Source organism: Schistocerca americana, chromosome 3, assembly GCF_021461395.2.
Source record: "Schistocerca americana isolate TAMUIC-IGC-003095 chromosome 3, iqSchAmer2.1, whole genome shotgun sequence".
NCBI classification, from domain to species: Eukaryota; Metazoa; Arthropoda; class Insecta; order Orthoptera; family Acrididae; genus Schistocerca; species Schistocerca americana.
Genome location: NC_060121.1, coordinates 598,410,802 through 598,554,980, shown reverse-complemented (window position 1 = coordinate 598,554,980; position 144,179 = coordinate 598,410,802).

Here is a 144,179-nt window from a genome sequence, read left to right as displayed (position 1 = left end):
GGAAGGCATCAACAAATTAGAACAGCGTTGGACGAAGTGTATAAATCTAAAAGGAGACTATGTCGAAAAATAAAAAAGGTTTACCCCACACACGTAATTAGTTTTCATTTTTGCACCGACTTTTCAAACCAACCTCGTACTAAATGAACCTGTAACGAAACGTGCCGCTCTTCTTTGAATTTCCTCTATTTCCTCTCTCAATCCTATCTGGATGGATTGGATTGGATTGTTTGGGGGAAGAGACCAAACAGCGAGGTTCAAATGGTTCAAATGGCTCTGAGCACTATGGGACTTAACATCTGTGGTTATCAGTCCCCTAGAACTTAGAACTACTTAAACCTAACTAACCTAAGGACAGCACAAACATCCATGCCCGAGGCAGGATTCGAACCTGCGACCGTGGCAGTCGCGCGGTTCCGGACTGCGCGCCTAGAACCGCTAGACCACCGCGGCCGGCGCAAACAGCGAGGTCATCGGTCTCATTGGATTAAGGAAGGACGGGGAAGGAAGTCGGCCGTGCCCTTTCAAAGGAACCATCCCGGCATTTGCCTGGAGCGATTTAGGGAAATAACGGAAAACCTAAATCAGGATGGCCAGACGCGGGATTGAACCGTCGTCCTCCCGAATGCGAGTCCAGTGTCCTAACCACTGCGCCACCTCGCTTGGTAATCCTATCTGGTTTAGATCCCAGACTGACGAATAATATTCGAGTATTGATCGAAAGAGTGTTTTGTAAGGTACTTTCGATAGTGACGGATTTCAGTCCCTGAGGATTCTTCCAGTGAATCTCAGTCTGGCATCTGGCTTACCCGAGATTAATTTTATGTGGTCGTTCCACTTCAAATCACGTCATGCCCATACTCTCACATTTTTATGGGAGTATCTGCTTCCAGCGAGATTTATGGTATTGTGTAACCATACAATAAAAGAAAGATCGTTTTGTCTGTGTATTAGCAATAATTAAAATTTATTTCCGTTGAGGGTCAACAACCACCCCCTACAACAAGTGTCGGTCTTCTGCCGGTCTTTCTGCATTTCGCTATAGTTTTCTAGCATTACTACTTCTCTGTGCACTACGTGCGCCCGTATTTTGTTTATTAGAGGACAGTGCGAAACTTTGGTGAACGCCTTCCGGAAGCTAAGAAACACTCCATCTCCCTGGAAGCCTGTATCAACTGTTTTCTGGGTTTCGTGGACGAAAAGATCAACCTGGGTTACATACGATCATTGTTTTTGGAACCCAAGTTGATTCGTACGGAGGTTTTCGGTCTCCAGAAATACCACAATATGCGAGCATACAAGATGTATGAGACAGACGAAATACCTTCAGAACTGAAGAAAAATATAATAATTCCAATCCCAAAAAAGGCAGGTGTTGACGACAGGGGAGAAAATTACCGAACTATCAGTCAAATAAGTCATGGTTGCAAAATACTAACACGAAATCCTTACAAACGAATGGAAAAACTGGTAGAAGCCGTCCTCGGGGAAGATCAGTTTGGATTCTGGAACACGCGACGCAGTGCTGACCCTACGACTTATCTTAGATGATAGGTTAAGGAAAGGCAAATCTACGTTTCTAGCGTTTGTAGACTTAGAGAAAGCTTTTGACAATGTGGACTGGAATACTCTTTTTCAAATTCTGAAGGTGACAGGGAGAGAAAGGCTGTTTACAATTTGTACAGAAACTAGATGGCAGTTATAAGAGTCCAGGGGCATGAAAGGGCAGTAGTGATTGAGAAGGGAGTGACAGACAGTTGTAGCCTATCCCCGATGTTATTCAATCTGTACGTTGAGCAAGTAGTGAAGGAAATTAAAGAAAAATTTGGAGTAGGAATTAAAATCCATGGATAAGAAATAAAATTTTTGAAATTTCCCGACGACATTGAAATTCTGTCAGAGACTGCACAGATTCTGGAGGAGCAGCTGAATGGAATGGAGAGTGTCTTGAAATGAGGACATAAGATGAACATCAACAAAACCAATACGAGAGTAATGGAATGCAGTCGAATTAAATCAGGTGATGCTGAGGGAATTGGATTAGAAAATGAGACACTTAAATTAGTACATGAGTTTTGCTATTTGAGGAGCAAAATATCTGACGATGGTAGAAGAAGAGACGATATGAAATGTAAACTAGCTATGGCAAGAAAAACGTTTTTGAAGAAGAGAAATCAGTTAATATCGAGTATAGATTTAAGTGTCCGGAAGTCTTTTCTGAAAGTAATTGTATGGAGTGTAACCATGTATGGAAGTGAAACATTGACAATAAACAATGTAGACAAGAAGAGAATAGAAGCTTTAGAAATGTGGTGCTACAGAAGAATGATGTTGGTTAGATGGGTAGATTACGTAACTAATGAGGAGGGACGGAAAAGAATTGGGGACAGGAGGATTTTGTGGCACAACTTGAGTAGAAGAAGGGATCGGTTGGTAGGACACGTTCTGAGACATCAAAGGATCACCAATTTAGTACTGAAGGGAAGCGTGGGGGGAAAAAATCGTAGAGCGAGACCAAGTGATCACTACAGTAAGCAGATTCAGAAGAATATAGGTTGCAGTAGTTATTCGGAGATGAATAAGCTTGCACAGGTAGAGTAGCATAGAGAACTGCATCAAACCAGCCTCTGGACTGAAAATCACAACAACAGAAAAGATGTTAAAAAATCCTGCAACATATCGACGTCAGAGTGTGTGAGTCTGCTGGATGACCCTTTTTGAAAATCGGAATAACCTGTGCTTTTTTCCAAAGAAAACTTCGCTCTTGATAGACCTAAGGTACACTGTTATTAGAAGAGAGGAGAGCCGCTTCGCATGCTCTTCGTGGAACTGAACCGGTATCCCGTCAGGTCGAGTGACATTTATTCTGTTCAGCGACTACAGTTGTTTGGTCTCTTATTTCGATATCCTTTATTCCGTCGTTCGAGTGACGTTTCCACGGAGAAACTAAAATGTGACATTTCTCTGTAAAATAGTTATGGAAAAAGGCATTTAGTATTTCGGCCTTCTCTCTGTCGCCCTATTTTTCTATACGATATGGTCACTGAGTGTCTGGACGGATGATTATCGTAGTCGCCGTCAGTTACGAGAGACAGCCAAATGAAGACGAGGTAGATGAAAAAAGAAGTGAGTAATCTCTTTAGTACTTCAAACGTTAATAGCCTCGGCTGCTAATAATTTGTCTCACTGCGAGACAAGAAGGTTAAATCTTTTATGGAAAAATGTTTGCGGCTGGCTACGGTGCCATAATTGTATCCATGCGCGCATCTGTTCGTCCGAAGGAAAGCGACTGCCACGAATGTCTTTCGTCAAGGCTCCAAAAATTTGGATATTTCATAGGGAGAAATCAGGACACAATGGAGGGTGTGTAAGAGCTTCCCAGCGCAACTTTTGCAACTTATTCGAAACAACTTATGCAACATGTGAGTCCGCCCAGGCCTTTTCGATGTGACGAAAGCTTATATCGATCTCTAGGTGACAGCATCACCGCGTTATCTGTGGTATTGATTCCGGCATAAATAATTAAGTGTAAGACACGACACATCGTAGAAGTATTGATACAGGTATATTTACAAGTTGCAGTTGACATGTCAAATATGTGTCACTGTTGGTACGGGCGATCTGACGACGATATGCATGACGTCGTTTTTCGATGTGTTTGTGCTCAGGCTGCCGCTTGATATAAATACTGTTTATGATCACACAATTAATACAGCGCAAAAATCAGTATAACTGTTGTACCTAGAGCCGCAGCTGGACATTCAGAAATCGTCTGCTGGAAACAGTGCTATGAACGAGGTCGCCCGTAGCCACGTCTCCTATAGCACTTCATCACAGGCTAATTTGTCTCCGGTGATGTAGATAACCTCGCAGGTGGAGAAATGAATGCTTCTAAGATATGCTTAATGATGACATCAGATTTCACCTTCCAGTAGGTGAAGGTCGTTAGCGAGTTTGGCGTTAGGCACGGAGGGGGTGAGTACTGGAGTTCATTAGGCAGCGATGTTTAAGGGCTCGTTTGTGTTTACTGTGATGAGGAGCCATACCTTACAGTAACCGTGCCCTCGCGGTACTTTCTGAAGAAACGCTCAATAATATAGGAAACATCCATAACATCATGCAGTCTTCCTCACAATGTTATGGAGAAGCACTCTCGCGAAATTCGTAACTCTGGTAGAAACGTCTGCTGTTCGAGGGTTCATAACGAGGCTGATATGCGAGATGTTGACTGCTGCCTCGGATATATGCGTATATCTAGGTTAGGCCCCGCACGCAACAACTAATACGCAACGAGAGGAGGGTGGCAGAAAATATAATTATTCAACTGTTCGTACACGACGCCCAGAGCGACAAAAGTATAAACACTCCAATTAATCAAGCGATTACATACATTCACATTTATTAAACAAACCTTACTTGCACTTTAAACTTAGCATTAGAACTTTAACGCGTTTAATACATTGGTGGTAATAACACGTAAGTCTTGTACAAAGTCTACGCAGAAAAAGATATCACAGCTGCCGCTGCAATATAAACGAGATTTAGATTTGCCGGCAAAACGGTTTCCAAAAATGCTGGCAGATACCTACGCAGCACTCCATTTATCTTTCATTTGGATGTCATGACGCCCACCTCAGAAGTCATTCACAAGATTTACTCGACTGGGGCCCGAATTGTCGTCCATGAAGACGAATTCCTCGCCGATATGCTGCCGACGTGGTTGCACTATCGGAGTATGGCATTCACGTATCGCACAGCCGTTACGGCGCCTTCCATGACCACCAGCGGCGTACGTCTGCCCCACATAATGCTACCCCAAATCAGCAGGGAACCTCCACCTTGCTGCACTCGCTGGACAGTGTGCCTAAGGCGTTCAGCCTGACCGGGTTGCCTCCAAACACATGTCCGACGATTGCCTAGTTCAAGGCATATGCGACACCTATTGGTGAAGAGAATGTAATGCCAATACTGAGCGGTCCATTCGGCATGTTTTGGGCCCATCTGTACCTCGCTGCATGGTGTCGTGGTTGCAAACATGAACTTCGCCATGGACGTCGGGAGTGAAGCTGCGCATCATGCAGCCTATTGGGCACAATTCGAGTCGAACACGACTTCCTGTAGCTGCATGAAAACCATTATTCAACATGGTGTCGTTGCTGTCGGGGTTCCTCCGAGTCATAATCCGCAGGTAGCGTCATCCACTGCAGTAGTAGCCCTTGAGCGGCCTAAGCGAGGCATGTCATCGACAGTTCCTGTCTCTCCGTATCTCCTTCATGTCTGAACAACATCGCTTTTGTTGACTCCGAGACGCTTGCCTTGTTGAGAGCCCTTCCTGGCACAAAGTAACAATGCGGACGCGATCGAACCGCGGTATTGACGTCTAGGCATGGTTGAACTACAGGCAACACGAGCCGTGTACCTCTTGGTGTGGTTGGTGTGGTGGAATGACGAACTGATGGACTGTCGGACCCCCTCCGTCTAATAGGCGCTGCTCATTAGTGGTTGTTTACATCTTTGGGCGGGTTCAGTGACATCTCTGAACAGTCAAAGAGACTGTGTCTGTGATATAATATCCACAGTCAACGTCTATCATCAGGAGTTCTGGGAACCGGGGTGACGCAAAACATTTTTTGATGTGCGTGTATGTAGACACACTCATTACTATACTATGATTTGCATAAGTTAAATGACTAAGAAAGTACAGGAAACATAAATTACACCACATCCTCATGGCCCTATCGTACCTTGTTTCATTTTCTTGTGAACAGCTTGACTTGGGAAAGGTTCATCCTCTTTTGCTGCCCAATGTTGAGTATCACACCAGTAAGAATATAGAGTTAAAAGCTTCAGAATCTCTACATATACCACGGACGTGGGCAACAATTTGGAAATTGAAAAATTTGTGATAAGTGCTATGAGACTAAATGACTGAGGTCATCGGTCCCTAAGCTTACACACCACGTAATCTAACTTAAACTAACTTACGCCAAGGACAACACACACACCCATGCCCTAGGGAGGACAGGATGCTCCAAGGGGGCAGCAGCGCGAACCGTGACAAGGCGCCTCAGACCGGCAACAATTTGCTGGTGGTTTTCTCGAGTACTTTACGAACAGCATCAAAATGTTTCATCCTGCCGGCCGCGGTGGCCTAGCGGTTATAGGTGCTTCAGTCCGGAACCGCGCGACTGCTACGGTCGCAGGTTCGAATCCTGCCTCGGGCAAGGATGTGTGTGATATCCTTATGTTAGTTAGGTTTAAGTAGTTCTAAGTTCTAAGGAACTGATGACCTCAGATGTTAAGTCCCATAATGCTAAGAGCCATTTGAACCATTTTTCATCATGACTAGATCACCCACGCTAAAATTATTCGGCTGCCGTCCTCTACTGTACCGTGTAGCCTCCTTGACATCAGCTCTAAGAATGTTATTTCACCCGTTTCCAATTGCCAGACTGCTCCGCAAGAGTGACCTTCTCCGGTGACAAATCATTAATTGACTATAAATTTGTCAAGGGGGAATTTATCTTAAATCTGAAGAGCAATGCAACTGAGACTCTATTGTGTGCCTCGTGTTTAGCCGTTTTGAAGATCATCACCCAAAAATGTATTTATCCTACTCATCATGACTATGGTAAGCAATGAGAGCAGCTTTAAGGTTCTTATTCACTCTGTCTGCCTCGGACGAATTGGGGACAGTGTTACAATGTTGCATCCCCATACAATACATCATAAAAGTAATAGAAACAAAGATTGACACACAACAACCCGACATGGGCCCAGTGTGATATATGTTCCCAAGAATTTCTGCAGCTGACTATGTGGTAGCGACCCTCGTCGGAAAAAAAAGAAAAAAAGACATGTGAACCTGGAAAATGCGTCCACACAAATAGTTTATACTTAAATGCTGTTGTAGTTCGTGGATCCGTGGCCAAGGGGTAGCGTCTCTGATTAATCAAAACGTCGTCGGTCCCAGGTATGAACACCGCCACTGCTTAAATTTTGAATAAAAGTTATCAGCACTGGCGGCCAAAGACTTCCGGCGTAAGAAGTCACCCTGATTGTGCCAACGGTCGTGTGAAACAGGACGGAGGACCGGACCAAGGCTCAGGGCATTCTCTTGCCCTCGGGGTGGGAAAATGCCCCTAAAGGCGGAAGAATCACCAATTTTCAATGCCATGCGATTCTTGAAGGCAATGGAAACCACTGTATTAAAGAAATATAATGTGTATCCACAGAACATGTGGCCTATAACTTAAATAGCGTCACGATAATCTCTCCACTCGCAAAAGATTTCGGAATAGTCCCCCATTCGGATTTGCGGGAGGGGACTGCCAAGGAGGAGGTGGCCACGATAAAAAGATTAAGCAACCGACGAAAGGATAACGTTCTACGAGTCGCGGAGTAGAATTTCAAAAGTTTAAATGTGGTAGGGAAGCTTGAAAATTTGAAAAGGGAAATGCAAGGACCCAATCTAGATACAGTGAGGGTAAGTGAAGTGAATAGAAAGAAGACAAGGATTTCTGGTCAGATGAGTATATGGTAATACCAACAGAAGCGTATATCGGGAGCAAGATTTGTTATGAATAGTCAGGTAGGACAGAAAGTCTGTCATTGTGAACAGTTCCGTGACAGGGTTCTTCTCATCAGAATCGGCGCTAACCCAAAATCAATAACGATAGTTCAGATATACTTGCTGACTTCGGAAGCTGGAGATGAAAAGATAGCAAAAATATATGAGGATATTGAACTGATAATAAAATACGTAAATGGAGAAGAAAATCTAACACTCATGGAGGACTAGAATTTGGCTGTTGGAGAAGGAGTAGAAGAAAGGATAGCGGCAGAATGTGGACTTGGTAGTAAGAGTGAGAGAGGAGAAAGAGTAACTGAGTTCTGCAACAAGTTTCAGTTAGTAACAACAAATACTGTCTTCAAGAATTACGAGAGGATGTATCCTTGGAAAAGGCCGGGATATACAGGGGAAGATTTCGGTTAAAATACATCATGGAAAGGCAGAGATCCCTAAACCAGATATTGGATTATGAGTAGTACCCAGACGCAGATACAGACTCAGATCACAATTTAATAGTGATGAAGCGTAGGCTGAAGTTTAAGGGATTAATTAGGAAGATCCGATACCCAAAGAAGTGTAATAAGGAAGTACTAAGGAAAGAAGATATATACTTGATGTTCTTTAAGGCTACAGTCACTGCAAAAGGAATAGTTAAGTAGCCAGTTCATTTGAAGAGGAATGGACATCTGAAAAAAGAGCAGTCACAGTAGATGGAAATAAAAAGAAGGTAACTGCGAGGAAACAGTGGGAAACAGAAAATGAAAGAAGGAAATACAAAAGCTGTCAGGGTAACTCAGGAAAACAAAAGTACAAGTCACTGAAGATTAATATAAACAGGAAGTGCAGGGAAGCTAAGACCAAATGATTGCATGAAAAATGTGAAGAAATCGAAAAAGAAATGATTATCGGAAGGACAGGCTCTCTTTATAGAAAATTAAAACCAACGATGGAAACATTAAGAGTGCAAAGGGAATCCCACTCTCAAATGCAGAGGAGAGAGCGGATAGGCGGAAATAGTACATTGAAGGCCCCTATGAGGGGAGAAATTTGTCTGATATGATTGAAGAAGAAACAAGAATCGATTTAGAAGAGATAGGGGATCCAGCATTAGAATCAGAATTTAAGAGAACTTTGAAGGGCTTAAGATCAAATAAGGCAAAAGGAATAGATAACTTTCCACTAAAATGTCTAAAATCATTGGGGGAAGCGGCAACAAAACAACTACTCACGTTGGTGTGTAGAATGAATGAGTCTGGCGACACAACATCTGACTTTCGGGAAAATATCATTCACACAGTTCCGAAGACTGCGAGAGCTCACAGGTGCAAGAATTATCACACAATCAGCTTAACAGCTCATGCATCCAAGTTGCTGACAAGAAGAATATGCAGAAGAATGGAAAAGAAAATTGAGGATGTGTTAGATGACGATCAGTTTGACTTTAGGAAAGGTAAAGGCACCAGAGAGGCAATTCTGGCGTTGCGGTTGATAATGGAAGCAAGACCAAAGAAAAATCAAGATACATTCATAGGATTTGTTGACATGGAAAAAGCGTTCGACAATGTAATATGGTGCGAGATGCTCGAAATTCTGAGAAAATTAGGGGTGAACTAAAGGCAGAGACGGGTAATATACAATATGTACAAGAGCCAAGAGAAAATAATAAGAGCGGAAGATCAAAAACGAAGCGCCCCATTAAAAAGGGTGTAAGACAGGGATTTAGTCTTACACTACTGCAGTTCAATCTATATATCGAGGGAACAATGATGGAAATAAAAGAAAGGTTCAAGAGTGGAATTAAAATTCGAGGTGAAAGGATATCAATGATAAGATTCGCTCTCCACATTGCTACCCTCAGTTAAAGTGAAGGAGAATTACAGGACATGCTGAGTGCAATGGACGGTCTAATGATTAAAGAACATGGACTGAGAGTAAATCGAAGAAAGACGGAAGTAATGAGAAGTAGCAGAAATGAGAACAGGAAGAAACTTAACATCAGGATTGATGGCCACGATGTAGATCAAGTTAAGGGATCCTGCTACTTAGGCAGCAAAATAACCAATGATGGGTGGAGCTAGGAGGACATCAAAAGCAGACTAGCACTGGAAAAAAGGGCATTCCTGGCCAAGAGATGTTTGCTGGTATCAAACATAGACCTTAATTTGGGGAAGAAATTTCTGAGACCGTACGTTTGGAGTAAAGAATTGAATGGTAGAGAAACATGGACTGTGGTAAAACCGGAACAGAAGAGAGTTAAAGCAATTGATATGTGGGGTCTACAGACTATTGTTAAAAATTAGGTGGACCGACAACGAATGAGGAAGTTCTGCACAGAATCACATAGTTAAGGAATATATATAGAAAACACTGACAAGAAGAAGGGGCAGGGTATTTTAAGACAACAGGGAATAACTTCTATGATATTAGAGGGAGCTCTGGAGAGTAAAACTATAGAGGACAGCAGAGATCGGAATACATACAGTAAGTAATCGAGGACTCGGGTTGCAAGTGCTACTTCGAGATAAAAGAACTTCGCACAGGAGAGGAATTCGTGACAGGCCGCACCAAACAAGTCAGAAGACAAATGGTTCAACAAAAAAAAAAGTGCTAGGAAAGAGCCCCACGAAATCACGTATAAGTTGTCAGATGGTCTTTCAACCGGTTTGGATGTTAAAAGGCCCGTCTTAGAGATCTGGGGAGCCTCATTTGTTTCCAGAAATCTTACACATTTGGACCCTTTCTCCACATTAATATTCTTCCAAATATATTTAACCCAAATCTTCTCATGAGTCTAGCAAAATCCTAAATGGTCTCTAAAAAAATGATGACACTGGGCCAGACAACAAATGACGCCATACTTTAAGAGGTATGACTGGTCTTTCTTTGATTGCTTTCATGTCTCCGTCCTGTTCCTGATATTCCCGGATCTCCTAAAATAAAGCTGGAAAGTTGTGAACTATAGGGTTCTACTGTCAGTGGCTGTATCCCTGATGAGAAATTATCAAGGTCATCCCCTCCAGTTTTCTCATCGAAAATCGTACTTTAACTATCAGCTACCTGATTGTCATTACCACAGATATCAACCATCCTGAATTTAAAAGACAAAATTTTGACTGTCCGCCAAGCTTTTTGCAGTCACTTTATAACCCAGTTCAGTGGTTTGTTCTGCTACCAACCAAAACGCCCATAGTTCTGAACGAAATTTGGTAGACAAAAACACAGCCAGAGCCTCTAGTTTGTAGACCAAATATTTATACTCTAGATCATTAACATCCCTTCTTGTTCTTCCTGGAGTGCAACAGCCCCTAACCCTGACATTGATGCATTTTTCTGCACTACAAAGAGCTTGTTAATGACCAGTAATGCCAAGCACTATGAAAAGCTTGTTAATGCCCATAATTCCAACACAGGAATCACACCACTCCATTTTTTGTCCCTTTTTGCTTAACAAATTGAGCACAATGATCTTTCTTGAATTAACTTCCCGTAGAAGATTTCCATCCCAACGAGTACAATCACTCCATTAACATCCTTAGGTGGAAGGATAATCAGAATAGCCTTAACCCTCATTGGATCTACTGTTACCCCTCTGGAGAAACTATATGTCCCACGAATCGTATACTGGGGTATATGAGCTCCACTTTCCCGGGGTTAACCGTAAAATTCCACCTCCTGCAGTCACCTGGAACCTACCTCAAATGCTGTAGATGATCCTGCAAATTTCAACTGTAAATAACTAGATCATCACGATAGTGGTGTAGTAATATATATTTGATGTCAGAAATTATGTTACTCATCAGCTGTGACATAACTGCGACTCCGGTGGACAATCTAAAGGACACATAGGTGAACTCAAATAAATTCCAGTCAGTCAAGAACATTTGGAATTCTCCAATGGGATCTAATTATATGCTTCATTTAAATCCAATGTAGCCAAGACTCGAGCCCCAGTAAACCAGCAAAAACAAAAATGCAAGTCAGGAAGTGGAACAGACTGTAAGGATATGGTGTTGTCAACTCCTTGAAATCTGTCACAGCAAGGCTACCTCTGTTTGAATTAGGAACCAGAGAAACTACTGCATATGGCGAGCTGGATAGACGAATAACTCCTTTATCCCAATGTTTCTCGATGACATCCTGAAGCTCCTGCATGAATGGGGGGACGGTGGGGGTTGCAAGGGGGAGAGGAGGTGGTCTGAGAGACGGTAACGTGGCTTATGCGCCGGAACGTTATAGCTGACTTCTGTCTGACACTTCACGAAGGATGTTCACTTTAACCTGGTGGTTAGCACTTCACAAAACTTCTGACAGAAGTCCCCAATTTTTTTGCGGTACTAGCAATTCAAACGCTGCTCTTCAGCTATGGGTATTTCACCTTTCCCTCTGAACTAGCACTCCATCCCATTCCGCCACTATATTTATCAGCGATACTGCATGGCCTAATCTCCTCACGCCTCTTGTCGAAATTTAAAGACGTAATTGTTATCTGCTCAGTTAACTATTAATCCGACCTTTGTGATGAAACCAGAGCCCAGAACTCAAGGTGCTGAGAAGTTCTACATGGCTCTGACCTCAGTTCTCCAGAAACAGCCACTAATGCTAACCTTCGCTGAAATGACTCCCATCTCCACAATGTGCGTATTTTTGGTGACAGTGTGGCTGCTTTTCTCCGATTCCAACACACTTTATTTACAAATATTCGTCTTTTCCTCAAACCAATCAACCCAACTGCGTAGCGTCGCCAGTATGTGACGTGTGAGGTTGTAAAGTTTTTAATGTGGCTCCATTCCCAATGTAATTATGGAATACCACCTCAGATTTTGTATGTGTAAAGCAAAAGTGATAATTACAATATGTAATACGTAACATCACACATGTGCTTCGTACTTAGCTAATCGCACTACTTAAATAAAGAACGTATACATTACAGCCTACTAAAGACCATGGTTTTTTTATATAAAGTGTTTAGAGGCTGCGGATCCCCACAGAAACAAAATTTAAAAAAAAAACACACACACACACACACACACACACACAACATGTTATAAAGAAAGCGTGTAAATCGTCTGAGGATGAATCACAACGATTCGAAACCGGTAACGGTGCCCTTTGAATAAAGGAACTGAAAGTAAATTTGTGACTGGTTGCTGTCCTAACACCATCAACATTTGTCTTCAAACAACAGCCACGGTCTCCATCATGTCATCTTATGACAAAAAATTACATTTAAAATAATAGTTTTCGAAAATGTCGTGTGGATATGTTAATTATGGAAGAACTTTGTAAATTGAAGTGTCGAAGGGGGATTTTTGTATGTAAATTAAAGGTACGTACTTTTGGTTGATTCTTCTTTCGCATTCCTTAATAAGATATGCAAACTATGCTTTCTAACGCGCACTGTATTACTGTTTATCAGATTTTCACTTGTTCCGCAATCTTACTTCAATTTATTTTCTCGTGGTCATAATTAAAATTCCAGTTACAGACCTCAATTTTTTACACTAGAAAATTTCGATTTATAATCTACATCTACATTACTACTATCCAACTCACACTTTCTTCGAATCACCTTCGGACTACTGCTCTACCGCACAATCTTGCATGGGGGCTTAATTAAATAAAATGCAAATATTTTTAGTTTTAGTAGCTGTATGTCCGGTTACACAGTCTCGTAACCGGTTGGCCCTGAGTAGTATTAGTATGCAATCTGACTGCATAGAATAACAACAAAGAATGAAAGGAAATTTCAGTTAACACAATTAATTAATTAAGTCCCCAGCAACTATGAAAGCTACGAAACAACAAAGCACAAATGTTAACTGTTCTGTGTGTGGAAGTGTGATTCAACGTACACATCTGGCACGGTTCTTCCTCAATAAGACAAGGTATTTTAAGCACCATTTACACTGAAGTAATTAAAAAAAAGAAGTACTATAATTGCACATAGAAACCAGAATTACACTCTAATAAATGAACACAAGCCAGATGCTTTGTTGACTGAACCTGTGACCAAGAGGCATTGTTATTTAGGAAACCTGAAATAAAAAAAAATTTACCTTCATATATATTGACGAAAAATACACTCTGATCATTACAACATGCCCATTCGAACAACATTTGCTGTCTAGCCCATCAAAACAACTGCACACGACATGGCCTCAACTAGTACAGCTATCGACATCCTCTCAGCAAGCACTGCCCACGGCAACTTCTGAACTACCACCGCCCACGGCAACCTCCGAACTACTACTGCCAGTGGAGGCGGCTGAATAATACTCTTTGGCGCAATCTCTGGCGCTGTGACTCAGTGTAGCCACCTTTCATATGCTCCTCCTCCACGGCTAGAATTTGATGGTATTTTTGCCAGCATTGGTGGTGAAAATTCCACCAAATTCGTCCAAAAAAAAAAAAATACAGTATTAATAAGTAAATATCACATAACTAAATAAATTTTGGCTTTGCACTGACCCTTCAATAACCTAATATATAAAATACAGTAAGGAATACAAATGCTTTCATACATGTGATTTTACATAATAGTTTGCACAAGTATCATTCAATCAATGGCACCAGCAATGACGAATCGGTGTAGGTAAGAGCCTCATAACATTTCCTATACAATAAATACACAAAAAATCAGTTTATACAAATATTCACATAAAATCATTTCAATAGTTCAATAAACGGGTAATACTCCTCAGAGTAGTTGACAGTTCCACCAGTAGCACCCAGCAATGGTCAACAGGTGCAAATAGCAGTCTCATAACATTTCATCAGCAGTAATTAAACAGTTCCATCAGTGGCACCCAGCAATGTTGAGCAGGTGCAGACAGCAACAAGTGCCATCATTTCAGTTGAAGCAGTTCCAACAGTGGCACCCACCAATGTTGAACAGGTGCAGACAGCAACAAGTGACATCATTTCAGTAGAAGCAGTTCCATCAGTGGCACCCAACAGTGGCAAGCAGGTGCAGGTAACAGTCCATAATAGTCACTATCACTAATTAGACAGTTCATCAGAGTTCATCAGCAGAAATTAAACATTTCCAAGTGGCACCCATCAATGTTGAACAAGTGCAGGTAACAGTCCATAATATTCACTATCAATAATTAAACAGTTCATCAGAGTTCATTAGCAGAAATTAAACATTTCCAAACGGCACCCACCAATGTTAAACGTGTAAGCACGAACAACAGTTTGAATGCACACACAATTGTTTTTACAAAATTATTATCAATGCTCTTACACTAAACATACAAATTATAATAAACACGCAATTGATATCAGATAATTGTCATATTAACTATTACAAATGCACAAATATCAGTAACCCTATAATATTTATGTGTGTCAGTGCAAGCTGTATCAAACAATTAAAATAATATTTAGGAGATAGGTTGGTACCAATTATTTGGGATTAGGAAAGGAAAACACACAAAACACACTCACTCATCTTTCATCCACATTAAGTACTAGTGTGTAATTGAATAGTGTTAACTGTGTAAATGCAATTCTGTCAAAATTTGATGTTCAACATGTGTATCAAGTAGTAGTGGCAACAGTGTATAACAGTCAATAATAGTTAGTCAACGTCATAGTCATCATGTCAAGACCAATGTTTACCAAGCCAGATCAAAGTGTACAGATGCTGGACAACTGTCAGTGTGCCAAGATATGCAATTACTTCCTCTCTCCAAAAAAAGAATATACTGCTTATTAGTTTAACAAAGTGTGTGTGTAGACAATCCTCCTTCCACTTGTGTGTTCTAGTCTGCCTTCTTCATCATCCTTGTTCCATGTAGACCAACAAAAAATTATTCTTCTCACTTACTTCACCTCTTATCCACCAAAACTCCAATAATCATCAACTTCACACAATCTCAACACCTCAATAATACCTCTTCAATACGTCGACACATATAAACCTTATCGCCAATATCATTTCACTTCCATAACAACTCTTTCCTCTAGTCAGTCTCCTCGAACAAGTACAGATAAAACCCTAGTGCAAACTTCAGTTCATCACCCCATACAATCCGAAGACACAATGTCCACACACAACCTCTGTGTAATCCACCTGACCCAAATCTTCTACTCATTATGAATTACAAAATACATTTTGGTTATCTTGTCCATCATTAAATAAAAGAAATGCATACATGACCTCTAACGTCATTTAGTTTGAATAACATTCAGTAAGTAAGTACGAGTATGGAGTGTTAATGATCGTAATATTTCACAGTGTGTACACCACTTCAAGAATCATGGCAAAACAGAAGCAAACATGTGGAGTATTTCTTGTGTCAAGTGTCACTTGCTATTTCAATTGCTCACGAAGAATGCAGTGTAATAACTGTCAATGGTCTAAACTTAGTGTTGGTATGTCATCTCGTTAGCTTCCTTTCTATTAGCACAAATTTATACAGCTTCCATAAAACCTCCAGCTCATGTGACTTCAATGAAGTTTCTTGTACCAATGTCGTTCCTGGAATTATAGCAGTTCATTTTCTTATCTTAAAATATAAAGCACTGAGCGTAAGCAAAACATGCAATAGCGAGTAAATATACCAGTAGAGAACAGAATGTCAACAAGTAGATGCAGCACAATCCCCATAACGAGTCTCTGTCAAGCGAACAATCTATAATTAACACCATACTGTGGCCTAAATTCCATGTTCGTACACCTTATATCAACATTTCTATATACCAAATTAAAAAGTAGTTATGACAACAAAACAAAAAATGTATAAATATGCAATCCATAGGCAAAGCAGCAAATATATATCTTACATAAAAAACAGGTCATTAGCATCACATCAGCATAAGCAAGTAAATGTTCATATGTAATCTTAATAAGTAAACATGAAGACGCAAGCAGATAAATCACAAAGTATAACGTACATACTTAACCATATCAGCACAATTAATCAGGTGACAATTATAATTTAAATAAATAAGCACAGCAGGCACATAATATAAAAAATACGACATCAGTGAAAAAGCAGAGCACCCAAGCGATGCATAACATACACAAGTAACAACCCTGTTCATTAATAAAACATTGTCAAAATCAGCAAATGTACGCAAGCACGTCGCTTCACAAGTAAATTCATAGAACATAAAATTTAGCACCAAGTATAAATCACGTAATCGCGAGCAGCAAATTACGTCTAAAGTACGTACCTAAGTGGAAATATGTTACCTGAAAAATAAACTCATTTAATAGTTACCTTTTTAGTTTATTAGTTTCTTCTTCGAAATTACATTCTTCCTGAAAATTTCTGTATAGCAAGTCCTCTTAACGTCGGACACACACAGAATTTACCTGAAGTTCTTAAATATTTTATACAACTGTATCCTGAAAAATACTGAACGTTAATAACATAATTTACCAAGTCACTATAGCTTTATACTGTATTTAATCAGAGAAATTAGACTGTCTATTTGTTTACGGCTGTCAGTGCATTCGCACTGAACGCTCGATCAGCTGTAGGTACGCGTGACGTAGGAAGTAATTGTTTGCGGTCAACGACTGCCTCGTGCGCCGCGCAGACTTGACTGTTGCTTTGAGTATGTGCCGCCCCCGGAACACGGCGCGGTATCCTTGTACTCTCCGTGTGTTAACGTTTAACTGTTAGTTTCTCAAAAGTATGTCATTGCACAAAAATTTTAATGTTCGATATATGATGTATTCCCTTAAAGCGCCGAGATTTAAGAGTTTCTACTTCGACTGTGTTATTATGAATAATTTTGCGAACTCTATATGGACCGTTATAAAGCAGAAAAAATTTGCTACACAAGCCTTTTCCTTTGTGAGACAAACGATGAGACTTATTTAACACCTTTTGACCAACTGACAAGGTTTTTAAACGACCAGGACGTTTAGCTGATTTCTCTCTTCTAGCAGCCGCAGATGCAATATTTTGTAGAGCCAGGTTCACAACTTCAGAATGCCGCAGTTTCCGTGTAGGCGGAAAAGGAACGATTTCAGAAATGCGATTTCTCGGTGCTTTATTTTTTAATATCAATATCGGCGGTAAAGAAGTTGAATCATTAGGGAGTTCATTCAGAATGTTTTGAAAAATATGAAGATACTGATCCCACGTTCTGTGATTCTGATGACAATAAAGTCGACACAATTTATTGAATTCCTTCATCCATCTCTCTCAAGCGTTAGATTGAGGGTGAATAAGTGAAACGAAAATTGGTTTAATTTTACAATGCTGTAGAGTACGAAGCCAAATTTTAGAGCGAAACTGTGATCCATTATCTGATATAACCTTATCAACATGACCCACTTCTTTAAGAAAATGGTTGATGAAAGCATTAGATACTGAACGAGCTGTTGCTTTGCGTAAAGGTGTAAAACACACATATTTTGATGTCAAAATATACGCAGAACCATTAGTAGAACGAACCACTGGACCGAACAAATCGACTGCAGCCATCTCCTTTAATTTCGCTGGAATGATAGGAAACAACGGTGCTCTTTGAGAAATCGTTGGCGGCTTAGCCTTTTGACATAATTTGCATTTGGCAAGAACAGATCGAATACGTTTTTCCATATTACTGAAGTAGCAATTTCCTCGTAATTTATGAAAGCATTTTCTGGGACCAAAGTGTGCATAACTGAAATGTGTATACCAAATCAATTTATTAGCCCACTCATCAGGAATGCAACCTAACCAAACAGAGTTGTCGACCGATTTTCGTTTAAAAATAATATCATTGCGAACTAAATAATACTGTCTGATCGCTACGCTTTGCTTCCTCCTCCACTTCTCCTGAATGTCCTTCCAGATTGGATCCTTGTTTTGCTCCTTAGCGATGTCCTGGAGCGAAGACGAAATAAAATTTTCAAACGCAACACCTTGAATATACATCAAATAATAATTGTTTTCATTGTAGTCCTCCTCAGCACTTTGTTTCAAACCCATAGATGCACGTGATAAAGCATCAGCAACAATATTTGAAGAACCCTGTATGTAAACAATACTAAAATCAAATTCCTGTAGATACAGCGCCCATCGTGACAATCTTCCATGTGTTAATTTTGTTGACTTAAGAAATTCCAGAGCTCGATGATCGGTGTAAACCTTAGTATGTCTCACATACAAAAATGTTCGAAATTTTTTTGAAAGCCCAAACAACAGCCAAGGATTCAAGTTCCGTAATCGAATAATTCTTTTCTGATTTAGAGAGAACACGACTTCCGAATGCAATAGTTTTCTGTACTACAACGCCGTTTTCTTCTATCTCTTGAAATAAGAGTGCACCTAGGTCTTTGTATGATGAGTCCGTCGCCAAACAAAAATCTTTAGATAAATCCGGATGTGAAAGAAGTGGAGCAGCAACTAAAGCATCACGAAGTTGTTCAAATTCTGATTGAGCTTCCTCATTCCAACACCAATTAGAATTTTTTCCAGATAGTTCACATAAACGGGGTGTGGCCAAATCGTCCAATCTAACAAAGCGTCTAAGAAAATTACAGACACCAAGGAAACTACGAACATCACGTTTTTTGGTAGGAACAGCATAATTACGAATAATGTCTAGTTTCTATGGATCAGGAAGAATATCTTCTGTAGAAATAATATGACCAAGAAATTTCACCTGAGAACGACCAAATTCAGATTTTTCCAAGTTCACTGTAATGCCAACTCTTGCAAAAACACGTAATAATGAATCCAAAATTTTATTATGCTCACTCCAAGAACGTTTAGCAATAACAATATCGTCAACATATGAAGTAATATTGTCATGAAGATAAACAGGTAAAATTTCGTTTAAACTACGAAAGAATGCTGCAGAAGATACAGTAAGTCCAAATGGTAGTTTCCGAAATTGGTAACAGTTACCAAAGGCTAAAAAGGCAGTGTATTTTCTACAATCAGGGTGGAGTTCTATTTGCCAAAAACTTGCGCGCATATCAATCGTGGATAAAACTTTAATTCCGTGGAAATGTTGAAGAAGTTCATCTAAATTTTGTGGACGGTCAGTTTCAGGAGTGATGATATTATTTATCTGTCTGGAATACAGAACCAAACGAATTGACCCACCCTTTTTAAGAACGACATGTAATGGGCTGGTATAAGGACTGACTGCTGGCTCAACTTGATATAACACGTATTGAAGTTCACTCTTAACCTTGTGTCTGTAAGCCAAAGGAATAGCGTACGTTTTTCCTCGAAATGGTGTGTGTTCTTTTACTTTGAATAAATATTGTAAGCCTTGTGTGATGACTAAATACTGTAGCATGTGAAGTCAAAATTTGGTGCAGTTCTTCTCTTGCAACGTCATCTGGCACTTCAGCTTTCTTAACCTTTTCATTAATTAATTCTTCGCTATTAATTGTATCATCCATCGCGTCTCTGTATCAATTGTCGTTGTCATAAATGAACACATTTTCGTCATAATGCTCAGCGAAAACATCAGAAGTAAGAAACCTTAAACATTTTGTGTCTGATTCAGATTTTGTTAAACACTCGAAAAATTTCAAACATTTCGGCATTCCGGCAACAGTCAAGTTCACACTTCCTTCTTTAAAGTTTAAAATTGCCTTATGTGTGTTAAGAAACTCCATACCTAATATAATTTGTGTACTGAGTAATGGAACAATAATAAAATTAGCAGAAAATTCATACCCTTGACAAATGAAATTTAAGTTTGTCTGTTGTTTGTCTTCCACACTTTTTCCAGAAATAGCTCCTCGAATTGTAGTTTTAGAAACAGATAACACAGGACAAGCAATAGTTCTTACACATATACGAAAAACTGATTCACTAATAACATTCAATGGGCTCCCAGAATCTAAAACCGCAGTGAACTTATTCTTACCCACACATACTCCAATAACAGGATGTAAAAATGCGTCTATATTATTTTCCTTTTCGTCTAGCAAAATGTCTCTCATGTCTTCCAGGCGTACGTAGTGTAAAGTCGTAGTGTTATTGCTTTCTGAACCGTCTATATTGCTGCCAGAAGCCGAAGCTGCAAGTCATTGTCGATTGTTTGCGTCACGTCTTTGATTATTCGCGTCATTTCGCGGATCAATTTCTACGATTTGCACTTGTCTCTCTGAATTTCTGTCTCGTGGAGGATGCCAATTAGGTCCCTCCTTTCTGTTACATTTAAATTCATTGTTGTGTCTGTTATTAAAATTTCTATTTTCCTGTCTATCTGCATGACTAGGTCTCGTGTAATTTCGACTGTCACTTCTGAAATTATTGTTATATCTACTACCCTGGTTATTTCTGTAGTAAGAATTCCTATTATTGTATGAATAATTTCTGTCTTGATGATACCGGTTACTGTTTCCGTATGATTGATCATTCCGGTAGGAATTTCCGTTATTATAATTGGCTGTGTAATTTCTGTTAGAACGTCTGTTATTGTCATAAGGCTAGTATCTATTGTCCTGTCTGTTTCGTCTGTCATTCTCAAAATTACCGCTATAACGTCCATTCCGATAATTATCCCTTCTGTCTGAAAATCTATTGTGATTACCGTTACTGAAAAAATTACAAGAAGTCCCGTCGTCGTTGTCATACTCAAGTTCTTGTAGCAAAGTCTGTAAAGTGTCAATATCGTCTTTACATCTTCCGGCTAAAGCAATTTGTCTTATCGATTGTGGCAGCTTAGTTAAGCAAATGCGAATTAATTCAGTCGGGCTATAAGGGTTGGAAAGGAACTGATTCTTTCGAATCATGTCTTCAAAGTATTCTGCCGGCGTGCGGAACTCCGACTGTTTAAAATTACGCTGCATAATAAGACTATGTTTGACTCTGTCTTGCGTGTTTTCGGACCAATATGCCGATAGAAATGCAGGATAAAAATCATTTAAATTATTACAATCTCTAATAAGTGCGCGCATCCGCGTCGCCGGTTCGTTTTCTAAATATCCACACATAAATTCCAGTTTGTGACTTAGTGGCCAATTTGGTGGAATTGCGTACATAAATTGATCTAGCCATGAACATGGATGTATGTCATTCTTAGAATTGCGAAAGATCTTAAATTTCCGAACAGTTAAAAAGTGTTTATAGTCAAAGTTTTCGCCTCGTGGCGACAAAGACCTATCGCGTCTGTCCCAGTCCAAATGTCGATTATTGTCAAGTTCGCGCGCCTGGTGGTCTCTTGTTGCATCTCGTAAATGAAATAAATTTACTTCAAGGCCCTCTGCTATCTGTGATTCTAAATTTCTTCTGCTGTCTTTTCCTACGATTTCGCTTTCAATTTGTTTAACTTGCTTTCGTAACGCCTCAAATTCCCTTTTAACTTGTTCATTAAATTTTCCCTGATTTTCAACATGTTTATTTATGTTCTGGTACTCTTCCGTTTCTGCAAATGGCAATGGAGCTGTATCATCTGATTCTTCGTCCCCATTTAAACTAAGATTTGTCAATTTATCTGAAATCTCCTCAACTCTTTCCGATAAGTCACCTATTTTTTCTTTCTGTTTATTTACGTCTCCCGTAAGTGTCGCGACTCGGGTTTCGGTATTGACACATTTAGTAGTTAACTGTTCATACTGTTGCGTTAGGTTATTTATTATGTCAATTGGTACTGATTCCTCGATTCTTTCAAATATTTCTTCCTTATCGTGTGCACGTTGTAAATGTAACTCTGAAAATTTTTGTACTATCACGCGATCTCTTTCCTCCTGTTCTCTATCCTGTTCCTTTTGTCTAATTTGTATTGAAATTAATCTATTATTGTGAGCATTCAAAATTGGTTGTACTTCTTCTCTAATTTCTTTCTTTAATTCATCTGTCATGTTTTTGAAACATGTCCCTATTCATGAGTCTAACCGTTTCCATTGTTTCCATCTCTGTTTTAATTGTTCCTATTTGTGAGTCTAACCGTGTTTCCGTTGTTCCCATCTCAGTTCTAATTGTTCCTATTTGTGATCCCACTGTTTTTAATTCAGATCTTAACTGTGATTCCATTGTTCCCATCCGTGACCCCAAATTTAATATAGAACCCATCAAGTGCTCCATATTAACTGGTTCAAAATTCTTTTCGCCCCTAACATTTCCCGTAAAAGTAACTTCCTTCGTTATAGCCGAACAGCTATCTGTGTTCGATACTATTTCAGAATCTTCTGTCATTAATCTCGTATTCTGAAAATTTTTTTATTGTGAAAAATTTTGAACTGGTTCCGGACTATTTTCCCTGCTTATTAAATTATTTTCTACTTCATTATTCATCATACCGTTCTCCTCTGTTGGCGAGTTCGCCATGTTAACAATTTCGTCATTCTGACTATCCAACATTTTTGCCTTTTTCATCGATCTCGTAATCATTTACAAAACATACAAAACTCGTCACTATACGAAAATTACACACAATATAACACTTTATCATCAACAATACCATTCGCACGAAATGCTTCCCGACAAACACGGCTAACGAACAATTAAAACCTTCACAATTGCACAAAATTGTCAAACCCGTATACGACTCATCAAAAACTAAATTCCACAAAAATACCGTCAGAAGAATGACAAGACAACTACAAATGTTCAATTACAAAATCTATACATGCAATATAGACTACAATTACTAAACTACAAATTACTACAACAATACTACTGTCTGCTATTTTTACTATCAAAAGAATTCCAAGGGACGATTCGAAGCAGCGGTCGCCACGTGCATGGGGGCTTAATTAAATAGAATGCAAATATTTTTAGTAGCTACGAAGTCTCGTAACCGGTTGGCCTTGACTAGTATTACTCCGCAATCTGACTGCATAGAATAACAACAAAGAATGAAAGGAAATTTCAGTTAACACAATTAATTAATTAAGTCCCCAGCAACTATAAAAGCTACGAAACAACAAGCACAAGTGTAACTGTTCTGTGTGTTGAAGTGTGATTCAACGTACACATCTGGCACGGTTCTTCCTCAATAATACAAGGTATTTTAAGCACCATTTACACTAAAGTAATTAAAAAAAAGAAGTACTATAATTGCGCATAGAAACCAGAATTACACTCTAATACATGAACACAAGCCAGATTCTTTGTTGACTGAACCTGTGACCAAGAGGCATTGTTATTTAGGAAATCTGAAATAAAAAAAATTACCTTCATATATATTGACGAAAAATACACTCTGATCATTACAACATCCCCATTCGAACAACATTTGCTGTCTAGCCCATCAAAACAACTGCACACGACGTGGCCTCAACTAGTACAGCTATCGACATCCTCTCAGCAAGCACTGCCCACGGCAACTTCTGAACTACCACCGCCCACGGCAACCTCCGAACTACTACTGCCAGTGGAGGCGGCTGAATAATACTCTTTGGCGCAATCTCTGGCGCTGTGACTCAGTGTAGCCACCTTTCAATCTTCAATAGCTCATGGGAAAAATGAGCACTTACATCTTTTGTACAAGCTCTGTTTTTTTTTTATTATTTCATTACAATGATCGTTTCGCCACACGAAGGTTTGCGACAATTTTTTTTTTTTTTTTCGCATTCGGAAGAGAAAGTTGGAGATTGAAATTTCGTGAAAAGATCTCGCCGCAACGAAGAACGCCTTTGTTTTAATGATTGCCATACCACCTCGTCTATCATATCCGTGACACTCTCTCCCCTATTACGTGACAGTACAAAATGAGGTGCCTGTCTTTTGACTTTTTCGAGGTCCTCCGTCAATCCTATCTGGTAAGGATGTCATACAACACAGTAATACCCTAGCAGAAGACGAACAAGTGTAGTGTAAGCAGTCTCTTTAGTAAACCTGTTACATTTTCTAAGCTTTCTGCCAATGAAACGTAGTTGTTGGTTTACTTTCGCCATAATACTATCTAAGTGATCTTTCAAATTTAATTTATTCGTAACTGTAATTCCTTATTATTTAGTCGACTTGTGAGCCTTTAAATTTGAGTGATTTACCGTGTAACAGAAATTTAACGGATTTCTTGTTGTACTCATGGGGATGACCTCACACATTTCCTTATTGAGAGAAAATTGCCATTTTTTACACCATACAATAGTCGTGTCTAAGGCATTCTGCAATTATTTTTTATCCTCTGTTGATTTTATTATATGTTAACCGACTGCATCTCCTGTAGACTATCTAAGAGGGCCGCTCAGATTGTCTCCTACATCATTAATGTAAATTAGAAACAACGGAGTTCAAATGGTTCAAATGGCTCTGAGCACTATGCGACTTAACTTCTCAGGTCATCAGTCGCCTAGAACTTAGAACTAATTAAACCTAACTAAGCTAAGGACATCACACACATCCATGCCCGAGGCAGGATTCGAACCTGCGACCGTAGCGGCCGCTCGGTTCCAGACTGTAGCGCCTAGAACCGCACGGCCACTCCGGCTGGCAACAACGGAGTGCCCATAACACTTTATTGGGGAACGCCGGATATCACCTCTGTTTTACTCGATGATTTTCCGTCGATTACTTCGTACTGTGGCCTTTCTGATAGGAATTCACAAATCCAGTCGCACAACTGACGCGAAACACCGGAGGCACGCAGTTTGATTATAAGCTTGTTCTAGACCATTTCCGATCTATGGTGACATCTTTCAGATCCAATTACAAACAATATTTCAGTCACATCATGCCAACATATGTGAATATGGTATACTCAGAAAGAAATACGTAACAAAAGTTTCGTCGTTTTGTGTAAAAATGCGTCACATACAAAATATTCGAACAGACATGTTGCGCACTGCTATGATGTTATACAGATTCAACAGTTCGTATACACTGCCGAGTCACATTAATGTGATCGCCTGTCGAAAGCCTGATTTACCTCTTTTGGAGAACAGACCACTGCAAGGCGTACAGGAAGAGCGTAAGCGACGTTCTGGAAGGTACCAGCACAGATGTTTAGTAATGTTGATTCGAGTGCCGTAGCCAGGTGCGCTAGGTTTCTTGTTTGTAGATCCATGGCAAGAACAACCAGATCGAGGTTGATTTGGTTTAGATCCCGGGAGCTTGGTTGCCAGGGGAGTACAGTAAACTCACCGTAGTGGTCTTTGAACCGAGCATGTACCCTGCGAGCTGTGTGAAGCGTTGCATTGTCTTCTGGTAGGTATCAACACGCCAAAGAAAAACAGACTGCATTCAAGGGGGGACATAGTCCCCTAGGATAGATGCATGGTTGTATTGTTCCATTGTGCGTTCCAGAGCAACGAGATTACCCAAGGGAATTCCCTCCGGCCGGAATGCTTTCGACGATTGTTGCAGGTTGTCTTCTTTCAGATGTTTCACGCCGTACTCATCAACATGTGTCCGATGGAGTACAAACCGAGATTCATCCGTAAATACCACCTGTCGTCTCTCAGTGGACATCCAGTTGCGGTAGTGGCGTGTAAATTCCAGCCTTCGTCACCGATGAAGTGCAAGAACGAGGCACCTGCTACGGAATCCCATATGTGGCAATGTTAGCTGGACGGTCGCCGAGGAAACGCTATCCGTAACTGCTTGTTCACCTAGGTGGTCAGCTGCGCCACAGTTGTACGTCTGCTCACCAGTGCCCATCTCTGCAGCCGTCATTCCTCTCTCTCATCTACAGTCCCTGGTGCACCACAGTTGCTTTAGCGTGATTTTTCGATAGCACCATTTTATCTTGCACGATATACTTCAACCACGGTGGTATGTAAATGGGTCACAAATTTTGCGATTTCGGCAATGCTCTTTTTGGACATCAAATAAACGGCCCCATTTCCGCATTATGACAAGGACTGTACTGCTTCCCGCGTCCCCCCAATGTGATACCTACATTTTTCCCATGAGACATGGAAGCTTTATTACTTTATTCTTTTCTGACAGTGCCATATTTAAATATACAGGGTGGTCCATTGATCGTGACCGGGCCAAATATCTCACGAAATAAGCGTCAAACGAAAAAACTACAAAGAACGAAACTCGCCCAGCTTGAAGGGGGAAACCGGATGGCGCTATGGTTGGCCCGCTAGATGGCGCTGCCATAGGTCAAACGGATATCAACTGCGTTTTTTTTAAATAGGTACCCTCATTTTTTAATTACATATTCGTCTAGTACGTAAAGAAATATGAATGTTTTAGTTGGACCACTTTTTTCGCTTTGTGATAGGTGGCGCTGTAATAGTCAAAAACATACGTCTCACAATTTTAGACGAACAGTTGGTAACAGGTAGGTTTTTTTAAATTAAAATACAGAACGTACATACGTTTGAACATTTAATTTCGGTTATTCCAGTGTGATACATGTACCTTTGTGAAATTAAAATTTCTGGGACCGCATGCTGTTACAGCGTGATTATCTGTAAATACCACATTAATGCAATAAATGCTCAAAATAATGTCCGTCAACCTCAATGCATTTGGCAACACGTGTAACGACATTCCTCTCAACAGCGAGTAGTTCGCCTTCTGCAATGTACGCACATGCATTGACAAAGCGTTAATGCATGTTGTCAGGCGTTGTCGGTGGATCACGATGGCAAAATCCTTCAACTTTCCCCACAGAAAGAAATCCGGGGACGTCTCCGGTGAACGTGCGGGCCATGGTATGGTGCTTCGACGACCAATCCACCTGTCATGAAAGATGCTATTCAATACCGCTTCAACCACACGCGTGCTATGTGCCAGACATCCATCATGTTCGAAGTACATCGCCATTCTGTCATGCAGTGAAACATCTTGTAGTAACGTCGGTGGAACATTACCTCGGAAATCAGCATACATTCCACCATTTAGATTGTCATCGATAAAATGGGAGCCAATTTTCCTTCCTCCCATAATGCCGCACCATACATTAAGCCGCCAAGGTCGCTTATGTTCCGCTTGTCGCAGCCATCGTGGATTTTCCGTTGCCCAATAGTGCATATCATGCCGCTTTACGTTACCGTTGTTGGTGAATGACGCTTCGTCGCTAAATACATCACGTGCAAAAAATCTGTCATCGTCCCGTAATTTCTCTTGTGCCCAGTGGCAGAACTGTACACGACGTTCAAAGTAGTCGCCATGCAATTCCTGGTGCATAGAAATATGGTACGGGTGCGATTGATGTTGATGTAGCACTCTCATCACCGACGTTTTTGAGATTCCCGATTCTCGTGCAATTTGTCTGCTACTGATGTGCGGATTAGCCACGACAGCAGTTAAAACACCTACTTGGGCATCATCATTTGTTGCAGGTCGTGGTTGACGTTTCACATGTGGCTGAACACTTCCTGTTTCCTTAAATAACGCAGCTATCCGGCGAACGCTCCGGATGATGTCGTCCAGGATACCGAGCAGCATACATAGCTCGCGCCCGTTGGGCATTTTGATCACAATAGCCATACATCAACACGATATTGACGTTTCCCGCAATTGCTACACAATCCATTTTAACACGGGTAATGTATCACGAAACAAATACCTTCCGCACTGGCGGAATGTTACGTGATACCGCGTGCTTATACTTTTGTGACTATTACAGCGCCGTCTGTCACAAAGCGAAAATAGGGGTGCATCTAAAACATTCATATTTCTTTACGTACTACACGAATAAGTATTAAAAAACGAGGGTTCCTATTTTAAAAAACGCAGTTGATATCGGTTTGACCTATGGCAGCGCCATCTAGCGGGCCATCCATAGCGCCATCTGGTTTCCCCCTTCAAGCTAGGCGAGTTTCGTTCTTTGTAGTTTTTTCTTTTGACGCTTATTTCGTGAGATATTTGGCCTGGTCACTGTCAGTGGACGACCTTGTATACAGGGTGAAAAGTATTTAAACCGACAAACGGTCTAGCGGTTCTAGGCGCGCAGTCCGGAACCGCGCGACTGCTACGGTAGCAGGTTCGAATCCTGCCTCGGGCATGGATGTGTGTGATGTCCTTAGGTTAGTTAGGTTTAAGTAGTTGTAAGTTCTAGGGGACTGATGATCACAGTAGCTAAGTCCCATAGTGCTCAGAGCCATTTGAACCATTTTGAAACCGACAAACTCTGGGAGGTTGTAGGGGACATGAAAACAAATATTTTTCCCTAATGTCATTTTTTCCTATGAGGATTATTTAAACCGATAGAGGAAGATTTCTCTGGCGGCAAATTAATTAAACCAATAAACACTTTTCCATTTTTTTATGACCAAGACACAACACATTAACACAACCCAATTTCAATTACAGTAGATTTTGAAAAATGCGTCCATTGACACTTAAACAACGGGTAAAAACCCCAGGAGTATCCCGAATTGTTCCGCCTGCTGCTACTATCCCGGCAACCAGATCCTCTTCTGATGCAACAGGAGTTGCGTAAATAGGGTTGTGCATCTCTTCCCACACAAGAAATTCCAGCGGGGACATATCTGGGGATCGAGCAGGCCATGGTACAGGACAACAACCTCTGGCAATCCACGTTTCTGGGAACCGTCGGTCGAGGAATCGACGCACACGACGACTGAAATGCGCCGGCGCCCCGTCATGTTGGAACCACATGCGTTGTCTTGTAGGGAGCAGGACGTCTTCCAGCAATTCTGGCAATTCTCTGGCGAGAAAATTGTAATAGTGCCTGCCATGTAATGGCCTAGGTAGCAGATACGGCCCAATTAAACAGTCCCCAACAACACCGACCCACATACTAACGAAGAAACGCACCTGAAGAGCGCTAGTAACTGTGGCATGTGGGTTATCCTCACTCCACTGCATGTTGAAGACTCCGTCACGCCCGAAAGTTGCTTCATCGGTAAACAATAAAGAGGATAGAAACGTAGGACGCATTTCACACTGTTCCAGGTACCACCGCGAAAAGCGTGCTCTAGGTGGATAATCAACTGGTTCCAGATTGTCGACACGCTGTAAATGAAATGGTCGTAACAATTGCTCTCGAAGGACTGTTCTTACATTCGTCTGATTCGTACCCATGTTACGTGCAATTGCACGAGTGCTGATTGAAGGATCCCGCTTCACATGCTGCAAGACAGCATCCCCAAATTGCAGCGTTCTTACCGAGCGACGGCGTGCCTGTCCAGGTCATCTGCTAGGTGAACCGGTCTCACATAGACGTTGGTACACAGCAGCAAAGGTCGTATGATGCGGGATACGGCGATTAGGATATTGTTGTTGATAAACGCGCTGTGCAGCTCGTCCGTTGTAGTGCGCTTCGTAGTACGCACCAACCATATCAGTGTACTCACTCCAGGTGTATCGCTCCATTAGTAAACAGAGACAATGCACTACTACACTGGTGGATAGCAGTTGCCTACAACTGAAGAGCGTAATACGGCCTCTAACAACTGAAGAGCGTAATACGGCCTCCACCGGTTTAAATAATCCACATAGGAAAAAATGACATTAGGGAAAAATATCTGTTTTGTTGTCCCCTACAACCTCCCAGAGTTTGTCGGTTTAAATACTTTTCACTCTGTAAGCTCTATGTGAATGAAAATCTGTTTGCTCTCTGGACTTGGCCATCAAAAACCGAAACTGGTCTTGAAGATGGTCATCGCAGACCGAAGTCAGTTATCCTTTGTCTTGAATTGTGGTCTACGGTGGAATAAATATGAAAAACCTTTTGTGAATCGCTACAGATTTTCCCGCGATCATGTCGCAACTCGTGATGATCAAACATATACGAGTATCCCTCGCGTCTTTGTGTGCGGGTCGTGCAGTAATTATCCGTTCTAGGAAACTGTACGTAAACAAAAGAGGATCTGGACGTGCTTCGGCGGCAGAGCATCCGAAGCGGGAGCGGCGGCGGCCGGGCAGACAAAGCGCCGTTCACGCCGCGTGCACGGCGGCTGATTTTCGGTTTTTCCACGGTGGCGCGGCGGCCGTGGGCGAGCCGTGAAGCGGCAGAGGTGCGCACCGCAGAGCGCGCTTCCGGTTCCGGCCGTCACGCCTGCCACTGTCGCTGTCCGGACACGCGTCACCACCGCGGCCCGCGCCCCGACCAGACCCGCGCAGACTCCCGGGCGACTGGGGGTGCCTTCGTGGACCCTCCACACGCCGAGCTGCTCGAAGGAAGCTCTCTGCCGAAGAGAACTGCCGACTGGTCGCTTGCGAGTCTCGCTCTTGGGGTGAACACAGTTTTTTATTGTTTCTGTCTCCCTCCCCAAATAACTTGCCGCCACCCCATTTTTGACGTGCCACTGATGGAAACAATTTTTATATTAATAACTACATAATGTATTAATTTTAATAAAATAATAATAAATTACCAGTGAACACTGCATAACGTCCAATAAGCATATCCAAAAAAAAGAAAGAATAAAATCAAAGCACCACGATGGAATTGTCCGAGTGGGGCAAAAGTCGGTACATGTACCGTAAATGCACATAAAAAATAGATTATTACAGTTTTGGAAAAGATTGACGATTTATTCAAAACACTGGGCTTCACAAACTACGGAAGTCCACCTCTGGCCCTTATGCAAGCAGTTATTTGGCATGGCACTGATTGATAGAATTGTTGGATGTCCTCCTGAGGGATGTTGTTGTTGTTGTGGTCTTCAGTCCAGAGATTGGTTTGATGCAGTTCTCCATGCTACTCTATCTTGTGCAAGCTTCTTCATCTCCCAGTACCTACTGCAACCTACATCCTTCTAAATCTGCTTAGTGTATTCATCTCTTGGTCCCCCTCTACGATTTTTTCCCTCTACGCTGCCCTCTAATACTAAATTGGTGATCCCTTGATGCCTCAGGACGTGTCCTACCAGCAGATCTCTTCTTCTAGTCAAGTTGAGCCACAAACTCCTCTTCTCCCCAGTCCTATTCAATACCTCCTCATTAGTTATGTGATCTACCATCTAATCTTCAGCATTCTTCTGTAGCACCACATTTCGAAAGCTTCTGTTCTCTTCTAGTCCTAACTATTTATCGTCCTTGTTTCACATTCATACATGACTACACTCCATGCAAATATTATTAATATATATTAATTAATAACCATAAAGAATTTAAAATTTAGTAAAATAATAACAAATTATCGGCGAATACTACGAGTGTTGAATGAAAAGTAATGCCTCCACATTCATTAATTGGGTTTGTATGAGAATATTTTAATAATTTAACGCAGAGACAATCCTTAGAATGTGATCTTTAATTACCGATATTCACTTTTCCACAAAATCACCAGCCAATTGGATACATTTCTGCCAATGATGCACAAGTTTTCTGAAGCCGTCACGGAAGAAATCGACACACTGTTTCCGCAATCACAGTCTCACAGTCCTCTCAACGTCTTCATCAGAAGCATAATGATGTACTCACAGATCGTCTTTCATTATAGGGAACAGATGGTAGTCAGACGGTGCTAAATCTCGACTGTATGGAGGATGCCCTATGGTGCTTAGATTCAGTCTCTGAAGTTCTGCGGTGGTGGCACGTGAAATGTGTGGTTTGACATTGTCATGCTGCAGGAAAACGCTTTCCATTTCGTTTCGGACCCCTGTTGGTCGTCTTTTCAGAGTTCGCAGCATTGTGATGTAGCGCTCTGAATTTATTGTTGTTCCACAATCAAGGAAATCAACATGGGTAACACCATATGCGTGCCAGAACACTGTGGCCATGATTTTTCCAGCTGAGGGCTGCGTCTTGAATTTCGTTTTCTGCGGCGAGTCTTTGTGTCGACATTCCTTAGAGTGAAGTTTCGTCTCCGGGCCGCAAAAGTGTACCCACGTTTCGTCTCCTGTCACAACTGAATAGGGAAAGGTGTCACCTTCATTCTCGTAACGCGAGAGGAGTTCCTGGCAAATTTCAACTCTTTGCGCTTTGATTACAGGAGACAGCATCTGGGGTACCCATCCTGCACAGATCTTCCGATAGCCATGCAAATCAATAATGTGACCCACACGTTCTTGTGAAATGCCGATGTGCTTGCAATTTCTCTCTGAGTGATACGACGATCGTCCCGAATCAATCTGTCAACATTTTGCTTGTGAAAATCGGTGGTTGCTGTCACAAGACGTCCAACTCTTTGTCTGTCACGCAGGTCAGATGTTCTCGCCTCAGCATCTTTAAACTTACTCGCCCAACGACGAACAGTACTCACATCAACACAATCACCATAAACTGCTTTCATTCACTGATGAATCTCCTCTGAGGAGACATCTTCTGCTGTCAAGAATTCAAAGACTGTACGTTGCTTAAATCGCATTGACAGACCGTCTGCGCAGGGTTCCATACTTTACACTGTAACAACACAACCGTTCAATGCTAAGGGTTTCCGCCAACTGGAGCTGTAGGTAAGAGGCTACAGAACAAGCAAGTGCCTGCCGCATACCAATGCTGCACTCTGTTGAAAGTTACGAAGGAGGAGGCATTACTTATTTTCAGTCAACCTTCGTACGTAACGTCCAATAAGTATATCTATAAAATAAAGACGCCCAAGAAGGAATTATCCAAGTGGGACAAAAGTCGGTAGATGTACCGTACATGCACAGACAAAACAGGTTATTACAGTTTCAGAAAAGATTGACGATTTATTCAAAACACCGGGCTTCACAAACTGAGGAATTCCACCTCTGGCCCTTATGCAAGCAGTTATGTGGCTCGGCACTGATTGATAGAATTGTTGGATGTCCTCCTGAGGGATATCGTGCCAAATTCTGTGCAATTGACGTGTTAAGATCGTCAAAATCTTGTGATGGCTGTAAGGCCCTGCCCATAATGCACGCAGCAGCTGAAGTTTGTCATTTCGAAGTTTCGCTGCGTGCGCAACTACTTTGATAGCCCGTCAGCAGTCAGTCATCAATTTAGATCTTCGGCCTGTTCCGTTCCTTTCGAGTCGCGGACGGCAGCAGTCAATAGTCTTCCTTCTGTATGAGTAGATGCGTCGTTTGAGGTACCTCGAAGCAGAGTCCTGCAGCCACAAAGGGAGCTCAAACGTAATACAGTATCTGGAACACAATGACCTGCATGCCATCTAGCATGGATTGCGAAACATTGGTCATGCGAAACAGGCGCTTTTCTTTAGTGACGTCATGAGAACCACGATTCAACACAATCCAAGTAGATGGAGTATTTCTTGATTTCAGAAAAAAGAGACTCACTACCACACAAACCATTATTAACAAAAGTAAGGCCGGGTGAGGTATCAAGGGAAATTTATGTCTTTATTGATGATTTCTTGGTAGGGTTGAGAGGCACCCACATGCCTTGCTCATACTGTGGCATCAAGCAGTCAGGCCTGCAAGATGAGTGGTCTGCCAAGCGAGTGGATTCATTCTTATTTATCGAGTAATATGAACTCTCGTACTCTCAATTAAGTTACAAATTATCCTCCTGTATGAATAATACGCAACGGAAACGCTCATCTGACTATCAGTAGTTTACAGAACTCTGACTGTTCACTACGTACTGGCAATACCACATTTTCTTTTTGTCTTTTATTTAACGTCTTTTATCAACACGTTGCCACCGCACTGAATATGAATGGCGCACACATTATAAATTCGGGACATCATGACAACATACAATTCGAAGGAAAAGTCCACCAATCTTTTTCTTTTCACTATCTTATTTATTCCGATAAATTCTATAACCTAAACACACAAATTCTATAACCTACAACAATAACACATGAGAAATTCCGCCCAGTGGGCATGGCTTTACATTGGTGATTCTCTACCTTATGGTCTCGTAATTATTTAACGCTACAGTGCACTTTCTGGATAGGATGATGGATCTTTTATTATATCTCACACTTCGACTCTCACAATCATCATCACGAAACTTTCCTCCAGATCGAGTGGTACAGAAGGAACAAGCATAACCCACTATTCTTTTGAAACTACCTTGCTACTCTCCCATGCAAACCACACATACCCAAATTACATGACATACACCACAATACAACATGGAATACAATACAATAAATAGTCACAACACTATCACTTTCAGCTTTCCCACTTCAATTAGTATTTATCCCAGTTTCACACGACACTGCCCCACTTTGTAATTCTACTTTCCTACTATGAACTCTGGAGATATATGAACGTCTTCCTGTGCAATGCAAGCCAAATGGCGTTGCTGGATAGACGGCCGACTCACCTTGCTTCTCTCTCAGAGTTTGAATCAAGCGTCACACGGAATCATATCACGCAAAGTAATATTAAGAACATATTCATCACACACGCGAGTCCTCAACTGATACCGTGGACGAGTACTTCTCTTTATCCTTTGTCTCATACACAGATTGAGACTCACACAGTACTCACCACGTGGAAGTACTCGTCTCTAATTTCAAGTCCTGCAAACGCCATTTCTTAAATATTTCAACTTATGGTACACACGCTATTTCTTAAATATTTCAACTTATTGTACACACGCTAGTAATTCAGCTTAACTTAAGCACACGGAAGTATTTCAACTTATTGCTACACGTGGTTTCATTGTGACCGTTGGTCACTTCCGAAGATTACTACGATCCCATTAATATTACCTGCCTGACATTCAAATCTCCCCACAAAAGTTCCTGAAATACAGAAATTATTATTTCAAACTACTCTTAAATATTCCACATGCATACCATGTCTCCACTCTTTTGTCTTTACGGAGCACACCTAAGACAGGTCTTAACAGCACAAGATCCAGCGGCAGAGTGCTGAAACATGGCCGTTCTTCAGGTCCTCCGGCTCCTCTGTCGAGGTGGGGGAAGACCATGCTACTGTATTGGTCAGCCACATTTCAGGTGCTCAAAGCTGCGGTAAGTTTCATCTCTTTGGTTCCACCAAAGGTGGCCAAAGGATCGTCTCAAAGATGATCATATATTCACATTCACTATCTGCGGTTAGCAGACGACCATACATTCATTCATTTCACAGATCTCACCAAACTGGATGTAGGGATTTACTTTGTAGGAGTGCACATGTGATCAATTAAATAAATAGTCATTCTTTCCCACACTGGTATCCGGCTTCGCTGTATTAATTGAAATTGATTTATTTTACAAACAAATGTGTTGTTCTGACAAAAATAATGAAGTATGTTGTACCTATTTTCAATGTCGGGCGGTACTGTACCCTTTCAGGGTGGCTGCAGTCTGTTATCTTGGATGTAGGTACACTATGTGATCAAAAGAATGCGGACACCACCAAAAACATACGTTTTTCATATTACGTGCATTGTGCTGCCAGCTACTGCCAGATACTCCATATCAGCGATTTCAGTACTTATTAGACATCGTGATAGAGCAGTCATACGTCTGTCTGTACGCGATATTTTCACACTCCAAAACATCCCTAGGTCCACTGTTTCCAATGTAATAGTGAAGGGGACACGTGAAGGGAGATGTACAGCACAATAGCGTACAGGCCGACCTCGTCTGTTGACTGACATAGACCACCGAAGGTTGAACAGGGTCGTAATGTGTAATAGGCAAACATCTATCCAGACTATCACACAGGAATTCCACACTGCTTCAGGATCCACTGCAAGTTCTATGAAAGTTAGGTTGGAGGTGAGAAAATTTGGATTTGATGGTCGAGCGGCTGCTCATAAGCCACATATCTACATCTACATCTACATTTATACTCCGCAAGCCACCCAACAGTGTGTGGCGGAGGGCACTTTACGTGCCACTGTCATTACCTCCCTTTCCTGTTCCAGTCGCGTACGGTTCGCGGGAAGAACGACTGTCTGAAAGCCTCCGTGCGCGCTCTAATCTCTCTAATTTTACATTCGTGATCTCCTCGGGAGGTATAAGTAAGGGGAAGCAATATATTCGATACCTCATCCAGAAACGCACCCTCTCGAAACCTGGCGAGCAAGCTACACCGCAATGCAGAGCGCCTCTCTTGCAGAGTCTGCCACTTGAGTTTATTAAACATCTCCGTAACGCTATCACGGTTACCAAATAACCCTGTGACGAAACGCGCCGCTCTTCTTTGGATCTTCTCTATCTCCTCCGTCAGACCGATCTGGTACGGATCCCACACTGATGAACAATACTCAACTATAGGTCGAACGAGTGTTTTGTAAGCCACCTCCTTTGTTGATGGACTACATTTTCTCAACCTGGTACCCGCCTTACCAACAATTAATTTTATATGATCATTCCACTTCAAATCGTTCCGCAAGCATACTCCCAGATATTTTACAGAAGTAACTGCTACCAGTGTTTGTTCCGCTATCATATAATCATACAATAAAGGATCCTTCTTTCTATGTATTCGCAATACATTACATTTGTCTATGTTAAGGGTCAGTTGCCACTCCCTGCACCAAGTGCCTATCCGCTGCAGATCTTCCTGCATTTCGCTACAATTTTCTAATGCTGCAACTTCTCTGTATACTACAGCATCATCCGCGAAAAGCCGCATGGAACTTCCGACCGCCGGTAAATGCCAAACAACACCTCACTTGGTGTAAAGAGCGTAAACATTGAACGATTGAACAGTGTAAAACCGTTGTGTGCAGTGACGAATCACGGTACACAATATGGCGATCCGATGGCAGGGTGTGGGTTTGGCGAATGCCCGGTGAACGTCATCTGCCACCGTGTGTAGTACCAACAGTAAAATTCGGAGGTGGTTGTGTCATGGTATGGTCGTGTTTTTTCATGGATTGGGCTTGCACCCCTTGTTGTTTTGCGTAGCACTATCACAGCACACGCCTACATTGATGATTTAAGCGCCGCGCCGGATTAGACGAGCGGTCCAAGGCGCTGCCGTCATGGACTGTACAGCTGGTCCCGGCGGAGGTTCAAGTCCTCCCTCGGGCATGGGTGTGTGTGTTTATCCTTAGGATAATTTAGGTTAAGTGGTGTATAAGCTTAGGGACTGATGACCTTAGCAGTTAAGTCCCATAAGATTTCACACACATTTGAAATTTTTTTTTATGTTTTCTTCTTGCTTCCCAATGTTGAAGAGCAATTCGGGGATGGCGATTGCATCTTTGAACACGATCGAGCACCTGTTCATAATGCACGGCCCGTGGCGTCGTGGTTATCCGACAATAACATCCCTGTAATGGGCTGGCCTACACAGAGTCCTGACCTGAAACCTATAGAAGACCTTTGGGTTGTTTTGGAACGCCGACTTTGTGCCAGGCCTCACCGACCGACATCGATACCTCTTCTCAGTGGAGCACCCCTTGATGAATGGACTGCGATTCCCCAAGAAATCTTTCAGCACCTGACTGAACGTATGCCTGTGAGAGTGGCTAAGAGTGGGTCAACACCATATTGAATTCCATCATTACCGATGGAGATGGCTACGAACTTGTATGTCATTGTGAGCCAGGTATCCGGATACTCTTGATCACATAGTGTACGTTATAGTGACTTGAGGCGCGCCCCAAGGAGGTGTGCTGCGGTCTTTGCTTCACATGTTTTATAAAAATAGCTTGGCTGACTATGTGAAATATCATCGTATGATTGATTCATGCATATTTCCACGTATAAATGCGTAGCATGAGTCATACAGTTGGGCGACGATTTTCTCAGACGGTTTGGGAGTTCGGTGCAACAACTTCATCAAGTTGGTCCATATTATTTTGTAGAATCTGTACACTTATGGTTGTAAGCTCAGCCGTCTGTCTAGAGCATGCTGAATTGCAAAACTTGCATACACTAATTTTTAAATTTCTGCATGAAAAATGTTAATAAATGTGAAGAAGAAACAATTGTCTGAGGGACTGATTCAACATACAAAAAAGTCAAAACAGCTTTTAATGAAGTTAAAAGCAAGGCCGGCAGCATTCACGATGCAATCGGAATCCCACTGTTAAATGCAGAGAAGAGAGCGGACGTGTGGAAAGAGAACGTTGTAGGCCTCTATGAGGGAGAGGACTTTTCTAATGATATGATGGAATAAGAAGCAGGAGTCAACAGGAAAGAGACAGGGGATCCAGTATTAGAATCAGAATTTAAAAGAGCTTTGATCGACTTAAGATCATTGGGGGAAGTGGCAACATAATAACTTTTCACGTCGGTGTATAGAATGTATGAGACTGGCGACATACCATGAGACTTTGAGAGCCGGCCGCTGTGGAAGACCGGTTCTAGGCGCTTCAGTCCGGAACCGTGCTGCTGCTGCAATCGCAGGATCGAATCCTGCCTCAGACATGGATGTATGTGATGTCCTTAGGTTAGTTAGGTTTAAGTAATTCTAAGTCCAGGCGACTGATGACCTCAGATGTTAAGTCCCATAGTCCTCAGAGCCATTTGAACCATTTAGACTTTGGGAGAAGCAACATCAACACAGTTCTAAAGACAGTAACAGCTGAGGAAGAATTATCGCACAATCATCACAATAGCTCATGCATCGACATTACTGATAACAATAACATACAGAAGAATGGAAAAGATGTCGAACATCAGTAAGATGCCGATCAGTTTGGAAAGAAACACAGGCAAGGTGAAGGTACAGGTTGATAGGACGTTAAGGATTAATTTCCACTGGTGTAGAGAAAGCTGTAGATGGTAAAAACTATAGAGGAAGGCAGAGATTGGAATATATGCAGCAAGTAATTGAGGGTGTAATTGAGGTTGCTGTTGGTGCTCCGAAATGAAAAGGTTGACACAGGAGAGAAATTTTTGGCGAGCCTCATCAAACCAGTAAGAAGAATGATGATACTCCCCCCCTTAAAAAGGACTGCTACACACATTCGTATAAGTGCCTCAATTTACCACTATACTTGTCTGTCTTGCAGTCTCTCCGGTGGCTGCATTTGAAAGGCGCCGATAGTTAAAAAATAATAATAAAATTGTCGTTTGAGACAGAAACTTTTGGTTCTCAAACTGTTAAATGATTCAGAAATCATCATTAAGTAAGGAATCTACTAATGTTTATAGCTATTAACTACTCCCGTAGGGACCACAAATATAAGTTTACACCAATTAGAGCACGGACATTGGAACTTAAGCAATCATATCTTTTATTTTTTGTTTTGTTTTAGTGACATATTACGAAGGTTACATGAAAACTTCCTTTTTGGCTTAAGAATGTTCTCCCACAAAAAGACCAAACATTTATTATTTAGGTTCATTAAGTAATTTACAACTAAATAATGTTTGTCAAACGAAAATAGATACAATGATATGTAGGAAGGCAAGGGAAGGCAGCAGCCCATTATTATGATGAAGAGATATTAGCGATACCCTAACCTGATTTGCCGTCAGACGCCATAAACTGCTAATGCATTTAGGTCATTACTTCATAAGTAATTAAGAATAAAGACACTACCACACACAGTAGCATGTGGAAAATTTAATACTTAGTAATATTTCAAAAACTCGTATGAGACAGATACCGTTTTATTACGCTCGTTAATGTTAGCACTGAAACTTGAGGAAAGAGCTAAAAATGAAAGGCAAGGCGACCAGAACGGGCTACTGAGCTGTAAACGCATCGAGTGGGGCTCCCGTGCCAGACTCCGCCTTTACGTGCAGCAACAAGGCAGTACTACTCTGCTAAGACCAAACGAATTTCCTCTCGCTCCTACTCATTGCAGTACTACTGTGTGGCCTGCGCAGATTTATTTCTTTTGTCGAATTTTTGTTGTTTACAAATTGCAACACCTCCGAAACTTTTCGTGCTAATTATGGCCATAGAGGCATGGTCTTTTCCCAATATACTTCTGAGCAGAAATCTATTCAGGTAGCTGAAGTCGGAAACTTTTGTTAATTCTACCTGTTGAGTTCTTGTGGTGTTATTTCCATGGAAACTTTTATTCCCTAACGCATATTGCACTATTACTTACCGAGAACTGAACTACCTGTTTTCATAGATTTAGCATTAAAAACAATTTAACATACCGTACCGAAATATTTCCTTAAAAATCTTCAACCCCTATGTTACCCCCTTAGAGGTTAAATTTCCAAAAATTCTGAAACACAAATCTGTTCGTTTTTGACCAAAAAGCCAAATATAAAACTCTGTATCATAGTTGCAAAATTGCCTTAATAGCGACATATTTTCGAAAACCTTTCATCCCCTGCCTCACCACCTTACGGGTGGAATTTCGAACAATCCCTCACTAAACAATTTCTGCAGTATAAGATTAATACCCCCTCCAAAATTCAAGTTTCTGTCCCTAGCGGTTTGGCGATGATGAGGCAGTCAGTCAGTCACTCACTCAGGATATTGCCTTTTATACAGTACAAAGACAAATGCAAATGAAAATAAAAATGAAAATATTTGCTAATTTCTAGCATATCAGAAGGCGCTAAGACAAACTGTTTCAAATGAGTGTACGAATTCATATTTAATCGAAAAGCCTTTGTGGAAATCGGTGTTTCATCGAAAGACTTGATACAACGAAGATTCCTGACATGAAAGTTCCATTTGGTAACGTTTACACTACAATAGCCTATTCGGCCTCCTTCTCTTTCAATTTAAGTAGACTTCTCACATATTTTTGCGAAAAGTTTCAGTTCCAGTTTCAACTAGTGCTGTGTCACTAAACTGGCTTTCTCAACTTCCTTCGAATTCCATGAACAAAATATAACGTTATATTTAAAACAACCATACTTGCTTCACTACATCAGTTACTGCGAGAGTTAAGAGGATTAAACGTGCAACAAAATTAGAAATCCCTCCGTGTAATATCATGGAGACATTAACCGACATGATTGCGTTTCTCTTGTTAGGTATCCACAACTGTTATTCATCGCCAATGATAAAATTCGCTACAACTGTAAAAGCTATTTTTTTGTAAAACAGAAAGCACAAAGCGGTGTCAGGACTTATGTCCCATTTTCAGGTGCATCTGAGGTTAAAAATATGTCAAAATAGTGCATTCTTGGTACATGACAAGCAAAAGAATATCCTTTTCAATCCCTGGTGTGCCAGAAAGCCTCTCACGGAGGAGGACAACGGTCCGGGAATAGAGACGCACCACACGTGGATCCGCACGAAGACGGATAGGACCTCTTTCGGAAGACAAGGTTTTACTTTAAAGTTGCTATGAGTTGACAGGTAATTTATGAGTCGCTTTAACGTAATAAAGCGAATTAGTTGCGATTTTGTTTAATTCTGTAGTCATTGAATTCCTAATTCATTACTTTAGAGGATGTCTAATTAGTTTATGTCAGATAACAGGGCGTATTAGCAGACATTTAGATTACCTTACCCACGACGACTTGCAGTGCCACAAATATTAGGTTTGTGCATATGTTCGTAGCGGTTTGTTTTGCACGTTGGTATTCCGTTTGCTATGGGTTTGTTTCATAATTTTTCTAAGGGGATGTTCCATATATGAGAAGATTCCAGGTTCGAATGCTGGCAGGGTCGTCATATGAAACGTCCCCATAGAAAAATTCTGAATGACTGTGCTGGTAAACCTCTTACGTTATTTGATTTACAAACAGCTAAGCAAAACTCAACGTACTCAAACAGTTTTCTCTTTACTTATTCGGATCATCACTGAACTGACACACAATATTTTTTTTGCGCAACGCAATCTGAGTTTCAATAATCTCTACAAAGGAATGGCCCTGACTAACAATAACCTATACCTTTCATGAATCACTTACCTCACAAAAATCTTCGTTACTCAAACTACTGCAATATAGCGAGTGCCAATACTGCCATCTAAATGAAAGATTCTAACTACTGAAGGCACTAACTACTGATAGGCATAGTTAGCAAATGAAAGATTTTGATAGAGAACAAATAATGTATTTCCCTTAGTAATGTTCAAAAGTCATCATATATCATCCAATTAAACAAATTTCCTTTTTCTGACGAACACGCGTCCAGATCGTCCGCTCAAAACTCTGGCATCTCTCTCCCCACGTCCACCACTGCTGGCGGCTCACCTCCAACTGCACAACGCTACGTGCTGTTCACATCCAGTTGCCCAAAACTACGATAGCGAATATTCCAACAATGCCAACCAGCCACAGACTGCACACAGCACAGTCAGTGATTTTCATACAGAGCGCTACGTGGCATTACCAACATAAAAACCTCAACAGCCCCCTTACAACGTTGAGGAAGACCTTCACGGTTTGATGAAGATCGTTTAAACGCATCAATCCGCAATGATTGATGTCAGCGTACTCGAGAACTGGCAAGTGTGATGAACTGCAATCATTCCACCATTGTGTCACATTTGTATGCAATAGGGAATGTTAAAAAATCATCTCTATATGCTCGTCATCAGTTGCCTCGTTGTCCCGTATCTTTACTGGTGACAAGAAATGGTTTCTTCATGCCAACTCAAGGAAAGGAAAGGAATTGTTGAACCCAAACAAAGTAGTAACTCTCCGTAGAAAGATCTGCGCGCATCTACAAAAGATGATAACCATATGATAGAACAACGACGGAGTGGTGTACTACGAATTGCTTCCCCGAGGTTTAGCCATCACTGCTGACATTTATTGTCAACAACTGAGACGTCTTGGAGACGCAATCCAAGAACAACGACCAGGAATACTGCGTGGAGTGATGCTACTCCACAACAACGGTCGGCCGCATTCGTCTAAACTGACATAAAACACTGTAGAGGAGTTGGGTTGGAGAGTCATTTCACACCTACTATATTCACCGGGTCTTGCGTCCTCATATTCTCAGTTTTCCCACTTTCTATCGAACAACCTTCAAGGAACGTCCTTTCAGTATGAAAACGCGTTCGGTGACCGGAGTGACCGAGCGGTTCTAGGCGTTACAGTCTGGAACCGCGCGACCGCTACGGTCGCAGGTTCGAATCCTGCCTCGGTCATGGATGTGTGTGTTGTCCTTAAGTTAGTTAGGTTTAAGTAGTTCTAAGTTCTAGGGGAATGATGACCTCAAAGTTAAGTCCCGTAGTGCTCAGAGCCATTTTTGATTTGAAAATGCGTCCCGAACTTACCTCGACGAGTTCGCCTCAAAACCCCTTGACTTATACAGTCACGGAACCACAGTCTCTGGTACGTGTATCTGTTGTGTTTAAACAATGGAAAAATGATACGATCTTATGTACCAACAGAAAGGAATTTTATCATTGTTGACACCCATTTTAAACCAAAAAATGTAATACTGTCAGCACATAACAAAATCACCGGCCCTTTGAAGATTAGAATTCCACTACAACCTAAAATTACCAGTTTTCCAGAATAATATTCATTCGATACAGAATAACGTCGCATCCAGATATTACTGGAATATTGCGTTTCGATACTCTCATACATATACCTTTTCCACGAAACAGTACATTCACTACACTAATATCAACATGCAAAATATTCCTTAAAATTGATGGCTCGGAACGGCATTTCTTCGGGAGATGCTGGTGCTATAGGCGGCACGAAGGAGTCAAGATTACACCTGCCGCCGCCTGAGAGTTTTTGTGCGTCAAGCACCGCAACGGCTCTGAACGGACAGAAGCAAATTAGTCCGGAGTCGTCAGAAGTAATCGAGTATAATCTTTGATGCTTGGTACGGCCTAACGAGGGACGGGAATCGCTAGCAATGAAAATTCAGTTATTCACCGTTCCGGAGTGGGATCTTATTATTCTTCTCGGACTGAAGACCGTCTTGGACGCCGTTGCTGAAACGTCTTGCGCGGCTGGAAACGATCTGCAATGTTAATGCGATCGTCGTCCAGTTATCGAATTATTTAAATGACTGCTGTAAAGGTAATTTAACAATCATAAAATCAGATTATCCGGCGATAAAATATTTATCATGCTCGCTGCCTGAGCAATGAATAACTGACAACCGATTATCTGGTTATAAGGCAATATCAGAAATGTGACCGGACTGGGGAGCGGGGAATACGGGAGTGGCTGCCTGCCGCTCTCCGGAACATTAAACGTCGCAACACAGTTACGAGAAGGAACTGCCGGTCGTGACTCTACCGAAAGGAATGAGGACGCAGCCTGTGCGTGGCGTGTCTCCCCCTCTCAGAAGCAGCTATTTGGCGGTCTCTGGTACGCAGCTCGATCTTTTTTGCCTCTCAGTGCAGTTGGTCTGGAGATTAACTTGGTACCAGTATCGAGAATCGGAATAAACAGCGACGGGCTGTCTCGTAATTTAGACCGGCTGTAAATTATGGAGATCATCGCGTGATACGGAACTGTTGACTGCGTCTAATTCGATTAAATGCTATCTGTTTTCTTACAACGGCAGTGGACTGACTGTATTGGACGTGGATATGTATTTTAATGAAACAGGAATAATATCGGATAGAAACCGTTTGTCATCTGTTACTGATATTTTAAACAAGGACGCTCCACCCTTGTAAAGATTAAGAGGCAATTTGTCATCTGTTAGATGGTGTTTCGACATGTTAGAAGTTCTATTGAAACCGATCTGTAGCACTCGAGTTTCCAAACAGTAAATCTTGCAGCGCCGGCCGGATGGCCGAGCGGTTCTAGGCACTACTGTCTGGAACCGATAGACCACTACGGTCGCAGGTTCGAATCCTGCCTCGGGCATGGATGTGTCTGAAGTACTTAGGTTACTTCGGTTTAAGTAGTTCTAGGTTCTAGGGGACTGATAACCACAGAAGTTAAGTCCCAGACTGCTCAGAGCCATTTGATTTGAAATCTTGCAGCAGTCTTCTTTTACCCACCATGTAGCCATTGTGGAAATGTTGTTACATCTGCCATATAGCTATGCAGACAGTGAGGCTGTCTGCACAGTGACCACTTGATAAACTACAGTACATTCGTTTGACACTGGAGAAAATAACGATTTCACATTACTGTCATGCAGAAGGGATCCACATTTCTGTGGTATGGATTGCAATTTAATTTTAAGTTAGGTTGGGGATGAGATTGACAGGAAAATGACAAAAAAGTCTGGTTAATGGGCTTATAGTCATTATTCTCGTTGCGCAGCATGTATGTGAGAAGAAGTCATGGTAATATTTCCGATAAATTGGACAACTGGCTGAAGGATCTAAATACTATACCTGCATTCTTTGCTCCTACTAATAATGGACAATGTATTATACGGTATGAATACAGAAATACCCAAACGCATAATAAAACAGGTGTTAAGTGCTCGCAATGCGATTTGAGGTATGTCGGACAAACTAATAATTTCATGGAACACTACAATGTTAATAAACCTGAATCCACACTATCTATCGACTTCGCGCTGAATTATCGCAGACTGGGGAAAATTACAGTGGATCTTCGTATACGTAATACACGTTTATCCTATTGGCATGAGATTGAATATACCAGATCAGGCCGAGTTTTTTAAATACAGAACTAGTAGTCCTTACACTGCGCTTAACGAACAAACTTAGCTTAAGCGTAAGAATATAATGAATAATTTTGTGCAGTGCTTTCAGTAGCCCATATCTTTCTGTAGATTTTTCTGTTGCCACGGTCCTGGGATCTCGAGTTTTTCATATGTTTTATTGCTAAGTTGTCCGTTTATCGTACGTTTACGTTGGTCTCCCTTGTCCATTTGCATACTAACTGCTATTTTGTACCTTATAAAGTGCTACACAATCTGACATTTATCTTACGATATTCACATTGTCTCTAGATTGTGCATTGTTATTCATTACGCCGTGTCGCTGCCGCTTTGCTTACTGTTAACTAAATACTTTTTTAATTGTGTGGCCATGTTTTATCCGTGACATTGTTTCCTTGCTGCAACAAATGTAATAATGCTAAATTCATCGCATATTAATTTATATTCTACATGCGGTTTACACAGAGCGATTGTTTGTCATTAGTTTTAAGCCGTGAGCGTATTTGTGCATTGTGGTTTCACTATTTTTACTTCAGGTCTTCCACATGTACCGTTAACTACGGTCGCTTCCATTATTTTTCTTTAAGGGCGAACATCTCTTGCACATGTGGCGTTATTACTTTGGGCTGTTTTTCTACAGGCAGTTCTGTTTACCAATTTTCGTCGTGTTCGAACCTTATCCTAGTTATACTTTAGGCCGTGACGTAGCAACCTAGGCCGCTGCTTAGTTCTCTTTGTCTTCGCAGTCGGGATGCACTGTGATCTTTACGGAATATTTGGTTCAAATGTTGGCTGCAAAGCCGTAGCGTCATTTTGCAGGTGTTTCGGGCTCAGTAAAAGTACTTGTACAGCAGTTTCATTGTTTCAGTTAGATGCTATCTGCGTGCTGCCTTCCAGTACACAAACAAATACATAAACGTTTGAGCGATTGGGCCTTTCGTAAGTGCAGCTGCACTTTACATAGCTTTTAGGCTGCTGTTTTCAGCTGTTTGCTTTCCACATAGTGTCTAATCTGGCCTTGTAAGACTCGGTGCTCAGTGCCTTCTCGCCTGCACTTGCTGGGTAGGGGTGACTTGCTTCAGTTACAGTGTTAAGGTGCTTTTAGCACGGGAGACCGGCCGCTGTGGCCAAGCGGTTCTAGGCGCTTCAGTCCGGAACCGCGCTGCTATTACGGTCGCAGGTCCCAATCCTGCCTCGGGCATGGATGTGTGTGATGTCCTTAGGTTAGTTAGGTTTAGGTAGTTCGAAGTCTAGGGGACTGATGACCTCAGATGTTAAGTCCCATAGTGCCTAGAGCCAATTGAACCATTTTTTGCGCGAACACATTTGGGTAATCAATGTGATGAGCCATGAACGGCTGACGTGGTGCCTTGTACGTTAGCTACAACATGGACTCTCTCTTTCCTACTGTTCGTAGGTAGGTTCAATGGAGTGTATTTATGTGACCCCGACTAGCTGTTTCTTTACTACTGTCAACTTGCTTATAGTTTGGAGATTTTGTTTTATTTTAACTTACAGATACACTTGAAGATGGGGCTGAGTTCATAAAAAAACCTGGTAGTGTAAAGATTTCAGTTAAATGACTATAGTATGACATCAGTCACCATTGGATTCAGTCGACGCATACAGATATCTGGGTGAAACATTTTACGGTGGATTTGAAATGGAATAATAATAATAATAATAATAATAACAATAAACCCCGTGGAGGCCTCCGGTATGTTCTGCCAGTCGTAAAAGGCGACGAAAAGAACAAACCACTAATAGGGCTAATCCCCCTTTTAGTGTGATTAGTTGGTTCAGGACAGAACTAATGAAGCCTCGGACAAGCGCTGTCATGGTCGGGGACGACGCTTGAACCCTATGCCCGTCCACAATGGTAACGACACTGCTAGCCACACGGAAAATGATTTAAATCCAAATAGAGGTGTTTTGCAGGACATGCTTCCTGCAACCACCCTAGAAGGAAAACAAAGACAGAGGATGAGATGGTCAGATGAAGTTAACCGACACCTCATGTTCTGTTATTACCAAGCAACAAACTTAGGAACCAACACAACTGAATACAGATCACAAGTATACACAAAATTTATTACCAGATACCCAGAATTAAAATTTTTAACAGAACAACGACTAGCTGATCAGATCCGTGTAATAATCAAAAATAACAGGATACCCCAGTCAGAATTAGAAAATATCAAACAATAAGTACAACAAATACTGGAACAAAATAATGTATAGTCAGAAGAAGAAGAAAATACAGTAATGGACTCAAACATCCCAGAGCAAACAAACCAAGAACAACTCGCATCAATTAAACAATCGGAGAAAAACGAAATCTTAAGACAGCCACCAGAACAAGCACAAATAGAACACGAAGTGACACAAATGTTAGATACAGAAGAAAAATTTCAGCTGACATATATAGAATACAAAGACACAAATACAGACATTAGACCTTTCTTGCATAGACCACCAAATAACCCACAAGTCGAAACAACAATAACAACTATCAACACAATCATACACAACAAAATAAATGAAAATACATTTATGGAAGAGTTACAACTACTGGTTTATGTAGCAGCACTCACTACAACTAAATATACACACTAGGCAGAGATCAGAACCCCACAAAACCAGCATGGCAACACAGGCTACAGATCAGAATAGAAAAACTTAGAAAAGACATCGGACAGCTAATATAATTTATAAGAAATGAAATATCAGACCTATGGCAGCGCCATCTAGCGGGCCAACCATAGCGCCATCTGGTTTCCCCCTTCATGCTAGACGAGTTTCGTTCTTTGTAGTTTTTTCGTTTGGTGCTTATTTCGTGAGATATTTGGCCCGGTCACTATCAATGGACCACCCTGTATATATAAAATTCGAATTTTCCTTTCATTTATCTATTCTGACACATACAGCGCCATATTACAATTAAAGTTAAATTTTCAGACTGCTGTAGAAGAAACACCACTGGTTAGAATGACGCTAAATTGCGACGGAATATTATCGGAGAAGGGGGAAAACGTATGGCAGAAGAAAAATAAATAGTTACAAAATGTAGCAATAGCTGGCGCTGTAAGCATCATAATTTAATAGTGGTCGACCAAAAATGACAAATGAATCGTAAAACAGTAACTATGATGTACACTTGACGTTAAACAAACTGTACTACTCAGTGTGCATGGATATAGAAGTGTGATACTGTTAGCTACGTAAGTCCATCCACCAGTGCAAGGTCACATCACATCTGATGGGAAAAATCGGTTTTTAATTGCCCTCAGACCAAACACCACATAAAAGGCGTCAGTCACATCGGTTTTTAATTGTTTCTGGGCGATAAGCCGCATAAAAAGCGTAAGTGACATCGGTTTTTATTTGTCCTGAGACCAAAAACGCATAAAATGCATCAATCAAATTCAAATCGGATCATTAATTTCCGTGTGACTGGCGCAAAACATGTGTGAAATTCTGTCCATCGTTTTCTGCAACAAGTTGAACTCGAGAAACAGTATGTTCCAGAACTGATCGAAGTTGTTTCCGAGTTCACGTTCAGAATGTGTTGCGCATTGCGTGCGTTCAGTGCAACTAAGTTTGCAGTCAGAACACTGAACACATCATCTTTCAGATAGCCCCACAGTCAGAAGTCACACGGATTAACATCAGGTGATCGGGGTGGCCAAGCTGTAGGGAAATAGCGGTTCATAATTCTAGCATTTCCAAAATGGCACTTCAGCAGCTGCTTAACTGGATTTGCAGTGTGCGGAGGTGCGCCATCTTGCATAAAAATGATTCCATCCACACATCCACGCTGTTGGAGAGCCGGAATGCTGTGGTTGCGCAAAAGACACTCATAGTGCTTACCAGTGACGGTACGGGTAACAGGACCGGAAGCAACTGTCTCTTCGAAAAAAATATGGCCCTATGATATATGATGCCATAAATCCGCACCACACAGTGACCTCTTCAGGATGAAGTGGTACTGGTTGATTTGCGTATGGGTTTTCAATTGCCCATATTCGACAATTCTGTGTATTGACATATCCTGTCAGATGGAAGTGGGCTCCGTCTGTCCACAATATCTTCCACGGCCAATCATTGTCCACTTCCATGCGAACAAGAAATTCTAAATCAAAGGTCTCTTTTGCTGGCAGGTCAACAGGAAGCAACTCGTACATATGCATAATTCTAAATGGATAGCAAAGAAGGGTGTTTCGTAGGATTTTAAGCACCGTGTTCAGGCTATGTCCAATGTTTGGGCAATTCTCCGTGCACTACACGTTTGTACACCACCACTCGTCTCCTCCTGCACTGCTGTGGCCACTGCTTCCACTGACGTTGAATCAATTCGTATCCTCTCTCTAGCAGGTTGCACACCAAAAGAACCCGTCTTTTCGAATTTTCGAATCATTTTCTCCAGACCCACGGCAGTCATTGGGCCAACGCCCTTTTTCAAACAATTCAGTGTCCGGAACTTCTGCAGAGCGACGTGTGTACGGTCGTCATTCCTGCAATACAGGTTTACAAGCAGAGCGCGATCCTGCAATGAAACAGTCATGGCGAACGTCGCAGACGCGAAATGAGGAATAGCCGTGTACCCGGCGTGTTTATACCAAATTCAATGGATTGTGCGCATGACAGGTGCTTTCATTTACCTATTCTGACACATACAGCGTCATCTATTGATTAATTTTCACACTAATTATTTTTCCTTCTGCCATATGTTTTCCCCCTTCTCCGATAATATTCCGTTGCAATTTGGCGTCATTCTGACCAGTTTTGTTATTTCTGCGGCCTTTTGAAAGTTTAGCTTTTATATTCAATTATATTTCTGTGGCTATATATATATTTATATACACACACATCATTTACTGTCCGAAAAGAAGCGCTGTGGGGATAAGAACCACTTCCCTATCAAAGTTGTGAAGGCTGGTGTGAAAGAGAAGTGTAGCACATCGAAGAGTAAGTGAAATATACATAACAAAATAAAACAGCGTCTTGCTTCCTTTCCTGGCCACAGCAGTCTACAGACCCGTGATGGCAGACTTCGAGATACAGTGTCCATCTCGGACAGACACCACAACGCATTCATTCACCACCAATACAACAGCAGGAATGTAGTGATCTTTTCGCTGACCACGACAATGTATAGAATCAGCGTGACAAGCAAGATGAGGTTGAATTACAAAGGGAAAGAAGCAGTTGCAGGTCAAATAGGTATAGCGAGAATATCAGAGAATATCACTGCGAAAGCTACTATAATAAAGAACAAGGACAAATTTCTACGTCGAGGATGCGTAAAGTTACTTTACTACAGAAATAACAAAATGAGATATTTCGTAGTTTACATTAAGGTGATGAGACTCATCGTCACACGTATCGCAGAACACTGGAGACATGTAAGATTCTTTTTGAAACTCCACTCGATACGTAAATCACACTGATACCTATTTATCGATATATTTAGGGTAAGCTCTGACTTGTGAGTTTCTTCCGAGCGCCGCGAGAGCACATGATTTCCAAATGGTCGGACTTGAAAAGCCGCAGCGGGAGCACGTGAAGGCTGCCCAGAACAGTGAAGAGTGTTCGTCTCGAAAGGCGGCATGTTAACCTGTTTCGAGGTGGCTACGTAATGGCTAGCCGCATGTAAAGTCGTCCCTTTTTTCAGGGCATTTTCTTGTCTGTTATGGAACAGTCAATGTTGTGAAGCCAGATTCTATTCTGCCACGTAAGTACTTCACCGTTGTGTACCTGCTGCAAAGCCGCATACAACGGAAGTTAATATTGAGCTACTCTCTACTGTTTTGCGTAATCAGTGAGTTGCACAAAAGGCCGTCGCACTTTCTAGCCATCGTGGAAATTTGGCTGCCCGTATCATATGTGTGTTCCTTTCATTTTAAACTAGCTGAGCACAAGGTATGAGCTTATTCCAGTGCTCTGTTAGTCCATCCCGTCCTTCCCCCTCTCTCCCCTCCACCTCTTCGTCCATTTCCTGATTCCCCTATCTCGGTCCTACTCCTTCCCTCTCTGCCCATCTCATCCCCCCCCCCCCCCTGCTCTCCTGTCCATCTTTTCCCTTATCTATCCACTTCATCCTCCCCTTCACTCCACCCACCTCCTCCTTCTTCCCCTACCTTTTTCCATCTCCTCCTCTCCCTGTCCATTTCCTACCTCTCTCTGTCCATCGCCTCCCCCTCTCACCCTGTCCATCGTACCCTCCCCCTCTCTCTGTCCATGTCCTCGTCTCCCTCTGTCTGTCATCTCCTTCTATCCTCTAATCGTCCATCTCCTCCTACCCACTCTCTCTTTCCATCTTCTCCTCACCCTCCCCTCCTCCTAATTCCTAACATGTGCACCAAGTCAAGTTGCAATTGATCCAGGGATTTAGGAGCAGCTTTTTACCCACGGCTTCGCTCTTATACGCACATGTCACATATATTTAACATATTTTACACTTACTTGTACACATATTTCACCTGTATCTCTAGTGAATTTTGCCGTGCAGTTTCGTTTTCACGCTCAATCTCCTGAATTACATGTCCTACACTGATGCAACGCAGAGGCGTATGTAAATGCTGTCTGCGAAATGTGAGTTAGTATTAACGAAATAATAAATTAAAAATTGATGCCTGATGAGGCCTTTTTACGGCATGAAAATGTGGTAAAAGATAAACTTTTTCTCTTACATCGTTTTTTGATGAGGGGGCTTGGGGTATCAGCGATAAAAGGTTTCGTGAAAGTTTGAAATTACGTGTAAAGTTTGTTGCAAGTGACTAAGTGTTCCCACTTTCAAGTACAGGATGAATAAAATTAGAGTATTTACGCATCATGTGCAACACTTCCCTTTCACCCCAGCTCCCACTACTTTGATAGGGAACTGATTCTTGTCTTCACAGCTCTTCTTTCGGACAGTAAGTGACGTGTGTACCCAGTTTGGTTCAGATCGATACAGTAGTTTAGGAGGTATCCGAAACACACAAATATACATCCATTTTTATAACATGTATGGGTTTCTGTGGGAGTGCCAGCGGTAACTTTGGTGTGCATTGGGCGATTTGAATTCGACTGTAATTATTACGCCGGCTGGACGGCGTTTTGTCATAAACTGCTTAGTATTCAACCGCCTGGTACTCGGCTAAATGTGTACGATTCGGCCAAGCTTGCCGTCAAGTAACTGTTTGTTCATGACTGTTTATTCATTTGCTAAACTGATTTATGTTATGAGTGATGGGAAAGATGCAAAACTATTTCCTTCTTTTAGATGACATGTAATTGTTTTAAGATCCTGTTTTATGCGTAGTAACATTGTTTCTTTTCTATTTTAGAGCTCTAAAACATTTTTATTTCTACATGTGTAATACAAATGGGATAGTGACCGATGTCGAATTCAAATACCAGCAAAGTTGTCTGGTCGAACACGTGGCGTTCTTCGCTGGCATAAATCCTAGGTCGTAATTTAACCTGCACTATTGGAAGTCTCATTGTACTAATTTTAAATCCAAGGGATGGCATAGTGTTTTTTCGGCTTCTGGCGCCCTTAAACCATTTTGATGTGGTACATGTTTCTCTTATTATTATTTGCAACTTCAAAATAATTTTTATGCTACATTGTTTAATTTGACACTTTGAGTTTTTAAAGGGTTTTTGATGCTAAATTATCATACTGTTGGCGCTTTAAACTGATTGTGAGAGTGACTTCAATCCTCTCAGGGTGTTCTGGTCACGCGCCGGGATTAGATGACCGCCTGACCTCGCGAGAAATATCTAGTGCTGCGAGTACACCTACGGTGCATGTGCTTATGCTGTCTGCTTGGCGGTATTTGTACGAACGATGTTAAACGGGTTATTTTGTATGGCGTAGGATATGAATTGGCGCTTTTAAATTATTTTTGTGTTTTTAATATTGAATTTACTTGGTGGAAGGGAGCTTTAAATAATATCTAATGTTAATGTTCATTGGCCCCTTTAAATTATTTTGACTTTCTTTTAAATATATAGTTTATTGGTAGCTGCCTTTAAATATTTGTGAAAGGAAGTGCTTATAGACGTCTTTCAAATATTTTCGATGCCTTTATAATACAGTAATTATATGGCTTTATCAAAGGGACTCAATTTACCTGTGCGCGCCTTGTCTCAATTGTTTGTGTTACAATAAAACTGTTGGTTTTATTCTGCTGAGTCTGGAGTCACTCCATAATTCTCGCATCCCTAACTATTTAGGATAGAGTCAGTCATAAATACTCTGCCTACTGCTGTCCAATTAGATGGAGACTGTTTGTGGAGGCACTCAGTTACTTCATTATAACACAGGATAAGTTAAAACGCGGGATATCCTAATGCACTTAGCCAAAACATTATGACAGCGGCTTAATAGCCTGCTGGTTCACATTCGGAAGGCAATATAGCAGCTGTTGTGCGTGACATGGATTCGACAAGCTGCTGGCAGGTTTGTGGAGATATGTGTAGCAGATGTCTACGCACAGGTCAAGCAATTCTCACAAATTACTGGTTGGTGGTTGTGGTCGTGGGGCTTCTCCCGACAGCGGTCCAGGCACGTTCAGATCAAGAGAATTTGGTGGCAAAGACAAAAATTATAGATCACTTTTATACTCACCGTACCACTGTAGTACTATTCTGGCCTTTTGACACCAACAGTCACGGAAGATGCTGTCACCGTTACTGAAGATATCGAGCGTGAACGGATACAGTTGATACACAAGAATGTTTACGTAGTCCACAGCTGTCAAAATGCCATATATTACTGCCACAGGTCCCACGGAATACGTGTGAATGTTCCCCAAGGCATAATATCGCCGCACTTGCTCGCGTCCCTGGCGTGGTGCGCATTTCGACCAGCCGATCGCCTGCGTGACGGAGTATCTGGACATGACCATCGAAAAAATGGTTCACATGGCTCTGAGCACTATGGGACTTAACATCTGAGTTCATCAGTCCCCTAGAACTTAGAACTACTTAAACCTAACTAACCTAAGGACAGCACACACATCCACTCCCGAGGCAGGATTCGAACCTGCGACCGTAGCGGTCACGCGGATCCAGACTGAAACTCCTAGAAGCGCTCGGCCACATCGGCCGGCCATGACCATCGACCTGGCGTTGTAAGAAAGGGGTTTCGTCCAGGCAGGTGAGCGTGTCTACTGATACATAGTCCAGACTTAACGATCCCGCGGACAAGCCAAGCGTTACTGACGATGTCGTTCGAAACACGTAGGGATAGTGTACTGAGGACTCCCATGTTGAACAATATGCGCAGAACGTTGTGCCCCCAAAAACTCGCCCTACACTCTGTCGTAAGATCTGGCAGAGGTCGCCATCTATCCTACATTAGAGAGGGGGAAATCCTTCGACCTCGATGTTGTGTGATAAATCGCAGACGCCTAAAATCTTGTCGCTTGCCAGTGATCTTACCGTCCCCCAACAACTTTCCATTGACGCTCACGACAGAAGCACGTGGACAGCGGACCTGCTTCGCTGTCCCGATGCGCTCGTTACTCGACGCGGAGCCATAACAATCCACCTTTAGTCAAAGTCCCTTGTGTCAGGGGATCTCCTCATTTAGGGCCCGTATCATTGTTAGAATCATTCCCCATTCATCATTGTTCCATTTATATGCTGTCGTTACCACCTGCGGCAGTTTCGCGATCTTTTCTTGTTTCTAGTGGTAACCAGAGGAAATGTGGCCGAGGCCCCTTTCGAAGCCTCAGTCACGACCGGGAGGTGGGGCTGTACTGCAGACAGAAGTTCTGGCGGAACTCCTGTAAGTGAATCTGAGGAACGGTTTTGTCACATGTACGTTTGAATTATTTTCTTCATACTGACTATATGTGCATATACAATTGTCAGTACGACAAATAGACGGTGGAGGAATAGGTAGAGAAATTCAGCAGATTCGTACGGTTTAAACAAGCTCACGTTTTAAACAAAGAGCCATTTACCACGAAGTTCGAAGATCATAAGAGCCAACAAGAGACCAATACATACGGCCAGCACGAAACAGCTATTGCCGTGTAACGGTTCGACTATGTGTGTGGAGCTGGCATTACCTCTCATCACATACAAAGCAGCTTACGACCGAGAGCAGCGGAGGAGAGTTGTCAGTGCTAACAGATAAGTAGTGCTGAATGAAATGACCGCAGAAATCAACGTGGGACATACGACGAACGTATCCGTTTGGGCAGTTCGTCGAAATTTGACGCTAACGGGCTGTGGCAGCAGACGACCGACGCGGATGCCTTTACTAACAGCACGACATCGCCTGCAGTGCATCTCTTGGGCTCGTGACCATTTCGATGACTGTGTACTATTCAGACGAGTCCTGATTTCAGTTGGTAATAACTGATAGTAGGTTCGGGTGTGACGCAGACCCAAGTTGTGAAAAAGGCACTGTAAAGGCTGGTGGTGAATCCATAATGATGTGGTCCGTGTCCTCTGGTCCAACTGAAACGATCAGTGACTGGAAATGGCTATGTTCGGCTCCTTGGGTACCAGTTACAGCCATTCACGGATTTCATGTTCGCTTCAGTCTGTTTAGACAAAAACGATGTCATCTCTCCGGGCCACAATTGTTCGCTACTGGTTTGAAGAACATTCTGGACAATTCCATCAAATCGTTTGCCCACCTAGATCACACGACATGAACCTCATCTAACATTTATTGGACTTAATCGAGAGGACAGTTCGTGCACAGCGTCCTGCACGGACGACACTTTCGCAGCTATAGACGGCTGTAGAGGCAGCATGGCGCAGTATTTCTGCAGGGGAGTTCCAACGATTTGTTGAGCCCATGCTAAGTATAGCTGCTCTATGGTGGGCAAGAGGAGGTCCGACACGATGCTTGGAGGTATCCCATGACTTTTGTCACCACAGTGCATATCACCGATTTACGACCTTTTTACTGCCGGGAATTCCACGAGAATGTTCTTTGTGGACGCCTCGCCACATGTACTCGTCTGCTTAAAACGCATCTGAGATAAAATATTTGTCTTCGTTTACAGCCTCGAAAGAAAGGTCTAAGAATGCTCAACTACCATATCCATGGCTCTGTTTAAAACATTATTCTTCTCCCGTATTCATACGAATAGCAGAAGTGATGCCACAGAATTCCTTAGAGAGATAGGATACTGTCTACAGAGAAAATCTGATTCTTTTTATTTTATTGTTACCTAGAATATGCTTACAGTAATTGCATTCAAAATTCTTGATGGCCAATGTATGGCAAAAAACTGGTATAAATTCTAATCATATCCTATGATAGAGTCTAAAATAAAATGTAGTGAAAAAATTCTGTTAGCTATTTCACAGTGACGCGCAGGTAACAAAGTCAGAAGTATAAGTGACAGAATACACTAACAGAAATGGGAAGTGTTACTCTGTCGACACCTTAACCGAACGCTATCAAACTTGTACTACTGTATTCCCAAGCATATGAGACTTGTTGATTAAAATTTCAAGCTCATATCAGGCTAGTTTCATTATTTTCAGGACAGGAAAACACTCCAGAGATGAAGGATGGTGTTAGTGTATGATAGCTATGGGGAGATGAAATGTGGCGTGAGCAAGGCACTTGGGAAGCGGTAGGGCAAGGCAGTCAAATAAGCATCAATCACACAATCAACAATTTTATTAAAACAAACCAGCATTGCACTCATGACTAACAAAATACAAAATAGCCAAAATGATTACAATCCCACTGTAAAAGCCAGCCTATGCCCAATTAATTTCCTTTTAAAATAATACAGCAACACTTCACAGTATTGGATGTGCTGGTTTACAGGATCTGGCCAAATAGCGCAGTCAACGGTATTTCTTAAACATATAAATGAAATACTTTAATCAAACACACAATAACCAATTCATCAAGAGGCAGCTCTTCCAAGTTCTCCAGCTTACATACTGCATGATCTATCTCTGTACATATATTTTTTTAAAAAACTCCTTCATGATACTGGTAAATAATCTAAATCTCACAGTTAAGAAGAGGAACAAATTAAGACAAAAGTACTTGTTTCTGATATCAATAGCTATTAACCTTTGAATGCTAAACCACCACCAACTGGTCCTGGTAATTCTAGTACAAGCGTGATACACCTAGTTTCAAAACTGCAAGACGCAGTGCTGCTCGCAGCAGCTTAATCAGATAAAATTAAGCAAATGCACAGCCAAACCAAGTCACAAGAAATCTTAAAACCAGACGCATTCACTAAGCAAGACCAAATCAGCTGTACGACTCAACTCTATTCTCTCCTTTTACCCCCAGACTCAACTAATAGATGAGCAATGTAAACTTAACACAAAACATTAAATTCCGACCCAGGATCACAAAAAAAATTAAAGATGGAAGCCATTTAACATAAAACAATGAATAATCCACTCTTTGTGAGTCTGTCGGGACCAAAAACGAACATCTAGTAACAAAACCGACTGCAACTCAATGGGGAGTAAGGTCAGATAAATAGCACTAAACAGACTGAACTTTTGTTAAAGTCCACAGTACAAGTACACAGAAACAGGCATTGTTCTGAAAAATGCCCACCTACTTGTTTTTGGTGGAACCTGGGCTGTCCCAAGTGGCAGCTGGTACACCAATCTTCCTTTGGTCGCACCTCGCGACCCGACTTTTCCTTTGCCCTATGTAGTACTGCTCTCACTTTCCCCGTGCACACGCATATGCATCGGCGCTGACGTCCATTCGGCCACGCACTACTCCGAAGGCGCTCGACCAACATGTCTCCTGGGAGTCGAGACGGCGCTCTTGTTGTCAGCCGAAAACTTCCTTCTTGACTGCCAGACGATACTCCGTCACGTGAACCTGCAGGCCTATAAAGACTGCGAACTCACCGCACACGCCTGAAGCCGTTGCTTGGTAACAGCCAAATAGCATACCCATGCGCAATGTCGATAAGAAGCGACACGGCTGAAGGGTGTCTAACATCACTGAAATTTTCTGGTGCAAATCACAACACAGTACACCCAGAGGATGTGCATACGAAGTTCATCGCCATACTTCAGAGTGAGAAAATGCTGCAGATCGAATGGTGATGAAGTTGACTCAAAAAGACATTGTGCCAAGAAGAGCAGGCAAGGGAGGTCGTAGAATATTTCGACGGATGGAAACAGCTGAAATCGGGGTCGATGTAGCAGACGGGGAGTCATCATGAACCGTCGGGAACAGATTACTGGAAACTGGGCTAATATCTCGATTTGCCGTGCGTTGTTTATTGCTGACACCATACCACAGACAACAGATGGTTTCGTGGGGTGGTGCCCGATAAAACTCGGACATTAAGTGGCATTCTCTGGTGTCCAGCAACGAATCACGCATTTGTTTGTGGCAGTCAGATTGACGGCAAGACCGTAGACGGTCTGGTGAAAGGGCGTAGGAAGTAAGGAGTACAACTCGTTATGAATAGGAAGGTAGGACAGAGAATGAGTTAGATGTGAACATTTCATCCATAGGGTTGATCGACTGCAAGCCAACACCAACATTAGTTCAGGTATACTTGCTAACGTTGCAAGCAAAGGTAAAGAGGTAGAGAAAATATATGAGGGCATTGAATGGCTAATTCAGTACGTAAAGGGAGATGAAAATTTAATAGCCTTGGGGGTTCGGAATGCGACTGTAGAGCTAGGTGTACAAGAAACGGCTACGAGAGAATATGGGCTTGATAGCAGGAATGAGAGAGAAGAAATACTAATTGAGTTCTGCAATAAATTTGAGATCTTAATAGAGAACACTCTGTTCAAGAATCAAAAGACGGGAACGTATACTTGGAAAACGCCGGGAGATACGGTAAGACTTCAGTTATATTACGTCATGGTCGTGCAGAGATTCCGAAATCAGGTACTGAATTGCGAGGCGTCTCCAGGAGCAGATAAAGACTGAGTTCACAGTTTAGTAGGCATGAAGAGTAGGTTGAAGAGACTAGTCAGGATCAATCAATGCGCAAAGAAATGGGATACGCAAATACTAAGCTTTGAAGAGACGCTTGAAATTGTCTGAGGCTATAGATTCTGCGATAATGAATTGCTCAGAAGGCTGTTCAATTGAAGAGGAGCGGACATCTCTGAAAAGGCAATCACAGTAGATGGAAAGAAATCCTCCGGTACAAAGAAGGCAACTGCGAGGAAACCAAGGGTAACAGAAAAAATACTTCAGTTGATCGACGAAAGAAGGAAGTACTAAGATGTTTAGGGATATTCAGAAATACAGAAATACAAGTCACTTAGCAATGAAAGAAGTAGGAAGCGCAGATACACAATGGTGAAATGGGTGTAAATCTAAGAAAGGCGTAAGTAATTAGAAGTAGAAATGTGAACAGAGAGAAAGTTAACACCAAAATTGGCGACCAAGAAGTAAATGAAGTTAACAAATTCTGTTACCTTGGCAGCAAAATAACCCATGACAGACGGAGTAAGGAAGACGTAAAAATCAGACCAGCACTGGCATAAACAGCATTCCTAGTCAAGAGAAATGTGCTGGTAACAAACATAATCCTTAATTTGAGAAATAATGTTCTGAGAACGTACGTTTGGAACAGAGCATGGTATGGTAGTGAAACATGGACTGTAGGAAAACAGGACCAAAAGATAATCGAAGCGTTTGAGATGTGGTACTATAGAAGAATGTCAAAAATTATGTTGACTAATAAGATAAGGAATGAGCAGATCCTCTACGCAACCGGATAGGAAAGGAATGTGTGGAAAACATTGATGAGAATGAACAAGATGGTAGGACATGTGTTAAGGGGGGTAGGACGTCAAACGGGCTGACTTGGAGCAGGAGAGGCACCAGAGGACATTTAATTTCAACTGTCAATACTTTTACAAGTAAATTCATAAAATTTTGTCAGCATGACCAGGAAGGATTCAGAATTCACACTCGTAGCAGCGGAAGTTCAAAAACATAACAAAATAATTTTTTTACGTGTGAAATTTCATCATTTTTTCACTTACTATTGGCTGTATTTGTTACTATATGTACACTTTTCTTCATAAGTAAGAGAGACTGTTCGATGAATTTTGCACAGCATACAAACCATACTTACAGGTGTCTGAAACTCTAGAATCTATTTAATTTATGAAAAAGTGAATGAGCTGTTACGTTTTAAACTTTATGTTTAGAAATAAATCAAATTTTGTAGTTAATTATCTGAATTTTTACCACAGTTTTTAATAGATTTGGAAAGTTCTAGAGTTTCATACACCTGTAAGTGTGGTTTGTATGCTGTGCAAAATTCATCAAAGAATCTCTCTCACTTGCGAAGAAAAATGTACCTATAGCAACAAATGCAACCAACAGTAAGTGAAAAAATGATGAAATTTCATATAAAAAAATTATTTTGTTATGTTTTTGCACTTCCACTGCTATGAGTGTGAATTCTGAATTCTTCTTGGTCATGCTGACAAAGTTTCATGAATTTATTTGTAAAAGTATAGACAGTAGAAAATAAAATGTCCTGTGGTGCCTCTGATGCTCCAAGTCGGCCCGTTTAACGTCCTACCCCCCTTAAGACAACAAAGCATAACTTTCATGGTATTAGTGGGAGTTTTAAAGGGTAAAAAGCTGTAGAGAAAGACAGAGGTTCTGATACATCCAGCAAATAATTGAGAATGTGTTACTCTGAGATGAAAAATTTGCCAAAGGAGAGGAATTGGTGGCAGGCTTCATCAAACGAGTCAGAAGATTGATGACTCAAAAAAGTAGCTCTGGGGTGCTGAGGACACATATATTTTCATATCAACGACCAGCCAGGACCTTCTTGAAGTGACAAAGCATGTGTTTCAGCACGGAAATTAATTCCTCAAGGAGATATTCGGAGGTCATTAGCTGCTACGTCGCAACCACAAGAGTGTATTCGGACCCGTAGGGGTCACACGTCACACAGATGTTGATAATGGACAGCAGTTGCAAATGAAATGAAAGTTTAATCACTCAACACCGGATATCTGATGAAAATCTCTAAAAGCTTCCCTCCGTGTTTTGTAATGTCCCGTTGCCGTCGATATCGTTAAAGACAAATTCATGCTCGGTTAGGAGAAGTATGAGAAAGCAGATTAACTGGGTCTTCTAAAAAAAATCGCTCTCTTAGTTTCCTTGGTAGATTTGCGGAAAGGATGTAAAAACTAGTGTCTTAACCAAAGAGTTCTAGAAACATCGTTAAAAGGTAATAATGTGGTGAATAAGAATTTTCCAGTACTGAGGTGCACGCTAGCAACAGAGAAAAATGAATAGACGGAGATAAAAGACCAGGCAGATATAAAATTATGAGCCCCAGTTCTTGGGTGAACAGTATACTACAATTCCAATTAATAGTTAAAAGTACACAGAATTACGAGGATGTAAGATATTTTTATATTAGGAAAGAATTAATATTGGACTCGTAATCGATTCGGCTGCTATACAGCAGATCTAATTTAATCAGCTATTTTAATAATGACAGCTTAACCGAAGTCAGAATTTTCTTCCTCAGGACTCTGTTTCATTCATCACTTGTGTCATGTTAAGGTCATGTGAGACTCTCTTATTCAGTTCTGACTTTCAGTCAGATTACTGACAGGCGCCTCCACGAACACGTGCTAAATTGGGCCTCAGTACTTTCGTCTTTTCCGGGTGTATCGAAACCGGTGCTATTTTATACACTGCTCGAATTATCTGTTTCACTTAGGGAAAAAGAGGAAATGCGAGTGAGCCTTACCAGCAAGCTGAACGGTACTCAAGAATGGGTGGAATGAATAACCCATTAGAGGGTGTTCCTTAGCAGCCAGTGTTGGCCAGAACCCATAACAGCTGCCTCCGTTTCCCGTCTGTCAGTGCCACTGCGCGCAAGAAGAACCTGACGTCGGTATGCCACGTAGGCCTATGTACCACGTAATTTATCAGTTGCAACCGGAACTCTGAGGTCGTCGAAAATACTTGAGGCTGTGGTGAAAAACGTAAACTATGCCCCTGCTGCGTGACTGCGAAACCAGTCACGTAGTAGGCTTAATAAATCTAACATCCAGTCACAGTAAGGAAATTGCACTTGCGTGTGTCGGAGCTGCCGAGTTACGCTGTTACCGGCAGTCAGAGCATTACTACAACGTGTTTCTTATATTTCATTGTATAAAGACGATGGGGTGTCTTCTTATCCCAATGTGCAAATCGATACGGACTGCCCGCATGGCAACTGCATAAATGTTTACAGTAGTAGTATATGCAGTTACTACTCGTATATGATTGTGTGTGTGTTGTGAGCTCATTTTTTTGTATACCTTTGGTTTGTTTCAGAGACTATTTGCCTTACAGCCTTCAATGAGTGCATGGTAGTGTTGCATGGCAACTATCAAATGTATTATGAATATTATTATACGGGGTCTCCCAGGAAGAATAGTCGTTATTCAGGGATACTGGAACGATCATTCGAATGAAAAAATCTAGCAAACTTAGGTTCTAATACGTCTACCGTAAGAGCTATATCTGAGGACTTCTTCATCTTGGATACTGTGTAACAAATCTCTTATACTGCAAGCTCTTTGCTTTCCCCATTTTGGGAAGAGTTATTATGGGTCAAAACAATGTGGGCGCTAAAGTGCGTACCTTAAGAGCTCGGACCACTTGTACCGTAGAAGAGATGAGTTTCAAACTAGCAAAGGTGAACAAATACTCACAGTTCTTGAGATATACATTATAGAGGCCATTTTTACTAGGCTTGCATCCAATGATCGCTCCTTTCATCCCTGAAATTTGACCACTCCTCCTGGAGGTCCTCTATCATAAAGATAAGTATTACCTGCTTTTTAAGACTGAAAATTTATTTTATTTTCAATCTAAGATGTTTCACCTATTCTCATTAGACAGTGGTTTTTACGTTTCCCATTCGTTCTCTATGCCCACTGGCTCTTGTGTAGGCACTAGATGCGCACAATTATATTTTCCAGTTCACTGTATGTGCACTGCGGTGTCAAGCAAGCAAGGTATGTGTCATTTGTTGGGTTTTTTTGTCATAGAGTCAGTTGAAAACTTGTATTCAGCTACTTTCCTCACAGGAGGCAACAAGGGCTTTAAAAGTGTAGCAAACACAGAAACTGATCGTGATGCGTGACACGAATGGGCAGAACATGTTTAGATGAAAACAAGATAAACATTTAGTAGCAAAAGTTGCGTAGTATTTATTCTTATCTACATCATAAACGCAACTAGAGTAGCGACTCAGGAAAAACAGCTGCAAATGCTCGTATTAACAATAGAATTATGAACAGTACCAGAATATATTTCAAACTCCTGCCGTCTCTGAATTGGGCCTTTTGAACGATTGAAAATATCTCAAGACTCCCCGTGTACAAGTAATAGAACAGACCAAGCCATCGACCAAATGCTAGAGGTTTAAAGGCGGAGGTATAACTCTTTCGCGAACCCGCACCTTCCTGGTAACTGCTACACTGAGGGGAGATATTCTGGACAAACTGTGCAGCAGATTTTGGGTGTAGCCCTCTATTATTCTTACACATGTTTCGCGACAGATCATTGATCATTCTCACTATTTGTATTATCGGTTAAATTTACTGCTACATTGTGGGCGTATTATAGTCGGAGAATTTCGATTATTTTGTTTATCCGCATGTTACGTGTGTAACGACCAGTCGGTGATACGACACTTGGTCTCGGCACATGGACGTTCTTGCTTCCCGTGTTCGTTCTTTGTATTTTGCCCATTCTCAACGTGTTTTTCAAAACCTTTTCATAATTTTGATCATTGTAATAGTTCACGAGGCTTGCATTTAGATAACATGTGGTCACTTTTGTGCGCCTTTAGTATTGTTTACGTCTGTACTTATACTGTCTTTGGAATCCGCATTGTGTTTGTTATTTTCATCTCAATATAGATTAATTAGACATTGTTTTAACTGGTTTCATACACCCTCTTTATAATCTTCTGTAATCTACATAATATCTTTCCCATGTTCACAACCTCGTCCTTTTTGTGAGAGATTGAAATTTGTTCAGTTCCTACACAGTTACAAATGTTTTCCTTCAGAGTTTGAGGTACGTTTGTCGCTGTACGAGCCGACGAGATGCGGGTAGGGACACAGAGTTATTTTGTTACGCAATTTGTTATTGACTTTCGATTCATTTCAGGGCTATAGTCAATAAGTTATGGGCCTCTATTACTAGTACAGGTAGCGCCTATTTTCAATACGATAGACTGCTAATATTATGTCAGAAGCTTAAGGACAAGCACACGAAATTTCATTCTCTCTCTAGCATTTCACAGAACATGCAACAATGCTAATGGTGCTCACCCTGTCGCGATGAGGACTTTACGCTCGACGGGTAACAAAACCCTGTGCGTGTTTAAAAGGTTTGACCTAACCCAGGAAGGTACTCAAGAGCCAGACACGCTTTTACCACCCAAGCTGAAATTACTGTGCACAGCGGAATGACTAACGCGAACAATTCATGGCCCTGGCTTTGGATCCTAAAGTGGAGAACTATCTAGTATTAAACTTGATATTTATCAGAGGCGTTAACAAAAACAAATTTAAAATGAAGACATTAATTTATTTTCTTAAAAACACACATTAAACACGTCTGGCTAGGAAAGAAATTGATATAACAAAACGTGCGCTATGTGAATCATACCAACTGGAGGCACTGGTTTTAACTTTCCTTTAAAGTAATTTACCTTGAACATGCCATTTAAATGCAACTGACGCTCTACAGTTACTCAGGACCTTTCTTTCCAACGAATACTGTGACTGTTGGCTTGACAGACTGAGGAATGCATGCATCTATTAAAGCAACGCTGGACCCGAGACAGATAACCGCAATGAACTGAGCAAATGCGAATCAAGGTTTGTCCTAAGATTTTAGTGCTGCTAATAACACTAACTGTAAACATTCACCACCAGATGTGCACAATCGCGCCCGTGTCTCTGTGTTACAGGGTTACAGTCGTATTTCTGCCAACATGAACTTTGGATCCTGATTGGAGTTAACACACGCATCATATCGGTGCCTTCCCGTCTCTGGGAAAACTCTCAGATCTGTCCGCATCTCTGTCCCAAAACCGACTCTATATTCTAGATTAATCGTAAAGCCTGCTCTTTTCTTACGCCAGAAGGGATATACTTGCCGATCGTTGAGAAAGCAGCAGTCAGCTAGCCAATGACACGATTCTTTCTTGCATAAAAATCCCGCCGGGAAAGCATATCGCATTAAAACCCCAATAACTTCCCGATTCGCTATTCTTTCTCAAAAAAGCTACTGCTTCTGCTGCATTTTCGTGACATCACAAACATTTGTACCAGTCACGCATTTTCATATGAAAAACTAGCCTCACATAAAGGTTCTTTAAAAATAAGACACTGTGCCTGAGACTAGACTCCTATTTTTCTGCAAGTAGTGTTTTTTTGGGAAAATGTAACATAGTTATCTACCGAAGGCACTCTTCAGAACATGAGAAAGCGCCAGCCTACTGATGATTAAGTTCCAACGCTGGCCTCTCCTCGGTCACAGGGCTGGAGCTGGCTCGTAAATGCACAATACCTGCAGCTCCTTAAGGCTTGCCTGGCGAGGCAACTTTTACGGAGACAACACGTGAGGCTGCCTTCCTGTGCGGATGCCATAGACCGAGCTTTTCGTTACATTGGAATGCTGTGCCTCCGTCCTTCTCAAAAGTAACAACGAAAGGAGACCTGTACCAAGTTAAAAGTAGTTAAGTTTTGAAGTTATTTATAAGTCAGTACATACAGTCACTGCAGTCCTATTTACTTTCATAAAAATTGTTATCATATTCCTCTGCCCACCACCCCCTTATTAAACTTTAAGTAGAGAGCCATTCTCATATTAAATGAAAAGGGACACGCCGCTTTTAAAGGGCCATTGTGTTTTTCGTGAGGATCAGGCTAAACTATGCCATCTGGCTTAATTTCCTTGCTTCTTTTACATCACCATCAGCACAAACATGACACTATTATTTTTCTATCATTATGAACCACACTCATGCAGAATGATCTAGCTGACCATGCATTCACCATTTCACCGTTTTTTCCCCTTTATACACTATTAGAATCTCGAATTGTTAGCCACTTTCAAGTGATACATTATTTTTATTTCGAAATTAGCTACAGTGCTTCCCAGAGCACACATGAAGAACATCATATTCATCATTTGGCCATATGCTGATGTCACACATTCCATCTGGTTCGAAGAAATTGGCGACCTCAGCTGATGTATATTTGTTGCGGAGAATAATGAACTACACTGAAGCGCCAAAGAAACTTTTATAGGCATGCGTAATCAAATACAGAGATATGGAAACAGATAGAATACAACGCTGCCGTCGGCAACGCCTATATAAGACAAGTGTTGGGCGCAGTTGTTAGATCAGTTACTGCCGCTACAACGGCAGGTTATCAAGATTTAAATGAGTTTGAACGTGGTGTTACAGTCGGCGCACGAGTGATGAGACGCAGCATCTCCGTGTCCGGCCGCTGTGGCCGAGCGGTTCTAGGCGCTTCAGTCTGGAGCCGCGCTGCTGCTACGGTCGCAGGTTCGAACCCCTCCTCCGGCATGGATGTGTGTGATGTCCTTAGGTTAGTTAGGTTTAAGTAGTTCTAAGTCTAGGGGAATGATGACCTCGAATGTTAAGTCCCATAGCTCTCAGAGTCATTTGAACCATCTCCGTGGTAGCAATGAAGTGGGGTTCTTCCGTACAGCTATTTCACGAGTATACAGTGAGTATCAGGAATCCGATAGACATCACATCTCCGACATGGCTACGGCTGGAAAAAGATACTGCAATAAAGGGACCAACGACGGCTAAAGAGAATCGTTCAGCTTGAAATAAGCGCAACCCTTCCGCAGACGGCTGCAGATTTCAATGCTGGGCATCAACAAGTGTTAGGGTGTGAACCATTCAACGAAACATCTCCGATAAGGTCCACCCATGTACCCTTGATGACTGATCGAGACAAACCTTTACGCCTTGCCCGGAATCGTCAACACCGACATTGGACTGTTGAGGACTGGAAACATGCTGCCTGGTCGGAAGAGTCTCGTTTCAGATTGTATCGAGTGGATGGACGTTTTCAGGTATGGAGACAACCTCATTAACCCACGGACCCTGCATGTCAGCAGGGGACTGTTCAAGCTAGTGGAGGCTCTATAACGGTGTGGGGCGTGTGCAATTGGAGTGATATGGGTCCCCTGATACGTCTAGATACAACTCCGACAGATGACAAGCACGTAAGCACCCTGCATGATCTTCTGTTCATGGCCACTGTGCATTCCGACGGACTTGGGCAATTCCAGCAGGACAATGCGGCACCCCACACGTCCGGAATTGCTGCGGAGTGGCTTCAGGAACGCTCTTCTGAGTTTAAACACTTCTGTTGGCCACCAAACTCCTCAGACATGAACATTATTGAGCGTATGTGGGATGTCTTGCAACGTGCTGTTCAGAAGAGATCTCAACCTCCTCGTACTCTTACGGATTTAGGGGAAGACCTGCAGAATTCATGGTGTCAGTTCCCTCCAGCACTACTTCAGACATTAGTCGAGACCATGAGAAGTCGTGTTGCGGCACTTCAGCGCGCTCGTGGAGCCCTACACGATATTAGGTAGACGCACCAGTTTCTTTGACTTTTCAGTCAAACACCCATTTGACACATCTGTATTTAGTGCCGTTTTTTCAAACATTATCAATTTCAAAGCTCTCAAAGCTTTATCATCAGGCAAACACAAAATATATTATTTAATAATCTCTTATCGCTATCTAATATGGCTCTATCTGAATAGGTGGCATTTGTTGTCATGACAATCTCTGTTTGATCCAAAGCTCTTGATATTTGATGCTGCATCCAGTTTAACTAACTTTAAGAGGATTATAATCAAACACTTGAAAACTGCAACAGAGCCGAAACTGTAATAGTGTCCAAAGGTAAATCAAATAACAATCATATGGGAAAAGCATTTTCATTTCGTCACTAATGTGACAGTAAACATTACACATAAATGGCTCTGAGCACTATGGGACTTAACTTCTGAGGTCATCAGTCCCCTAGAACTTAGAACTACTTAAACGTAACTGACCTAAGGACAACACACACATCCATGCCCGAGGCAGGATTCGAACCTGCGATAGCGGTCGCGCGGTTCCAGACTGTAGCGCCTAGAACCGCTCGGTCACACCGGCCGGCCACATATACACATCACACTTACACATCACAATCACCCATATTTACGAAACAAGACAATAACACATTTAGCGTAGGAAAGGGTGCCATTGAGAGAAATTAGCCGACTGAATGTATTCTTCGATATCTACCACCTAACGGTGCCATACGACAGGAACTCCTGTTTTTATTTTTATTTCTGGTCAGTATAAACTATCTACGGCACAATGTTGAAACCTTTGTGAGGCGTATCGCACTACCTAGCAATTTACAGCCGCGGGATAAGATGGGGGAGCGAGATAGGTGCCGACACGTGCGCCGATCAGGTCGGCCAGCAAAGCGTGCGAGGCCGGGCGCGCGCTGCGGTGGGACGGATGTATCGCCCGCTGGCGGCGCAGCGCGGCACAGGAATCACACCGGCTGCGGCCTAATTACCGCACACTGAGGCCCCACTCCACTCCGCTCCACCCGCCTCACGCACGTGCCAACTGGCGGCTGTCCCAGCTCCGCCCCGCAGCCTCCCAAGGCCGTAGCCAGAGTCGCAAGCATTCTGGAAAACAGGAAACAACAAGTAGCTAGTCACCACCTGGAGACGTCACTCTAACAGCGGCTCTGGCCTTGACATGTGGTGTGGAAGAGAGTCCGTACGTTTCTGTGCGCAGTATCCAGCTAAAGCCACTCGTCATTACACCCCGTAAGAGAGATGAGAGCGTCAACCCAAATGTTGGTTTGTTCACCACAGTGCTTGTCATATCTTGTATGTTCTCCACCATTCTCTCGTAGGTATAAACCACTCTGCCTGACAAAGAAAGTGAAGCACCAAGAAGATATAGTAGGACGTCAGTGTAACTTCACACACGTACCCACCACTTGCGGTTGCCGAAGGAGACGGGAAGAAGGGACACAAATTGCTTTAGTTTCGTTCGTGTCTACTGTTGTTGCCAGGAAACGTAAGACGCGTGCTCAGTGACAGATGTTCAGTGTTCACTGCGAAGGGCACTGACAAGGGAACCTCCCCATCGCACCCCCATCAGATTTAGTTATAAGTTGGCACAGTGGATAGGCCTTGAAAATTTGAACACAGATCAATCGAGAAAACAGGAAGAAGTTGTGTGGAACTATCAAAAAACTAAGCAAAATATACAAACTGAGTAGTCCATGCGCAAGATAGGTAACATCAAGGATAATCTGAGGTCAGAAGCGCCGTTATCCCGTGCTTAGCGTGAGCAACTGCGGAACATGGAACAAGAGATCCTTGGTTCAAGTCTTCCCTCCAGTGAAAAGTTTATTTTCGCAAAGTTATGACCTGTCCGCTCGTTCATTGACGTCTCTGTTCACTGTAATAAGTTTAGTGTCTGTGTTTTGTCACCGCACCGCAAAACAGTGCGATTAGTAGACGAAAGGACGTGCCTCTCCATTGGCAACCGAAAACATATTGCCCACGAAATACATCTCACGTATTTAATGCACTCTCGTCCAAAGATGCGAACAGTCAACTGCCAGCCAGGGAGCCTCGTTAGCAGGAATACTCTCTCTTCCGTGCGCTGCAGTCGACTGACGTTTGTGTAGGTGTAGCGTCCCCATACTACGGCGCAGTTATCTCGCATCGGAGGGACGGACGGACAGATAATAGTTGTAAACTTTTGCACTCGAGGGAAGACTTGAGCCAAGGACTTCTCGTTCCGCAGCTGCTCACGCTAACCACGGGACAACGGCGCTACTGAGCTCACAATATCCTTGTTGTTGCTTATCTTGCGCATGGACTACTCAGTTTGTATATTTTGCTTATTTTTTTCATAGTTCCACACAACTTCTTCCTGTTTTCTCGATTGATCTGTGTTCAGTTTTTCAAGGCCTATCCACTGTGCCAACTTATAACTGAGGAGGGTGCGATGGGGAGGTTCCCTTGTGAGACACCGTGTACTCGTGTGAGACAGCGTTATTAGCAACTGGCACTGTTAGAATGGGACCTCATTGTGGGTCTCCATTTGGCTAGCTGATTGAATCATGCAATACCCACATTTCTGGGGTAGCGACAGTGACCCATTGCTGGAATGCAAGGGAACATGAGGGCAGGCAAACTCCTCGTCGAGGTTCCGGTCGACTGTCACATGGGAGAATCACCCTATAGTGTACCAGGTGCATCGTAACCCCTTCACTTCCGTGCCTGCCACCCGGGTAGAGATAAAGGACGTACTGAAACATTCTGTGTCTTCCCGCATCATTAGTCGCAGCGCAGCGGCACTTGGATTACGGAATTACCGGCCGGTGCCTAGGCTGCATGTAACAACACAACACAAACGGCTAGGGCAGTGACTGGGAAACATGGGCTGCTGATCAATGCGAGTGGGATGCCATTCTTGTAAACGCTTTTTTTTTTAAGTCATCAATCTTCTGACTGGTTTGAAGCAGTCCTCCACGAATTCCTCTCCTGTGACAACCTTTCCATCTTAGAGTAGTACTTGCAACTTATGTCCTCAACTATTTGCTGGATGTGTTCAAATCTCTGTCTTCCTCAACTGCTTTCACTCTCTACAGCTCCCTCGAGTCTCCTGAAATTATTCCCTGCAGTCTCTATAGATGTTTTATCATCCTGTCCCTTCTTGCTCTCAGTGTTTTCCATATATTCCTTTCCTTCCCCATTCATCTACACCTGCGCCAACGTTCTGTCATCCTGCCATGTCTCCATGTTGACCTGTCATACTGTTCTAGTTTCTCAGTGTTTTCCATATATTCCTTTCCTCGCCAATTCATCTACACCTGCGCCAACGTTCTGTCATCCTGCCATGTCTCCATGTTGACCTGTCATACTGTTCTAGTTTCTCAGTTTTTTCCATATATTCCTTTCCTCGCCAATTCATCTACACCTGCGCCAACGTTCTGTCATCCTGCCATGTCTCCATGTTGACCTGTCATACTGTGCTAATTTCTCAGTGTTTTTCATATATTCCTTTCCTCGCCAATTCATCTACACCTGCGCCAACGCTCTGTCATCCTGCCATGTCTCCATGTTGACCTATCATACTGTGCTAATTTCATACAACCGCTTGGTACGTACACAACACTTCACTGATATGGCTACTGAAGACAGCGGTGGACCACATGGTATCATTTCTACACGAATTCTCTCTGTTTCTCTCACTCTCTCTTCCCGTCATAACAGGCCTTAGACGGTCCGACGCTTCGTCCGGTGAGCTTGCAAACTGCTAAAAAAAGTTTTCCATTCGCCTGCATATCTGACAGCGTCTGCACCGATAGAGTAGGAAATGAAAGAGTAAGCCCTATGAAACTAAGAAAAAGAGCCTTTGCTTTGAAATAAAAAAATATATCATAAAGTCATCCATTACGGTGTTGTTTCACCCTGTGCGTTTTAACACGCTTGCATTCTTCTTGTCCACAAAACTATCGTGCCGTTATAACTCAGACCTGTCTCACTGCTCTACCGCAGCCATGCTGAGGTCAACTAATGCAAGAGAATGATTCAACTGGTCGCAAGCGTGTTAATCGGATTCTTGTCGGCAGATACCGCAGGCCATCATATTCTATTCTATTCCTGCGAAGGAAGATATTTACTCTACTCTTTTTGACTCCCCACGCACAGTCATTGCGCTTGCTGAATTGCTGGTAGCACTTCGTAACTCGTGACTGATTTCTTCGGCCGATTTCATGCGGTTTTTTACAGCCACGGTCCGCAATGTTCGAAGGACCCTGTCCTTCGGTACAGGTGATCTACCTGGTCTGAGTTTAGGTGTGGTCGTCCTTGATGTTCCAATTTCGTAATCACATCACCAACAGTCGACTTAGGTAGCTTTAGAGGGGTTGAAATGCACTTGATGGATTTATTACTCAGGTGACATATAGTGACTAGTCCACTTTCTTAGTCTCTGAGCACTCCTGACCTATCCATTCTGCTGTTACCCAACACTCACCGCCACCGATTATACGGGCGGGTCCGCCGCCCGTGACATTTAGAGGTCAAATCCGCATTACATATGGATGTCTGGATGATAGTTTTGACTAGACAGAGTCACTTTTGCTTCCATTGCACAGGTCGTAGTGCTCAGTGATTTTATATGTTGAAAATAGTACTGAGAGAAAGATTTACAGGCAAAGAAACACCCACCTGGTACAAAACCTTTTTATGCAGAACACATATAAACAGGAGCAGGTAAGCACAACGTAAGTATTTTCAGATAAGCAATCAGTGGTTAGACTTAAATATTTCAGGAGGATGAGAGGCCGCAGCTTCGCAATCCCTATGTGGTAAATGTGTCTTTATTGCTTTTATTTCATTAAAAACAACGGCATGTCGCGTCGACGTCGGTGGCCTTCCCCAGAGAAACAGTGCATAAGCGTCTGTGATGTGTTATCTGAAAAAAAAGAGCTGTTCCTGAGCAGTGTTAAGAAAGGTGCTTTGAATACTGCTTCCAGCAAATATTCAGCCAAAACTCCTATCCAGTCCTCGGTATGCTCTGTAGAGGGAAAAAGTTATAACAGCATTTACAGCAATCGATGGAGTGCCAGGACGGTAATCACGTCACACTGGAGTCAGCCAAGTGCTGTTCTGCGACACTCGAGCTGAGTGGACTTCTACGTCTTCCACGTCATGTGACGAAACCAGGCCAGTCACCAAGAAGTAATGTGGCCCAGTCCGCTGCCAATTACAGCAGTCAGTCATTGCCTCAATTCCAGACAATTCAGTATGACACACAATCGCTCCGATCCCCACAAAGTTAGCGAGCAACATTGCGAGGTGCCGGGGCAAGCAGTGTATTTAACACTACATTCTTCTAGAATCTACATATGTAAATTATGCTGTAAGCCCCCCCCCCTATTCTAACTCCGACTTTTGCTGTTGCACATGGATAAAAAAATATACGCGAACTGACTGTAATCAACCCTGCAAGTGGAGTAGAAAAGAGTTTGGCACCTGCAATAATTTAATTTGATAAATAAGTTAAATAAAGGAAGGTTTCATTAACGTAGTGAGAAATGATGGGTTGCTCCACCGATTAACAGAATGAAAGTTCTGTCCAAAATAACAATAGGATTTATTAAGACTAAACACAAAATAATAAAAACACATGAAACATTTATAATACATCAAATTGGGTCAAATTGGATACTCAAACAAATGCTGTGAAGGTGAAGTTGTCCCTAAACTAGATTTTGAGGTTTAAGACGAAGTGGTATGTGGAGCTAATTCCTTGCCACTCAAATCTTAAGAGAGACACACAGCTAACCCAACATTAATTGCTGCTACTCAAGACAGAACAAAGTTAGAAAAAGACGAACAGGCGCGCTCTGCTGAGCTCTGATTATCACCTAGGAAAATCCCTATCTGCCGGTGCTCCGGACATACATTACCAAACTGTCTTCTTAACTGCCAGAACACGATCTGGCGTACCGGAGGCGATGGCTGGTTGCTTCGACGTCCTCGACCGAAAGGCGAGAGCCGACTACCCCTGAGCACCCGTACAGGCCGAACACAGAACATTCCCGCCCCCACGACAGTGGCCGTGGTTAAACATTCCAATCAGCAACTCGAAAACCGGTGGAAAATTCCACTCCATTGCCGGAGCACTACCATTCCACCAATGGAGATTCTTGGCACCAATTTCTGCGCTGATTTTGCTACGTCACGGAGCTATGCCCTGAGCAAGCCAATCACAGTTACTATTTTGCAGAAAGCGCGGGAATTTTCCCGCCACAACTGCCTGGGTACACAAGTCATTCCCACGCCTCGCTGGTAGCCCGCCAGAAAGTGTTTTCGCTAAGATTCTGCGAAGTAACGGAACCTCTAGCCCAGCCGCTACTTCAGACCCCTCCGGGCGTGTCTTTTGACAATGTCGGTGTCTGCAAAGCATTCACTCGACTTCCTCACACCCGTCGGCTTAACCCTTTCCAGATCAGCGGTGCCCGCCTGTCACCGGACCACCCGGGTGACGAGAGACGCTGCGTGGGAAGTCCACGTGTGAAGGAATAGCAACTTTTCACTGCATGCAATTAGAGAGGAAAATCGTAAGATAGAAATATGAGAGGGGGCTCATGCCACCTCTCAACATGAGCATTTAAGCCTATCCAAATCAGTCCATCGGCGTTCGGTCAGCTGAACAGTGTATCACAGCTTATCTTGCCAAACAAAGACTTCGTCGTCACTCTGCTGACACCGGGCGAACGAGGTAAGCCCATTCGTCTGCGCAGCCCTGGCAGCCAGTACTCCACCTGCCACGCATCCCTGCTCTTCAGTCACCGGTCCAGTCTTCGACCTTGGGAAAAAGCATCGCCATCCAACAGGTACGCCGTCACCTGTCGCAAACATTTTGCTGCCTTGCCCTGAACTGTATCTAGCAAAGTGCAGTTCCAAAACCTTCACCTTCAAGTCACCAAGTCGGCATTCCACTGTGTAAACAGTTCGCATCCCTGCACCTCCTGGCTGTTGCTACATTTGCCGCTACAATGTTAGTCTATCATGTGAAGACACATATGCAATCTATTGACCGTACAAGTTGGATCGATTAATTAAAGACTTGTCTGTGTTCATCTTCAAGCCTGACCGCAGCCACTTCTGACAGTTACATGAGGAAGCTAAGTGGAGCGTATTAACAAATAACTGTTTTATGATCATCGCAGGGTTATCTGCAGCTTCACTTCACGTCACACCCGTCGTTTAAGCAGTCTACCAACCCTCCAAAGCCGAAGGAAGACTCGAGAACATCGTGACAAGCGAGAACTGCTGTGTTAGACTCGTGTTTCTCTCTCAGCTACTCCGACCGCTTCACTATGGCAGTTAGTTCATGAGCCCACGCGAATAGCAAACGGTTGTGAAAACACACTTGACCTCTTAGCAACAAATAATCCTGAGTTAATAACGAGCATCAAAACCGATTCAGGGATCAGTGAACACAGGGTTGTCGTAGCGAGATTTAATATTGTAATCCCCAAATCCTCCAAAAATAAGCGAGAAATATACCTATTCAAAAAAGCAGATAAAAATTCACTTGACACCTTCCTGAGAGACAATCTCCACTCATTCCAAATAGACCAGACGTGGCTTAAATTCAAAGAAATAGTATGGGGAGCAATTGAGAGATTTATACCAAATAAATTAACAAACGACGGAGATGATCCTCCTTGGTACACAAAACGGGTTAGAACACAAACATGCAAAATTTAAACAGACGCAAAATCCCCAAGACTGGCGACCTTTTACACAAGCTAGAAATTTTGCGCAGACTTCAATGCGAGATACCTATAACAGTTTCCACAACGAAACTTTGTCTCGAAACCCGACAGAAAATCCAAAGAGATTCTGGTCGTACGTGAAGTATGTTAGCGGCAAGAAACAATCAATGCCTTATCTAAGCGATAGCAATGGAGATACTATCGAAGACAGTGTTACCAAAGCAGAGTTACTAAACGCAGCCTTCCGAAATGCCTTCACAAAAGAAGACGAAGTAGATATTCCAGAATTTGAATCGAGAACAGCTGCCAACATAAGTAACGCAGAAGTAAATATCCTCGGAGTAGTTAAGCAACTTAAATCACTTAATAAAAGCAAGTCTTTTGGACCAGACTGTATACCAATTAGGTTCCTTTCTGAGTATGCTGATGCATTAGACCCATACTTAACAATCATATACAACGGTTCGCTCGACGAGAGATCAGTACCGAAAGACTGGAAAGTCGCACAGGCCACACCAGTATTCAAGAAAGGTAGTAGGACTAATCCACTAAATTACAGACCCATATCGTTAAAGTCGATATGCAGCAGAATTTTAGAACACATATTGCGTTCGAACATTATGAATTGCCTCGAAGGAAACGGTTTATTGTCGGCCGAGGTGGTCGAGCGTTTGTAGGCGCTACAGTCTGGAACCACGCGACCGCTACGGTCGCAGGCTCGAATCCTGCCTCGGGCATGGATGTGTGTGATGTCCTTAGGTTAGTTAGGTTTAAGCAGTTCTTAGTTCTAGGGGACTGATGACCTTGGAAGTTAAGTCCCATAGTGCTCAGAGCCATTTGAACCATTTTGAAACGGTTTATTGACACACAGTCAACATGGGTTTAGAAAACATCGTTCCTGTGAAACACAACTAGCTCTTTATTCACATGAAGTGTTGAGTGCTATTGACAAGTGATTTCAGATCGATTCCGTATTTCTGGATTTCCGGAAGGCTTTTGACACTGTACCACACAAGCGGCTCGTAGTGAAATTGCGTGCTTATGGAATATCGTCTCAGTTATGTGACTGGATTTGTGATTTCCTGTCAGAGAGGTCTCCGTAGTAATTGACGGACAATCATCGAGTGAAACAGAAGTGACTTCTGGGGTTTCCCAAGGTAGTGTTATAGGCCGTTTCCTGTTCCTTATCTATATAAACGATTTGAAAGATAATGTGAGCTGCCGTCTTCGGTTGTTTGCAGATGACGCTGTCGTTTATCGACTAATAAAGTCATAAGAAGAACAAAACAAACCGCAAAACGATTTAGAAAAAATATCTGAATGGTACGAGAAGTGGCAGTTGACCCTAAATAACGAAAAGTGTGAGGTCATCCACATAAGTGCTAAAAGGAACTCGTTCAACTTCGGTTACACGAAAAATCAGTCTAATCTCAAAGCCGTAATTCAACTAAATACCTAGGTATTACAATTACGAACAACTTAAATTGGAAGGAACACATAGAAAATGTTGTGGGAAAGGCTAACCACAGACTGCGTTTTATTGGCAGGACACTTAAAAATGTAACAGACCTATTGGGGAGACTGCCTACACTACGCTTGTCCACCCTGTTTTACAATACTGCGGCGCGGTGTGGGATCCTTACCAGATAGGACTGACAGAGTACTTCGAAAAATTTCAAAGAAAGGCAACACGTTTTGTATTATCGCGAAATATGGGAGAGAGTGTCACAGAAACGATACAGGATTTGGGCTGGAAATCATTAAAACAAAGGCGTTTTTCGTTGCGACCGAATCTTCTCACGAAATTCCAATCACCAACTTTCTCCTCCGAATGCGAAAATATTTTGTTGACACCGACCTACATAGGGAGGAAGATCACTACGATAAAATAAGGGATATCGGAGCTCGAACGGAAAGATATAGGTGTTCGTTCTCTGCGCGCATTATACAAGTTTGGAATAACAGAGAATTGAGAAGGAGGTTCGATGAACCCTCTGCCAGGCACTTAAATGTGATTTGCAGAGTATCCATGTAGATGTATATGTATGGCGACCAACGGGGAGCATCTTGCTTCTCCCATCAACATCGCTTATTACTGGGAAGAAGTATCCATTATTAATAGCATCAGATTCACCATGGCTGCTTCTAAACAAATTTTTATAGAAATCATTTGTCAAAACCCTCTAATTGCGACAGTGAGGATAGTCCGCCTATTCGTCAGGAGGTACTTATCACATTACTTTTATTTGCGTGAGGTACATTGTATGTACAGAGTGGTCCATTGATCGTGACCGGGCCAAATATATCACGAAATAAGCGTCAAACGAAAAAACTACAAAGAACGAAACTTGTCTAGCTTGAAGGGGGAAAGCAGATGGCGCTATGGTTGGCCCGCTAGATGGCACTTCCATAGGTCAAACGGATATCAACTGCGTTTTTTTTTTAAACAGGAACTCCCATTTTTTATTGCATATTCCTGTACTACGTAAAGAAATGTGATTGTTTTAGTTGGACCACTTTTTTCGCTTTGTGATAGATGGCGCTGTAATAGTCATAAACATATAGCTCACAATTTTAGAGGAACAGTTGGTAACAGGTAGGTTTCTTAAATTAAAATACAGAACGTAGGTATGTTTGAACGTTTTATTTCGGCTGTTCCGATGTGATACATGTACCTTTGTGAACTTATTATTTCTGAGAACGCATGCTGTTACAGCGTGATTACCTGTAAATACCGCATTAATGCAATAAATGCTCAAAATGATGTCCGTCAACGTCAATGCATTTGGCAATAAGTGTAAAGATCTTCCTCTCAAAGCGAGTAGTTCGCCTTCCGTAATGTTCATACACGCTTTGACAACGCGCTGACGCATGTTGTCAGGCGTTGTCGGTGGATCACGATGGCAAAATCCTTCAACTTTCCCCACAAAAAGAAATCCGGGGACGTCAGATCCGGTGAACGTGCGGGCCATGGTATGGTGCTTCGACGACCAATCCACCTGTCATGAAAGATGCTATTCAATGCCGCTTCAAACGCACGCGTGCTATGTGCCAGACATCCATCATGTTCGAAGTACATCGCCATTCTGTCATGCAGTGAAACATCTTGTAGTAACATCGGTAGAACATTACGTATGAAATTGGCATACACTGCACCATTTAAATTGCCATCGATAAATTGGGGGCCAATTATCCCTCCCCACATAATGACGCACCATAAATTAACCCGCCAAGGTCGCTGATGTTCCACTTGTCGCAGCCATCGTGGATTTTCCGTTGCCCAATAGTGCATATTATGCCGGTTTACGTTACCGTTGTTGGTTCACATGGCTCTGAGCACTATGGGGCTCAACTGCCGAGGTCATTAGTCCCCTAGAACTTAGAACTAGTTAAACCTAACTAACCTAAGGACATCACAAACATCCGTGCCCGAGGCAGGATTCGAACCTGCGACCGTAGCGGTCTTGCGGTTCCAGACTGCAGCGCCTTTAACCGCACGGCCACTTCGGCCGGCCCGTTCTTGGTGAATGATACTTCGTCGCTAAATAGAACGCGTGCAAAAAATCTCTTGTGCCCAGTCGCAGAACTGTACACGACGTTCAAAGTCGTCGTCATTAAATTCCTGGCGCATAGAAATATGGTACGGATGCAATCGATGTTGATGTAGCATTCTCATCACCGACGCTTTTGAGATTCCCGATTCTCGTGCAATTTGTCTGCTATTGATGTGCGGATTAGCCACGACAGCAGCTAAAGCACCTACTTGGGCATCATCATTTGTTGCAGGTCGTGGTTGACGTTTCACATGTGGCTCAACACTTCCTGTTTCCTTAAGTAACGTAGCTATCCGCCGAACGGTCCGGATGATGTCGTCCAGGATACCACGCAGCATACATAGCTCGCGCCCGTTGGGCATTTTGATCACAATAGCCATACATCAACACGATATTGACGTTTCCCGCAGTTGGTAAACAATCCATTTTAACACGGGTATCACGAAACAAATACCTTCCGCACTGGCGGAATGTTACGTGATACCATGTACTTATACTTTTGTGACTATTACAGCGCCGTCTATCACAAAGCGAAAATAGGGGTCCACCTAAAACATTCATATTTCTTTACGTACTACACGAATATGTAATAAAAATGGGGGTTCTTATTATTAAAAAAACGCAGTTGATATCCGTTTGACCTATGGCAGCGCCATCTAGCGGGCCAACCAAAGGCCATCTGGTTTTCCCCTTCAAGCTAGACGAGTTTCGTTCTTTGTAGTTTTTTTCGTTTGATGCTTATTTCGTGAGATATTTGGCCCGGTTACTATCAATGGACCATCCTGTAGAAGAGCATTTGTAAGCAAACAGTCGGGGAGTTACTTTCATCAGCCGAGTATCCTGCGAACATTCTGAGATATGCAGTAATATTTCGGTTTGCAAACTTGCTGCAACCATTAAGCTGTTATTATATATTAGTTTGTGCTATTTTCATTTCTCCGTGAGGCCTGCAATCTATAAGCGGTTGTAATATATGTTCTATTTGAAACTGTAGTCAACATTTGTATCATTCAGTCGAGGTCCAAATGTGCTATTTATTGTGTCCTGCTGACTTGTCGAATACGGGTTGCCTAGGAAAACTGCTTTCTCGGAACGCTAGCCAACAATTCAGGCAAGTGGTATTAATGAATATTTATTACGGTACGATAAATGACAACACTTAACTTTGATAATTTTCAATTATGTGTCACAAGCAATGGGTGAGAAACAACATAACAAATTTCATCACTACATACAATACGTAATACAAGTGAAATGATACAGTTCCTAAGTCGCTGCTGTAGGGCTCATAGAACGACTAGTCTTCAACTGGACCGCGACCAGTCGGGTGCAGCGCTTATGTTTACTTCGCCTACAGGCTGCTGCTGTCTCGTTGTCGTCCTAGGGAGGGGTCAGTCAGCGTCCTAATGGCTGACGTCTTCTTCACAGCCCCGTCCGCTTTAAAGTTCCCGACCGGCGTTCTGGCGCTTGACTTAACGCCGGAACACTATTGAACAGAGACCGTAAATATTATCATTTGAGTTTAATGCCTGGCTAAACGAGGACAATAAAAAAATACGATTGTTGAATAACTGTACATGTTATTCCTTTCGGTCTTCACAAAATTCAGTATGCTGTTGATTATTCCTTTGTCCTGGCACATTCAAGAACACTACGTGATCAAAAGTATCAGGACACCTGGCTGACAGTGCCTTAAAAGTTCGTGGCGCCCTCCATCGGTAATGCTGGAATTCAATATCGTGTTGCCCACTCTTTGCCTTGATGACGGCTTCCACTCTCGCAGACATACGTTCAGTCAAGTGCTCGAATGTTTTTCTTGGGCAATGGCAGGCCATTCTTCACGGAGTGCTGGACTGAGGAGAAGTATCGATGTGGGCCGGTGAGGCCTGGCACGAAGTCGGCGTTCCAAAACATCCCAAAGGTGTTCTATAGGGATTCAGGTCAGAACTCTGTGCAGGCCAGTCCATTACAGGGATGTTATTGTCGTGTGACCACTCGGCCACAGGTCGTGCATTATTAACAGGTGCTGAAAGATGCAATCGCCATCCCCGAATTTCTCTTCAACTGTGGGAAGCAAGAAAGTGCTTAAAACATCAATGTAGGCCTGTACTGTAATAGTGCCACGCAAAACAACAAGGGCTGCAAGCAAAAACGCGACCACATCGTAACACCACCAGCTCCGAATTTTACTGTTGGCACAACGCACTCTGGAAGCTGACGTTCACCGGGAATTCGCCAAACCCACACCTTTTTCATAACTGTCTGTTGCAATAAAATTCCTACATGGGTTTATATAGTCCGTATGCTTCTTGTAACTGCTCCTCAGTCTCATCCCCGCCATCCCTGCAGCTTTGCGCATGTGATCGTTCTAAGTAAGTCGGAACTGAGCAGAAGTCGAAGAGCGCTATATCTACCACATTCTGCAACTCGTGTAGAAACAGAGTACGCTGAGTTAATGCGACTGGACCGTGTTTTGACCACTCGGTGGAAATGAGCACATGTTGTCGTAGCTCCACCAGCCGCGTGCGATGTGTTAGGTCAGCGCCAAACGAAGCTTTCTCCAGCAACGTTAGATAGGATAAAAGGCCATATGAACAGTTACAGTGGTGTTTCTTATCAGGAAAATTAGGAAGACACTACACCATACAGGAACTCGAAGAAGGGCGAGGATTTTGCTACAGCAACGCGATGCTTTTCCAAACTATGTACAGGTACTGCAGCCCGAAGCAGATCTCTGTCCCTCAGGCTCCATTCACGTCTATCACCCAAACATTCTATCATCGTCATTCTGTACCATCCAACAGAAAAAAAATTACGAACTATAATATCTCTGCTAACTTCATCTGACAGAAAACTCGATAAGATTTTTACAGCATCTCTCTCTTCCGATAAACCGAAAACAAATACCATCTGCAAGCCGGCGTCGAGCATATGTGGTGAGCCTATTAAATATACAGGTACCAATCCATTGGAGCAGGTGGCCAGTGATCGAAGTCACTTGCACAGACCAGGGTAAAGTTTCATCGACTATGAATCAAAAGAGAGGGATCCTGTTTTGTTGTCTGATTCATTGTTTTCTTCTGCTGTACCATGCTTTGTACACTGCCATACATTTTAGTTTTTTCCGTCATGACTTCGGAGTCTGTGTTAGGTTCTAAACTGACCTTAACACGTTTTGATCCATTGCCTCTCACAGGAAACTAGACATCGCACAGCGCTATCACAATACACACACTGAATGATTTTAAATGAAAAACACTCGCAACATGGAAACTGGAAGAGTTTTGCGGCGTTGTGGAGCGTTTCCAAACTGCTACTCAAAGGTGATTGATAGCGTCGACATTTAAACTCACCTTTCACCATGACGGAATAGCTGATGGCTCAGTCTTCCATTTCGATTGATTTCTCGCACTGCAGTCATGTACACGATCACTGTTTTGATGCTAGACATCCCCAGAAGGTGAGGCCGCTCCACCAAGACTCTTTCCCCATCTGAAACAAGCGATTTCAGTCAACCATTATGTGCTAACCAACAGCGTACCAGTGAACAGATAGGATGGAAAAGGCACTATCGACGTTCTGTGATAAGCACCACAGTAGATAGTGTGATCAGTTTTAGCAATTTTACCATAACTTCAACACATGACACAACAGCGTGTTTCCCAGTTTCTGTATCATCACTAAACCGCCTCTCGTCTACTTTGCCATTACCATTCCGAATGTAGATAGATAACTGTGTAGTACATCCAATCATTGTTTACTCTCGAACATACGTATGTATCAAAGTAGACCAGACAGTGATGTACATATTTCTGGCACTTTGAGCATAGCATGTAATTTACGATTGTTCTCTATGTGGATGGGAGTCACGTGGTTTTCTCGCATTCTTAGGATAAAGTTAGAGAGTGAAAGATCCGCTCCCATTGTCTTTCATGAACCCTCTCTGCAGCACTGTCACGGATTTAATCTGCAGCTGACCAGAAGTAGACCGCTACATTCTATAATGGAATAGAGGATCCAAGACCACAACTGCTGTTCCACACCCATCCAAGAGCTCAAGATTGTCGCAGATGGACGCATGTCAAGGAGGGTAGCGCACCTTATTGGTATATTGTAGTAGATATGACAATGTTGCGATGTAATAGCAGATGGTTACTAAGAAGAAGAAATGGCTGGTTTTTATTCATGATGAAGCTCCGGTCGAATGGAGTTTGAAGCATTTTACGTAAATCAATTGCGCTATCAAGTCTAAACTATTGTTCTAGCATCTGGAATCAGTACCAAAAAGGAATTGGTAAGAGAGAACGTAAACATATGCATTTGTAAGGCTACACGATTCTGCATTTAAAACAGGCTATAATGCGGTGCGGTTTCCAACCTATTAGTCGTGTGGAATGCAGTACTGTTAATATTCCAATGTAAGGACTATATTTCCAGTGCATGACACACATTCTCCTTGCAGATTTCTCTACCATAAATTACGGTGACAAAGTATAAAATGAAAAAACTACTTCCTTAAATCATCGATTCTGTGTGATACATGCACAATATAGCTTTCCAGCGGTGTATGTTGCCCACTGTTCACATCCGATCACAGTTCAGAAATTATACCGTACCCTCATCAGTGCTATATAGACTGATCACTAGTAACGAACAATACCTTATACAAAAAAAGAGACAAATGCATAGCAGCGGTGTTTGAAGGGTGAAATTACACATCACGCCCCCACTAAATCCATAATGAGGACATCTGTCAAGCAGATGCATACACGAGGACTGCTGTACCTCACAAAAATCTGTCACTAACTTAGAAACTGAAAACTTGATTTTATATCCGAAATGGGGCAGGGGAATGGAGTACGTCGCATAAATCTTCGTTCGTCTAGAGGAATGTATCAAAACACGATGGAAATGTTTCATCCTACGTGAGATGGAAGGTCTCTGTTGACTGAGAGGTTTGGTGTTAACGATCGCAAGTAGACAATACTCTAAATCGTTCAGAACACGAAGTTGTATACGAGTCAAAAGCAGGTTATGTCACAGAGCTGATGCATCGCAACAAAATAATGGAAGAAGAATCGTCAAATGACCTGCAGCAACATCTCCCTCTGTCTCTAGAATGCATCATCAGTCTACCACTAAATCATACCCCAGTGCAATTCAGTCTCAACCGATCACTCAGTCCTCTCTCGGTTATACTTTAATGCAGATGCAAGGAAGTTTAGAAGCAGATGGTTCTCTTTTTTCCAGGAAAGCATCAAAGACAGCAGTCAACTTGCATGCATCACATTTACCGCAATAGACATACAGTAGAATGTTGCCTCAAAAAAAAAAAGAAAAAAAAAAAAAAAGACTGTTTCCCTGGTTCCCAGTACTTCCATGTCCACGTTTCCTCGTATTCCTCTTGTTGTTGCATACTCTTTTCACATGTACAAAAATTGGTCTGCACCAAGCAGAAGACATGCAAGCACTCCCTCAATTTCCCTACATTTCAATGTATTTTCTCTCAATTAATTTTCTGGCGACAGAGACATTCCATTCATGATCTGTAGACCACTTTTGTAGAGTTTAACTATCAGTGCAATATGACTGCTATTTGTTTCTTGATCTGAACAAAATAGTTTGCCACTGAAATTCTAGTAATTTGCCCATCTGCAGAAAGTGATGCTGGGTTCCGAACTATGTCATGAACTTTTAGATACGTAATTGTTCCGATTTTCCCATCTGCGCTTAGACATCAGTGTAGTTCGAAAAGTGAGGAAAATAAAAACATTAACACCCCTGACTCCAGCAGCAGATATAAACTATGCCTACTCAATGTTTCCATGCATGATCAGGATAAAAGAAGCGCCACAATTGTTTAAACATTCCATGCTGTGATCTATTTCCTGACAAATTCTTTAAATAAACTATATTCCATACACAACCCTGTATCCTGTAAATTGTTTAAACAAGCTGTATTTCATACACTGCAGTCAATTTCACAACAAATTCCTTGACTAAATAAATAAAGTATACGCCAAACACTGTGTTAAATAGCGTAAATTGTTTAAATAAACAATACTCTACACATTGTCTAAATTGCTTAAACAATATTCCATACTCAGCAACTGAGTCTTTCTCCCGCCAATATTTGGTAAGGAGAGGGGAGGGGGAGAGCTGTGAGTTTTCCAGCTGGTGGATTTAATGAATTGGTCTATTTAACTAATAAGTCAATCAAATTGATATCATAAGTGTGCTTGTACGGCGAGGGGAGTTTCCTGAGGGATGGGGGTGGATGAGGTGGTGGGGGTGGAGGAGAAAATCGTGGGGGGGGAGGGGGGGGCTGGAGGAACAATAGGTGCCGGACTTGTCAATAAAAAGGGTGGATTGTCCCCAGGTTGTCATAACCTGTCAATCATAAGTGTGGATTATCGCCAGGTGACCTTAATTCTCTTAGCAGAACAATTTTTAAGTACCTGTCAATCAAAGCAAAACAGTAGGTTTGCCCCTGAGTATATACCTGCCCCCAATGTAGGCAATCCACACTGACAAATTTTTGTTGATTTCCTCTTTGTCCTAATCATGCGCGCGTGCGCCCACGTACACACACACACACACACACACACACACACACACACAGACACACACACACAAAACAGTATTTTCGATGTTCAGTTTTCTGGTTTACTCTATTTTTCAGCACTCAGAATTTGAGCTCTTATCACCAAGGACTTTGCCGCTACACAATCCACAGAAGGTGTTATATACGGTATATTATAACACTAAGTGATCAAAAGTATCCGGACACCTGAAAATGACTTACAAGTTCGTGGTGTCCTCCATCGGAAATGATGGGATTCAATAGGGTTTGGCCCACTCTTAGCCATGATGATAGCTTCCACTCCAGCAGGCATTCTTCCAGTCAGGTGCTGGAAGGTTCCTTGAGGAATGGCAGCCCATAATTCACGGAGTGCTGCACTGAGGAGACGTACCGATGTCGGTCGGTGAGGCCTGGCACGAATCCGGCGTTCCAAAACATCTCAAAGGTGTTCTATAGAATTCGGGTCAGGACTCTGTGCAGATCAGTCCATTACAGGAATGTTATTGTCGTGTAACCACTGCGCCACAAGCCGTGCATTACGAACAGGTGCTGGATCGTGTTGAAAGATGCAATCGCCATTCCCGAATTGCTCTTCAACTGTGGGAAGCAAGGAGGTGCTTAAGACATCAATGTAGGCCTGTGCTGTGATGTTTCCATGCAAAACATCATGGGCTGCAGGCCCCCTCCATTACACCACAGCCTCCGAATTTTACTGTTGGCAGTACTGTAAGGTGTCAGGCAAATCCGACACCTTCCATGAAAACCCTGACATGATAAGCAAATCCAGTAGTATGTCACATAGCTCCGAATAAATCGTGACATTAAATTAACCAAAGTAATACGAGTAATGAGTGAGCAAATGGAATACCACAGACTAACACATGACTACCTAAATGCATGTCATACCTTCCCACCGTGAGACAGACGCAGTTCCGAGGGTAGAAACGATAACAGAAGCCGAGAACAGAACCGTGTTAAGCGCGAAGGCCCTACGATAAGGGACGGACACCCACGTCGCCAACTAACTGCTAGGACCACACCAACCGCAAGTTTTAGCGTGAGACTTTTTCGCGTCTCTGTTACGTCAAGACCCCCCCCCCCCCCCCCCCCCCCACGGCAATGTTAAAAGCTAGAGCCCTCCAAAAGAACAGTATAGATCTTACGATAACACTAAAAGGACCACACCAGCTGCAAGTTTTAGCGTGAGACTTTTTCGCGTCTCTGTTACGTTGCAAACTTTAAAAACATTACCCCACCACGAAAAGTATAACGTTTCTCATTGGATAGACAGAAATTTTGTAGGCGGATCTTAAGGTTAACATTGAGACCCTGATTGGTCAGATGAAAACACAGCCAGATAGTTTTCTTTAAACCAACATCGGTAAATTGTAGTAAGGAGAAGTTAGGAGAGGAGTTGCTTTCGAGAGGGCGAGCTGGACGGAGCTGCGACGGCCGTCGCCCCCTGACGAACACCGACAAGGTAATGAACGCACGCGATGCCGCATTTTTGAGCGCATAAAGCTTCACTCAGAACTGCAGAAGTCTCATCTGTTACTTCCCCTTTACGTAATACTAGTGTCGATCGTCAATTAAAGCTCATGGTGTTCACATTTGCCACTTGAAGTAAAAAGCTGAAACGCGATGATTTTTCTGTTATATAGTTATTGAGAAGCCACATCAGCCACTGTAATTTACGACAAGTTAGATAAGAAATTAAAGATAATTGAGGGTCACTGTAGACCATTTTGATAGTTTTCTCTTCTGTGAAACTTAATTTAAACCTAGATTATAGACGTGATATGGCATAGGTCATCCTTCGATCCATTGTAGAACATGGAAACCCATTCAGGGAATATTCGTTCACATTTTTGTTGAACGCAGTTGGTTTTTACCATCCTGTATTAAAACATTTTCTTTTATCAATAGTGCAATTCATAAACGATGTTTTGTGAGTACAATAAAATTTCCAATGGTAAACTTAACTGCTTTTTCGACGTTATTTTACCAGCTAACTAAAAATAGGAAAGCCTTGAACCCCTTCCACTAAATTTAGTTAGTACTAAGATTCCTTTACAGGGAGTGCAGTGGAGCTGACGCTGAAATCATTAAGTATTTGTTTATATCATCGCTAGTCTCACTGAACTCTTCTGAATTCTACATGTCATGTGTGGTCTGACGTCTCCTTACCAGCAACAGGTCCCAGGTTCAAACTAGTCAATTCCCTAAAAAACACGCTCAGAGCGTCGTTGCGCGAAAGTGGTAGGACGACACGATATAGAACAAACAGACACCACGCAGAATGTTTAAAGTACACTCACTGCCAGATGACGTTCACCGGGCGTTCGCCATACCTACACCCTGCCTTCGGGCCGCCGCATTGTGTACCATGATTTATCACTCCACACGACGTTTTTCCACTGTTCAGTCATCCAGTGTTTACGCTCCTTACACCAAGCGAGGCGTCGTTTTGCATTTGCCGGAGTGATGTGTGGCTTATCAGTAGCCGCTCGATCATGATATCCATGTTTTCTCACCTCCCGCGTAACTGTCATAGTACTTGCAGTGGATCCTGATGTATTCTGGAATTCCTGTGTGATGGCCTAGACAGATGTCTGCCTATTACACATTACTAACCTCTTCAACTGTCGGTGGTCTCTGTCAGTCAACAGACGAGGTCGGCTTGTACGCTTTTGTGCTGTACGTGTCCCTTCAGGTTTCCACTTGACTATCACATTGGTAACAGTGGACCTAGGGATGTTTAGGAGTGTGGAAGCCTCGCGTACAGACGTATGACACAAGTGGCACCCGGTCATCTGACCACGTTGGAAGTCCGTGAGTTCCGCGGAGCGCCTGATTCTGCTCTCTCACGATGTCTAATGACTACTGAGGTAGCTGATACCGATTACCTGGCAGTAGGTGACAGCACAATGCACCTAATATGAAAATCGTATGGTTTTTGTGGTGTCCGGATACTTTTGATCACATAGTGTAGTACTGTTAATTATTTTTCGTAGTAATAGCAATATAATGAAAAATTATAAAATATTTGTTTATGTTTCTATCGTTGCACATTTGTTACGGAAATTTGTGGAGCGCTGAAGACGCGACACAGGATTGTGACTTCACCTGGTCGACAATCGTGCATCGCAACCAGAAAACTGAAGCTGTACTTTAGCTCCTGCAGCGGTAATGACTGTACAATGAAAATAAAAGAATATTATATGATTGCTGTTAAAATAATGTCATGATACAATCTCTTTCTAGACACGATTAATTCAATTTCTGTTTTATTACATGACTTTAAGCTTTCTCTTTTTAAAATGAAAATAATTATGTGGCATTATATTGTTATCTTTGGTGGCAAGTAAACCCTGTTGAAGTTGATGTGTTACTGTGAAAATAAGAAAATAATCATTGAGTTATCAATATTTCCTAGTGTATCTGTGGAAGTAGTGTCGTTGCCCTCTCCCCTTCCCCCGAAACAAACGTCTCATCAACTGAGAAGAGAACGTAGTTATCGAAAGAAAAATTTAAGTTGTGAGAAGTACAGAAAGCGAGAAAATATCTTTGCTTTTAAAACAGTTAGTCAAGATATATTACCAAAACAGTATTTGGGATTACAAAGGAAGAAGTGTGCGTTTAACTGAATGTGGATGAAAGATGATTTACCACGATTGTACCATAAAGTGTAATGGAGTGGAAAACTTTCAATTTATGAGTTGAATTACAGGGGAAAACCAGCGATTCATAGAATTTACTAGAGCATCAGGTTAAATTTTTTCGTTTCTTATATGAGTAATGAACTAAATCAACAACTAACGCCCGCATCTCGTGGTCGTGCGGTAGCGTTCTCGCTTACCACGCCCGGGTTCCCTGGTTCGATTCCCGGCGGGGTCAGGGATTTTCTCTGCCTCGTGATGGCTGGGTGCTGTGTGCTGTCCTTAGGTTAGTTAGGTTTAAGTAGTTCTAAGTTCTATGGGACTGATGACCATAGATGTTAAGTCCCATAGTGCTCAGAGCCATTTGAAACATTTGAACCAACAACTAACTTATACCGGCTTGTGGTAAATATCACAAGAAAAATTATTTTTCTTTTGCTACCCTATTCTTCCTCGAATCAGGCGAACCTGTAAACCAATACAGAATTAAGGATACACATTTGGAAGACATTAAATATGAATGGAAGTTGTAGTGAAGATATGGCAGTACACCTTGTATGAATAATTAAAATGTGTTTAATTTTTCAGATATTCACACTGCAGGTTAGTTTTGTTTAGTATATCGCTTTAACGTTTTCAATTATATTACAACTGCACTGTGAAAGATGACACTGAGTTTGTACCTCATTCACAAATCCTAATAGCTTTTCAGTGTTTTCACCACTGGTGCATCCTCTTTCATAACGATAGTCAGTTATGTGGCCTGGTGAAGATCTTACAAGCCGAAAAACGGTTGATTAATTAAATTAATGATTTTGAGTGTCCGTAATTTAGTGTTTCTCAGCTACAATGAAAAATTAACAATCGGCTCTAGTGCATGTAAAACCACCACAACTGGAGGTTAACTGATGTTTTTTGATTCTCTCAAATGTCACTACTTACATTAGCGTTTACATGTGCTTCGAACGAAAGTTTTGTTAGATACTTATTGTCCAAATACTGTAGGTTAACAGATTTTTTTTTTTTTTTACGTTTGCAATGTCACTACTTACACTAACGTTTATATATACTTCGGACGCAAGTTTTGTTAGATAGTTGTTGTCCAAATGTCCTTGACAGAGACATTATAGAACCGAATTTGTGCCCCCTATAGTCCACATTATATATGTACAAGTACGCTTTCGCCGAAATATGAAAATGCTTTTAAGTGGATCCATTCTGACCCGCTACAGGGCATTCCAAAAGAAACGAAAAGAAGCTACATTTGCATTAGCACACTTAAGTCCGAAGGTGATATTATCCCACGTTTGGTCATGCATAACAGTTCAGAACCTGTATTTCGAGCCCTCATGATGAAATTAATTACTTTAGAATTAGAAGTTCAATTTAGTATTGCTACCGTTAGGAAATAATATTTAGAAATGAGGGAATTACGAGGAAATTACACTCCCGGGAAGGTGGAGAATTGGTAGCATAATGCCATGAATAACGATGGAAGATGCAAACATTTAGCGTAACAGCAAATTAAGAATGCTTAAACCAAGAACTGCGACTGTACCATTCTGGAACGACTGGTCTCAAAGTGTGATGCGATATAAGTTAAATGGAGTGACGTATTTATATGTCGATTCACGTTGTTTCTTTCAGGTAGCATAATTAAGTTCCATTAGCAGAAGTACAGCAACAAAAACGAAAATATACGAATGTACTTAGCCGGCAGCTGTGGCCGAGCGGTTCTAGGCGCTTCAGTCCAGAACCGTGGTGCTGCTACGGTCGCAGGTTCGAATCCTTCTTCGGGCATGGATGTGTGTGATGTCCTTAGGTTAGTTAGGTTTAAGTAGTTCTAAATCTAGGGACTGATGATCTCAGATGTGCTTAGAGCCATTTGAATCATTTGAACGAATGCACTTAGCACACAAAGGACCCATAAATTATACGAGTAAAACAGAAACAGTATGCTGTAAGTAGCTGGACTGAAGCAAATGAAAAATGAAAATGGGAAGTAAGTAAATCCAGAAAATGGTCTAAGGTGGTGTTTTCTATAAATCGCATATTAGGCCCAGAAACTCCCAATACAAAGCGAGAAATCGTGCACTGCAAATTGCAAACAAATGACGTGTTACAAATACTTTACAGCCAGCTTCGCACTAATCTAGTCAGCAGTGGTATTGAACTAAGGAAGAAATGAACTTAGTACTTTATACGTAATTGCTTTTAAACTCAATTGACAAATATGGTACAGTGTAAGGAAATAACACGTCGTACATTATTATCATTTATTTAGCCTTGGATGTTGCTCACGCACAAAATCCTTTCTGAATATTTCAGCGAGCCAGCGATTTCTCAGGTATCCCATACTGTAAACAAGAATTACAGGTTTATACCGTAGTGAAATGTGACACTTTCAAGTGGCACATAGTTTCAACATAGTACATTGCAATATGACCGGTGTGCGTAGGCCTGTGCATCGAGAAGGTTCTGTCTGGTTGACTGTCTATCGCTTCTACGCGTTAAATCAGTGCTTGAGCCCTTCTTTTGAAAGGGTGTCACCTAAATAATCTCTGTCTGGATAATTTTGATTTTCCGTAATTTTATTTGAGACATGCGTCTTGCAGTTTGGCGGAAAAGTCCTGAGGGTTTCAAGGTGCGCCTGCCGTGAGGCACCTTTTATAATTAAATTGTGAGATAATTTACACAGGAAGGATTTCCTGAGGCAGGCCTAACTATCATTGTAAAACGTCAGCGCGCTCTCGACGCCGAAAGGAGGGCCTTCTAACGGTATAACCTAATAGGTGTGTTTATTGTTATCTTCGGGGAGGCGGAATCAGAAGGCACCTGCAAATAAGTATCAGTCAAATGTAGCTTGGAGAACCACTCATCCCAACAGTTATGCCAGTAATTCTTCAGAGCGGCGACTCAGGGATTAACTTAGATCGGAATGGGCCGGAACGGTGTCCCGCCACGTCCCAGGAATTTTTTTTAACGCTAGAACAAGTTGGCACCGAAGATTTTAAGCAGTATTAAACTGCAACGTAACTATAAATTGCCGCTGCACCAGCACCAGTAAACGTGACAACGGATGACCCATGTGATGCCATGGACACGGGCTTTGGGCAAGGTATACGTTCACCGTCATTCATCGCTAAATACTTTATTAATTAATACAGGACACAATTTCATCGAGCAGAGTGTTGTATCCTACCTACTCATCGAATATGGAGCACTTAGGAAACCTGCTTTCTCGGAACGCTAGACAACAATTCAGGTAAATCGTATAAATGAATTGTTATTGTAGTAAGCTAACTTTGAGATTTTACAATGATATGTCGCAAGCAATGAGCGACAAAAACAAAAAACAAAACAAAAAATCTCATCAGTATAGACAATGCCTAATACAAGTGAAATGATACAGTTCCTAAGTCGCTGCTGTAGGGCTCATAGAACGAATAGTCTTCAACTGGGCCGCGGCCAGTCGGGTGCAGCGCTTATGTTCCCTTCGCCTTGAGGCCACTGCCTAGGAGGGGTCAGTCAGCGTGCTATTGGCTGACGTCTTCTTTACAGCCCTCTTTACTCGAAGGTTCCCGCCTGGCGTGTGGCGTGCCGGCGTTTGACGCTACGCCGGAACAGAGAGAGAATGCAACTGTTCGAACGTTGTGTCTGGCAGCAGTCGAAAACATGACGTCTTACACACGAGGAACATCGACTTTTGACGATGTGTGTCGAGCAGAACTACGGAGCAAAGTGACACTGCTACAAGAACAGACGGTAATACCTGTAGTTTATATTAAATCTTGTGGTTTTATACGTTTGAGTATCAGAAATTACGTTCTAAAAATCTGACTCTCAGAACAGCATTGTGTAAAAATTGATTCCTCATTGTAAGTCGTATCACAAGTTTCCAGAAACCGAAACTTTTACGGCTTTGGGGTGGGAGGGGGAGCGGGTTGCACGGTTGAAGAGGTGCTAAAATTATTTTTAGAAATTAAGCATTTCTATTACTGATTCCGGGTGTTAATTGTAACCTTCAGATCCCAGCATTGCCGAAGCGCTCCTAGTGCATTACCAATGAAAACGATAGGTGATACGCCCTGGTTGATTGAAGTGGTTCGATAACACCTTGAGCTTGCAGACTCTCTAGTTCTTGCTTTACTGTCGGTTCTTGCACAAATGGCACGCGACGAGCATGACGCAATTTTGAAATGGCCCACGGTTTCATAGTGATGTGGGCGTCATTATTTTCAGCATGTCCTAATCCAGGAGAAAATAATGTCTGGATATCGGCAGAGAAAGAAATGGAGATGGACACTTTACTTACCTTCGTATATCCATAATTGAAACGGACGACTTGTGATGTCAGCTAGTATATGTTAAAAAATGACGAAATTCCTCCAGCTGTATGAAGGTGTTGGTTTTATTGGCAACTAGTTTCGATATTGTTACATCATCTTCAGGCTCTAATTACAACGTACCATATATAAACAAACAATGCAACAACAGTAATTTGAGTTATTATGCAAAACAATTCTATTATAGCCATATTACATAATGGATAATTTTAATGAAACTAATTATATTTTTTGGTCATTTCCGTTGAAATGCCATCACTCTGGACATTAGCCCTTCACGTGGCATCACTAAATACAAATGAAGCTGTATATGCGCAACCGTTTTATTGTAGGCTAACATCAGGTATTAAAAATGGGAGTATATAAAAGCTTAAGCGATAAGCCGTTATTCTAATGGATAATAATATAGGCGTGGGACTCTGTAAATTTTCTTTTTTAATAATGAATTATAAAAAGGAGAATATACGCGTTGCCAATCAGGCAGTTTACCTCACATATGTCTGATTGGCAATGCGTATGTTCTCCGCAGAACATACGCGTTGCCAATCAGACAGTTTATACCCCACATATGTCTGACTGGCAATGCGTATGTTCTCCTTTTCGTAGTTCATTATTAAAAAAAAAAATTGCAATGTTCCACGCCTATACTATTATCCACTAGAATGATGTTAACCTATAATTACCTATAATAAAACGATCGTGGATATACAGCTTCATTTGTATTTAGTGACACCACATAAATGGCTAATGTCGAGAGTGATGGCATTTTAACGGAAATGACCAAAAAATATAACTAGTTTCATTAAAATTATCCATTATGTAATATGGTTATAATAAAATTGTTTTGCACAGTAACTCATAAATTACTGTTGTTGCATTGGTTGTTTATGTGTGGTATGTTGTATTTAGGCCCTGAAGATGATGGTGTAACAACATAGAAACTAGTTGCCAATAAAACCAACTTGAATACAGCTGGAGAAATTTCGTCATTTTTTAATATACTTTATTTATCTTGTCGCGAGTCTCGAACCAAAAACTATGAAGGCAACCTGTCGAGGTTAACTGTCAAAAAACTATTTGCTCGAGTGATCGGTTGATTGTTGCAGTTAATTAGAATGCGATTTGCACTTTACAATAGAGGACAATCTAAGTGAACATAAGTTTCTAGTTTTACGACGTGCACAGGCTACCTACCTGGAAACAGACGAGGAGCTGCTGTATGTGCAAGGTACTGTGTAATTTTCTTGGAATACCAGTTTCCTGGTGAAGCGCTGGTGTCACACTGTTTACATTGAGGTGACAAAAGTCACGGGATAGCGATATGCGCATATACAGTTGGCAGTATGAAAAGGCTCTGCATTGGCGGTGCTGTCATTTGTACTCAGGTGGTTCACGTGTAAAGGTTTCCGACAGGACTGTGGGCGCTCGGCGGGAATTAACAGACATTGAACGTGGAGTAGTAGTTGGACCTAGACGCATGGGACATTCAGTTTCGGAAATCCATAGGGAATTCAATATTCCAAGTTCCGCAGTTTCAAGAGTATGCTAAGAATACAAAATTTCAGGCATTACCTCTCACCACGGATAACGCAGTGGCCGATGGGATTCATTTAACGACCGAGAACAGCGGAGATTGCGTAGAGTTGCCAGTGCTAACAGACAAGAGACACTGGGTGAAATAACCGCAGGAATCATTGTGGGACGTGAGCCAAAAGTATACGTTAAGACAGATCGGCCAAATCGGACGTTAATGGGCTATGACAGTAGTGGACTGGCGCAAGTGCCTTTGCTAACAGCACATCATTCGTGCAGCGTTTGTTCTGGATTCGTGACCATACCGCTTAAACCCTAGACGACTGGAAAATCTTGACCTGGTCAGATGATTCCCGATTTCAGCTGGTAATAGTTGATGGTAGGGTCCGAGTGTGACGCAGACCTCACGAAGGCGTGGACCCAATTTGTCAACATGGCACTGTGCAAGCTGGTGATGGCTCTGTAATGGTGTGGGCTGTATGTACGTGGAATGTACTGGGTTCTCTGGTCCCAGTGAACTTATCATTGACTGGAAATGGTTATGTTCGGATACTTGGAGACCATTTTCACCCATTAATGGACTTCATGTTACCAGACAACGATGGAATTTTTGCGGATGACAATGCGCTAGGTCACAGTTGTTTGAAGAACGTTCTGCACAAATCGAGTGAATTTCTGGGCACTCAGATATACCGACATGAATCCCATCGAACATTTACGGGACATGATATTGATGTCAGTTCGTGCACAAAGTATAATACGCGTAACTGATCATTAGAATAAGAGTGACTGTTGAAGGCAGTAAACTCATATGAACAGTTACAAACTGACTAAACTTTTATAAACTTGGCTCATCACATGAACAACATAAAATTGGACAAATCACAAGAAAGTATCAAAATCTAAACGTAATATTAGTACGGCATTGTCAAGTAAAACGCGAAAAGTAGTTAATCAAAAGAGAGGCCATTGCAAAGGTCACAGGGTCGCTCCCGTCCCGCCAAAGAAAAACGTGAAAGTGCCTTACCAAAGTTAGAGAGACTCAGTAGAATAGAATAATGTGTGCTCCTGAATGTTCGAAGAATCGAATGAAATGATTTTCTCAGACTTAATACGTATTTTTTAATCATCATTCGTCTGACGTTTGATGTGGCCCGCCACGAATTCCTCTCCTGTGCTGACCTCTTCATCTCAGAGTGACACTTACGATCTACATCCTCAGTTATTTGCTGGATGTATTCCAGTCTCTGTTTTCCTCAGTAGTTTTTACCCTCTAAAGCTCCCTCCCATGGAAATTATTCCCTGACATCTTAACAGATGTCCTGCCATGCTGTTCCTTTTTCTTGTCAGTGTTTTCCCATATATTCCTTTCCTTGGCTATTCTCCGGAGAACCTCCTTATCTCTTACCGTATCAGTCCACCTAATTTTCAACATCTGTCTGTAGCACCACATCTCAATGGCTTCGACATTTTCTGTTCCAGTTTTCCCACAGTCCATGTTTCACTGTCCCACAATGTTGTCCTCCAAACGTACATTCTCAGAAATTGATCCCTCAAATTTGTAATACGCCACCCGTCACTTATCTGGTTTTGGCGTGTGCTCACCCCAGCTAATTGACTAACAGATCAAATGGTTCAAATGGCTCTGAGCACTATGGGACTTAACTTCTGTGGTCATCAGTCCCTACTTAAACCTAACTAACCTAAGGACATCGCACACATCCATGCCCGAGGCAGGATTCGAACCTGCGACCGTAGCGGTCACGCGGTTCCAAACTGAAGCGCCTAGAACTGCACGGCCACACCGGCTGGCACTAACAGATCAACAGAGAGTGCAAAACAGCCACAATAGCGGATAACGCAAAGAAAGTAATAAGGCCCTGTGACTCCTAATTGAACTGCGGTGGCAGCATTGACATTAATTGATTCAGAATTGATCACTTTTAATTAAAAAGGGGTGCACATTGATGTTATATGCAGCTATTGAACACCAGATGCAAATGTTGAACATAAAATTAATTAAGAAAGTGACTTGGGATTTCAACTACTTGATTGAAATGAGATGCAGTCGATTATCACAAATTTATTTTAACTCACGACCTTCAATTATCACTTTACATGACTCTCCTACCAGGCAGTGGTAATAAATTGCGTTTGCGTGGAGTAAAGCTCGATAACTCAAAGAAGTAATTCCTATCGACTGACCCAGGCGTAATGCGAAGTGCGAGAAGAATTCTACAGTACACGGCCCATGAAACCCTCGTGGAAACTTTGCCGACGTGATCCAACAAATTAATCAGTGGCCGGAGCAGGCGCAATATCACCTAATACAGCGTGCCGGAGCGTCGTCGTTGTGTGGACGTCGGCCAACCTCATGGTGCTGCAAGGCTGCACTCGTCTATTCACTCCTAGCTATCTTGCTCATTACATAGCTGAACCAAAACTTTCTACCTCCAAGCTCAATCGTTCCATTTGCTAAGTCCTAAACTGCAGAGATGTACACTCTTTCTCAGGCAAGCTGAGTAAAGAACGCCACGTCCGCACTCTAGGCAAGCTGGGAACGGAAGACATCTACTGAGACTTCTGCCAGTCTGCTCTTCACCTCGGTTTCCCCTCCAGTAAAATCACTTACGCCAATTACAGTGCAAGTCGCGTTAATTATGCGTCGCTTCCCAGCACTGACCAGTGCCTGCACTGGGAAGTGAACAATTTCTCAAAAAATTTCCCTTCCTCCCAAGTTCTTCTATTTAGCTCCCCCCAGGCCACCCATCAAGGTTAGCATCTGCACAAACACCAAGTTTTCCGGAATCCTGACTCCTAGGAGAGTACTTCAAATTCCTTGGTCCTATGTTCCCATCGGAGGCCGGCGTATTTCATGCTGTTGCTCTTCACCTGATTTCCTTCAGGCTCTGCGGACCGTGAATTCAGCGTGAAGTTGCTATAGTCACGAACACGCATATTTTGACCTCTGTTGACCGCTCCACCGTAGCTTTGCGCGGCTTTGTCACATGTTTTACAGAAAACGGGATGACAGACATTTATCAACAGATGTACAAGTTCTCTGTCTGTTTCCCAGTACACCAGCATGGAGTCGAGGTCAACCACCCACTCACTGTCACTCATCTTAAGGCGGCTGGAGGCCACGCCACGTTACCGCTTTCTCAGAGCTTGAGCTGCCCTAAGCTGCCTATTGTCACTTCCCTTCGCCGTTCCCCAGCCAGCCACGGTCAACTCTAAATGCTTCCCTGGGGTAAACTAGCGTCCAGTAAATCGGCTCATTTCCACAAAATTTTCATGTCGTGTGAATTAATTTAAAACCATCACCCGACATTGATTATTCCAATACGTCCATACTATACCCTCTACAAGATGCATTGTGCCTTGTCAGTCATATTTTTGTTCAGCCCTACTGTTCACTCAACGTGAGTTAGGTGATCTCTAATGACTTCATGTAAGGGGCATAGTTCTTGCCATCTTACAAATTAAGATCTATTTTTGATTGTATTAGACTTTTCTTGGCGAGTAATTCACTTTTTACCAGTGATAGTTGCTGATTATGTCCTCCGTACTCTGTCCATCAGTGTTTATTTTGGTGTCTAGGTGGCAGAATTCCTTAACTTCATCTACTTCGTGATCAGCAGTCTGATGTTAAGTTTCTTGCTGTTCTCATTTCTGTTACTTCTTACTACTTTCGTCTTTCTTTGATTTACCCTCAGACCATATTCTGTACTCATTAGTCTGTTTATTCCATTCAGCAGGTCGTGTAATTTTTCTTCATTTTCGCTGAGAATAGCAACGTCATCAGAGAAACTTGTCATTGATATCCTTTCACCTTGTATTTTAATTCGAGTATTGAACCTTTCTTTTATCTCCATCGTTGCTCCCTCGATATATAGACTTCAAGTGGAACACTGGGGGCGAAATCACATGTCCCTGTCTTACAACCTTTTCAGTCCGAGCACTTCATTCTTGGTCTTCCACTCTTATTATTCCTTCTTGGCTCTTGTACATATTGTATATTATAGTATTTCCCTATAGATCATCCCTGTTTTTCTCAGAATTTCCAACATCTTGCACCATTTGACATTGTCGAACGTCTTTTCCAGGTCGTCAAATCCTATGAATGTGTCTTCATCTTTTCAGTCTTGCCTCCATTATAAAATGCAATGTCAGAATTGCCTCTCTGGTGCCTTTATATTTCCTAAAGATGAACTGATGTCAATAGAAATACAATCATTTTAAGTTAAGTTCTGAAGGAACATCAAATCTTGCCATATTGGGGCCTGGATCCAAAGTGTCGTTTTAAAAAGGCCAGTGGAGGCGGTAATATCTGGAAAACGTTTCTTTTTTACGGTATTGGGTACCGAACATCTCAAAACATCGTTTGCAAGAAAGCAGGTCTCGCTCTGATTTGTGGAAGAACTAACTTGCTAGCCACATCTGCCGAAAGCTTTCGGTATCAGTTCACTACAACACAGAGAAGACAAGAAAACCTTTAGTTTTCTCACCGAAGGATTCGAACACACACGCTACACAGAGATTATCTGTGGAAACGGGGAGACTGTGTAATGGAAGATGGCTGACACACAAAATGCTGAAGGCAGTGAACTTGTATGAACAGTTGCAAACCGAATAAAACTCTGTGCTATCATTATCGTCAAGCAACCAGTATTGAAAGTCTGTTATACGACCAACGTTCATTGTGTTGCACAAGTACTGGAAGCTGTGGGTAGGTTGTGTGACAGTGGTGTCTACACGTTCATCGTCTGTAGAGAATAGGGACTAGTCTAAATGAAACTCATCAGGATTTAATGTAGGGAGTGTAGAATTAGGTTTGACGTACGTTTGGAGGCAGTCCCGGCGTTCTTAGTGTTTAGCAGATGTCTAAAGTGCACAAGGGTTTCCCGAGGAAATGTGTATCATAGTAACAAACCTGTAGGAAAACCGGTATACTCGACAGGGTTCCTGGAGAAGGAGTAGAGTTCTTGGAGGGACTGTGAGGTGATTACCATAGATAGGTTTGGTTGGGATATGGCATCCAAAGAGGTCTGCTGTATAAAAGAAGCAGCATGGGAGATGTCATTGGAAGCTTTGAATTTTATCAGGTGAATTCCGATGTGAATGTCGGTAGTTTCCCGACAGGCTTTCTAGTTGGAGTACTTTCGGATGACTATTGGTCGGATAATGGGATTCGGTGGTATAGTTGGTGTAGTGTGTGGAAGCCAGTGTAAAAGATAGGTAGTTGGCCATCTCCAACTACATCAAAGACTTCTGCAGTAATACGCCCAAGGAGGTTAGCTGAAGCTAGGACGGGAAAAGGATTACCGGTTGCTGGCTGTATAAACGAGTTCGTGTTCCAGCCATGGATCATATGTGTAGCGGGCGCTGACTGCAGTTGACGCTGACGCACTTCGCGAGCCATGCCTACCACAAAAGGCACCGAATAAAAAATTGGCGGCTGTGCAGTTATTCTATGGCATACGTGTTACGCAATCACATTTGCCTATTTTCCCATTTATTGCTATTTTGGACCAAACTTTTACATCCCATAAAATGACCTTCAATTTGTTATCAGATATCTGTAATTAGTTTATTCATCCGAGCTCGAAGGGGCGGTCTGTAGTGATTACTTAGGAGAAGAAGAACTTTTTAGCTGAGTTCGCTATAAAAATTTTATTGTAGATAACCGGTTGGGTAATCTAAGTTACCATCTTCAGTACTGTAATGAAATTGCAAGAAGTGCTTCAAACTGTTACACCAATAAAGCAACATCAACCCATAGAAGAACCAAATGACAACACACTTTCATAAAGGTTATTACAATCATTTTGTGTCAGCTACACACGAAATCTTTCCATTCAATTCCCAGGTACATAAAACACGAAATGACCGATGCGTTGGCAAATCAAAATTGAAATTCCTATGTACATCACAATTCGCCAAAACATCGTTCCCACAGCATGACACGTCATACCTACCAGGGTGCCGCAAGAACTAAGTGTCAACAGCCAACGCGTGAGACGAACTGACCACAAGGAAATCAAGTATCGCTTCAGTACATAGACTCTAACAGTAAAAGTAAAAAAAAAAATTTAAAATAACCGTGATTCCAAATGTACACATATAAGAAATTCTGAAAGTTATGAAATATTTTTGATTATTAATTCATGACAGAATACTGATAAGTAACCCTATACACCATATTTACGATACTTGCGTTATAGAATGTACTACAAGTACCTTTCTTTGACGATATCGCTAAGTAAACGACAAACATAGTTACAAGATAAATATAAAAGTTTTAAAATTATAAGAAACAGAACTCAGACTGTATGCTAACAAATATTTATTAAATTACAAAAATCAAAATACTGCTATGTTCAACCCAACATCTGAAGCTAGCACAACCAGTCTGAAAATTATGCCATTATAGCCCACCGCATCAGATTTGCTCACAGAAAAAATTTATGCGATGTGATAGCTTATATCAGGGCTATGAATACTATATAGGATACCAACGGAAAACTGCCAAAAATAATCAGAGTCCGCTTCTTACACCGAGTATGTGGACGTCTATATCCAAAGAATGCTGAACATGAGAAACCGAAACGCAATTCTGACTCATAAACGTACGAAAGCTCATGCATTGCATTATATTGATATAAGTCACGGACTAATACATAACTAAATGTAAAGGAATACATTAATGCATCCAACCATCTCTCTTTATACATAAACCTACAGAAAGGCTACCCAATGTGGATGGCAACTTGAATAACCCTTAGTATAAACCACAGACACAACAAAAGATAAAATAATTACTAAAAGAAAGCTTAGAGGCTTCCCTTAATAAAACGTTTTATTACATCACCTTAGCACGAGATCTACGTGAAGTAGCATACAGTTGAAAGTACTGACGAACTAACTACAACAGATGACTAGCACCTGTATGCAACAGGGTGATATCAACGACTGAAGATTAGAAGGCCATTACTTCGCTAGATTTCCAAATGTGAAATACACACTATGTGATCAGAAGTATCCGGACACCTCCAAAAACACACGTTTTTCATATTAGGTGAATTGTGGTGCCACCTACTTCCAGATACTCTATATCAGCGACCTCAGTAGTCATTAGACATCGTGAGAGAGCAGAATGGGGCGCTCCGCGGAACTCACGGACTTCGAACTTGGTCAGGTGATTGGGAGTCACTTGTGTCATACGTCTATACGGGAGATTTCCACACTCCTAAACATCCCTAGGTCCACTGTTTCCTATGTGATAGTCAAGTTGAAACGTTAAGAGACACGTACAGCACAAAAGCGTACAGGCCGACGTGGTCTGTTGTCTGACAGAAACCGCTGATAGTTGAAGAGGGTCGTAATGTGTAATAGGCAGACAGCGTATCCAGACCATCACCAGGAATTCCAAACTGCATCAGGATCCACTGCAAGTACTATGACAGTTAGGCGGGAGGTGAGAAAACTTGGTTTTCATGGTCGAGCGGATGCTCATAAGCCACACATCACGCCGGTAAATGGCAAACGACGCCTCCCTTGGTGTAAGGAGCGTAAACACTGGACGATTGAAGAGTGGGAAAACGTTGTGTGGCGTAACGAATCACGGTACACAATGTGGCGATCCGATAGCAGGGTGTGGGTATGGTGAATGGCAAGTGAACGTCATCTGCCAGCGTGTGTATCGTCAACAGAAAATTCGGAGGCGGTGGTGTTATGGTGTGGTCGTGTTTTTGCTTGTACCCCTTGTTGTTTTGCGTGGCACTATCACAGCACAGGCCTATCCTGATTTTTTAAGCACCCCCTAGCTTCCCACAGTTGAAGAGCAGTTCGGGAATGGCGATTACATCTTTCAACACGACCGAGCACCTGTTCATAATGCACTGCCTGTGGCGGGGTGGTTACCCAACAATGACATCCCTGTAATGAACTGGCCTGCACAGTGTCCTGACCTAAATCCTATAGAACACCTTTGGGATGTTTCGAAACGCCGACCTCGTGCCAGGTCTCATCGAGCGACGTCGATACTTCTCCTCAGTGCAGCACTCCGTGAAGAATGGGCTGCCATTCCCAAGAAACATTCCAGCACCTGATTTAATGTATGCCTACGAAAGTGGAAGCTGTCATCAAGGCTAAAGGTGGGCCAAAACCATACTGAATTTCAACATTACTGATGGAGGACGGCACGAACTTGTGAGTCATTTTCAGCCAAGTGTCCGAATACTTTTGGTCACATAGTGTATCATAACTTTTGCGAGCTATGTAGTGCTGCGTAGCTTGCTGTCTATATTCAGACCATAATACAAAAAATACTGAAGGAGTATTGGGAAATACGAGACGTCTACTGCCTAAACAACAGCGTATGTCTATAAAATGAGATTAAATAGGACACTAGGACACATTCGATAATCTTTCGTTTATACATCAGTGCAGCACAATGCGATTTCGGTTAATAAGTTCTTCTTCACCTAACATGTCTTGTATGAAGTAAAAATTCTTTTTAGTTGATATGCTGCCCTTCTTACGCACTGCTCAAAAGAATTAAGGGAGCAGGTGTATCAACGTCCAGTATGTCCAATCTACTTTGATGCAGGCGATAGCTGTGGCCTTACTACACATTCCCTGAGTTCTTCACATGGTTCAAGTGGCTCTGAGCACTGTGAGACTTAGGTGGAGGACATCAGTCTCCTAAAACTTAGAACTACTTAAACCTAACTAACCTAAGGACATCACACACATCCATGCCCGAGGCAAGATTCGAACCTTTGACCGCCGACCGCAGGTTCGAATCCTGCCTCGGGCGTGGATGTGTGTGATGTCGTTAATTAAGTTAGGTTTAAGTAGTTCTAAGTTCTAGGGGACTGATGACCTCCGAGGTTAAGTCCCATAGTGCTCAGAGCCGTTTGAGCCGTTTTTGAACCTTTGACCGTAGCAGTCGCGCGGTTCCGGACTGAAGCGCCTAGAACCGCTCGGCCACCGCGGCCGGCCCTGAGTTCTTCGCTTTCAGTGTATGCAACAACTAAAATCACTCACCATCTATCAGCTGTTATGTATTAAAGGATCAGGAGGCCCCTCAAAAGAATGTGAGCATCAGTTTCGTATTGTTTTCTAGTGAGGACAGAGACGGCAGTTGTCAGTTGCGGACATTTTATTCAACCAAGCATATGCAATGTGATAGCGGAATGCAGTGCAACTTGGTAGTGTAGTAATTTTGATCCAAGAAGGATGGAGTTTCCCGTCGTGTTGCAGCAGATGCCTGTGTCGCTCCCTGCGTCATCCACGGGTGTGGGCGCGCTACAGGCCACAGGTCAGTACATGAGGCGAGGTGGACAAGGCGGCCAGCACATGACAGCCCCACGTGAAGACCGATATCTTGCCATATCTGGGTTGCAACATCGTGCAGCTGCCGCCAAAGCACTGCGAAAGCATCTCAGAAGGACTCCGATTACACCGTAATGAACAGGTTGCGGGAAAGGACCTTAAGACCCAGACGTCTTGTTCGAGTACCACCCTTGACACGACAGCATCTCACAGCTCGCCTTCAGTTCCGCTGTTCCCATGTCGACTGGAAACTTCGACACTGGTGTAACGTGTTATTCACAGACGAGTCTAGATTCCCTGTGATGCAGGGTGATGGCTGTGTTCGCATGTGGAGATGCCGTGCTGTAAGATACCTACCAAATGTTCCACAGGAAACTGATCAATTTGGCTGACGTTTCCTGATAGTGTGCGGAGGTATCGATGATGACAGCCGTACGCATCTTGTCGTTCTTCATGTTCGCCTTACCGCCTGGCAGTACAGCGAACGGATCCTGTTACACCGTGTGCTGGTTGCTGCATTTGGTGGTGGCCCTGAATTCCTTCTCCTGCAGGATAGTGCCAAGGCCCACGCGCAGGCGTCTACAGGGATGTCTTGCAAAGCCTGGACGCTGAAGTAAGGGAATGGCCAACGGTAAGTCCCTGCTTAAAACCCCACCGAGCACGTATGATACATGCTTGACATGTGCGTTCCAAAATACAGTCTCCAAGAACTCTCAAATTCTCTCGCTGAAGAACGGTAACGGATGGCACAGGGTGAACTCCGTAAACTGATATGGAACGTGCCACGTAGGTGTCACACAGTGATAAACGCTCTCGAAGGCCCTAGGTGCTACTGAAGCTGGGAAAGCACCCAGGATGAAGGTTTGAATGAATGCTTCCACTTTGTTGTGGACACCTGTCGAACTTTTCAGTTCTTGTTATGTAAATGAAAGAGGATGTAAAGACGTTTTGTTTTGTAGCTAATCTGTGAAAGATAAAAGAGTAATTCGGTAACATACTCATTCCTCAACTATTGCTCAGTGTAGTGTGACAGACGCCCAAAGTCATGCTTCCCAAATTTTTTGAGCAGCGTATTATTCTCTCTATGAAGAACAATCACTTCATTTATTTCATTGCTTCTAATGTACTTTACAGGTATTTAAAATTACAGATGATGGTGCTCATACAGTGAAGGCCCAATCGATCCCGAAATGGATACCACAGTTAAAATAAAAAATGTCTTATTTGCAACAGTTAGTTACACTTTCCAGCTACTTCTCTATATAGTCACCTCTCCGACTGAAATATTTGTCGTGGCATTGTACCAACTTTCCAATACCCTCGTCATAGAAAGCAGCCGGCATTACTTTCTGCAATTCTCTACGCTGATATGTAGCCTGCTGTCTGTGCAAAATGTTGTCTTCATAGCCAGCGGTTCATGCGAGCACAGATGTAAATCAGAGGGAGCCAAGTCCGGACTGAATGGTAAGTGATCAAACGGTTCCCATCGAAAACGCCCCAGGAGCGTTCTCATTGCCCCTGCAGTATACGACGGAAATTTGTCATTGAAAAGGAAATGCATGTCCGTTACATTGTGTGGGCTGCATGAAATCAAGCGAAATCTCTCACAGCCATTCATACTTGGAGGGTGACATTATTCTTTAGGCACCTTCACGTGCTCACCGTGCCCTCAGAACTGCAAAAAGCGACGTGACGTGATCGAGCGGCGTACTAGAGACTATGTCCAATACATCTATGCAGAGCTTCATCGGATTTTCACTGTGCTTTCCGTTTCGTGATCGAGGACCGTACTTTCTGAGTAGCCCTCGTATTTACACCTCGTAACACAATGCAAGTCGCTACAACGTAGCTCACGTTTATGATGACTGCGCACACTTATAATACCAACGATGTACAGCACAGTAATAACTTATTTTGCTGCCAATATGTTACCTTTCAAAAGTTAAATAGTTTTTAAATTAAAGTATTTTGTTACATTTCCTTTAATTCAAAACTGCTGAAAAACATGTAATTTTTTCCAAATATGCATGTCAGTAGATCGACCATGACTATATAAAATGTTGAGTTACCCCTTTGTAATTCACTGAAAGTAGTTTCACAGAAACTCACAAAATCGAAAAGTGAAATTTAAATTCGTTATACGAAACAGGTTCTACCTAAATTGGTGAAAAATAACTGTTTTTTTTTTTTTCGAAATATGGATGTCATCACGTCGTCCGTGACTATATAAAATGTTGAAATTATCTCTTCATAGTTCACTGGAGCTAGTTGCACTGAAACTTATAAAATAGGAGAGTGAAATTATAATTTGTTAAAAAATACAATCTGTCGTAGATGTAAGAAATGAACTATACATGGCGCTCGCAAATAAAGAAGACTAAGTATGTACGATAAAAGAAAGGGCATCCTACTACCTATCTTTTACCACGTGGTTCCTGAACAGACGTACGCTAATGAGCCAAAACATTATGAACAGCCGGTTAAAAGCGTGTCGGTACACCTTTGGAACTCTATATAACAATGACTCGGCGGCGTACTACGGATTCGAGAAACTTTTGTTAGATCGCACAATTCCCGTAAATTACGGGATAAATTACGGGACAGTGGTTTGTGGACACAGATCCGGCGTCGGATGGCGTTCCAAATGTATTTTATGGGGCAAGACCAGGTAATCTGTCGGTCAAGACTATCATGGACCTCTGACCACTGTAGCAGGATTGGGTGATGGTCAGTTATCGTGCTGGAAACTGTTGCTGAAGACATCAAACGTGAAGGCATGCAGAAGGCCCGCTGTAATATTCAAGTACTGCACGGATGTCGTAGTACCTTCGATTATTACCAGAGCACTCATGGAAGCTGAAGTGAATGTTCTCCATTTCATAATACTTCCCCCGCTGTCCTGCGTCCGTGGCGTGGCGCATGTTTCCAGCAGTCGTTCGCCTGGAAGACGGTGTGTCCAGACACGAACATCGACCTTTTGGAACAGGTAGCATGATTTATCCGACCAGGTGACACGTGTCCATTGATCCACTGTCCAATACCGATGATTCTGTGACCACTGTAACCGTAACTGAAGATGTCGTTGGGTCAACTGAGAGTTCGTCTGCCGCAGAGCCTCATGTTCAAAAATGTATGCTGAATACTTCAAGGGACTTCCCCATTTGTAGTTGGTATCGCTCCTAGAATGATTCGTCTGTATTTTGTTTATACACTTTCCTTACCGCCTCGCCGGACGGTGTGACCGAGCGGTTCTAGGCGCTTCAGTCTGGAGCCGACCGACCGCTACGGTCGCAGGTTCGAATCCTGCCTCGGGCATGGATGTGTGTGATGTCCTTAAGTTAGTTAGGTTTAAGTAGCTCCAAGTTCTAGGGGACTGATGACCTCAGATGTTAAGTCCCATAGTGCTCAGAGCCATTTGAACCATTTTTTTTTTTTTTTTAACCTTATCGCCTCAAGCACCTGTCTCGCCACCAGGTGCCATTCAGTCACGCGGTGTGTAGCAGTCTGAATATTTTAGCTCATTGCTGTTTATAGATTCGTACATTAGTGTCGATGTTTATCCAAAGGGGGACCGAGCGACATAGCTAGGGAACACATACGTGTTTGACTGTACATAAAAGGAAAATCGTGTTCCAGATGGAATGCCTGTGACTGCCCACAAGGGGGACAAAACGAAGCCTCACTGTCTCGGGCGTCGCCCTCCCACAGTAATAAAAGTTTCCCCACAGCTTCGGTCTTGTTTACTCTTCGGGAAACACGTGCTCGGCGCACATTTTTACGCTCGGCGGGTGACTGTGGACGCATCGTTGTAGCCGTATCGCGGGGCGCCTCTGTTCACACCTAATCACCGGGGCGCGAGCCGTTAGGCCGTCGAACGACCGTAACTGCCGTTATTTCACGTGCTGTTCCGAGGCGAAGCGGGTGGGCAATGCGGTCGTTAAAGCTGGCATCGGCCTGAACTGAAGCGGACCCGTCCACGGTACGTCCGGTTAGTTGTTAAGTTCCCGAAACCACGCACACGGCTGATGACCGCGTGATTACTGTCAGGATAGGGAGCAGCTCAGCTGCAGAGTGCGCTTTTACAACCCAGTCTCATTTTATTTGTATGTATACAGTGATACCAGTGCCCACGTGCACGAAAGATCCACTCGTTTCCTTTCCTCGTTGCTCGAAGTTCCGAAACAAGTAAGCAGCTATTTTTTTCTGTTTTTGTGGTAGATAAATACGTTGACAAGTAGCTAGACATAGTAGTCACGTTGTAGTAATAGTGATCCTCTGGCTTCGTTGAAAGGACCAAGGTTAACTTCAGTGTATAATTATATCACATTAGTTGTCGAATGAGTTAAGGGAGCCGTTTCAGCCTAAAGCCTTCTGCTGAACATACATTCTAAGACAAATAACACGACGCACCATGTAGGAATTATACGAATGAGACGGAAATCGCGGGATGTCATCTACATATACAGACAGGATAATGATTGCAATTTCAGAAAAATGAGATAATTTATTCAAGAGAAAGAGCTTCACAAACTGATCAAGTCAATAACGCGTTGCTCCACTTCTGACCCTTACGCAAACATTTATCCGGCTTGGCATGGATTGTTACAGTTGTTGGATGTCTTCCTGAGACATCCTGGCAAATTATGTCCAACTGGCATGTTAGATCGTCAGAAGCCCGAGCAGGTTGGAAGGCCCTGCCCATTAAGCTGCATATGTTCTCAACTGGGGAGAGATCTTGGGGCATTACTGGCCGAGGTGGGGTTCAGCAAGCACCGGGTTAAACAGTAAAAATTCTCACCGCTTGTGGGTAAGCATTATCTTGCTGAAATGTGAGTCCAGGATGGCTTGCCATGAACGCCAACAAAATGGGGCGTAGGATATGGTCGACATACCGCTGTGCTGTAAGAATGACACGGAAGACAACCAAAAGGGTTCCTGCTATGAAAAGGAATGGCACCCAGACCCACAGCTCCCGGTTATAGGCCCGCATGGCGGGCGGCGGCAAGGCTGGCATCCACCGCTGTCTGGGGTGTCTCCAGACACGTTTTAAACCTGTAATCTCATTGACTTCAGTGATGAGTCCCACTTGTAACTGAGCCCCGATGACCAACAAGGCACGTCTGAAGACATCCAGTCGAGCAGTGGGATGCCTTCGACTTGGAATCTCAATGACTGAGTGGAATTATCTCAGTGATGAGTCTCGCTTCGAAGTGAGCCCCGAGGAAATTTGACTGTCGTCCCCCATATGGCCCGACAACAAGGTGTGATGGTCTAGGGTACCATATCTTTTTATGGCAGCACCCCATTGGTTGTCATCCGCGGCACCCTTACAGTACAGCGGTACGTCGAAGTTTCCACTGCTTGTGTTCGAGGTTACCGAAGCCTACCATGGCCAGCAAGGTCTCTGGTTCTCCCAACAGAAAATGTTTGGAGCATTATGGGCAGGGCCCTCTAACCAGCTCACGGTTTTGGCGATCAAATCCGCCAGTTGTACATAATTTGGCAAGATATCCCTCAACAGGACGTCTAACAATCCTGTGAATCAATTCCAAGTCGAATAATTGCTTATATAACGACCAGAGGTGGACCAACGCTATATTGTGTTGCTCAGTTTCTGAAGCTCTTTCTCTTAAATAAAACATCAGGTTTTTCTTAAATTCGTTTGCCTGTACAGGTACGCCACAATTACCGATTTCCGTCCGATTCGGATAACTCCTTCGTGTTGCAAACGTTTTTGTTTTTTGCTTTAGAGTTTATCAGGGGCGATCAAAAAATTTCCGTTTGAGGGCGTTGCTGGTGCGTATTTTCACCCCTCCGCAACTCCGGTATGGGTACATTAGCACCATCATGTAGGCAAGGGGTTAAGTCCGGAGTGTATGGTGGATGGTACAATATTTCCCAGTCCCATCGATCGAACAGAGCAGCCACACCTTGGGCTGTACGCGCCCGCGCATTGCCGTGCAAAATGATGATTGGGTTGCGCAGAAAGTGTCGCCGCTTCTTTCGCAAAGCTAGTCACATGTGATGTCCCAAAAACGGACAGTAATACTGTGCACTGACGGTCTGCCGTGGAGGAACATAATGCGTTATGATAATACCATCACAGTCGTACACGAGAAACACCATAACTTTACAAACATGTAACTACTTTGTATCGGTTGTGAATAAATAGTTGCCACTATTTAAGTTCCAACCATCATTTACGGAAAATAACAGCGCTTGTATCACACTTCCCTGGGGTATTCCTGACTATACCCTTGTCTCTGGTGAACACTCGCCATCAAGAGCAAGGTACTGGCTTCTGTTACAAAATCTTCGAGTCACTCACACATCTGAGAACTAATTCCTTATGCTCGTATCTTCCTTAACACTCTGCAGCGGGGTACCGTGCCGCATGTTTTTCGGAAATACAGGAATATGGAATGTCTCTGCTGCCCTTCATCCATGGTTCGTAGGATATCATGTGAGAAAATGCAAGCAGTGTTTAGCACGAGAGATGCTTTCTACTGTAAAACCGTACTATTTCGTAGACAGAAGCTTTTCCATCTAAAGTAAATTTATTATACTCGAACTCAGAAAATGCACAAGAATTATGCTGCAGATCGATGTCAAGGATCGAGGATCCTCTCTTTTACCCTTCTTATATACAAAAGTCACCTCCCCCCTTGCTCCACTCGCTTAGGATTTTGCGCTGGGCGAGAGATTAGCGATAAATGCAAATTAAGTAAGGATATTCTTCTTAAAACCGAACTTGGGTTCCATACGGACCTGGCGACCCATTTGTTTTCAACTCGTTCAGATGTTTCTCTATGTGAGGGATAGCTATTACTACATTATGTGATCGAAAATATCCGCACACCTAGCTGAAAATGATTTACAAGTTAGTGGCGCACTCCGTAGGTAATGCTGGAATTCAATATGGTGTTGACCTACCCTTGCCCTTGATGACAGCTTCAACTCTAGCCGGCAAACGTTCAATCAGATGGTGGAAGGTTTCTTGGGAAATGGCAACCCATTCTTCACGGAATGCTGCACTGAGTAGAGATATCGATGTCGGTCCGTGAGGCCTGGCACGAAGTCGGCGTTCCAAAATGTCCCGAAGGTGTTCTATATGATTCAGGTCAGGACTCTGTGCAGGCCAGTCCATTACAGGGATGTTATTGTCGTGTAACCAATCCGTCACAGGCCATTCATTATGAGCAGGTGTTCGTTCGTGTTGAAAGAAGCGACCTCTTACGCCGAATTGCTCTTCAACAGTGGGAAGCAAGATGGTGCTCAAAACATCAATGTCGGCTTGTGCTGTGATAGTGCCACACAAAACAACAAGGGGTGCAAGAACTCTCCATGAAAGACACAACCACACCATAACACCACCGCCTCCGAATTTCCTGTTGGCACTACACACGCTGGCAGATGACGTTCACCGGGCATTCGCCATACCCACACCCTGCCATCGGATCGCCACATTGTGTACCGAGATTCGTCGCTCAACACAACGTTTTTATACCGTTCAGTCGTCCAATGTTTACGCTCCTTACACCAAGCGAGGCGTCGTTTGGCATTTACCGGCGTGATGCGTGGCTTATGAGCAGCGGCTCGACGATGAAATCCAAGTTTCCTACCTTCCCGCGTAACTGTCACAGTACTTGCAGTGAATTCTGGTGCAGTTGTGGAATTCCTGTGTGATGGTCTGGATAGATTGCCTATTACACGTTACGACTCTCTTCAACTGTCGGCGGTCTCTATCAGTCAACAGACGAGGTCGCCCTGTACGCTTTTGTGCTGTACGTGTCCCTTAACGTTTCCACTTCACTATCACCTAGGAAACAGTGGACTTTGGGATGTTTAGGACTGTGAAGATCTCGCGTACAGACGTATAACACAAGTGACACCCAATCACCTGACAACGTTCGAAGTCCGTGAGTTCCGAGGAGCTCCCCATTCTGCTCTCTCACGATGTCTAATGACTACTGAGATCGCTGATATTTAGTACCTGGCAGTAGGTGGCAGTATAATGCACTTAATATTAAAAGCGTATGTTTTTGGGGATGTTCGGATACTTTTCATCACATAGCGTATGTCCTCCATAAGGGAGTCTGTACGGTGGTCACAGGACGGTATGTTTGTAAGATCATACTGGTAAAACACTGTGGTATTAAACTAACCTTCGAGATGATACCTTTTATTTCTTGTTTCAATTTTTTGAAATATGATAATGGAAATACAATAGGTGAGCAAAATATTTCTTTACTGTTTGTAGTCAATAATTGCGAAGGAAACAAAGAATTATGTGTACAGGCAAACAAAATGAAGCAGCTGTTGCCCCACACAGTTATTTTTGTACAACTGAAAAAATAAACAATAATACTGAAAAAGCTGTTAAATAACTGAAAAATAAGGACTCAAGCGAGTTCGATGAAATACCAAGAAGAATTGTTTAAATGAGACATTGAAAGGTCTCTGTTGGATTCCTTTCATGTTAATTTCTTAAATATGTTGTCATTTACGGCATAAATTCCTCTTCTAAATTTACTGTGGTGTTTGTGACTATGTGGGAGGAGACTGAGCAGTGAAAGGTGTTACTTTTACACATAAACAAGAACGATGTGTCACACTACTACACTTTAAAACACAGTTTATATGTAATTCATGTCACACGGTCTCATACGGAACCTACATCCGCTTTCTTTTGTATACTGTATATGATAAGATACTGTCATCCCCCGTCCCTTCTGTGTGAGACGCTGAATGAGCAAATGTATTTCTAGTTGCATGCTTGATGGTAGCAGACAAGCCTGTCTGCTAGAGAACAGTAGGACCAACGTCGGAACAGGTAGCTACGCTTTCTAAAAGCAGAAGGGTTTCTATTCTTAGTATGGTCCTGTCCGTCCCTTGTCATGTTGGTATAGGAAGCTGCCTCTCTGGTCACTTCCGTTTGTATCTGTTAAGCACGCTCGGTAGGGGCCAGGTCAGTCTGTCTGCGGCGAGCGTCTTAAGTGGTAAGATCTCTGGCTAAGCGCATGTCTGCTAAGTCCGTAGGACAATGGATTTCTTAAGTTCAGCCTAACTGAAAATTTAATCACCTTTATTTCAGGTTTAGCTATAAAATATCTAATGTTATCTTAAATTGCAACACAGCGTCATTCGAGTGTGAAGTTCAGAATATCTTCCGGTAGTTGCTTTGTCACTACTTTGTGAGTAAAATGGAACCACGTGTTGATCAGTAACTCTAACTAAGATCATCAATCTTAAATGCGAATGTGTGTGAGATTATAACATCTCGCCTTGACAATATTTTTCAATATAGCAACTTTTCTTTATGTTCAACCCACATGGGGTGTACTTTGTGAGACCAGTACCACGTGCTTATACAATTGTTTGACCTATCAGGTTAATAGTAAGACGATAGTAACCAGTTCGAGGTTTTTCTTTTGTAAATTGCGTTTCGATGTATTTTATTTTAATTATCAAAATTATTGTGGAGTTACACTCTTTGTGTAAACCAAATTGACCACGTGAAGCATATGGTTTGAGCATCAAAGTAGGCCTCAGCTATTCTTTTCGGGAAGATTTCACAGAGAGTTAGTATGAATTTAGTATACTAGTGTGTGATAATTTCGTGACGGACAGGATTGCGCTACGAACGTAACTTCTTTGGGTGAAAATAGAATTGTTTGGTTGTGGTTAATTTTCTCTTGTATATATTTCAACGTTCTTCGTGTGTTATTTTATGAATGCAGTGCTGTATGTGGTCTCCCAATCTTGGCTTCCTATTTGATGTGTTCTGTAAGATTACAAACTCACATTTTCACAATCCTAAATAAGGCACCAGTTTAGTTATGAATCAAGTTTGATATGCTGAAATTTTACCGGAACAATGATCAAATTTAAAATAAATGTCCAAATATAAACTGATTTATTTCTTTTTATTTAAATTGTCTTGATATATATATATACACTCCTGGAAGTTGAAATAAGAACACCGTGAATTCATTGTCCCAGGAAGGGGAAACTTTATTGACACATTCCTGGGGTCAGATACATCACATGATCACACTGACAGAACCACAGGCACATAGACACAGGCAACAGAGCATGCACAATGTCGGCACTAGTACAGTGTATATCCACCTTTCGCAGCAATGCAGGCTGCTATTCTCCCATGGAGACGATCGTAGAGATGCTGGATGTAGTCCTGTGGAACGGCTTGCCATGCCATTTCCACCTGGCGCCTCAGTTGGACCAGCGTTCGTGCTGGACGTGCAGACCGCGTGAGACGACGCTTCATCCAGTCCCAAATATGCTCAATGGGGGACAGATCCGGAGATCTTGCTGGCCAGGGTAGTTGACTTACACCTTCTAGAGCACGTTGGGTGGTACGGGATACATGCGGACGTGCATTGTCCTGTTGGAACAGCAAGTTCCCTTGCCGGTCTAGGAATGGTAGAACGATGGGTTCGATGACGGTTTGGATGTACCGTGCACTATTCAGTGTCCCCTCGACGATCACCAGTGGTGTACGGCCAGTGTAGGAGATCGCTCCCCACACCATGATGCCGGGTGTTGGCCCTGTGTGCCTCGGTCGTATGCAGTCCTGATTGTGGCGCTCACCTGCACGGCGCCAAACACGCATACGACCATCATTGGCACCAAGGCAGAAGCGACTCTCATCGCTGAAGACGACACGTCTCCATTCGCCCCTCCATTCACGCCTGTCGCGACACCACTGGAGGCGGGCTGCACGATGTTGGGGCGTGAGCGGAAGACGGCCTAACGGTGTGCGGGACCGTAGCCCAGCTTCATGGAGACGGTTGCGAATGGTCCTCGCCGATACCCTAGGAGCAACAGTGTCCCTAATTTGCTGGGATGTGGCGGTGCGGTCCCCTACGGCACCGCGTAGGATCCTACGGTCTTGGCGTGCATCCGTGCGTCGCTGCGGTCCGGTCCCAGGTCGACGGGCACGTGCACCTTCCGCCGACCACTGGCGACAACATCGATGTACTGTGGAGACCTCGCGCCCCACGTGTTGAGCAATTCGGCGGTACGTCCACCCGGCCTCCCGCATGCCCACTATACGCCCTCGATCAAAGTCCGTCAACTGCACATACGGTTCACGTCCACGCTGTCGCGGCATGCTACCAGTGTTAAAGACTGCGATCGAGCTCCGTATGCCACGGCAAAGTGGCTGACACTGACGGCGGCGGTGCACAAATGCTGCGCAGCTAGCGCCATTCGACCGCCAACACCGCGGTTCCTGGTGTGTCCGCTGTGCCGTGCGTGTGATCTCTGCTTGTACAGCCCTCTCGCAGTGTCCGGAGCAAGTATGGTGGGTCTGACACACCAGTGTCAATGTGTTCTTTTTTCCATTTCCAGGAGTATACATATATATATATATATATATATCACCGGTTATCGTAAGATGAGTACTAAAAGATTATAATTAATGTTAGTCTGGTTGGGAATTTGGTAAGCTAGACTGGATACCTGGTGAAACAGTTGCGCAGTAATGCAAGGTTAACTTCCTCAGATAGCTCACAGCTTTTAACCCACTTTTATGGTCTTGAATATCAGCACCGCTTTCAGAACAAATTAAAGGAACAACATTACACATTGCGACCCTGTTCTGTGATTCCGCTAGACTCTGGAATCTGAAACGTTAGATTGCGAGCGTTGTATGATCTTAATTTTTTTCCCTGCAGCGCTCAAACAACTTCTGCGTTGTTTCTGAGCAGACTTTCAAAAGATTCACGTCGTTGTTGAGCGGCGTTGTGTTGTTTGTCTTGTTTTGTTTTCTATATTTGTGTGTTATATATGTATGTTTTTCTTTTCTCGCTTGTAAATTGCACTGACTTCGATCAAAGATATAAATTTGTTTTGCGTGTGAAAAAGTGCGTACTAAGTTGGGTACCTTTCGTGTGACTGTCGTAACTTTTGGGGGATACATTTATTCTGATTAGAGTGTTGCGTACCGGGTATAAATTGAACTACTGCAGACATGTAACCAAGCTAAAAGTAGGCGGTTCAACAACTTAAGCAACATGGACGAAGGGGATAATTTGATTTCGAATATTAACGCATCGGACGGTTCCGAAAATGCATTGGGGAATACTTCAGAGAAAATGCAAAACAGGACGAATTGGCTCACATCAGAACCAGAAATTAATGTGCCTCCAACTATCCAAATTGATTTGGCAGAACTCATGAAAGCCTTATTGCAACAAAATAAAGAAAATCAAAAAAATAGTTCCGAGAACAAAAAGAATCAGCCGAAAAATCGATCCGAGAGCTAGGCGAACAAATGACGCAGAAATCTGAAAAATCGATCCGCGAGCTAGGCGAACAAATAGACGAAAAACTTATCCAGCAGACAAATAAAGTCGACAAGTCGATGCAGAGAGTGTCCGATGATATCTCACAAAGAATAAACAATCTAGCAAGTGAAATAAAAAGTGATATTATGAAAGAATTAGGCCGTACATTTGAACAAATCGATGATCGTCTGCAAGCCTTAGAACAGGGCAAACGGAGTCGCGATGCGGAATCGAAAGAGAGCGAAGAACAGCTACTTGGGAATTTCCAAGCGCTGAGAGAAGAATGGCAAAGGGAACGCCAGCAGGTACTCTCCTGGGTCCAGGAGGCGGAAACGCATTGTCCCGCGTCCATTAGCAACACAGTTGCAGACAACATCCGAGCAATTCACGCACTCGAACAGCAAGTAGAACAATTGAAGCAGACTTGGGCGGAGGACAACAGACAAATACATGATAACATTGCGGCATTAGCGGACATCGTAGGCACAATGAAGGTGACGGAGAGCAAAAACAATACTACACCGGTAGCGGTCGCAGAGACCGAAGAAGTGCGTTCGCTTCTTAGATTTCAGAAGGGACAGTTCGAAGTGAACAGGCAACACAAAGCTGTAACAGGTGAATTACAAGAACGCGTGGCACATCTGGAAAGCCGCATGGGGTGTGATTCCAAACTCGCCAACAGCACTAAAAATAGCTGTACGAACAGCGCAGAGAGGGACTCCGGCCACGAGGGAGATTTTGACAACAGGAAAGAATGTATTTTGAGGGGCAGACATGAGAGAAATAGAAACATTCACGGGCCTCACCTGGAGGAAATGCGGGGATGTGACGTCATAAGCGCGTGACTGCGTGTGAGATCGCTCTCTAAGTTTTCATCTATTTTTAGTTTTCAGATATATATTTTAACTGTTTTTGTGATAATATTTACTATATAAGTGACTTATTAGTGGTTTCTTCATTCACCTCTGCATTTCGTGTGTTGTGGCCTGATATTTGTGAGTGTTTCGTATCGAGCAACTTAACCTCTTACCCGTGTTTACATTCCGCGCTGACCAGTTGCAGCTGTAGCGGCGCATCGAAAGCTAAGTACTAATTAATTGTTTGTGTATAGTATTTTATTTAGGAACTTTAGTGGTCTTCAACCGGTGTTCTTGGTGTTTTCCGGTGAAATAACTTCAGAAGACATTTTTGCGAACTGCTTTCAGTTTCGTTACTGTCATTAGACGTTTGATTTTCTTTCTGTGTTAGTATTTTGTTATATTCTCATTTGTTGTTGATTAATACTTTCAATAATAGTAGTTACTTCCCTTGTAGAGCAAGTTTGTGATAATTGTAGTCAGTTTTTAACATCCTCTTATTGTAGTAGCGGAACTTAGATAAAGTTGTTTTCTTGTTTCAATAATTGTAAAATTTTACCATGAGTGAGAAGTGTGGGCTTTGCCGTAGGTTCGTGAGTAGTGGATTGCGGTGTGAGACTTGTTCGAAGTATTTTCACTGGGGGGAATGCAGTGGGGAAGCCAGTGGGCATTCTGGTGAGATCCTCTCCTGGAACTGCAGGTTATGTAGCAAGAGTAAGTTGATAGAGGAGCAGGAGCGTAAGATCTGTGCCCTTCAGGTGCAGTTGAAAAACGCACAGGAGGAGCTAGATAGGATGAGGAGGGAGAAGGGGGTTGGGGAATGGGAGCTGGCTGTTGGCAAGAGATCTGCTAGGAGAAGGAGATTTTCAGATAGTTTTACTATTGGTGTTTGTAATAGATATGACCAACTGTCAGAGTCTAGTGGAGAGGAATCTCTAGTAGCTGTAGATGTAGGAAGTATGCAGCAGACCTCAGCAGTTACGGTGGCTAGGACAGTTGCAAAGTCTAAGAGAAAGAAGAAGGTTCTGCTGTTAGGTAGTTCTCATGGTAGAGGTGTAGGCCAGCAGTTGCAGGAAGTTTTGGGGAGTGAGTACCAGGTCACCAGCATTGTGAAGCCTAATGCAGGATTGGCTCAGGTGACTTTTAACATAGGGGGGTTATGTAGGGATTTTACTAAAGAGGATCAGGTAGTGATTGTGGGTGGGGCTGGTAATAGTATTGATAGGGATGGGAAGTATGACATAGATGGTGACCTGGAAAAGATAGCCACTCAGACTGGCAACACGAATGTGCATTTCGTGGAACTGTTTCAGCGTCACGATCGGCCTCATCTTAATATAGCCGTCAGGCGTAATAACATGAGACTTGGGGGTGCGCTGATGACAGAAGGCATGAGTCACATTTCAGTGGTGTCGGTGGAGTCTATCAGTAGGACGGGTTTCACTAGACATGGCCTGCACCTCAACAGGTATGGGAAGGGGAGGTTGGCAAAACTTATAGGTGACAGCATAGGTGGGGGTGGTGGGATCACTCATGGGAAAATTCCGGTAGTTGTGGGTGTTAGAGCTGTACCTTTTTTAGATTGAAGTCAGCTGATAGGTATTCCTGCTTAAGGGAAGTCTCTCTAACAAAGAAACCACTTTCTACAAAGCTTGGGTATCCGATTAATGAGGGAATTAGTATATTTCATCAAAATATACAAGGTATTCGAGATAAAGTTAGTGAACTGCTTATAGATGTTGACTCTGAAATTATTGGTATATCTGAACACTTCTTAAATAAGGAGATAATTCAGAGGCTTCCTTTACCAGGATACAGGTTGGCTGGCAGTTTTTCTAGGAGCTCTTTGCGGTGTGGGGGAGTAGCCATGTATGTGAAAAACGGTATCCCATTTGAGTCAATTGATGTTTCAAAGTACTGCACTGAAAAGGTGTTTGAATGTTGTGCAGGTGTGGTTAAATTTAGTGGAGCTAAACTTCTTACTGTTGTTATTTATAGATCCCCAGACTCCGATTTCACAACATTTTTGCTAAAGCTAGAGGAGGTTCTTGGTTCACTTTATAGGAAATACAAAAAGTTAGTTATATGTGGTGACTTCAATATTAATTGTATAAGTGATTGTTCAAGGAAAAGGATGCTGGTAGACCTCCTTAATTCATATAATCTTATGCAAACCGTATTCTTTCCAACGAGAGTGCAAGGGAACAGTAGAACAACCATAGACAATATTTTTGTTCATTCGTCATTATTAGAAGGGCATTCTGTTAGCAAAAAGGTGAATGGCCTTTCAGATCATGATGCACAAATTTTAAGTCTAAAAGATTTTTGTGCTTCAACACATGTTAAATATAGTTACCAACTTTTTAGGAAAGCTGATCCAGTTGCTGTACAGACTTTTGTAAACCTTATCAAGGAACAAGATTGGCAAGATGTTTATAGTGCTGATACAGTAGACGATAAATATAATGCTTTCCTCAAGACTTTTCTCGTGCTCTTTGAAAGTTGCTTTCCGTTAGAACGTTTAAAACAGGGTACTAGCACAAACAGGCAGCCTGGGTGGCTGACTAAAGGGATAAGAATATCTTGTAGAACAAAGTGGCAATTATATCAAAACGTTAGAAACAGTCAAAATCTAAATGCAGCAGCCCATTACAAACAGTATTGTAAGGTGCTTAAAAAAGTTATTAGGAAGGCAAAAAGTATGTGGTATGCAGATAGAATAGCTAAGTCTCAGGATAAAATTAAAACCATATGGTCAGTCGTAAAGGAAGTGGCTGGTCTGCAGAGACAGGTCGAGGATATAGAATCAGTGCGTAGTGGGGATGTCCGTGTTGCTGATAAGTCGCATATATGTACAGTACTTAATAATCACTTTCTGAATATAGCAGGTGAACTAAATGGAAACCTAGTCCCAACAGGGAATCATATAGCGCTCTTAGAAAAAAGTGTTCCGAGACTGTTACCTGAAATGCTCCTCCATGATACTGACAAGAGGGAGATTGAGTTAATAATTAAATCACTAAAGACCAAGAACTCTCATGGATATGACGGGGTATCTAGCAGAATACTGAAGTATTGTTCCACGTATATTAGCTCAGTACTTAGCCATATCTGTAACTTTTCCTTTAGCAGTGGTCGGTTTCCTGACCGATTAAAGTACTCGGTAGTGAAGCCACTTTATAAAAAGGGAGACAGGGATAATGTTGACAATTATAGACCTATTTCTATGCCATCGGTGTTTGCTAAAGTTATCGAGAGGCTTGTATATACAAGGTTACTGCAGCATTTAAATTCACATAATTTGCTGTCAAATGTACAGTTTGGTTTTAGAAATGGCTTAACAACTGAAAATGCTATATTCTCTTTTCTCTGTGAGGTTTTGGACGGATTAAATAAAAGGTTGAGAACGTTAGGTGTTTTCTTTGATTTAACGAAGGCTTTTGACTGTGTTGACCACAAAATATTACTGCAGAAGTTGGAACATTATGGAGTAAGGGGAGTAGCTTACAATTGGTTCGCCTCCTACTTTAAGAACAGAAAGCAGAAGGTAATCCTCCGCAATATTGAGAGTGGTAATGATGTTCAGTCCCAATGGGGCACTGTTAAATGGGGCGTTCCCCAAGGGTCGGTGCTGGGGCCACTGCTGTTCCTTATTTATGTAAATGATATGCCTTCTAGTATTACAGGTGATTCAAAAATATTTCTGTTTGCTGATGACACCACCTTGGTAGTGAAGGATCTTGTGTGTAATATTGAAACATTATCAAATAATGTAGTTCATGAAGTAAGTTCGTGGCTTGTGGAAAATAATTTGATGCTAAATCACAGTAAGACTCAGTTTTTACAGTTTCTAACCCACAATTCAACAAGAACTGACATTTTAATCAGACAGAATGGGCATGTTATAAGCGAGACGGAACAGTTCAAGTTCCTAGGCGTACGGATAGATAGTAAGCTGTTGTGGAAAGCCCATGTTCAGGATCTTGTTCAGAAACTAAATGCCGCTTTATTTACCATTAGAACAGTATCTGAAATAAGTGACATTTCAACACGAAAAGTAGTATACTTCGCATATTTTCATACGCTTATGTCATATGGTATTATTTTTTGGGGTAATTCTTCTGATTCAAAAAGGGTATTTTTGGCTCAAAAACGGGCTGTTCGAGCTATGTATGGTGTAAGTTCGAAAACCTCTTGTCGACCCCTATTCAATAGTCTGGGAATTTTGACATTGCCCTCACAGTATGTATTTTCTTTAATGTCGTTTGTTGTTAGCAATATTAGCTTATTCCCAAGAGTTAGCAGCTTTCACTCAGTTAATACTAGGCAGAAATCAAATCTGCATGTGGAATGCACTTCCTTGACTCTTGTGCAGAAAGGAGTGCAGTATTCTGCTGCATCCATTTTCAATAAGCTACCACAAGAACTCAAAAATCTTAGCAGTAGCCCAAACACTTTTAAGTCTAAACTGAAGAGTTTCCTCATGGCTCACTCCTTCTATTCTGTCGAGGAGCTCCTGGAAGAGATAAAAAATTAAGCAAATTCCAGTGTTACATTCTTGATTTTCTTTATTTAAACTAACGACTTGTTTCATTTTATGTGTTTCTACAATCGTGTTATAATTTCATGTATTGACTCGTTCCATGACCATGGAGACTTCTCCTAAATGTGGTCCCACGGAACAATAAATAAATAAATAAATAAAATAAATAAACATTTCCTTACGGTGAAAAAGTTTGAGATATTTTCAAATTCGCAAAAAGGAATACATTCACGAGTATGGCTCGAGCAATTTGAGTTCTGTCTTCCCCCCGACTGAGCAAGTTCACATAAGATAGAATATATGTGTGGCTATTTGGAAGGCGAACCGGCGATTCGCATGAGGTCGGCAGCGCGTCACTGCAACTCCACTCTGGTGTTTCGACAAGCCTTTCTGTCCGCCTATTGGTCGGAAGCGGCACAAGATATGGTCAAGCATGGCATAATTATGCTGCCAAATTTGAACCAGTCTGGTTTCGGCAGCCCAGCACGCCTATTCGTCCACATGCTGCAGGCAAATCAATTTCTATACGACCCATACGGGCCTGCAGAACTAATTAGGATATGCATCACCAAATTGCGGATGCACTTGCGCCACGTCATTCTTGCGGGACGATGCAAAGAGGACGTGGAAACGTTTAAGACACTTCTCCAAGAGTTGGAATATAATACAGCAGAATGCCCGCGTAATCAGGCACAAAGTTATTACGGGGCACAGCAGCGCGATCGCAGTCGTGGCTGTAGTGCTAATCAACGGCGTGACTGGTCGTTGCGACGCGAACGGAACAATAACCGAGACCGGTCGTATAGAAACTGGGGTAACAGTCGCGAACACAGGTGGAACAACGGAAATGATCGAGGACGTGGACAGGATCGTGAAAGCAACAGTTATGGCAACCAGAATCGATACTACGGTGAACACGGTGGGAGTAGGATTGTAGGCGGAGCACCACATGATGTTGAAATTCGGCAAATGGAAATGAACAAAACTGGCAATGACAAATGATCAGCGCAGAAGGCGCCCAATCGGAACAAATGAGTGACATGGCAAATGAGTACATAGGATGTATAGAGAGGAGAATGAATTTATTGGTTTACATTTGTGACATATTCATTTTGAATAATATGTTGGTAAAAATAATGATAAAGATGTTTCTATATGTAATTCATTGAAGTGATGTTTTTAGTTTTTTTTTTTCTTTCCTTGTGCAATTAGGATTTAGGTTGGTTCTAATGTGAAGACAAAAGGTTTCTTTGTGAACAAGTGAAATGCTGTTTATGGTTTTTTTGTGTAAATTGAAAAGAGTCGCTTCTGAGAGAAGCAATATCCGTGTTGAATTAATGCATTAATGCAAAACTCAGGGGAATATCCGATCAGTGGGTATTATGGGTCTGGCAAACCCTGGTCCTCAGCTGTTAGTAGCCTTGTTTCCGATTTTCTGCTTTCAGTGCTACTATTTATCTATTAGTATTCTATATCTGTCAGTATAAATGAGGATCTCTTACTATAGTATGCGTGCTGTATGAATATTTTAAGATAGGGAACTCTGAGAAAGGAATGAGTAAGTTTGGAATCTTGAAAACAGGATGCGATAATACGATTGTGTAACCAATGGCTTCCCAATATGCGCTAATATGTCAATATTGATGATATATCTTTTTGATCTTTACAGCTGAGTACGTAAAGTGCTGTCTGTGGATTTCGTAAGTAGACTGATTCCCTTGAAGGTGAAAGAAGAGTTGTGGTTTGCGTAATTTACGTGGCCCTAAAATAGTATTATGGCAGTCAAATGACGAGCAGTTTTCCAGCAAATGGAGAATGGAACGGAAATATGGATCCTTTTGTAGTCTTGACTGATGTTGAGCCAGAGCCTGAAAAATAATTCTGCTTTAATACTTGTCCTAGAAAAGTGACGTTTATGTGTTTTGCTGATGCTGTGAACATTACAGCTTACTGTTTTCGCTGGTGCGGGATGCACTGCAGCCTATATGAGTTAAACTGAAGAAATGTCCCTCTTGAAGGTAGAGGAAGATTAAATAATTTTGATTATAGGACCGAAGGAAAGCTTGACTTAATGTAATAAGGATGAATCAAAACATTTGTCATTTAAACTGCAGGAGGGTTCGGATCTTTTGTGTCTGTTGTAAGTTCAATATGTTAAGATGAAACAGTTTTACAGAATAGAGGAGACCACAGCCGGCTGAAGTGGCCGTGCGGTTAAAGGCGCTGCAGTCTGGAACCGCAAGACCGCTACGGTCGCAAGTTCGAATCCTGCCTCGGGCATGGATGTTTGTGATGTCCTTAGGTTAGTTAGGTTTAACTAGTTCTAAGTTCTAGGGGACTAATGACCTCAGCAGTTGAGTCCCATAGTGCTCAGAGCCATTTGAACCATTTTTAGAGGAGACCACAATTTTGTCATTCATGAGGAATGAATCCACAATAACCACCACAGACGAAATAACTGGTTTGGAAGCGAAAGGTAACTTAAAGAAGGAACGAAATTGGAGCAAAATGGGTAAGAAAATGTAAATAACCTGTAGGATGAAAATATTTTTACCCTTCTCAGAGTCATCTGCATGATTAATTCTTGTGATAACGTAATTTTAGATGTAATTGTCTTACTGTTTTATGTATAAACATTTGAGTATGATAAATGTATAATTGCGAGTCTCTTATCAGGTGTGTCAACTGGTGTAAATGTTTTGGCGCGGAAATAACGATTGTTCTTTTTACTATGTATGCTTAAGGAAAGTTTCTCCATATTTATCATGTGACAAGACATATGCCGCGAGCGTCAAGAAGAGGACGAATTAGAACAATGTTGTATTGGTATAAACACTATGTTGAAGTAGCATTGAAGTAGCTTGTTGGATTAACTAGTAGTGGATTGAAGTAGAATTTTGGGTAATACATGTTTATAGGTAGTTAGTTTGTAGTATAGACAACAGGTGTACTTGTGTGTGTGAGTGTAAATTATACGTGAGCCCCATGCTGCCCTGATCTATACTTGCACAAGGCCTAATCCTATTCATTTTAGTGAATTAATAAGTAGCATTTGATTTATTAAAACACAAGTGAACCACATTAGTGATGTGAATTTAGATATTATATTGTCAGTTCATTTAATTTTTATACTGTCAAGTCATTTCACTTTTAATTTTTATATTGTCAAGTCATTTAACTTTTATTTTTATATTGTCGATTCATCTAACTTTTTTATTTAAAAAAAATTATGTCTCACTTTTGTTCCTAAAAATTGTGAAAGACAATACTAAGGGGTACTACGTATGACATTTTGTAATCACATAACTATGATGAACAATTTCTGTGAATGCAGTTGAGAACGTGAAGGCGAACCAGCTAAACTCTTACAAGACAGCGGGAGCAGCGAGGAGGAGGACTAGTTGTAAACAGGTGGGTTTGCCAGCAGGACACACTGTCAACCGGGCCACTTCGGGTGCGCGGTCGACAGCAAATGAAGGGTACGCGGCAAACACTTTCCCTTGCACCCGGAGCAAATAGCCGGCCGCACCAGTGCGACCCTTCATGGAGGCGATGACCTGAGATGGCCGAGCGGTCCACCGCGCGGAATTCCATCTGCTGGCAACGCACCACACGCACGCGACTGTGACGAGACGGCCGCGGTGAAACGACAGAAGACAGGGGATAAAGGGGCGTGGAGCCATTTGACAGGTACTGTCCAGAGAAACTTGCAGACATCAACGACGACTATCGACATTTCCTGACGGAAGCCCACTGTCAAGCGACAGTAAATCATAGATTGATGTTCTCTGGTTGCTAAGGGAGGCACAAAGAAGAGCCACTAAGTGTCATCCTTGCCCAGGAATATCAAACCGGCGAACCAATTGAGGATAACTCAAGAATGTAACAACACAAGAGGCGTGGAGCCTTTTGACAGGTACTGTCCAGAGAAACTTGCAGACGTCAACGACGCCTATCAACACTTCCTGGCGGATGCTCACTGTCAAGCAGCAGTAAATCATAGTTCGTAGTTCTCTGGTAGCTAAGGGTGGCACAAAGAAGAGCCATTAAGTGTTATCCTTGCCCAGGAATATCAACCTGGCGTGTCAAACGAAGATACCGCACGAATTTTACAACACACACATGGAACCAAATCGAGATGTACGTGACACGGTGTAAGTAGGCTGTTTAGGTATTTTTATTGGCAACGCCATGTAGCGCTCTATATGAAAATCACTGACTGTGCTGTGTGCAGTCTGAGGCTGGTCGGCATTGTTGCAATAGTCGCTATTGTAGTGTTGGGCAGTTGGCTGTTAACAGTGCATAGCGCATCACAGTTGGAGGTGAGCCGCCAGCAGTGGTGGATGTGGGGAAGTGAGATGGCGCATTTTTGAGAGCAGATGATCTGGACGTGTGTCCATCAGAAACAGTACATTTGTAAGAATGGACGTCATGACCTGCTGTATATATATTATCATTTTTGAACACTATTGAGGTAAATACATTGTTTGTTCTGTATCAAAATCTTTCATTTGCTAACTATGCCTATCAGTAGTTAGTGCCTTCAGTAGTTTGAATCTTTTATTTAGCTAGCAGTAGTGGCGTTTGCTGTATTGCAGTAGTTCGAGTAATGAAGATTTTTGTGAGGTAAGCGATTTGTGAAACGTATAGGTTAATGTTATTCAGGGCTATTCTTTTGTAGGGATTACTGAAAGTCAGATTGCGTTGCACCAAAAATATTGTGTGTCAGTTTAAGTACAGTCTTGTATAATTTTTCTGAGGGGACGTTTCATATGTCGACCCTTAGCCAAGGATACCTCACTGGAATCTTCTGATTTTTTCTTGTAGTTTGTGTGATTAGTGCAGCCTTTGTTTATTGCTAGCGCGTAATTGTAGAGAGAATCTCCTCTGTAGTTGCAGTCTTTCATTGTTGTACAGTAAAACAGTTGTTGCATGCATGTAGATTTGCACCAAATATTTCACAGCTGCTCTTGCGATTAACTAGATATTATTTTCAGTGCTATGTTAATGTGTTTTCTTATTTTGCTCTTCAAATTGTGCTTCTCTGTGTTATCGTGTGAAATACGTGATAATTATGGCGTGTGAAAAACGTAATACTAGGCTCCAAAGTAAACTGAGAAATGACAGTGAAGACGAAAGCAGTGTGTTAATGCCACCGTGTAATGAATTAACTAATGTTCAAACTAGTAATTTGGTAATTGTGCATAGGGAAATGGAGCGGGCGGCAAATAATGGTGTAGACAGTAAAACAATTAGTGAATAGGGAAGCATTATCGTTCGATCGGTCGGCAACAGCTCGCCTCAGGAATCCGAAATGACAGAACACAATATTGCAAATACTGTAGACTCAGGTTTTGGGTCCTCACCGTTTTCTCAAATAAGTCAAGACACATTTTCTGCTCGTCAAAATGCGAATGTTGCCGGTGCAAATGCACTGCCGAAAAGCATAGAGGAACAGATTCCAGACACTAATACATTATTATTGCAATTAATGCAGCAAATGAAACAAAATCAGAGACAAACACAGCAACAGTTAAACACAATGGAACTAAATCTTTAAAAGTTAGACACAATGGAATAAAATCAGAGACAAACACAGCAAAAGTTTCAAAAGTTAGACACAATGGAACAAAATCAGAGACAAACACAGCAAAAGCTTCAAAAGTTAGACACAATGGAACAAAATCTTCGGAAGTTAGACACCACGCTTGAACAAACACGTGAAGATTTAACTACTGAGTTACATAAAATCGAAGCGAAATGTGAAAAAGTCTGTAATGACGTAAAAACACAAATTTGTGAGCATTTCCAACCTATTTTTTCGCGTCATGAAAATGCATTACTGAATCACGAAGCAGCCATAAAGGAACTGCAAACTATTGTTCATGAAAATCACGGCACCTTGAAAGCTAAAATTGACTCAGTTGCATCTACTGATTCGGTTACGCAACTTGCAAAATCTCAGGAAAACTTAAAGGACACAGTAGATACTCTGAAAATTGGTTCAGAAAGACACATGGAGGAAATTAGTTCATTATCAGAGAAAGTAGTTGAACTTTTGGATCACCTAAATAATTTATCTACGAAGGTAGATGATAATCTGAATGACACAAAACCGGTAGTCTTTAATGACACTGAAGAGTGCGAAAAAAATTAAGAAATTCAAACAAAATCAGAATCAAATTAATACGCAACTCAAAAGAGAAATCCGGGAAGTACAAGATCAGTTGGCACAAGTGTAAGGTGTCAGGCAAATCCAAAATCTTCCATGAAAACCCTGACATGATAAGCAAATCCAGTAGTATGTCACATAGCACCGAATAAATCGTGACATTAAATTAACCAAAGTAATACGAGTAACGAGTGAGCAAATGGAATACCACAGACTAACACAAGAGCAGAACCATGTTAAGCGCGAAGGCCCTACGATAAGGGACGGACGGACACCCACGTCGCCAGCTAACCGCTAGGACTGCACCACGTGTAAGTTTTAGCGTGAGACTTTTTCACGTCTCTGTTACGTTAGGACCACCCCCCAGCCCATGTTAAAAGCTAGAGCCCTCCAGAAGAACAGTATAGATCTTACGATAACGCTAAAAGAACCACACCAACTGCAAGTATTAGCGTGAGACTTTTTCGCTTCTCTGTTACGTTGCAAACTTTAAAAACATTGCCCCACCACGAAAAGTATAGCGTTTCTCATTGGATAGACAGAATTTTTGTAGGCGGAGCTTAAGGTTAACATTGAGACCCTGATTGGTCAGATGAAAACACAGCCAGATAGTTTTTTTTAAACCAACTTCGATAAATTATAGTAAGGAGAAGTTAGAAGAGGAGTTGCTTCCGAGAGGGCGAGCTGGACGGAGCTGCGCCAGCCGCCGCCCCCTGACGAACACCGGCAACCTAACATAGGTATTGAACATGGCCATTTTTACCGTAATATTTTTTTTTGCTTGAGCTTTGTCATGTTTAGATATAAGTTATTGCATTTGCTGCTGCTGTTTGCCAGGTATAGTGCTACTGAATTTCACTTTGTATTACTCTGTTAAGCCAGTTTTACTAATAATTTATTTTTATTGTTTGCTGTGCATTGCCTTATATTAGTTGTAATATTGCATTTGCTTTGCTAATTTATGCTACTTGCTTAGCCAATTTGCATTTTTTTTGTCACTGCTGTTTGTGTTAATTGTTTTGTGCTGCTGCATTGCCTTGTCCCTTAGTTTATGCATCTGAGCTCAGTAGATTTAAGTTAGCTTAAGATGGGGTAGGCTATATAAGAGAACGACTTGTGATGAATTGGAAGAAATGCATTGAGAAGCTATAATAAAATGGTTTGGCCAAAAAGTATTTTGAAAGAGGATATGAACAAAAAAGTAGGGTTTAGGGTAACAGGTTTAGGTAGGATTTTCTTGGAAATAAACGATGAGGTAAGATAATGGAAAATAAATAATGAGGCAAGAAATATGTGAACATATAAATACAGAAAGCATGCTTGGATAGGAAACAAATGTTGAAATAATACGAAAGATCTATGGAATGAAGTTTTGGTTTGGACTGCAGTATCAAATGTTACACTGAAAACAAACCCTGTCCTTTCCTCCTGTGTTATTGTGCTATGTGTTTGTGTACCCTTGTGTATTTCCTGTCTTTATGTGTTTAGCTGATGAGAGTTATGTTGTAGAATTTTTCTAATACTATGGTATTTACTTTGTAAAGATGTTGAGACATTATTTATTTGTTCTGATTTGTTTTAATGCTCATGTGTGAAGTTGATGTTTCAAAAGTTTTCTGATCTTTTATGTATTTACTTATGTCATGATTCCTGTAACACTGATGTATATGTTTATTTCTATTGTTTTGTAAAGCCTGTATTACTACAAATGTTATCTGTATTATTATGTTTTTAATGATGTATTTTGTACCTTTGTTATCGTATTCTTATGTTATAAATTTGTAATTGACACCAGTTTATCAAATTAAGTAACTTGTAAGTTACATTTCACCACACACGTTTCTGTTGGTCATAGTATATGGACAATATGTGGGAAGTAGGGACTGATAGTGTTTGCATGTGTGTTAATAATTCAGCAAGGGACTGGATAACAGCATTGCTGGTTCTAAGGACATTTCAAAAAAAATTTTGTGAGGGCACAAGTGGTGCTTCATGGACTTGCTAAATTGTCCACAAGACTCTTCTATGGTGATTATGCACCTGCACAGTCGCAACAGATGGCTGCTTGCCCTCTCTACAAGGACTGAAGTGGGTCTGCATCTTCGATGGCCCACCAATACCATTATTTCTACAATGACTGCAGTGGGTCTGCACCTCTGGTGGCCCACCAATACCATAATCTCTACCACGACTACAGTGGGTCTGCTCTGTGATGACCTACCTACCAATATTCTTCAAAACTTCAACTGACTCTGCTGTGGGTTTGCTCTGTTGTGGACCATTAACTGTCTGCATGTCAAGACTGAGCACTGTCTTTCTGTTGGAAGGACAACACTACTTCTTCAAGACTGCATTGAAATCCACTACTTCCGTGTGCATGGTCTTTTACTGCTCAGACTTTGAGAAAAAAAACTGATTTTTACTGTGATGAACGATCAGGACTGTCTTTATGGACTGTGAGAAAGTTGTAGGTTTTGACCAACATTGTATCAATACGTGTGTGCATTTGATTTCTTTGTTATTGTAATTGTGAAAAACTTTTAACAAATATGTATTGGCCAGTGCCCAAAACAATTTGTAAAATTTTTTGTGGGGAGCATGGGGGCTGTGTAAGTAGGCTGTTTAGGTTTTTTTATTGGCAACACCACGTAGCACTCTATATGAAAATCACTGACTGTGCTGTGTGTAGTCTGAGGCTGGTCGGCATTGTTGCAATAGTTGCTATTGTAGTGTTGGGCAGTTGGCTGTTAACAGCGCGTAGCGCTGCGCAGTTGGAGGTGAGCCGCCAGCAGTGGTGGATGTGGGGAAGTGAGATGGCGCATTTTTGAGAGCGGATGATCTGGACGTGTGTCCATCAGAAACAGTACATTTGTAAGAATGAATGTCATGAACTGCTGTATATGTACTATTATTTTTGAACACTATTGAGGTAAATACATTGTTTGTTCTCTATCAAAATCTTTCATTTGCTAACTATGCCTATCAGTAGTTAGTGCCTTCAGTAGTTTGAATCCATTATTTAGCTGGCAGTAGTGGCGCTCGCTGTATTGCAGTAGTTCGAGTAACGAAGATTTTTGTGAGGTAAGTGATTTGTGAAACGTATAGGTTAATGTCAGTCAGGGCCATTCTTTTGTAGGGATTACTGAAAGTCAGACTGCGTTGCCCCAAAAATATTGTGTGTCAGTTTAAGTACAGTCTTGTATAATTTTTCTAAGGGGACGTTTCAACAGGCCACCAAGAGAAACTTCATGAGAGTGCAGAGACGGCGGGATCGCACGCAACAGATGGACAAAAATCCCTAATGACAGCTGCAGCGACGAACCACACCCCCCCCCCCCCTCTTATATTGTGCCTCAGAACAGTGGAACTACTGAGTGTGCCAGTGAACAGTGATTATAATATGGTTCTTAGTCCAATGCATATACGTGTGTTCTTTCAGAGAAACTTTGACTCGTGTATTTTGCAGGGGTTCGATTTATTGGTGTTTTTTTATAAGTCGAACTCTTGTATTTTGCAGGTGTTTTATTTATTGGTTTTTTTTTAGACGTTGGCCACTGTACTTTCAGAGCTGTTTTATTTCTCAATGTTTGTTTTTGTGTGATGTATTAGATTTGTGATATTTTGTTTCGTAAATTCATTCCTGTGGCATTGCTTCGCTTATCAGTCAGATAGATATTCATTCTCATTGGATTGTGATCGATTAGCCTTTGCATGGGGCATATTTATAGTGAGGAACCCCATAAGGTTACAATCAGATAATTAATTGCAGTTTCAGTATAATGACACAGTGATCATTGTTTGCTAACTAACTGAAATACTGTAGAGTGATTAATTTAGTACCACTAAGTTATTTTAATTCTACAAATTATTAGTTTTATACGATATAGAATTTTTTTGCGATAACAACTTTGTAAAACATGTATTTCTCTTTTTTTTTTTTTTTTTTTTTTTTTTTTTTTTTTTTTTTTTTTTTTTTTTTTTGCGGATTGTGCATTGTAATGTTCTGCTTTATAATACTGATGTTATTTTCACGTTTTTTTTTAATTGCTGTGGCACCTTAGCTATTTTCATAAATTTTCCTTGTTAATAAACAGTCATAAATTTTCCTGTGATCAGTTGGATCTTGCAATGAGCAAATACTGGTGAACTCCATAAGGGTAACAACCAGAAATTGTTTTCATATTGATGACACAGGAACCATAGTTTTTACTTGCTGGCCGAATTAGGTCTACACTATCTTTTAAATAGGTGTCACAGATTGCTTTTTTCTCTTTGAAATTGGTAGATTCTAAAGATGTGTTGAAATTATTACGTTTTAGCATGTAGCTGCTGACCTTTTGCCTTTTCTTTACAGTTTTGGTTTAAGTTGGGTGTGAGAAGCCTGCTTGGGAATGTCCTAGCATGGCGAGAAAATTCCCTGCACAGTCTTTTCCCGGAGCGTTGGGGTTATGAAAGATCTCTGTTGGATTCCATTCATGTTAATTTCTTAAATATGTTGTCATTTACGGCATAAATTCCTCTTCTAAATTTACTGTGGTGTTTCTGACTATCTGGAAGGAGACTGAGCAGTGAAACGTGTTACTTTTTCGCATAAACAAGAACGATCTGTCACACTACTACACTTTAAAACACAGTTTATATGTAATTCATGTCACACGGTCTCATACGGAACCTACATCCGCTTTCTTTTATATACTGTATATGATAAGATACTGTCATCCCCCATCCCTTCTGTGTGAGAGGATGAATGAGCAAATGTATTTCTAGTTGCATGCTTGATGGTAGCAGACAAGCCTGTCTGCTAGAGAACAGTAGGACCAACGTCGGAACAGGTAGCTACGCTTTCTAAAAGCAGAGAGGTTTCTATTCTTAGTATGGTCCTGTCCGTACCTTGTCATGTTGGTATAGGAAGCTGCCTCTCTGGTCACTTCCGTTTGTATCTGTTAAGCACGCTCGGTAGGGGCCAGGTCAGTCTGTCCACGGCGAGCGTCTGAAGTGGTAAGATCTCTGGCTAAGCGCGTGTCTGCTAAGTCCGTAGGACAATGGATTTCTTAAGTTCAGCCTCCTGAAAATTTAACACCTTTATTTCAGGTTTAGCTATAAAATATCTAATGTTAACTTAAATTGCAACGCAGTGTAATTCGAGCGTGAATTTCAGAATATCTTCCGGTAGTTGCTTTGTCACTATTTTGTGAGTAAAGTGGAACCACGTGTTGATCAGTAACTCTAACCAAGATCATCAATCTTAAATGCGAATGTGTGTGAGATTATAACGTCTCGTCTTGACAATATTTTTCAATATAGCAACTTTTCTTTATGTTCAACCCACGTGGGGTGTACTTTGTGAGAGCAGTACCATGTGCTTATACAATTGTTTGACCCATCAAGTTAATAGTAAGACGATAGTAACCAGTTCGAGGTTTTTCTTTTGTAAATTGCGTTTCGATGTATTTTATTTTAATTATCAAAATTATTGTCGTGTTACACTCTTTGTGTAAACCAAATTGACCACGTGAAGCATGTGGTGTAGTCATCAAAGTAGCCCTCAGCTATTCTTTTCGGGAAGATTTCACAGAGAGTTAGTATGAATTTAGCATACTAGTGTGTGATAATTTCATGATAGATAGGATTGCGCTACGAACGTAACTTCTTTGGGTGAAAATTGAATTGTTTGGTTGTGGTTAATTTCCTCTTGTATATGTTTCAACGTTCTTCGTGTGTTATTTTATGAATGCAGTGCTGTATGTGGTCTCCCAATGTTGGCTTCCTATTTGATGTGTTCCGTAAGATTACAAACTCACATTTTCACAATCCTAAATAAGGCACCAGTTTAGTTATGAATCAAGTTTGATATGCTGAAATTTTAACGGAACAATGATCAAATTTAAAATAAATGTCCAAATATAAATTGATTAATTTCTTTTTATTTAAATTGTCTTTTTATATATATATATATCACCGGTTATCATAAGATGAGTACTAAAAGATTATAATTAATTTTAGTCTGGTTGGGAATTTGGTAAGCTAGACTGGATACCTGGTGAAACAGTTGCGCGGTAATGCAAGGTTAACTTCCTCAGATAGCTCACAACTTTTAACCCACTTTTATGGTCTTGAATATCAGCACCGCTTTCAGAACAAATTAATGCAACAACATTACAACATGCATACATTTATCACTGTTGTCACCAAAGTTTTCAAATGTCGGTTGGTGCCATGTACAAAGAAGTTGTAATAAGTCTCAGTATATGTGATTTGCTATCAGATTCGCAGTTTGGTTTGAGTAAAAACTGTTAGAAAATGTATCACATTATGAAAACCTAAAGACGGAAGGTATCCCCTTTGAGTTAACATAATCATTTGATTCTGCTGGCATCTTAGAACTAAAGGTAGGCTCTCTTTTTTCGTACTGTATATACCAGATAGAGAATGTATTTTCCCCGTGACAGTAAACAAGGAACGAATCTGAATCTTATTGGGCTGGGACAGCCCATTAATATACGTTTTCCTTTTCAGAATTATGTATTTCTTAATTACATATTGTATGTTTTGTTCCTTTTTACGAGATTCAGAGCTCAGGTCCACAGAGAGGCAGCCTGCCTGAATTCAGCATTATCATTTCTTGTATTTTTACACTAATGTTGCAAGAAATTGTAAGTACTGTTCATTTTGCAAGTAGTATGATTTTAATTTCATTGCTGTTGAGAACTGCCCTAGAGTAGTCTGAAATATAGTAAGAGGAAGTAACCACTTCGGTAGAGATATTTCTATTTACCGATAGGTAACTCACATTAAATGTGTTTACAGTTCCAAGGGAAATAATGTGGAAGAAATTGCAGCCAACGTTTTGAAGGAAGTTAGGAAGACTGAGGTTTGGCGCCACGTGAACATCGAGGTCACTCGAGACGTAGCACAAGCTCGGAGTGTTTCAAGAATGGAGAAGGAAATTGGCCGCTACCTTGGAAAGGAACCATCCCAGCATTTGCCTAGAGTGGTTTAAATAAATTACGAAAAACCTAAATCTGAATGCTCGGCCGCTGATCTGAACCGTCGTCCTTCCCAATGAGACTCCAGTGTGATAAGCTCATACATACAATTCCCTAGTTATTTGTGAGGGAATATATGGCTCGAGCAGGGCTCACGTCGTATTTAACTACCTTAACACCATAACCGATTGGTTGAACTGAATAATGCGGGCTCACGAGCTGGTTAGCGAGGAAGCTAACATCACAGCTGGTGAAAGATTTTTTTTTTTTTTTAATCGTGTCCTTGCCCCTAGCTTTCTTAGTCTCTTTCCATAAGAAACACGGTTATGTCACGTGCTGTGTATGTAAACAAAAATATGGAAGTCGTAATCTGCAGGCGCTAATCACGTAATGTGGAAATCAGTTTTCATAAGAAAGACAGGATAAACGCAATACCTCTGCAAAAGTAGTATCTGCGTATATAGAGGTATGCTTGGAAGTAATCATAGCAATTAGAAAAAAAGTAATTTATGATTTGAGGTAAAATTTTTATGGAATTTTCGTTGTCAAACGATAGTGGGAAATGGGTAAAGGGTCTAATTTTTCAAAAACGTTTTAACTGCTTGAAAGTAATCAGGCTAGTTAAAAAATTTTAATTAGTGATTTGAAGGTGGATTGAAATAATTTACAAGTAGCTCCTTTAGCTACGTACATGAAGTGTCAAAACGTTCATCTCTTCAAGATCTATCCATTTTTACGCATAACAAATTACATTCGTGTGTGCCGGCCGAAGTGGCCGAGCGGTTCTAGGCGCTACAGTCTGGAACCGCGCGACCGCTACGGTCGCAGGTTCGAATCCTGCCTCGGGCATGGATGTGTGTGATGTCCTTAGGTTAGTTAGGTTTAAGTAATTCTAAGTTCTAGGGGACTGATGACCTTAGAAGTTAAGTCCCATAGTGCTCAGAGCCATTTCAACCATTACATTCGTGTGGTATTCAGTCGTCAACAAAATAATGTTTTAGCTGAACGAAAGCAAGACTCACTAGAAAATATACAATAGATTACCCTCTGAATTTTCATAGTCAAACGAAGGGAGATTAAAATGACCAGCGTGATCCTAGTTTTGCGAATAAAGATTTAATTGCTTCAGAGCGGAATTAGCGACGTGAGGAAAAAACTTTTGCCCCAAGTTTTGTAGCCAAACGAAGAGCCTGAAATGTCAGATGCTGCATCAAATTGACCAGAGTAAGGTTTAGTTTTGCAAAAATATATTTCACGGCTTAAAAGTTATCAGGGTAGTTAAGAAAAGAACAATATACCATTCGATATTTAAATATATTATATTTCATGTTTCCTGAACAAAATTTGAAAATAAATAACGATCATATGTTTTGTGAAATGATTTGTTTAAAAATAAGAAGTAAAACATATTGGAGAAACATTTGAAACGGACTTGCATAATGTCCTCTCCTACTCCGTAAAAAACTAAGGTTCTAGCAAGAAACTTTAAATTCTTGATGGACACCTCTTTTACTGTACTTTATTTCGGGCGTCACTCAAAGGCTCCTCAAATGTTTCTCTAGTCTGTTTTATTTATAGCCTTTTCATAAATCGTTTTACAAAGCATTTGACCGATTTCTTTCATTTTTTTTCTCAGCTCTGTTCATACTGTGTAGTCGCAAGATAATTACAGTACTACTTCCACAGCCAAACAGTTCCGTACATGTGAAGCCCGTTTCCCTTATCAGAGCGACTGTAACTCCTTTCCGTGAGACGCGGCACACACGTCAGCCGGCGGCGGCGGGTTCGCAGTCATTTGTCGCGCCGTCGGCCCGTCCCGCTTATAAATGGCGGCGATTCCTCGCCTGGCCGCTAATGATGGCTTCCGCTCCAGCCGCCGTCTGGAAAAATATTTACCCAAGCAGATGGCTGCCGGGTCGGACCTGCCGGCGGGACGTCTTCACTGGGAGCCTTTACAGATTTCGGGCCTACCGCTAATCTACAAAACAGAGTTATCTCATTTTTCCACAGGACACTGTTAATTCTCATTAGGCAGGAGTGGAAATACGTCTCGTTTAGCGTTGTCGATAGCCACATCAGCAGCAGTCGATCCAAAAATTTGTTACCAAGACGCTGCTGGGTTCCCCTGTAGACTGTTTCTTAGGAATGCTGATACAGGACCTCCATGAAAGGGACACATTTTATTGTAGAACGGTACTTATTTACGAGGTTGGCAATTTCTGACAAACTGCTTCGAAATAATAGTTTATATCTACGTCTATAACAACGTCATGGTGGAGGGTACCACGTAAGGCTACTAGTTATTTCATTTCCTGTTCCAATCGAAAATAGAGCGAGTGAAAAACGACTATCTAAAAGCCTCCGTATGAGCCCAGTTTTCTCTCATCTTAATCTGTGATCCTTACCGGAAATGTACGTGGCGGCTGTAGAATCGCTCTGCAGTCGGCCTCAAATGCTGGTTCTCTAAATTTGCGCAATAGTGTCTTACGGAAAGAGCGTTGTCTTTTCTCCGAGGATTTCCACTTGAGTTCACGAAGCATCACCGTGCTGATTGGTTTGTTTTGGGTACAAAGGGACCAAACTGCAAGGTCATCAGTCCTCACCGTGCTGATCGAATCTACCAGTAATAAATGTAGTGGCACACCTTCGAATTGCTGCGATGGCTTCTTTCGGCTTGGTGGGGTCCCAAGCATTCGAGCAGTACTCAAGAGTGAGCCGCACTGTCGCTCTATACACCTTCTCCTTCACAGATGAACTAGAGTTTCCCAAAAAGCTCCCAATGAAAGGATGTCGATCATTTGTCTTTCCGACTACCAACCTGACTTGCTCAGTCACGGCGCTTTGCAACGTTACCCGTAGCTATTTCATCGATGTGACTGTAAGCGACGGTCGGTGCGGCCGAGCGGTTCTAGGACCTTCAGTCTGGAACCGCGCGACAGCTACGGTCGCAGGTTCGAATCCTGCCTCGGTCATGGATGTGTGTGATGTCCTTGGGTTAGTTAGGTTTAAACAGTTCTAGGGGACTAATGACCTCAGATGTTAAGCCCCATAGTGCTCAGAGCCAGTTTACCGTTTTGGTACAACAATACGGCTTCATTTTTGTCGAGGATATAACACTGTACCTCACAGAGCTTCAAGTGAGCGACTAAATAACTTTTGACGCCGGTCATCGTTGTTTTGGGATGGCGCTAGTGCTTGTGTGAGTATTATCGTTCCGGAGTTCTCTGAAATGTTCAAAAATGTTCAAATGTGTGTGAATTCCTAAGGGCCCAAACTGCTGAGGTCATCGGTCCCTGGACGCTAAGGACAACACACACACAAATGCCCGAGGGAACACTCGAACCTCAGGCGGGAGGAGCCGCGAGATTCGTGACACGGCGCCACTTACGACGCGGCCACTGCGCGCGGCAAGTTCTCTGAAAACCGAGGTTTTATCTTGCCTTGCACAGCGCTTACTTGCTGCAGTTTTGCCTTGAAAGTGACAGGGTGTGCTCCCGTGGAAATATCAGCTGTTGTTGATGACATCATCGGTCTGCAGTCCCGTAAGTTTTGTGAACACTGTACATCTGTACATGCCGGAAGAAACTCAGGGCCGGCCGCTGTGACCGAGTGGTTCTAGGCATTTCAGTCCGGAACCGCATGGCTGCTGCGGTCGCAGGTTCGAATCCTCCCTCGGGCATGGATGTGTGTGATGTCCTTAAGTTAGTTAGGTTTAAGTAGTTCTACGTCTAGGGGACTGATGACCTCAGATGTTAAGTCCCATAGTGCTTAGAGCCATTTGAATTATTTGAAAAACTCAGATTTCACACAGTACCTCAATACCGATATACAGGATGGTGAGAAAAGTCTGAAAAACTTGTAAGCGTGTTGCACCATTTCCGAGTTAAGTAGTATTGAAATTAGCCGATCAGATCGTTCCACCCGCAAATGCAAGTGGACCGTCAGAGACGGTGTCGCCAAACGCCTCATTCTTTTTGTTTCCTAAAATATAGCAAGAGAGCGATACGAAAACTGGACTTGAGACAGTAGTAAGGCCCGAACCCCAGCTAAAGCTTGAAGAGGCTCGTGCTCTTCCATCTACGCTATGAGAACTACTGAAAATAATTGTGTCTGGCGGATCGCTTGAATTCGCTCGCAGAACGGCCTGATTGGCTAACTTCAATGCAAATCAACTCGGAAACGCCAAAACGTATAGAATTTTTTCTTAACAGTCATTTGTCAGCAGAACCTACCCTTCAACACCCTTACAAGCCTCATCACTAATTCCGACCATCCTGTATAAGATATTTAGTCAATTTCATGCAAAGATCGAACACTTCGCAATTGAGTTAGAGGAATATTTAAATTTACAGTGTGTCGTTCATTAGTATCCCCTCTGGTGCTAGCTAACATTTATGATTATTTATTATTATATGATTTAACGACACTAGAATATGCACTTCCGAAATGAGTCGGCTCAAAGATTAACTTGAACCATAATGTCATTTGCATTAAAAAGCAACTTTAATAAAACTTCCATTACACCACAACACACGAGTAGGGTATACCATTGCATATATACTATTCCTTAAATACATAGACACGCTGTAGTATGACGACAGCGTAAACGTTTGAAAAATGTCATATTAACGCCTTGAGCTTCTGGTATAATACTTTATCCATACAACCAATTTCAGTTGTCCGACCAACATCAGGTTCATAAAAGTATTCACAGCATCATGTTAAGCTAAATGCGCCTAATGATGGTCAGACGACTGAAACTGGTATAAATATATTTTACCTGCAGACGGTAATACACTGAAGAGCCAAAGGAACGTGTATACCTGCCTGACACCATGTAGCCCCCCCCCCCTCCCCCCATTCCCCGAGCACGCAGAAGTGATGCAACACGACGTGACATGCGCTCTAATGTCTGAAGTAGTGCTGAAGGGAATTGACACCATGAATATAGCAGGGCTTTCCATAAATCCGTAAGAGTACGAGGGGGGGGGGGGGATATCTTCTGAACAGGCATCCCAGATATGTTCAATAATGTTCATGTCTGGTGAGTTTGGTGGCCAGCGGAAGTGTTTAAACTCAAGAGTGTTCCCGGGGCCACTCTGTAGCAATTCTGGACTTGTGGGGTTTCACATTGTCCTGCTGGAATTGCCCAAGTACGTCGGAATACACAATGGAAAGAATGGATGCAAGTGATCAAACAGGATGCTTGCGTACGTGTCACCTGTCAGAGTCGTTTCTAGACGTGTCAGGGGTTCCATATCACTCCAACTGCACACACCCCACACCATTACAGAGACTCACGAGCTTGAACAGTCCCCGCTGACATGCAGAGTTCATAGATTCATGAGGTTGTCTCCTTACCCGTACAAGAGCGGATGAAACGAGACTCCTCCGACCAGGCAGCATGTTTCCAGTCATCAACAATCAAATGTCGGTGTTGACGGGCACAGATGAGGTGTAAAGCTTTGTGTCGTGCAATCATCAAGGGTACGCGAGTGGACCTTCGGGTCCGAAAGCCCATATTGATAATGTTTCGTTGAATGGTTCGCACGCTGACACTTGTTGACGGCCCAGCACTGAAGTCTGCAACAGTTTGCGGAAGGGTTGCACTTCTGTCACGCTGAACGATTCTCTTCAGTCGTCGTTGGTCCCGTTCTTGCAGGATCTTTTTTCGACCGTAGCGATGTCGGAGATTTGATGTTTTACCGGATTCCTGATATTCTCGGTACACTCGTGAAATGGTCGTACGGGATAATCCCCACTTCATCGCTACCTCGGAGATTCTGTGTCCCATCGCTCGTGCGCCGACTATAACACCACGTTCAAGCTCACTTAAATCTTGATAACTTGCCATTGGCACAGCAGTAACCGATCTAACAACTGCGCTAGACGCTTGTCGTCTTATACAGGGTGTTACAAAAAGGTACGGCCAAACTTTCAGGAGACATTCCTCACACACAAAGAAAGAAAATATGTTATGTGGACATGTGTCCGGAAACACTTACTTTCCATGTTATAGCTCATTTTATTACTTGTCTTCAAATCACATTAATCATGGAATGGAAACACACAGCAACAGAACGTACCAGCGTGACTTCAAACATTTTGTTACAGGAAATGTTCAAAATGTCCTCCGTTAGCGAGGATACATGCATCCACCCTCTGTCGCATGGAATCCCTGATGAGCTGATGCAGCCCTGGAGAATGGCGTATTGTATCACAGCCGTCCACAATACGAGCACGAAGAGTCTCTACATTTGGTACCGGGGTTTCGTAGACAATAGCTTTCAAATGCCCCCATAAATGAAAGTAAAGAGGGTTGAGGTCAGGAGAGCGTGGAGGCCTTGGAATTGGTCCGCCTCTACCAACCCATCGGTCACCGAATCTGTTGTTGAGAAGCGTACGAACACTTCGACTGAAATGTGCAGGAGCTCCATCGTGCATGAACCACATGTTGTGTCGTATTTGTAAAGGCACATGTTCTAGCAGCACAGGTAGAGTATCCCGTATGAAATCATGATAACGTGCTCCATTGAGCGTAGGTGGAAGAAACTAAAATGAGCTCTAACATGGAAATTAAGCGTTTCCGGACACATGTCCACATAACATCGTTTCTTTATTTGTGTGTGAGGAATGTCTCCTGAAAGTTTGGCCGTACCTTTTTGTAACACCCTGTATAGGCATTGCCTACTGCAGCGTCATATTCTGGTCGTTTACATATCTTTGTATTTGAATAAACATGTCTATACCAGTTTCATGTCTATACCAATTTCCTTGGCTCTAGAGTGTATAACATGTTTCATGCACATATGAGCTGTAGGGCACCACCTCCTGAAAACATGTTGGGTTTACATTTCTTGTCATTTACTGGCAAGCATGAAGTCTGCCTTCAGTAATTATTAAATAAGTCGTGCTGTCATATCCAACGTCTCACTACACTATGATCCTAGGAGATGGGGAGGCTAAGGACTCAAGAATAGTTGCTTGCCGTGACCTTTTACCATGTTGTCTACGGACGCCTTGTCGTCGATCTGGCCACAACAGACAAATGTGATACTCATTGCTAAGTGCCACAGAACAATACTCAATATCTCAGTTGCCTCTGGCTGTACACCATGCATGTCTCTGTGGTGTAACATCAATGGTAAACGCCTCAGGGCACTCCGAGATCTAATTCCAACTTCAAATAGTCTGCTCCTGACGGTTCGTGGAGTGTGCGTCTGGTCCCGGAGGAGATTCGAGTCCTGGGTGTGTGTGTTTGTCCTTAGGATAATTTAGGTTAAGTAGTCTGTAAGCTTAGGGACTGATCACCTTAGCAGTTAAGTCCCATAAGATTTCACACACATTTGAACATTTTTCTGAACGGTTCGTGGAGGCAGTCTCCCTGTATTTTCTGTCCGGAATTCAGCTGCTGTTATCAGCCGGTTCGTCAGAGTCAGTCGAACAATCCTACAGCCTTCTCGCTGTGCACTGGAAGGATTCGTGACTACTCTGCTTATCACGTTGTAGTGCTGAGCCAACCAGTCACCATTTTGCAGTCAATGCATTAAAGCCAATTTTCTGTGTTCTCTGTCGGTATGACGGTCTCATGTCTCTCAAGGCTAGAAATATGGCGTTAATTTAACTTGCAAATTCTCTGGACATGGTATTTTGCGATCTCCACCTTAAAAGTTCCACTAACTCTGTACATACCCAATACACATTATGTGCTACTCGTACCAGTCTTACACTTTAGGAATGTTCCTTTTTCTGTACAAAAAGTATTGGACATAGCCCTCATAAGGAATAGATTTTAATAAACATATCTCACGGGTACGAAAATACTGGAGTATTATTTTTGTAGCGTCTGGTTGAGATATTCACGGTGTAACACCTTCCATTTCTGTCAGCGTACTTCGTGAAAGTGACGTCACATAGTTAGTGTATAGGTATACAACAAGAAGAGGCTTTAATTATTTTACACTTAACATGCAGACGGTGTTACAAATAATCAGACCATAGGACTCTATGATGAGGTGGTTGTTTTGCCGCAGGATGTTGACACACACTCTAATGGTTGGGTATTACCAACAGTGCCACCCACACTGCCAGTCAAATTCAGGTGAATATTTCCTCCACTATCAAGTGTCGAATTCACCACCTTCTACTTGAACACCATGACCCTAGTTGAACGTTGTGAGGCTTCCTTACACTTAGTGTTATTAATACCATACTTATTTCACCGATATAAAAATTAATCTCCGGTTTTTGTGGGACTGATGTTTTCTAATAACCTAA